This window comes from Salmo trutta, chromosome 7, assembly GCF_901001165.1.
Source record: "Salmo trutta chromosome 7, fSalTru1.1, whole genome shotgun sequence".
NCBI lineage: Eukaryota > Metazoa > Chordata > Actinopteri > Salmoniformes > Salmonidae > Salmo > Salmo trutta.
Genome location: NC_042963.1, coordinates 8873180 through 8993436, shown reverse-complemented (window position 1 = coordinate 8993436; position 120257 = coordinate 8873180). Strand labels below are relative to the sequence as shown.

The following is a 120257-nucleotide window of genomic DNA, read 5'->3' as shown; positions in this document are numbered from 1 at the left end:
ATAGCGAGAGAGAGACATGCCTGTCTGTCGCCAGCGGGGCATGGATGGGGTATGGGGTTGGGAAAGTAGCTTTACTATAAAGACCCCTGATGATGTAACTATGGGATGTTCCCTGCCAGGAACGGTACTGCATCAATAGCGGAGGTGATACAGTAGCTACAGTAATAACAGCAAAAACCAAAAATTATGGAGCTAGGAACTAAAACTATGATAACATACGTCAGAGAACCATAATGCAACAATATGTGGAGCTCAGATCATTCATTACAGGATGGTTGGGTCATGTTGATTGTCGCTTTAAGCTGATTATAACCACGTAACACAGCAGTGGTAAACTTGTTGAGTGGTGTTTATTGGCATAGTGATTATAGCCAGACTAGAGACAGCTAAGTGTAGACATGTGGCTGTGCTCAATGCAGATGACAGTCACTCTCATTTCTGCACTGTTGGGTTAGAGGGTCACTTCCCCTGTCACGGTCACCTGTCACCCCAGACTGCCCAACCTCCCCCACATCCCCCCCTGCATTCGTCACTTGCCCATCCCTGCACTAGCCTAAGCCTAAACCCAAGTACACTCCACTCTGTCTACCACCCAACCACCAGCGCAACACTTTGTCCCCTTCTACAGCAAGGGCACAGAGAAACTTGACTCGTATAACCTTGACACGGAACCTGGGCGCCCCTTTCACATGCAACAGAACCTGACTATGCTGAGTGTCTCTGTGTTCGTTAAATGTATTCTTATTCGGGCTTGTTACACAGTGTGTATGTATATGGGTGTCAGTTTGAAGTTACAGTGGTTTTCCCAGGCAGTGTAGAGAGATATCGCAAACAGATATTCTGTGATGCATGCTGATTAAGCAAGGCAACACACACACTCACACATGTATTGTATTTACACCAGCCTTTCCCTCTCTCTTCTCACACACACACACACACACACACACACACACACACACACACACACACACACACAGAGAGAGAGAGAGGCATACATTCCTTTGATCTGAGGCAGTGTTCTCTGGAGATTGGGATGTTTCTGTTAGAGCAGAGAGGGCTTTCTGTGCACATCACATGCTTCAGATCTCAGTGTGTGTTGCTGCTCTAATGCAGCCCAGATGGACCACTGTCACGTCTACTCCTTCTCCCCCGCTCCAGCACTCGACATCTCCGGTCTACTAACCACCGGTCCTGGCAACCCATCATTACGCACACCTGCGCCCCATCATGAGGCACACCTGGACTTTATCACTCCCTGATTACTTCCCCTTTATCTAGCGCTCTGTTGTATCACCCATTAGGTAGTATTGTTTCCTGTTTTCATGTTTAGACGCTACTCCTGTTTTTGTATTCACTCCATGTTCATTCCTATTAAACTCACCACCTGCTTCCTGACTCCCTGTGTCTCCGTTACATCCACGGTGGATAGCCATGTCACAGGGCATTAGGGACCTCAGTATGGTGAGACAAATCAAATCAAAATGTATTGGTCACATACACATGGTTAGCAGATGTTATTGTGAGTGTAGCGAGATGCTTGTGCTTCTAGTTCCGACAGTGCAGCAATATCTAACGTAATCTAACAATTCCACAACAACTACCTAATACATACAAATCTAAGTAAAAGAATGGAATAAGAATATATACTGTACATATAAATGTATGGATGAGCAATGACAGAGCGGCATAGGCAAGATGCAATAGATGGTATAAATACATTATATACATATGAGATGAGTAATGCAAGATATATAAACATTATTAAAGTGGCATTATTGAAGTGACTAGTGAAAATCCTCTAAATTGTGCATCTGTAAAAGTTTGTGAGGGTTTTAGGTGACAAGTCAAATTTCTTCAGCCTCCTGAGGTTGAAGAGGCGCTGTTGCGCCTTCTTCACCACACTGTCTGTGTGGATGGACCATTTCAGTTTGTTCGTGATGTGTACGCCGATTAATTTAAAACTTTTCACCTTCTCCACTGCTGTCCACTCGATGTGGATAGGGAGGTGCTCCCTCTACTGTTTCCTGAAGCCCACGATCATATCCTTTGTTTTGTTGACGTTGAGTGAGAGGTTGTTTTCCTGACACCACACTCCGATCGACCTCACCTCCACCCTGTAGGCTGTCTTGTCGTTTTGGAAACCAAGCCCACTAATGTAGTGTCATCTGCAAACTTGATGATTGAGTTGGAGGTGTGCATAGCCACGCAGTCATGGGTGAACAAGGAGTACAGGAGGGGGATGAGCACGGACCCTTGTGGGGCCTCAGTGTTGAGAATCAGCGAAGTGGAGATGTTGTTTCCTACCTTACCACCTGGGGACGGCCCGTCAGGAAGTCCAGGACCCAATTGCACAGGGCGGGGTTGAGACCCAGGGCCTCTAGCTTAATGATGAGCTTGGAGGGTACTATGGTGTTGAATGCTGAGCTATAGTCAACGAACAGCATTCTTACATAGGTATTCCTCTTGTCCAGATGGGATAGGGCAGTGTGCAGTGTTATGGCGATTGCATCATCTGTGGACCTATTGGGCCGGTAAGCAAATTGAAGTGGGTCTAGGTTGACAGGTAAGGTGGAGGTGATATGATAGACAGGGGAGGAAGGGATGATGTTAAAGCAGTAGTAAAGTTTATTGTTCCCCAAATGGGAGACCCAATCAGGGTGGTCCCCACTGGGTCAGAGATCAGCAGTGATGGGCTGGTAGACCAATCTGCTTCTATTGCAGCCCTTGACATTAACTGTTGGGCAAGTTTTAATACCAGAAGGACAGTAAAATCTCCCTCAGTTTTTTATGTGACCATGTTTTCCAAAAACTCTGTTAAATGTCTACTCTGAATTAAGATTCAAAGATGTCTGCAGAAATAATGGGGTGTCAGCTATGATATGATGCCTTGAGTTTGAACAAATCTCTTTTGGTTATTGAATTACAGTAAGTGAAGCGGATCAACCCCGCAGTAAAAGAATGACATGGTCTGTACTATACCAAAGATGATCAATTTTATTGAAAACATTGTGACCAATCAAACAATGGAAATACATGTCCTCAAAGATGGAAGGCAGATGGGAAGAGGCAAGATCAGATGGGACCATTCTAGCCAATGAGAGGGCAGATTCGTGTGTGACAGCCACAACTCCAATATAAAAAAAAGTTATTTTCAAAGTTACCGAAATGCCACGTGCATCCACTTATATTCGTAACATTCGTAACAACCTAACCATTACAAAACGTAAATTTGATCAAATAGAGCTTGCCAGCTTGTACTCCTTAAAAACCGTAAATGATTTACCTCTGGTTCATTCAGCCATTCCTATTGGCAAAATGAATAGGGAAAGAATAGGGTGTTGGAATAAACGCTGATATGGTTAACACAGGCTTATGAGATATTATACATTTTGTTCTATGAGACAGTATCAGTCAGTTAACATGACATTTATGAATGTATGTGCGTTGTGTTTTTTTATTATATAAATGCTTCAAATTTTACAAAAAGTGAAGATTATCTCAGAACAAAACGTATAAGATCTCCTAAGCTTGTGTTTACCACAGACCTTATTTTCAGCATTTATCCATTTCCCCATAGACTTTGTTCAACGAACCATGGCGGAGTTAGTGCCTACAAAAAGATGCCATTACTATTGCGCTCTATAAGCCTCACGTAGAAAATTAGCAATCCATTTTTTTCGGGACCAAATTCGACAGCCTTTCATTGACCTCCATAAAAAAATTCCTCACTTCGTGGTCTTATTTTCGTGGACAGATTTTGGGTGATGTAACTCCTCTCACTTCGCCTCTTCCTCTCTGACTATACAGAAACGCATGATTATTAATGTTCTTCTCTTCATGATGATGTATCCTATATAGGTACACAAAGGTAGAATATTTTAATATCCTCCTTTGCATGTTTGGATATTATTTTACACATTTTATTATTGTAATGAGCTCTGCCCCCTAACAAGACCAAATCTGTACAATTCATAGATGTCTATGTTTCACAAGTTTGGACAGTACAGTAGAGCATAATACATTATTGTACTCTACTCATGTGTGCTCTACTGTACTATACTGAACTCTATTCAAGTCTACTGTACTGAACTATACTCTACTTTTCTTTACTATACTGTACTCTACTGTACGGCACTCTATTGTGCTCTACTGTACTGTACTGTGTTGTTCTCTACTGTACTGTGTTGTTCTCTACTGCGACTGTGGTTTGTGACTACTATGATTTCTCATTGTGGCCAATTCAATTGCATTCATTCTGTTACTGATTTTTCTGTCACTCAGTTACCGATTTGGTAACAGAGTGACACATTTTAATCACTTAATAATTCAAAAACTAAATTGTTATCAGTTAAAACACAGCAACTAATTGGTAGGTCTACCTTTACTTGTTACTTCTGTGAAGTTTCATAAAAATATCCTAAAGATATGGGGGGGTTTTGGTAACAGAATGACAAGACACTAGGCAATATTTTTTGAACTTACAGAAGGCAAATCATTTCTGCAAAACTGTGCATTAAAATTGCCATCGATAAAATGTTTGTTGTCCGTAGCTTATGCCATCCCAAACCATAACCCCACTGCTACCATGGGGCACTGTTCACAACATTGACATCAGCAAACTGCTCGCCCACATGACGCCATACATGCTGTCTGCCATCTGCCTGTTACAGTTGAACCGGGATTCATCCGTGAAGAGTACACTTCTCCAGTGTGCCAGTGGCCATCAAAGGTGAACATTTTCCCACTGAAATCTGTTACGAAGCCAAACTGCAGTCAAGTCAAGACCCTGGTGAGGATGACGAGCACGCAGATATGCTTCCCTGAGACGGTTTCTGACACTTTATGCAGAAATTCTTTGGTTATGCAAACCCACAGTTTCATCAGCTGACCAGGTGGCTGGTCTCAGACAATCCCTCAGGTCAAGAAGCCAGGTGTTGGAGGTTTTTACTCCAACATTATTGTTTCTAATACCTTTTAAGACTTTTTCTAGTAAATCTTTTTTAAGACCCCTTTCCCATCTGTGTGACCAGAAATCAAAAGCATTTGCTTATTCCAAAGTATTAAGTTGTATAATGGTTGAAAAATGTATCTATGCCTTAATTTCCCAAAACTATAAACTCTTAGCTTTCATATTACACCAAATTTGATATCGTCACTTCCTGATGAAAATCTCTTATCTCCGAAACAGAAACTTTTCAGGAAATTGAAAAAAAGACCATTAATGTTGATACAATTATAAAACTTCAGAAGGTATTTTGAATAGATGTTCGTCATCCTAGTCATGAAATGTTAAGAGTACATTGATTGAAGTTACTTCTTCCAATAAATAAAATAAATAAATGTTTGCTAAATTGATTTACAGTTATGCCTGTTAAATCAGGAGCAATGAAAGTCGTGCTTTCTTCTGTTTTAGTTTTTGACATTTAGAAGTTCTCCAGGCATTAATTCAACCCTGGAAGTGTATTTAATATGCCTGTCAGTGCTGAGATGTAAATCTCTAAGCAGACTAACCAGAACAGATTTACAAGCTCTTTTGAGCGTGTATTTGTGGGAAATGTCACATTATTTGTGCTTGTGTTTTTGAGAGAGAGATTGTAAGTCTGTATGGTGTAATAGTGTTTGTGTTATATGTAATTGTATTATCTATTATACAGGAACCAAGAGGCGCGGCACTATTCTTTCTGCATTACAACGCTCACAGTAGATAAATCTATGGGAATTGTTCTGTAGTTGGTAGTGAAAACAGAAATGTGTGCACAAATCTCTATCTCCCTCTCTCTCCCTTCTCCCTACAAATGCCTTGATTGCAGTATGCATGGTGAGAGTGCTCTATTATGTGCTTATGCTATGGTTATTATGTGTGTGTGTGGAGTGGATACATACAAGTGACTGCATGCATGTGTGTGAGTGATTGTGTGAGATGGAGGGGATGGAGGGAGGGCTTGGAAACACCAAAGCACTGATGAGGCTGAGCAATACATCTGTTTGAGGCTAGCCAGCCTGGCTTCAGAGGATTTTGTAAATCTGAGACACTCCATTTAGTATGATATGTTACGTTTCGTATGGTATGTATTAATTTGTGGATGTCTGTCAACCATTTCGTATGATATGTTACGAATTACAATTTGTATTATATGTTACAAATTTGCATAATGTACAATATGTTACGAATTTGCTAAACATATGTTATGAATTCTGGCTAGGTGGCTAACGTTAGGTAGGCTAGGGGTTAGGGTTAGGGGTTAAGGTTGGGTTAAGTTTAGGAGTTAGGTTAAAGGGTTATGGTTAGCTAAAAGGGTTAAGGTTAGGGGAAGGGTTAGCTAAAAGGGTTAGGGGAATGGTTAGCTAACATGCTTCACCACCAAGTAGCTGCAAAGTAGCTAAAAAGTAGTAAGTAGTTGAAAAGTTGCAAATTAGCTAAAATGCTAAACGTTGTCCGTGATGAGATTCAAACTCGCAACCTTTGGGTTGCTATAAGTTTGCGTTATACACCAACCCATCCACCCCGAGCACCCCAGTAACCATCTGTCTTATGTAACCATACCAAATGTAACACATCGTACTAATTTGAGTGTCCAGGATTTTTGTTTACTATGTTACGTCTAGTATATGAGACTAGGCTGGGCTGGCACTGGCTGAGAGGAAGGACGTGCAGATCAGTGAGATAGGAGGGGATGGGGACAGGTGGAGACAGACAAGGGCCGTGTCTGAATATCCATACTTGCATCCTAAATAGAAGGCAGTTTGAGTATGCAAAAAAATAAAGTTTTATAGAACGTGAAATTTAAAAAGTCGGATGTCATACTAATTTCAGCTTTTCATCCAGTAGAATTTGCTGCATACTATTGAGGAAGAGAATCCTCTTTTCACACCCACGTGTGTTTGACAACAGCTGATGATCAGAATGAATGAATGAATGGCAGGGAACAAGCGCGATTGTGCATTCGATGACGCCTTCTCAGTATCTATGTTGATAATTGTTTCTTACTGCATACGTTTGTACTAAACAGTACATTATAAATAGTGTGTAGTACGATTAGTACACAGCAAGCAGTTTAAAGGTTCAATGCAGGCGCTTTTATCTCATTATCAAATCAGTTCTGAGTGACAATTAAGTACTATACTTTAAATGTTTTTCAATTAAAATGGTAAAAAAAAAAGAAATAGCTTCAAGAATTCTGCTAGGACTGTCTTGGAGTGGGGAGGGGAAAACAAACTATTATCGGCAGAGAGGTTTGGAACTCTTTCTTATTGGTCTATTAACTCATTTAGCACCTGGTGATGTCACCGGGCAGGCCTAAACTCCATCCCACCACAACAGACTGTACTTTCAGGCGGCTTTTTCATACAGCTCTTACACAAAAAGGGCATTATCATCAATTTCACAATTTCACAGTATTATTCCAACCTCATAATCTGGAAATATATATATATATAACACAGGGAAATTATGTTTTTGACTGCACTGGGCATTTAAGTAAGTAGTAGGCAAGACAGATTTCGGACACTGCCAAGGTGTGGTGCTCAGAGGCTAAACATCTGTTGGGCTCCTGTCTCACTGCAATCACGGGGGACACTTAATCCTCACCACTGCATCCTGTACCTGTATCAAAAGGTTGGCTGGTTCTCATTAAAGTCCTGTAGATCACTTCATTACTCCTGTTTTGTTTACAAAGCTCTACTATACAAGCTTCCGACTTACCTAACTTCGTTGTTAAAGTATAAAAAAGTAAAATAAGGAAACCTGTTCACATCAACTCGAGGTTCCTCGGGTCTCCACCGAACTAAGTAAATCTATTTTTAGTTTTAATGCACCTCATTGCTGGAACAACTACACAATACAGTGGCTTGCGAAAGTATTCACCCCCCTTGGCATTTTTCCTATTATGTTGCCTTACAACCTGGAATTAAAAATGATTTTGGGGGGGTTTGTATCATTTGATTTACACAGCATGCCTACCACTTTGAAGATGCAAAATATTTTTTATTGTGAAACAAACAAGAAATAACACAAAAAAACTGAAAACTTGTGTGTGCCCCCCCAATGTCAATACTTTGTAGAGTCACCTTTTGCAGCAATTACAGCTACAAGTCTCTTGGGGTATGTCTCTATAAGCATGGCACATCTAGACACTGGGATTTATGCCCATTCTTCAAGGCAAAACTGCTTCAGCTCCTTCAAGTTGGATGGGTTCCGCTGGTGTACAGCAATCTTTAAGTGATACCACAGATTCTCATTTGGATTGAGGTCTGGGCTTTGACTAGGCCATTCCAAGACATTTAAATGTTCCCCTTAAACCACTTAAGTGTTGCTTTAGCAGTATGCTTACGGTCATTGTCCTGCTGGAAGGTGAACCTCCGTCCCAGTCTCAAATCTCTGGAAGACTGAAACAGGTTTCCCTCAAGAATTTCCCTGTATTTAGCACCATCCATCATTCCTTCAATTCTGACCAGTTTCCCAGTCCCTGCCAATGAAAAACATCCCCACAGCATGATGCTGCCACCACCATACTTCACTGTGGGGATGATGTTCTCGGGGGATGAGAGGTGTTGGGTTTGTGCCAGACATACATTTTCCTTGATGGCCAAAAAGCTCAATTTTAGTCTTATCTGACCAGAGTACCTTCTTCCATATGTTTGGGGAGTCTCCCACATGCCTTTTGGCAAACACCAAACGTGTTTGCTTATTTTTTTCCTGTAAGCAATGGCTTTTCTCTGGCCACTCTTCCATAAAGCCCAGTTCTGTGGAGTGTACAGCTTAAAGTGGTCCTATGGACAGATACTCCAATCTCCGCTGTGGAGCTTTACAGCTCCTTCAGGGTTATGTTTGGTCTCTTTGTTGCCTCTCTGATTAATGCCCTCCTTGCCTGGGTTTTTGTGGGCGGCCCTCTCTTGGCAGGTTTGTTGTGGTGCCATATTCTTTCCATTTTTTAATAATGGATTTAATGGTGCTCTGTGGGATGTTCAAAGTTTATGATATTTTTTTATAACCCAACCCTGATCTGTACTTGTCCACAACTTTGTCCCTGACTTGTTTGGAGAGCTCCTTGGTCTTCATGGTGCCACTTGCTTGGTGGTGCTGCTTGCTTGGTGGTGCCCCTTGCTTAGTGGTGTTGCAGACTCTGGGACTCTTTCAGAACAGGTGTATATATACTGAGACCATGTGACAGATTATGTGACACTTAGATTGCACACAGGTGGACTTTATTTAACTAATTATGTGACTTCTGGAGGTAATTGATTGCACTAGATCTTATTTAGGGGCTTCATCGCAAAGGGGGTGAATACATATGCATGCACCACTTTTCCGTTTTTTATTAAAAAAAGAAATATCATATCACTTCACCAATTTGGACTATTTTGGGTATGTCCATTACATGAAATCCAAATAAAAATCTATTTAAATTACAGGTTGTAATGCAACAAAATGGGAAAAACTCCAAGGGGAATGAATATTTTTGCAAGGCACTGTACATTACAATTGGATGTTCTGGTGCCACTCCCTTCATACTGAGGAATGTAACTGTTTTTCTTGAATATTTGTGTTGTGCTGTATCTTTGTTTATTTTACATTGTATCGGATTTTGATTAGCTTTAGTCTTGTGCATTGTATATGCAGGGTTCCCTTGTGAATGAGACCATGGTGTCAATGGTGACTCCCTGTTTAAATAATAATATAAAAATAAATAATAATAATAATAAATATTAAAATTACTGCCTGAGATTTTTAACTTGAAGCCAATATATATATTCCACTGAAACCATGATTTACAGACTAGAATGGTTATACAACATCATGGTTAAACTCAAATAATAGTTTTTCAACTTGGCTTTCAAGATTGTTTAGTTTTCAGTCTTTATTCACTTTGAGTCTAGGATTTTGAACTTCAGCGTTTTAGAACTTTTACAACTTTGTTTAGAACACTGCCCCCAAGTTGACTAATGAAAGACACTATAGCTGGTCTTAAACTGCTCATCTGGGAGGGTCTTTGTACTTGTAGCAGCTCGTTATCCTAACCCCCTGCAGCTGGTCCAATCACAACTCATTAGGACAATTTCCCCATGACCTCCCTCAATCAGTGCCGCCCTTCCACCCCCAGGGAGAGAGGGAGCCATCCATACTGGGCTGGAGGAGTATCCTTTTCCCCCTTTAACCTAGGCCTCTACCTACCATTTTCACCCTCCGCCTTATTAACCTTCATCCCTTTCTGTGCACCTTTTTCCCCTCCATCATTTCCCCCTTTCATCTCCTTACCAACTTCTCTGTCTGTTTCTTACTTTTCCTTCATTCCTCAAACCTCACTCTGCCCCTGCTTTTCCTTCCCCTCTCTCTCTCTCTCTGCCTCCAGCCGTCCCTCTCTCCCCTCACACTATAGCTACAGCTTCAGCCGGGGGCCCTTTGAACTCAGGTAGCTGCCCGGAATTCCACAATGTGACCCCTGAAAGCATGGTCAAAGCAAACATTTAAACTTGTAGTTACTATAGCGACATTCTTCCCAGGAGTCCAACAGTGAGGTCAAAGTGAAGGGGGGTTGGTTTGGGTTGGGGATGTGGTAGGGACTGGGGGGAATGGGAGGGGAGATGAATCGGAGACCCTATAGAGTTCTTTAGGGCTCCAAAGGACTCGGTCTTCCTGCTTTATAAGAGTTGAAGTCTGAGGTCACCTGAGGTCCCATGTCCCACATTCCCATGGTATCATTCTCTCCTCTCTCCCTGTAATGACAAGGCAGGAGGCCTGTAGGTGAGAACTTTATTTATACTACTTTTTTCCATCCCTTCATAATAACTTAAGCATATGTGTCACGCTATATCTTTCAGCGGCTGTATGCATTCAAGCGGATTCACACAGTTATCTTCATTTGCCGTACAAGTCTACTGTACCATTTGTTCCAGAACAGCACTGAGGGCTTGTGTAGTTGAATGAGGAAATATGATGCTCAGAAACGTTTTCACATGTGGGACCTTGAAGAATGTTTGCCTGATACAGTATCAACATGTATTTTTACAATGCATACAATGTGCTCAAACAAGAAAGGGAGATGTGTGTTTAGATAGTTTAAACTGGAAAGTGATCAAAAGATGAAACGGACACTTAAAACAGAGAATAGGAGTTGTAGTTCCATGGGACGGAAATGCTGTGGTAATTTGTTTATTTGATCTGGTAGTCTTCTGTAAAAGATGATAGGTGGGCTCTATCACTTGGCAGTCGGCCATTTTACGCACTCAAAGGGTCCTGGTGTGTGTGCGTACATGCATGTGTACGTGACGGTATGCCTTTGTACGCACGTGCATGTGTGTGTTTGTTTGCATGTGGTGGGAGATTCCCAAGCAAGTGTTTATGGAACAGCTGGCTTTAGCTAAACCTCAGTTTCTAGTTTATTATTCCAGGTTTATGGAAGGTGACTAGTTTATTTAGGCTTATTTGTCTTATTCCAGGGGTAAGATTTTTATCAGAGTGCCTGTGTTATTGCAGTTTTGTGGAGTTTACATATCTTATGTATTACATTTACATTTATATTTTGCAAAAAACATTGTAGAGCAGAGAAAATGGAAAGCACTTAATTTGTTGCCTTTGTGAGCAATGTTTCACAGTACACAATCTAATTTCCCCTTAAATGTCCCATGTTGGGAGGATGACAATGATGACAAAGGTTATTCCCCCTATTACTACTGATCCACTATACTATTTACAACTGCTAAACTCATTATCTAACTAATTTGAGTCAGTGCCAGCTCCAGCAATAAATATATTCAGACATGATCCCCCACTGAGTTTAGCCATAGACTCTACTTTAAAATACCTCTAAGCTCCACTAGAGGGAGTAAGTGTTATCAAACTTGTCCCAGCTATTTGAATGAGTCGTATCAGATGCACTACACATGTCCTACAAAGCATTGTTGTGGAGGATTGCACCTTTTTGGTCATTATCACATTTTATGTTTTATAGTGAGTCAAAAGTGAATCACTGCATAGTTGTTGTGATACTTGAGGCCATCTGGTAGAGTTTTCCTTATTAGCTCATTTAAACTCTGTGAAGAAAAGAGGCGTCTGCCAGTGCTGTGAGAGTGAATAAGGCACTAGTTTCTGCAGAAACAGTTTAGATGATAAATCTTTAGAAGAAGGAATGTGATTGTCACTTTTCTGTTGAGGTCCTTGTCTGTTCAGCATTGTTGGACTCAGGAAGCTCCCTTTGACCTAGCCCCCCTGTCTTCTCTCCTCTTCACCTCATTCTCTCACCTACAGTTACAAAGACAATCTTCATCCTCGTACTGCCAGTCTGTACAGTCCTTCTTGCTGTCTACCGTCCACTTCCACAGCTCCTCCCCCTTCTGGCTGTCCATAGGCGAATCACACATGTCCCTTCCTGGCTGACCCCTGAGTCCTGCGGTTCATCTGGTGCAGCAGGAGCAGGAAGAGGGCAGAGACGATGAGGGCCACGCCTGCCATGAGGAAGCCTGTCCCATAGTCACTCATTTTGTCTATAAGGAATCCTGGGTGAATAAAAGATGGGACACAATTATTACCATGTCCATGCATGTATAGTCATCTTCCATAATTATGGGATATAAGGAATTTGTTCCCCTCACTAAGGATTGCTTTCTATTGCCACACACTAAGCTGTTTAAGAACACCACAGGCCAACCCATATCTTGCTTTTAACTCTTCCTTTATGTTCGATTCGGCCTACACCGTTCATGTTCCGGGTCAATTTGACCCGTACAGTAAGTAATGAAGCTCATAAAATGTATGATTTTAACCTCCTAAAATGTATTTTCCGGTAGCTGAGAATGTCCTTTTTCCCTGAGTTGATAGACTAGCTGTTCAATTCTTTTTGCTAAATGTTTGATTACTGTACCAAAGTCATAAATTATTCAAATTATTTCTTGCTCATTTTTTGCCAAACATCAGATCACTGTCCCTTTGAATATCACAGGGAAACATACTTATATCCTTATGATCATCAAGGATAGATCTTTACTGTACATAAGACCGTTAGTCTCTAGCACAAAGGTCAAGGTCAAATTGACTTAAAATTGGATTCAGATCAGTGTTGCTCAGCTTCTGAGCATCATAGGGAAATCAAGCGTATATCTATGTGATCAGCATGGTTGTCAACAGCTCCCTAGGAGAGGTGGGTGTGAAGTCAGGCGCAGGAGACCCAGGACAATGGATCGGATCCCAGCCGGCGACACAAAACAACAGCGCCGCAGAAGGGGCAGACGCAGCGGCCTTCTGGTCAGGCTCTGTAGACGGGCACATCGCGCACCGCTCCCAAGCATACTACTCGCCAATGTGCAGTCTCTTGACAACAAGGTAGATGAAATCCGAGCAAGGGTTGCCTTCCAGAGAGACATAAGAGATTGTAACGTTCTTTGTTTCACGGAAACATGGCTCACTCGGGATACGTCATCAGAGTCGGTACAGCCACCTGGTTTCTTCACGCATCGCGCCGACAGAAACAAACATCTCTCTGGTAAGAAGAAGGGTGGGGGTGTATGCCTTATGATTAACGAGACGTGGTGTGATCATAACAACATACAGGAACTCAAGTCCTTTTGTTCACCTGACCTAGAATTCCTTACAATCAAATGCCGACCGCATTATCTACCAAGAGAATTCTCTCCGATCATAATCACAGTCGTGTATATACCCCCCAAGCAGACACATAGACGGCCCTGAAAGAACTTCAATTGACTCTATGTAAACTGGAAACCACATATCCTATCCCATATTGTGGCTGGGGATTTTAACAAGGCTAATCTGAAAACAAATCTCCCTAAATTTTTGCAAAACCCCGGATCATTGTTATTCTAACTTCCGCGACGCATACAAAGCCCTTCCCCGCCCTCCTTTCAGAAAATCTGACCATGACTCCATTTTGTTGCTCCCAGCCTAAAGACAGAAACTAAAACAGGAAGCACCAGTGCTCAGGTCTGTTCAACGTTGGTCCAACCAATCGGATTCCACGCTTCAAGATTGCTTCGATCACGTGGACTGGGATATGTTCCGCATAGCATCGGACAATAACATTGATGAATACGCTGATTCGGTGAGCAAGTTTATTAGCAATAAAACCTTCCCCAACCAGAAACCGTGGATTGATGGCAGCATTCACGCAAAACTGAAAGCGCAAACCACTGCTTTTAATCAGGGCAATGTGACCGGAAACATGCCCGAATACAAACAGTGTAGCTATTCCCTCCGCAAGGCAATCAAACAAGCTAAGCGTCAGTATAGAGACAAAGTAGAGTCGCAATTCAACGGCTCAGACACAAGAGGCATGTGGCAGGGTCTACAGTCAACCACGGACTACAAAAGGAAAACCAGCCCTGTCGCGGACCACAATGTCTTGCTCCCAGACAAACTAAACAACTTCTTTGTTCACTTTGAGGACAATACAGTGCCACTGACACGGCCCGCTACCAAAACCTGCGGGCTCTTCTTCACTGCAGCTAACGTGAGTAAAACATTTAAACGCATTTAAAAGTTAACCCTCGCAAGGCTGCCGGCCCAGACGGCACCTCCAGCCGCATCCTCAGAGCATGCGCAGACCAGCTGGCTGGTGTGTTCACGGACATATTCAATCAATCCTTATCCCAGTCTGCAGTTCCCACATGCTTCAAGAGGGCCACCATTGCTCCTGTCCCCAAGAAAGCAAAGGTAACTGAGCTAAATGGTTATCGCTCCGTAGCACTCACTTCCATCATCATGAAGTGCTTTGAGAGATTAGTCAAGGACCATATCACCTCCACCCTACCTGACACCCTAGACCCACTCCAATTTGCTTACTGCCCCAATAGGTCCACAGACGACGCAATCGCAATCACGCTGCACACTACCCTAACCAATCTGGACAAGAGGAATACCTATGTAAGAATGCTGTTCATCGACTACAGCTCAGCATTTAACACCATAGTAACCTCCAAACTCGTCATTAAGCTCGAGACCCGGGGTCTCGACCCTACCCTGTGAAACTGGGTCCTGGACTTCCTGGACTTCCTACCCTCGCCCCCAGGTGGTGAGGGTAGGAAACAACATCTCCACCCCGCTGATCCTCAACACTGTGGCCCCACAAGGGTGCGTTCTCAGCCCTCTCCTGTACTCCCTGTTCACCAATGACTGCGTGGCCATGCACTCCTCCAACTCAATCATCAAGTTTGCAGACGACACTACAGTGGTAGGCTTGGTTACCAGCAACGACGAGACGGCCTACAGGGAGGAGGTGAGGGCCCTCGGAGTGTGGTGTCAGGAAAATAAATCTCACACTCAATGTCAACAAAACAAAGGAGATGATCGTGGACTTCAGGAAACAGCAGAGGTAGCAGCCCCCTATCCACATCGACAGGAGAGTAGTGGAGAAGGTGGACATTTTTAAGTTCCTCGGTGTACACATCACAGACAAACTGAAATGATCTACCCACACAGACAGCGTGGTGAAGAAGGCGCAACAGCGCCTCTTCAACCTCAGGAGGCTGAAGAAATTCGGCTTGTCACCAAAAACACTCAGAAACTTTTACAGAGCCCACAACCGTAAGGCTCTCCAGAGGGTAGTGAGGTCTGCACAACGCATCACCGGGGGCAAACTACCTGCCCTCCAGCACACATACACCACCTGATGTCACAGGAAGGCCAAAAAGATCATCAAGGACAACCACCTGAGCCTCTGCCTGTTCACCCTACTATCATCCAGAAGGTGAGGTCAGTACAGGTGCATCAAAGCGAGGACCGAGAGACTGAAAAACAGCTTCTGTCTCAAGGCCATCAGACTGTTAAACAGCCATCACTAACTTTGAGTGGCTGCTGCCAACATACTGACTCATCTCTAGCCTCTTTATTAATGAAAAATTGATGTAATAAATGTATCACTAGCCACTTTAAACAATGCCACTTTATATAATGTTTACATACCCTATATTACTCATATCATATGTATATACTGTACTCTATACCATCTACTGCATCTTGCCTATGCTGTTCGGCCATCGCTCATTCATATATCTGTATGTACATATTCTTATTCATTCCTTTACACTTGTGTGTATAAGGTAGTTGTGAAATTGTTAGATTACTTGTTAGATATTACTGCATGGTCGGAACTAGAAGCACAAGCATTTCGCTACACTCGCATTAACATCTGCTAACCATGTGTATGTGACAAATAAAATTTGAATTGGTGGAAAAATTACTTAAAATAGTATTTTAGTGATTTCAAACTCTGTTCCGGGTCAAATTTTCCCAGAACATAAGGGAAGGGATAATCAACATAAAACTTTGATTTAGCTACATTTTCTGTATCTTAAAATAGCCTTGTAAATGAACTTGAAACAGAATTTGGTGATCTGATATTTTGATATCGTGCTAATCCAAAGAGCTTTAATTGTGTTGATAATGATCCCTGGGCTGTAGTCTCTCTGCTAAGCCCCTCTCCCCCCTCCCTCTCTCTCAGCAGTAGTGTTTAATCAGAGGAAGGAGTAATGGAGAAAGGGAGAAAGGACCAGCGGCAACTGGGTGGAACTCAACTCTGGCCGAGAAGCAATATGGTTCCCTCTTACAAACTGGATCAGGCCTACATTAATTTACAAAGCAATTACACGGATCGTTATGATACAGTGAGAACTACATTCCTTCCTCCTGAAATCCAAACCTCTCCAACTTCAACAACTCATGTCTCTTCTCTATTACTGACAGGAAAATTATAAACTCAGTTAATTGTCTCCTGGAATAGCTATAGCCACAATTAAAGTCATGTTTTTTCTTTGGTGACGGGGCCAGAGTTTGACATAAGAGGTTTTTCCACCTGATGTAGTGTTGAAGGTGCTCTGAGACAAAACACTTTCTGGCATGCCCCGAGCTGTGTGGTGCTAAGCCAAGCCCTGATTTGGCAGCCTATATTTACTGCTATTGTTTAGACCAGAGGGGCAAAATATTACCACCTCAGTAATCAACCCCAAATGCTATGGTTATCAGAGCTTTTCTGAAGGCAGGGGGGCACGTCTATTATACTGTTGGTATTCTTCCACTATGTTGTATTGTGTGTTTTTGGTCTGTGATCCAAAGAGTTATTAAGAGTACCTTTGCTATTTATATTTTTACCCAATGTTGTGAGTGCAGTTGTTCAAAAGGTCTTTGAAGAATCATGGTCTGTGAAACATTATTTAACATTCAGACAAAGAGCTGAAGCGGAGTGTGTGTGTTAGAAGAGGAAGTCAATGGAGAGGAAACCCATCCCAGAGAAATACATTTATTATGGGGTCAATAGCCCGTGAAATTAACTGTAAAGCACAATGATATATATTTGTGCACAGTCTCTGAATATAGGATCTCTGTATATGAATGTTAGTAAAAGCCATCATCTACTGGAGGATGACCATTCGAAGGAAGAGCTCAAATCCCTTAATGGTTAGCTACATGAAGTGATGTTCAATTAAAACCAGAACATGGTTACAATAATCACACGGTTCATAACTCAAGGTTACATTTTCTATAAGCAAATGACTTTTGGAATTGCACAACCAGAGACAAGGTCATAGAGAATGCCTTGAGCTAATGACAGATGAGCTCACCTGCGATGGGCGGCCCCAGGAGGCCACCGCTGCTGCGGATGAGCATGAAGAAGCCGAGGGCACTCCCCAGCCGCTGCACGCCTACCACCTCAGCCAGCACGGTGATGTGGATGGAGACGGTGGCCCCGTACACCAGGCCATAGGCTGAACTGAAGGCAGCCAGCTCAAGGAAGGAGGAGGCGAGGGGACACAGCAGCAGGACTATACCCAGCAAGATCACAGTGGCAGTCAGCTGCTGCACCATCTCCACTAGACGCAGGTTGGCCACCCAGCCGAAGAACACCCGGCCCGTCAGGTCCAGAACTGCTGAGATGGACATGAGGGCAGTCGCCTGGTACTCCTCCACTCCCTGGCTCCGGGCATAGGGCACAAGGAAGAGGGCCGGGGCAAAAAAGCCCAAAGCAGCAAACACTCCGAACATGGAGTAGACCATGAAGCGGGGGTTGGTGATGAGTGTGTAGTCCACGTAGCGCTGGACTTTGCTCCATAGCTCAGCCTTTCTGGCCTTCTGGGCTTGGGCCTTACCTGTCCCCTCCACTGTCCCCTCAGAGCTGGATTTAGTCTGGGATAAGGCATCCAACGTCAAGTCTCCTTCCTCCTCTCTGACCTCCTTGGGAGGCAGCTTAGTGGGGGTGTTCAGGGGGCGCAGTAACATCCCACAAACACACAGGTTGAGCTGCAGGCCCCCCAGCACTAGCATGGCCCCCCTCCAGGAGTAGTGGTCCACCAGCAGCTGGAACAGGGGAGTAAACAGGAAGGTGATGATGCACTCTCCAGCGCTGGCCAAGGCGTTGGCCATGGGCCTCCTCTTCTCAAAATACCAGCCCACCATGGTCACTGTGGGGGTCCAGGTCAGGGCATAACCAAAACCTACAGGGCAAGTAAAGACCACAGCACTGTATGTGCGACTGGAGAAATAATTAATTTAAGGAAAGATTGGGATTGGGGGGTTGAACTTATTAGAAACATAGTTAAATTGCAGTCAGTTCTCATAAATCATGAACAGAATGCATCAATGATTCGTATGTCCTTCAACTTTCTGAAGAAGTAACGTCTGTTTCAATGCGCCTGTGTGATGTTGTGTAGCCAGTTAGCATGCCTAAACAGTCATTTCTAAAAAGGCTTTCCCATAAAACCTTCTCAATGAAATGTTGACTAGGCCTACCTGGCAGAATGACATCATGATGATTTGTATCATCGGGTGGGCATTTGTTTTGCAAACTCTTCCCATCACATGAAACACCGCTACAAGAACCGCTACAGACATCTAGCGCTAGCCAAACTCAATGGTCTCTAGCTGGTGCACAGTTGAATTAAAGGTCAACTACACCTTCACCGCCCCCAAATATCAGATTTTCCCCAGACCTCAAAAGTGGTCTCCTGATTTAGTTTAAGCATTCTTGTTGACTTAAAATATCAAATGTGGTTGTTGTTCTATTTAAAAAAGTGTGTTTTTGAGAGTGAAAAACAGAAGAAAATTGCGAAAAATCCCAAACCTGGAATAACGAATCCGAGAAAATGGAAATTGGCAAAATAAATGTATATAATGTTAATTATCATGCTCTATGTATTCCTGTTTGGGGAGACTGAGATTAACATTACATGTCATGACAAATCTTAAGCGCAGATGAAAAAGCCCAACTCCCCCTGCCCTAGGTCCCTATTTTCTCTATCTATTGTGGTTTAGAAAGTAAGGAGTATTGAGATGAATTAAATGCGTATTATCTACTTGTTATTCACAAAAAAAAAAAAAAAAGTGCAAATTTTTTTTAAATCACTTTTTGGGTCCTAACTAATTTGCATACCTGATCTATGTGTGTTTGTATCTATACTGTCAGACCACTTACCGGTTAGGAGCCCAACAGTGATGTAAAGTTGAACCAGGTTCTGGGCGTAAGCCCCAGCCACCATCCCCACACAGCTCAGCAGACCCCCTATCATCACCACGGCCCGGTGGCTGTAGCGAGCACTCAGAGCAGACGCCATGGGGGCTAAACAGGGAAACACAGGAGAACCAGTCAGACTAAGCATCAACACTTTGTGAAAGACAAATGCAGCCAAGAGTTCTAAACTGATGTGAAGTTTACAGTGCTGATGACATTTCCATATTCTATTGTAGTCCTGTTAATCTGAACTCTCATCTGATTGCAACTAGTATCTGTTTCTCATCAACACATCTTAGTGCTCTTCATGTACACTCCTTTTCTCTTATAGATTTGTTTTCTTGTGGTTTTTACTCTTTGACTGAGGTGGCATCAATTACACACTCCAAAAGCTTAGGTCAGAAATGAGAGTGGTGAGCTTCAGCAAAACATAATTGTGCTTCTAGGGTGGGGGTCTGGCGACTAGGCGATTTATTTTTACTTTTTCTTCAAATTTCATGCACAAGATTACTTTTTAATATATCACTTAACACTACAGCTAGCAAGATGGAATGTTAATGGGATGAATGGCCAAAATAAACGAGCGACCTGCTTAGATACTTTTGTAGACATAACATTTATGTTATATTTATTCAAGAGTCCCACCTAAAATAATCTGATGCCCAAAGATTTGCAAACAGGCATTATGTTGCAGTGTCATCCTCTGTAGATCCCAAAACTCGTGGCTCCCTTGTTGTCATGAGACGTAGTTTAACATGGACTGTTCTGGGAAAATATGGTAGCGCTGACGGTAGGATATCATATAACAAAACTGCAATCTCAGATAGGAAAATGGCTTTCATATCAGTACATGCTCCAACCCAGTATGAGCCTACTTTTTTTTTAATCTAACCGTGTTGGTGGCAAATATTACAGATTTTTCTCTGATCATAGGTGTGGATATGAATGCCATTTTATTAACTTTGGCCACCAATTTCAAATGGCTTTCACACCCGTGTCGGTGGCATTTAGCAACCTGGTCAGGGATTTTAATCTCACTGACATAGGACTATGTCTAGACAATTTTGTTTTTACTCTGCTAGACATAAATCCTACTCCAGAATAGATTACATTCTATCTTCCAACACTGCATTCTCAGATATTCATAATGCATCGATATGCCCATGTCCACTTTCTGATCATAGCTTAGTCAGAGCATCATGCCGGCATTTCAATGTAACGTTAATAAAGAACAAACCGTTTAGTACTCTATTTAAAAACTAACTAGTTTAACTAACACAGATTGTTGGGTCTGTTGAAGATGTCCTTATCCAGCTCAGCATTCAACACCATAGTGCCTTCCAAGCTCATTACTAAGCTAAGGACCCTGGGACTGAACACCTCCCTCTGCAACTGGATCCTGGACTTCCTGACAGGACAACCCCAGGTGGTGAGGGTAGGCAACAACATATCCGCCACGCTGACCCGCAATACGGGGGCCTCATAACCTCTCTGGGACATCTGGGACGCTAGCGTCCCACCCGCGGTACACACTATCAACAGCCAGTGAAATAGCAGGGCGGCAAATTCAAAACAACTAAAATCTCATAATTCAAATTTCTCAAGTATTATACACCATTTTAAAGATAAGAATCTCCTTAATCTAACCACAGTGTCCGATTTCAAAAAGGCTTTACAGCGAAAGCATAACATTAGATTATGTTATGACAGCGCCGAGACAAGAAAAACCACACAGCCATTTTCCAAGCAAGGAGAGGCGTCACAAAAACCAGAAATACAGCTAAAATTAATCACTAACCTTTGATGATCTTCATCAGATGACACTCCCAAGACTCAATGTTACAAAATACATGTATGTTTTGTTCGATAAAGTTCATATTTATATCCATAAACCCCATTTTACATTGGCGCGTGATGTTCAGAAAATGTATTCCCACCAAAACCCCCGGTGAATGAGCACATCAATTTACAAAAATACTCATCATAAACGTTGATATAATTTACAACAGTTATTGAAAGAATTATAGATATACTACTCCTTAATGCAACCGCTGTGTCAGATTTTAAGATAGCTTTACGGTGAAAGCACATTTTTCAATATTCTGAGTACAGAGCTCAGCCATCAAAGCAAGCTATACAGTTACCCGCCAAGTTCTGGAGTCAACTAAACAAAGAATTAGTATTATAAATCTTCCCTTACCTTTGCTGATCTTCTTTCCCACAATAAATGTTATTTTTGTTCGAAAAACTCCATATTTATTTCCAAATACCTACGTTTTGTTCACGCGTTCAGATCACTAATCCAAAGGCATAACGCGAGACTGCAAAACCAGAGACGAAAAGTCAAATAGTTCCATTACCGCTCTTAGAAACATGTCAAATGATGTTTACAATCAAGCCTTAGGGTCTTTTTAACATAAAACTTCGATAATATTCCAACCGGACAATAGCGTATTCATTACAGAGGAAAAAGAAGGAGTGGCGCGCCAAGCCTGCCCGCGCAGTAAACAACTCACTGCTCCCAGGCAGTCCACTGATTGAGCTCCTATTCTCTGCCCAGTAACAGTAGACGCATGAAACAAGTTTCTAAAGGCTGTTGACAGCCAATGGAAGCCTTAGGAAGTGCAAAATGACCCCACAGACACTGTAGTTTGAATAGGGATTAGATAGAAAAACTACAAGTCACTTCCTGGTTGGATTTTTTCTCAGGTTTTTGCCTGCCATATGAGTTCTGTTATACTCAGACATCATTCAAACAGTTTTCTATCCAAATCTACTAATAATATGCATATCCGACCTTCTGGGCCCGAGAAGCAGGCAGTTTAATTTGGGCACGTATTCATCTGAATTTCTGAATACTGCCTCGTCACCAAGAAGTTAAGGGTGCATTCTTAATCCCCTCCTGTACTCCCTGTTACCCCACAACTGCGTGGCCAAGCACGACTCCAACACCATCATTAAGTTTACCCGACGACACAATGGTGGTAGGCCTGATCACTGATGACGATGAGACAGCCTATAGGGAGGAGGTCAGAAACTTGGCAGTGTGGTACCAGGACAACAACCTCTCCCTCAACGTCAGCAAGACAAAGGAGTTGATTGTGGACACAGGAAACGGAGGGTTGAGCATGCCCCCATTCACATCGACAGAGCTGCAATGGAGCGGGTTGAGAGCTTCAAGTTCCTTGGTGTCCACATCACTAAGGATCTATCGTGGTCCAAACACACCAACACAGTTGTGAAGAGGGCACGACAATGCCTCTCCCCCCTCAGGATGCAGAAAAGATTTGGCATGGGCCCTCAGATCCTCGAAAAGTTCTACAGCTGCACCATTGAGAGCATCTTGACTGGCTGCATCACCACATGGTATGGCAATGGCTTGGTATCCTACCGCAAGGCGCTATAGAGGGTAATGCGGATGGCCCAGTACATCACGGGGTTCAAGCTCCCTTCCATTCAGGTCTTTTATACCATGCAGTGTCAGAGGAAGTCCCTAAAAATTGTCAACGACTCCAGCCACCCAAGTCATAGACTCTTCTCTCTGTTACTGCTTGGCAAACTGTACCGATACACCAAGTCTGGAATCAAACAGGACCCTGAACATGCATAAGACTGCTAAATAGTTAATTACATAGTTAATCAAATAGCTACCCTGACTATCTGCATTGACGCTTTTTGCAATAACTTTGACTCGTTATATATGCTGCTAGTACTGTTAATTATCTGTCACTTTATTCCTAGTTATATAAAAGTTTTAGAACACCTACTCATTCAAGGGTTTTTCTGTATTTTTACTATTTTCTACATTGGGCTTTTTAACCAAAAAGGAGAGTGATGGAGTGCTGCATCAGATGACCTGGCCTCCACAATCCCCCGAACTCAACCAAATTGAGACGGTTTGGGATGAGTCGGACCGCAGAGTGAAGGAAAAGCAGCCAACAAGTGCTCAGCATATGTGGGAACTCCTTCAAGACTGTTGGAAAAACATTCCAGGTGAAGCTGGTTGAGAGAATGCCAAGAGTATGTAAAGCTGTCATCAAGGCAATGGGTGGCTATTTGGAGAATCTCAAATATAAAATATATTTTGATTTGTTTAACACTTCTTTGGTTACTACACGATTCCATATGTGTTATTTCAAAGTTGTGATGTCTACACTATTATTATACAATGTAGAAAACAGTAAAAATAAAGAAAAACCCTTGAATGAGTAGGTGTGTCCAAACTTTTGACTGGTACTGTAGGTGTCCCTACATCACCCTGGCTAAAGCTGTCAGCTGCTTACAACCCTATACTGACACCTGGTGGTTAATATCTCAGAAGACTGACATGGAATTGTTATGTATTTTTTTAACCTTTATTTAACCAGGTAGGCAAGTTGAGAACAAGTTCTCATTTACAATTGCGACCTGGCCAAGATAAAGCAAAGCAGTTCGACACATACAACAACACAGAGTTACACATGGAGTAAAACAAACATATTTACAGATGGGCTGTGTACAACTGCAGCGATCAGTAAGCTGCTCTGACAGCTGACGCTTAAAGTTAGTGAGGGAGATATAAGTCTCCAACTTCAGTGATTTTTGCAATTCGTTCCAGTCATTGGCAGCAGAGAACTGGAAGGAAAGGCGGCCAAAGGAGGTGTTGGCTTTGGGGATGACCAGTGAAATATACTTGTTGGAACGAGTGCTACGGGTGGGTGTTGCTATGGTGACCAGTGAGCTGAGATAAGGCGGAGCTTTACCTAGCAAAGACTTATAGGTGACCTGGAGCCAGTGGGTTTGGCGACAAATATGTAGCGAGGACCAGCCAACAAGAACATACAGGTTGCAGTGGTGGGTAGTATATGGGGCTTTGGTGACAAAACGGATGGCACTGTGATAGACTGCATCCAATTTGCTGAGTGGAGTGTTGGAGGCTATTTTGTAAATGACATCGCCGAAGTCAAGGATCGGTAGGATAGTCAGTTTTACAAGGTTATGTTTGGCAGCATGAGTGAAGGAGGCTTTGTTGCGAAATAGGAAGCCGATTCTAGATTTAATTTTGGATTGGAGATGCTTAATGTAAGTCTGGAAGGAGAGTTTACAGTCTAGCCAGACACCTAGGTATTTATAGTTGTCCACATATTCTAAGTCAGAACCGTCCAGAGTAGTGATGCTAGTCAGGCGAGCAGGTGCGGGCAGCGATCGGTTGAAGAGCATGCATTTCGTTTTACTTGCATTTAAGAGCAGTTGTAGGCCACGGAAGGAGTGTTGTATGGCATTGAAGTTCGTTTGGAGGTTTGTTAACAGTGTCCAAAGAAGAGCCAGATGTATACAGAATGGTGTCGTCTGCGTAGAGGTGGATCAGAGAATCACCCGCAGCAAGAGCAACATCGATATATACAGAGAAGAGTCGGCCCGAGAATTTAACCCTGTGGCACCCCCATAGAGACTGCCAGAGGTCCGGACAACAGGCCCTCCGATTTGACACACTGAACTCTATCTGAGAAGTAGTTAGTGAACCAAGTGAGGCAGTCATTAGAGAAACCAAGGCTTTTGAGTCTGCCGATAAGAATACGATGATTGACAGAGTCGAAAGCCTTGGCCAGGTCGATGAAGACGGCTGCACAGTACTGTCTTTTATCGATGGCGGCTATGATATCATAAACATAAACTGACATAAACATGTAGTAGCAATGAGTATAGTAGAAATAGTCAAAGAAATGTCCAGAAGAGTTGGAGCCTATATTTTGATCCATGTTTGCCTTGAATAATACTAGTTTAACTTACTCAGATTTCACTTTAAAGACAGTCCGATTTCATTGGACAAGTCAAGGACAATTCAAGGACAAATCATGTTTTAATTGCCTTCGAACAAGGTTCTCACCTCCACAGTGTATGGTTGCCACAGCGATGGATGTAATCCAGGAGGTTCCTGTTGCTGTGGCCTCAAAGTAGCTGTGGATCTCCATGTAGAACACTCCGAAGGCCTTGATCACTCCAAAGGTCAGCCCAAACACCAGGAAGCAGGCCAGCAGGATGAACCATCCGTAGCCTCCATCAGGGGGTGTCAGAGTCTAGGTGATGTGGGTAAGGCAGAGTCAGGCGCAGGACACAGAGATGAGTAATAATAACAACTTTACTCAAAAATAATCCTCCAACAAGGAGAACGAAAATCCAGAATCACATAAACGAGACAACTGACAACAATAAACACGCACAAAACCATGATGGCTCCAGAGGGTTAAATAGGGAAATAATTAAAACGAAATGGGAACCAGGTGTGTACAATACAGACAAAACAAATGGAAAAAGAAATGTAGATCGGTGGAGGCTAGAAAGCCGGTGACGTCGACCGCCGAACGCCGCCCGAACCAGGAGAGGCACCAACTTCGGCGGAAGTCATGACAGGGGGGCCCACCGTAAGCTGTTGTCGCTCCCGCACAGTCCCACTCTTCACTGGGGAGTCCATCTCCAACCTTAGGCTGACAGGCTCTTCTCAAGCATCTATGGTAAGATACAGTAATAGATAAGATAATATCAATTTGTTCTTATATCTGCCCATCCTGTTTAAACAGGTGTTGTTGTGACTCCAGTTTTTTTAATCGTTTTTTTGATTTCACCTTTTTTTAACCCGGTTGGCCAGTTGAGAACAAGTTCTCATTTACAACTGCGACCTGGCCATGAAGCAAAGCAGTGCGACACAAACAACACAGAGTTACAAATGGGATAAACAAAAGTACAGTCAAAAACACAATAGAAAAGTCTATATACAGTGTGTGCAAATGTAGTAAGATTAGGGAGGTAAGGCCATAATGGCAAATAAGATATAATTATGGTATGGAAGACCATAATGATTATGGTAGACCATAATGGCAAATAAGATATAAGTCTCCAACTTCAGTGATTTTTGCAATTCGTTCCAGTCATTGGCAGCAGAGAACTGGAAGGAAAGGCGGCCAAAGGAGGAGTTGGCTTTGGGGATGACCAGTGAAATATACCTGCTGGAGCGTGTGCTACGGGTGGGTGCTGCTATGGTGACCGGTGAGCTGAGATAAGGTGGGGCTTTACCTAGCAAAGACTTATAGATGACCTGGAGCCAGTGGGTTTGGCAATGAATATGAAGCGAGGGCCAGCCAACGAGAGCATACAGGTCGCAGTGGTGGGTAGTATATGGGGCTTTGGTGACAAAACGGATGGTACTGTGATAGACTACATCCAATTTGCTGAGTAGAGTGTTTCAGGCTAATTTGTAAATGACATCGCCGAAGTCAAGGATCGGTAGGATAGTCAGTTTTACGAGGGTATGTTTGGCAGCATGAGGGAAGGAGGCTTTGTTGCAAAATAGGAAGCCGATTCTAGATTTAATTTTGGATTGGAGATGCTTAACCTCTCTAGGGGAGGTGGGACGAAATCGTCCCACACTATTCGACAGCCAGTGAAAAATCAGAGCGCCAAATTTAAAACCACAAAATGTCATAATTCAAAGTTCTCAAACATAGGACTATTGAACACCATTTTATAGATACACTTCTCATGAATCGAACCACGTTGTCCGATTTCCAAAAGGCTTTACAGCGAAAGCAAAACATTAGATTATGTTAGGAGAGTACATAGACACAAATAATCACACAGTCATTTTCCAAGCAAGCATATATGTCACATAAACCCAAACCACAGCTAAAGGCAGCACTAAGCTTTGATGATCTTCATCAGATGACACTCCTAGGACATTATGTTATACAATACATGCATGTTTTGTTCAATCAAGTTCATATTTATATCAAAAAACAGCTTTTTACATTAGCATGTGATGTTCAGAACTAGCATCCCCACCGAAAACTTCCGGTGAATTTACTAAATTACTCATGATAAACGTTGACAAAATACATAACAATTATTTTAAGAATTATAGATACAGAACTCCTTTATGCAATCGCTATGTCCGATTTTAAAATAGCTTTTCGGCGAAAGCACATTTTGCAATATTCTGAGTACATAGCTCGGCCATCACGGCTAGCTATTTTGACATCCGTCAACTTCGGGGTCACCTAATCTCAGAATTACTATTAGAAAAATTGGATTACCTTTGCTGTTCTTCGTCAGAATGCACTCCCAGGACTTCTACTTCAACAACAAATGTTGTTTTGGTTCCAAATAATCCATAGTTATATCCAAATACCTCCGTTTTGTTCGTGCGTTCATGGTCACTATCCGAAGGGTAACGTGCGAGCGCATTTCGTGACCAAAAAATTCAAAATATTCCATTACCGTACTTAGAAGCATGTCAAACGCTGTTTAAAATCAATTTTTATGCTATTTTTCTCGTAAAATAGCGATAATATTCCAACCGGGCAACGTTGTATTCATTCAAAGACTGAAAGAAAAAAATGGAGAAGTCTTGTGACCGCGCATCTCCAGTCTCACTGTCCCCAGGCTGACCACTTACAAACTCTGCTGCTGTACTTTGCCCAGAGACAGCAGACACCCCATTCCACTTTCTGGCGGCTTTAGAGAGCCAATGGAAGCCTTAGAAAGTGTCACGTTACATCACAGATGCTGTAATTTCGATAGAGATGCAACAGAAGGACAACAAATTGTCAGACAGGGCACTTCCTGCATGGAATCTTCTCAGGTTGTGGCCTGCCATATGAGTTCTGTTATACTCACAGACACCATTCAAACAGTTTTAGAAACCTTAGAGTGTTTTCTATCCAAATCTACTAATTATATGCATATTCTAGTTTCTGGGCAGGAGTAGTAACCAGATTAAATCGGGTACGTTTTTTATCCGGCCGTGAAAATACTGCCCCCTATCCCAAATAAGTTAATGTGAGTCTGGAAGGAGAATTACAGTGTAACCAGACACCTAGGTATTTGTAGTTGTCCACATATTCTAAGTCAGAACCGTCCAGAGTAGTGATGCTAGTCGGGAGGGCTAGTCGGGCGGGCGGGTGTGGGCAGCAATCGGTTAAAGAGCATGCATTTCGTTTTACTTGCATTTAAGAGCAGTTGGAGGCCACGGAAGGAGTGTTGTATGGCATTGAACCTCGTTTGGAGGTTTGTTAATAACACAATATCCAAAGAAGGGCCAGAAGTATACAGAATGGTATCATCTGCGTAGAGGTGGATCAGAGAATCACCCGCAGCAAGAGCGACATCATTGATGTATATAGATAAAAGAGTCGGCCCAAGATTTGAACACTGTGGCACCCCTATAGAGACTGCCAGAGGTCCGGACAACAGGCCCTCCGATTTGACACACTGAACTCTATCTGAGAAAAAGTTTGTGAACCAGGCGAGGCAATCATTTGAGAAACCAAGGCTGTTGAGTCTGCCGATAAGAATGCGGTGATTGACAGAGTCGAAAGCCTGGCCAGGCTGATGAAGACGGCTGCACAGTATTGTCTTTTATTGATGGAGGTTATGATATCATTTAGGGCCTTGAGCGTGGCTGAGGTGCATCCATGACCAGCTCGGAAACCAGATTGCATAGTGGAGAAGGTACGGTGGTCTCAGACAGTGATCTCAGTGCTATTACACAGCTAACTTGACCTTAGTTTCATCACTTATTGCCTCACAATAGCAAGACTTGAATGAATCATTATCACACCTTACAATGTCCATTTTGTGGAATTATCAGTCTTGTTGTTAAAGCTCCCTCACAGTCATGCTGATTCCCACGTAAAATAGCCTTTGAGTGACCAAAACATCACCCATAATATTTTTATGTACTTTTTCTCTCATGTCAATCTATCAGGAAGTCTGAAAAGAGTGGGAGGGGAGCTAATAGTCTGAATGGGAGGGGAGCTCAACTATTACTGACAGTTCTTTGAATTGCCTATGTCGAGCAATGTGTGCTCGATGCTGCAGTAAGATTGCCTCAAGAAAATTTGCTGCTACACAAAGAACTCAAACAAATTGAAATTGCAACATCCAGTCCTGTCATACATCACATCATGGTTTCACTGTTCACGACCTTTAAGTAATCTACACCAGAGTACAACAGATGTGTGAAGTGCAGCCTTCAACAGAGCATTATTATTGCCATCTGAAATAGTTGCCAGCTTCGCTGAACTCCAGAGATATTGCCAGAACTTTAAATTGCTGAAATATTACATTGCAATTTTAACTTTTAATTGTTGCAACAGGTGTTATGAGATAACATACACCCTCTGAAAAAGTCACTGACCTGCCGTTACCAGAGGTACAGTATGAGAGCTACTGTATGGATGGTTTACCTGTCATAGTGGTCTGATGAGTGGTTGGCTCAGTCAGTCCCGATCTGTAGGTAGAAAGATCACACTGACACTCACCAGCACAGACACCACACACCAGCACAGACACCACATTAACTCTCCGCCAGGATACAAAGGTTAAAGATGGGGCAGAGAGAGAGGGGGGGGGGGGGTTACAATACCTCACTCTACAAGGAGTTGGACTAATATAGTTAATGAACATAGTTGAGCATGCAAAGATCACCTGCAGAGGACTTCATATAAAGTAGGGGCAACTTTGCATTATAAAAGGAACAAGGGGTTTATAAGGCCAGTGTGACCATTACTTTTTAACCAGCCTCTCACTCTGCTGCATAACGCCAGTAAAAATGAGTCCAATGCTGGTCATTATATACATGTACATGTATATCAGTATGGGCAAATGATATTGTCATCCTCAGGTTCATACAAACTTGGCAGAGATACATGTTATGATCACAGGTTCATGGTTGCTAGCTAGGCCACATGTGGACTGCCACAGTACCAAAGTGCAATGCAATATGTCAGTATACTGTCTCAAGGACGTTGATTGGTCTCGTTTTGCATTCCTGTTCAGTCATTTTGTTGTATTTTTATGGGTACAGTGTTTTCCTGTGTTTTCATAACTTTTGCGTACTACTCTGTTATTCAACCCATTGATTCCAAAGGTGTTGTATCACAGGTTGATGATTACAAAACCAGGGCCTCTTTCACAAGCACTGGTCATGTCCCTACGCACGGTAACTGTAACCTCATGTAACTCAGCCAAACAAGAGGACTCTCATAACCAGGCCAGACATATTCAACACATTCCTAGCATATCTTTGTGTAAGGACAGTCGCATGCATAAGTCTGTGCCTTCAGATTTTTTTACTCTGTTATCCTGTTTGCGCCAGAGGGAAAGAGGTCCTCTCTCCTCTGATAATATGGTGTTCTGTAAGCTAAATGAGAAATAGAGACTGAGTTACTGGTAGCACTGACTGTACAGTTGTGAGACCAGCTATATTTAATCACAGATTAGACGCAAGCGGTTTACCTGTACCTCAGAGGGGGACTGTGACGTGATGTGGTGGGAAGGAAGGCACAATCTGGCCCCAAGAAAACATCCAGCTTTGACTTGGATGAGAAAGCTTGTTTTTTCAGTATTGATTTATGAAGCTTTTGCTGAATACTTTGTTTGTGTCGAACTTTGCTATGTTCCACTGGCTCACATCTTTTACTTAACCTATTGAGCCAGACTAGTGGTAAAATAGCATCATTTCTCACTCCAAGGGATTCTGGTAACAAAATCTTTTAGGTAGTGTTATAATTCGCTATGAGGGATTTCGATAGTCTCCTCTAAATTCTTGTCAAAGTCATTCTGGAATCTCCTCTGTTCGGGGTTTAAAGCTTAGAATGAAAAAATAAATACATCTGCTACATCCCCAGGTCATTTAGAAAGGAACAGATCTCCCTGCCTGTATTATGGCAACATATCTTTACATATTACAGAATATTACACAAGATTTCTCGAAAGCGAAAGTCTGTGTGGCTTCATAGTAATAGCTTTCGCAGAAAAGCTTGTTTTGTCATGGTGATGGGACGGTAAATAATACATCTCAACTGCTGGTCAGTATGCTAAAAGGTTGATGGTGGTGAGACATTATTGAATTATACGAATATGGTGGGGACACATCTGCTGAATAATACAGTAGATTGATAGTGGTCATATGCAGGACGACCACTGATTAATGGATCCATGTTGGTGAAACCCAGGACCTCCTGGTGAATATGGAGGAGGAGAGGCAATATACTGTACTACAGGACCTGTGGTGGTGTCTGGTTGTCTGTATGTGTGCTGCTGGATAGTTCTGTCTTATTCCCATACATTGTTCATTATTGTGAACTGATGGTTGTTTTCTGTATCCAGATGTTGCTGGTGTCCTGTTCTCATGGGATCAAATGTAATGCATGTTATAGCACTGAGTGGTACAGCAAGATCACACTTGGTCATATGTTGTTTTTGTTTAGGATAATATCAGCAGTCTTCTAAGAACTTTGTCGTTGAAACAGCAGTGCCAACATGTATGTTGTTACATTATTCCTACATATCTGTTTGGGTTTGCTTAGTCAGCTCTACTCACTAAGTGCCCTATTCAATCATGAATCTACACATTCATTTCTACACTCTTAGAAAAAAAGGAGCTATCTAGTACCTAAAAGACTTCTTCAGCTCTCCAAATATGAGAACCCTTTAAAGAAGCCTTTTTAGTTTTGGTTCCAGGTACAACTCTTTTGTTCCATGTAGAACAGAGGAGGTTGGTGGGAGGAGCTATAGGAGGACAGGCTCATTGTAATAGCTGTCAATGTCCAACCTCCAGCCAATCAACAACCTTGAACATGGGCTAATAAAAGAAGGTCACGATAACAGAACAATGAGGTGTTAATGACTCACGAGTTATTCCACAATTCACAATCCTTGATTAGCTCTCAAATTGGATTCAGTCCAGTGTTTACATTGGAAAATCAGGCTAAACGTGTAATTGAAAAATCGCATCTGATAATTACCCTTCATTATTGGAACATACAGATTTGGACAGCAGGGTGTTTCTTCCCACCCCATCAGTTACAGTGGGCAGTCAATGTGTTTGTGATGACTGTGTTCTTGTGCTTACAGTCTGATCTGCCCATCCATCTGAGCCCCACCTCTTTCACTTCCTCCCCCAAAATGTCTAAGTCAATGCCTTGATCAATCAGGAAAGTCCCACGGCATGCCGATGCCTGTTTAATAACCAGAGCACACAGAGCAGCCAGATATTTCTGCTCTGCTTCGTCTAACCCATAGTATGTTCACAGATCAGATTTGTTTTCTAGCAGAGTGTGAATTATTCCACCCAGCCAGCAAAGAGAAGACTTGCAGCGCTCGGGGCTCCTGACAGCGCCAGCCACAGCCCTGTCAGAAATACTGCTGACTCAGGCATCTTCAGGGAAGACTTGGATTGAGGCTCTGGAAATGGATTTGACCTTTGACGCGGTTAACCATTAATCCATGGCAAAACTTTGAACGTGCCCTCCGAGGGGAGGGGTGGACAGGGAGAGCAGCCATGCGTCACAACCATGACCTGTAACTATTGTAAAGTGAAATGGTAAAACTAATGCCTCTGTCTGTCCTGGAATAACCTCTTTTATCCGCTCCGGATGAGAATGAGCTGGATATTCTGGGGCATTCTCGTCTGGCAGCCCTTCAACTGCTGTGGCATTATACCAAAAAGCACAGGTTTCTCCCGGTTTATAGAGGTGGTTCTACTATTAGATGCTGTGTAGGAAAAACAGAAGTACAGCCAAACTTGGATAACCTGTCAGGGTCATGTAACATTCCTCTGTACCTGATCTAAGAGCTTTCCCTATTATCATGCTGGACCAGACAGATGCTGTTGGACTGGTAATACTCTAACAGACAATGTTTTACAATGCAAGATTATAGAAAGACAAATATACAGTGCATTCGGAAAATCTTCAGACCTGTTAGATGCATTCAGGACAAAGAGTTCAATCTTGGTTTCATTAGACCAGATACACTTGTTTCTCATGGTCTGACTCCTTTAGGTGCCTTTTGGCAAACTCCAAGCGGGCTGTCATGTGCCTTTTACTGAGGAGTGGCTTCCGTCTGGCCACTATACCATAAAGGCCTGATTGGTGGAGTGCTGCAGAGATGTCCTTCTGGAAGGTTCTCCCATCTCCACAGAGGAACTCTAGAGCTCTGTCAGAGTGACCATTGGGTTCTTGGTCACCTCCCTGACCAAGGCCCTTCTCCCCTGATTGCTCAGTTTGGCTGGGTGGCAGCTCTAGGAAGAGTCTTGGTGGTTCCAAACTTCTTTCATTTAAGAATGATGAAGGCCACTGTGTTCTGGGGACCTTCAATGCTGCAGAAATGTTTTGGTACCCTTCACCAGATCTGTGCCTTGACACAATCCTGTCTCTCTGAGCTCTACAGATAATTCCTTCGCCCTCATGGTTTTGTTTTTTCTTTGCCATACACTGTCAACTGTGGGACCTTATATAGAAAAGTGTGTGCCTTTCCAAATCATGTCCAATCAATTGAATTTACCACAGGTGGACTCCAATGAAGTTGTACAAACATCTCAAGGATGATCAATGGAAACAGGATGCACCTGAGCTCAATTTCAAGTCTCAAAGCAAAGGGTCTGAATACTTACAGTTGAAGTCGGAAGTTTACATAAACCTTAGCCAAATACATTTAAACTCAGTTTTTCACAATTCCTGACATTTAATCTGAGTAAAAATTCCCTGTCTTAGGTCAGTTAGGATCACCACTTTATTAAGAATGTGAAATATCAGAATAATAGTAGAGAGAATGATTTATTTCAGCTTTTATTTCTTTCATCACATTCCCAGTGGGTCAGAAGTTTACATACACTCAATTAGTATTTGGTAGCATTGCCTTTAAATTGTTTTCCCTGGGTCAAACCTGTTTCCTCCAGCATCTTCACAAGGTCCTTTGCTGTTGTTCTGGGATTGATATGCACTTTTCACACCAAAGTACGTTCATCTCTAAGAGACAGAATGCGTCTCCTTCCTGAGTGGTATGACGGTTGCGTGGTCCCATGGTGTTTATACTTGCGTACTATTGTTTGTACAGATGAACGTGGTACCTTCAGGCATTTGGAAATTGCTCCCAAGGACGAACCAAACTTGTGGAGGTCTACAATTTTTTTTCTGAGGTCTTGGCTGATTTCTTTTGATTTTCCCATGATGTCAAGCAGAGACACAGAGTTTGAAGGTCGGCCTTGAAATACATCCACAGGTACACCACCAATTGTATACATCAATGATGTCGCACTTGCTGCTGGTGAGTCTCTGATCCACCTCTACGCAGATGACACCATTCTGTATACTTCTGGCCCTTCTTTGGACACTGTGTTAACAACCCTCCAGACGAGCTTCAATGCCATACAACTCTCCTTCCGTGGCCTCCAACTGCTCTTAAATGCAAGTAAAACTAAATGCATGCTCTTCAACCGATCGCTGCCTGCACCTGCCCGCCCGTCCAGCATCACTACTCTGGACGGTTCTGACTTAGAATATGTGGACAACTATAAATACCTAGGTGTCTGGTTTGACTGTAAACTCTCCTTCCAGACTCACATTAAACATCTCCAATCCAAAGTTAAATCTAGAATTTGCTTCCTATTTCGCAACAAAGCATCTTTCACTCATGCTGCCAAACATACCCTCGTAAAACTGACCATCCTACCGATCCTCGACTTCGGCGATGTAATTTACAAAATAGCCTCCAATACCCTACTCAATAAACTGGATGCAGTCTATCACAGTGCCATCCGTTTTGTCACCAAAGCCCCATATACTACCCACCACTGCGACCTGTATGCTCTCGTTGGCTGGCCCTCGCTTCATAATCGTCTCCAAATCCACTGGCTCCAGGTCATCTACAAGACCCTGCTAGGTAAAGTCCCCCCTTATCTCCGCTCACTGGTCACCATAGCAGCACCCACCTGTAGCACGCGCTCCAGTATGTATATCTCTCTGGTCAACCCCAAAGCCAATTCCTCCTTTGGCCGTCTCTCCTTCGAGTTCTCTGCTGCCAATGACTGGAACGAACTACAAAAATCTCTGAAACTGGAAACACTTATCTCCCTCACTAGTTTTAAGCACCAGCTGTCAGAGCAGCTTACAGATCACTGCACCTGTACATAGCCCATCTATAATTTAGCCCAAACAACTACCTCTTCCCCTACTGTATTTATTTATTTATTGTGTTCCTTTGCACACCATTATTCCCATTATTTATATTTCTACTTTTCACTTTCTTCCACTACAAATCTACCATTCCAGTGTTTTACTTGCTATATTGTATTTACTTTGCCACCATGGCCTTTTTTGCCTTTACCTCCCTTATCTCACCTCATTTGCTCACATTGTATATAGACTTATTTTTCTACTGTATTATTGACTGTATGTTTGTTTTACTCTATGTGTAAGTCTATGTTGTTGTATGTGTCGAACTGCTTTGCTTTATCTTGGCCAGGTCGCAATTGTAAATGAGAACTTGTTCTCAACTTGCCTACCTGGTTAAATAAAGGTGAAAAAATATATATATGTAGAAAAATAAAAATAAATTAACTTAGATGATGTCAATTAGCCTATCAGAAGCTTCTAAAGCCATTACATCATTTTCTGGAATTTTCCAAGCTGTTTAAAGGTACAGTCAACTTAGTGTATGTAAACTTCTGACCCACTGGAATTGTGATACAGTGAATTATAAGTGAATTAATCTGTCTGTAAACAATTGTTGGAAAAATGACTTGTGTCATGCACAAAGTAGATGTCTTAACCGACTTGCCAAAACTATAGTTTGTTAACAAGAAATTGGTGGAGTGGTTGAAAAACGAGTTTTAATGGCTCCAACCTAAGTGTATGTAAACTTCTGGCTTCAACTGTGTGTAAATGTATGTTTTTTTTAATACATTTTCTAAAATGTCTAAGAACCTGTTTTCACTTTGTCATTATGGGTATTGTGTGTAGATTGATGAGGAAAAACATTTATTTAATCCATTTTAGAATAAGGCTGTAACGTAACAAACTGTGGAGAAAGTCAAGGGGTGTGAATACTTTCCCAATGCACTGTATATGTATATCAGATCCATTGTCCATGCGTTTATACTCTGAAAAATAAGAGGAATCTAAGTGACTCCTATTCATCTCATAAGAAATATGGAAACATTTTATTTCCAAAGAATTGATGATGTGCCTTTGACAAAAAAGAAAAGGTTATCCAGCTGCTGTTGATGAGGAGTCTAAATGTGGATCTCCCTTCTTTGTTGGGCGAGCACACAGACACTGGACAATTGTCTTGCTTCCCCCCCTACTGTGTTGTCTATTTTAGTTTTGAAGATTACATCTGTCCTTACATAACACAAAGCCATGGTGTGTTAACGAAGTCTGAGATTTTAGGCTAAACTATGCATCGCTGTAAGATTATATTATGATCTTTTCACCCCCACCTAAAGTTAATTAGCACTCTCTCATTGGCTCACAGATACAGCGGGCACACAGGGGATTTTGATGGGTTGTGTGCGTGTGTCTGTTGCAGGTGCTCAGCTCTTGGTGACCATGGTGACAGTTGCCATTTCTTGAATCTGTTGCAGGATTTCCATTTAAACACGTCTAAGAGTATCAGGGTAGGTAGTCACAATTCACTTCCATCAGTTGAGATAACATTCATGCACATTCAAATACAAACTGTGTCAACTTTGGGGAAACGTACATGGTTATTTAGTTATCATCTAACCAAGAAACAAAACATTAATTTTGAGCCAGAAAATCTAGATTTGAAATCTCATGGTAAGGAATTTGGGACTAGATTAGAGTCAAATTGACATTGTGTAAATGTTTAGGACAATGAGTCTTACCTATAGATGCTCACCGTTGCTGTCCTGATGGTAGAAGAGTGTTTACAGGTTAACAGCAGAGGTGTTGGGAAGGAGCCTAATGAGGGTGGCTCAGGTTGGGTAAAGTCCCTGTGGGGATCTCTGCTCTGAGTTCATTATAAGGCTGGGATTCAAACCGATCACGCTTTGTCAACAATGCACATTTTAAAGGCAATGTTTCTGCGATTGCGGAGAGCATATTCACAGTAAACACTACATATGTCGGCAAAATTTTTTTCAAACACACATTCAATTGGATCTACTGATGAATGGATAAAAATCTGGCCTACACAAAAAGGTTGGTCAGAACCGGTCCAGAACAGTTTAAAGTCCCCAAAATAGGGAACTTAAAGTGTAAACCTAATTTTCGGCGCTATGAATTTAATCCCGGCACTGTCCATAACCACCAAATTCATCCAGGAGTTGTGGTTGTGGCTTCTGGGTCCATAGCACGGTAGGTACAAAATAGGTTTTCTAAACTAACAACTTCCTTGTGCATAATGATAACTCACTGTTGACTGGGCTTTGGATGAGCCATGTCACTCCTTAGGGCTTGATTCTATCCGTATTGAGGAAGTTCAGTGCTATTGCACGATTGAAATTTAAAGGCAATGTTGACGTATTCGCGAAGACTGCATTCACGGTAAACGCTGCATAGGGTAGTTCGGGTCAACTAGCCCCCCTTAAGCAAAATGTGTAATTGCTGACACAAAAAAAAGCTAAGTTATGCTTTTTCCACATTTTGCTGAGTTACAACCTGAATTGAAAATTGATTAAATGTAGATATTTTGTCACTGGCCTACACAATACCCCATCATGGCAAAGTGGAATTATGTTTTTTTTATATACAAATTAATAAGAAATAAATAGCTGAAATATCTTGAGTGAATAAGTATTCAACCCCATTGTTATGGCAAGCCTATATAGGTTAAGGTGTAAAATTGTGCTTAACAAGTCACATAATAAATTGTATGGACTCACTCTGTGTGCAATAATAATGTTTAACATAATTTATTTTATGACTACCTCATCTATGTAACCAACACATACAATTATCTGTAAGGTCCCTCAGTCGAGCAGTGCAATTCAAACAATGATTCAACCACAAGGACCAGGGAGGTTTTCCATTGCCTCACAACGAAGGGCACATATTGGTAGATGAAAAAAACCAGACATTGAATATTATTAATTACACTTTGGATGTCATTACAAAGATACAGGTGTCCTTCCTAACTCAGTTGTCAAACAGGAAGGAAACCACTCAAGGATTTCACCATGAGGCCAATGGTGACTTTAAAACAGTTACAGAGTTTAATTGCTGTCATAGAAGAAAATTGAGGATGGATCAACAACATTGTAGTTATTCCACAATAATAACATAATTGACGTAGTGAAAAGAAGGAAGCCTGTACAGAATAAAAATATTCCCCCAAAAATGTATCCTGTTTGCAACAAGGCACTAAAGTAATACAGAAAATAATGTGGCAAAGCAATTCACTTTTTGTCCTGAATACAAATGGTTAAGTTTAGGGAAAGTCCAATACAACACATTGCCATGTACCACTGCAAATGTTCAAGCATAGTGGTGGCTGCATCATGTTATGGGTATGCTTGTAATCGTTAAGGACTTGTGAGTTTTTCAGGATAAAAAATAAACGGAATGGAGCTAAGCACAGGCAAAATCCTAGAGGGAAACCTGGTTCAGTCTGCTTTCCACCAGACACTGTGTCACGTCCTGACCAGTAAAAGGGGTTATTTGTTATTGTAGTTTGGTCAGGGCGTGGCACGGGGTGTTTGTTTTGTGTGTTTTGGGGTTTTTGGGTTATGTTCTATGTTCTATGTTAGTCTATTTCTATGTTTATTCTAGGTTGTCTATGTCTAGGTTGGAAGTGTTTGGGTTTTGTCTCTAATTGGAGGCAGCTGTATCTCGTTGCCTCTGATTAGAGACTATATTTAAGTAGGGTTTTTTTCCACGTTGTGTTGGTGGGTGGTTATTTTCTGTTCAGTATTTCGTGTACCTGACAGTGCTGTTGACAGTACTGTTTGGCTGTCGTGTTTTTCTTGTTTTGTTTAGTGGTCTAAATAAAGTTAATTATGAGCACTCAACCCGCTGCGCCTTGGTCTACTCCCTTCGACGGCCGTTACAGAACCACCCACCAAAGAAGGACCAAGCAGCGGAGGAAGGAGCAGCAGGAAAGCTACTTGGAGTCGTGGACATGGGAGGAGATATTAGATGGTAAAGGACCATGGCACCAGGCTGGGGAGTACAAGCGCCCGAAGGAGGAGCTGGAGGCAGCTAAGGCAGAACGACGGAGGTATGAGGCGTTATATCCTCCATTTCAGGAGGAGAGGAGGCAGCCCCCAAACATTTTTTTGGGGGGGGGGCACACGGGTAGTTTGGCTGGGCCAGGACTAAATGTTTCATCATTTTCACTGTTTTGGCCAAAAGGCTGTGCGTGATAAGATTATACCTCTGGCAGTAGTGTTGTCTACATTCTTTTCTGCATTACCAAATTCTCATGTTTGTTATGTGTATATACAAGCCAAGGTTCTTGATTTTTAAGTAGCCTTGCAAAAACAACCAGAGGCATTTGCAACCAAGCCCTGTAAGCCAACTCCCCGTGCTTATTATGGGGAGCGTTTGGCGTGGAGAGCACCGTGCTATGCGGAAGTGCGCACGGTCTCGCCCATCCGCACGCACAGTCCGGTGCGGTCGATACCAGCCCCCCGCAAGTACCGTGCTAGAGTGGGCATCCAGCCAGGAAGGAGTATGCCTGCTCAGCACATCTGGCCACCAGTGCGTCTCCTAGGCCCAGGCTACCCTGCGCCTGCTCTACGCACGGCAGCCATCATTCCCCAGCACAGCCCAGTTCGCCCTGTGCCAGCACTCCGCCCGTGCAGGGCTACAGTGACAATCCAGCCAGGACGGGTTGTGCAGGCTGTGCGCTCCAGACCTCCAGTGCATCTTCAAGACCCAGTGTATCCTGTTCCTGCTCCTCGCACTAGCCCTGTGGTGCGTGTTACTGTTCTGGCGCCTCCAAAGCCAGCCCCACACATCAGGCCTCTAGTGCGCCTGCCCAGTCCAGTACGTCCTGTTCCTGCTCCTCACACTAGCCCTGAGGTGCGTGTCAATAGTCTGGCGCCTCCAAAGCCAGCCCCACGCATCAGGCCTTCAGTGCGCCTGCCCAGCCCAGTACGTCCTGTTCCTGCTCCTCGCACTAGCCCTGTGGTGCGTGTCACTAGTCTGGCGCCTCCAAAGCCAGCCCCACGCATCAGGGCTTCAGTGTGCAGTCCCCGTCCAGTGCTTCCGGCGACGTCTTACAGTCCAGAACCGACAGAGATGGCCCACAGTCCGGAACCGACAGAGACGGCCCACAGTCCGGAGCCGGCAGAGACGGCCCCCGGCAGAGACGGCCCACAGTCCGGAGCCTGCAGAGACGGCCCACAGTCCGGAGCCTGCAGAGACGGCCCACAGTCCGGAGCCTGCAGAGACGGCCCACAGTCCGGAGCCTGAAGAGACGCTCCTCAGCCCTGAGTCTCCAGCGACGCACCTCAGCCCGAGGTCTCCAGCGACGCACCTTAGCCCAGAGCTTTCAGCAGTGGTCTTCAGCCATGAGCCTTCAGTGGGGGTGGGCAGGTTAGAATGAGGACTAAGCCCGGAGCCAGAGCCACCTCCGTAGTTGGAGGATTGGGGGGGGGGGGGGGGGGGGGGTGTAGCACGGGAGCCGTAGTTGATGGTGGCCACCCTCCCTTTAAGTTTGGGGTTGTTTTTGTGTTTTTTTTTGTTTGTTTGAGGTGCATTTCGGGGTCTGCACATTTGGAGGGGGGGGGGGGGCACTGTCACATCCTGACCAGTAAAAGGGGTTATTCGTTATTGTAGTTTGGTCAGGGGGTGTTTGTTTTGTGTGTTTTGGGGTTTTTGGGTTATGTTCTATATTAGTCTATTTCTAGGTTTATTCTAGGTTGTCTATGTCTAGGTTGGAAGTGTTTGCGATTGGTCTCTAATTGGAGGCAGCTGTATCTCGTTGCCTCTGATTAGAGACTATATTTAAGTAGGGTTTTTTTCTCATTGTGTTGGTGGGTGGTTATTTTCTGTTCAGTGTTCCGTGTACCTGACAGTACTGTTTGGCTGTTGTGTTTTTCTTGTTTTGTTTAGTGTTCTAAATAAAGTTAATTATGAGCACTCAACCCGCTGCGCCTTGGTCTACTCCCTTCGACGGCCGTTACACACTGGGAGATTAATTCACCTTTCAGCAGGATAACATAAAACACAAGGCCAAATGTACACTGGAGTTGCTTACCAAGAAGACAATGAATGTTCCTGAGTGGCCAAGTTAAAGTTTTGACTGATCTACTTAAAAATCTATGGTAAGACCTGAAAATGTTTGTCTAGCAATGATCAATAACCAATTTGACAGAGCTTGAAGAATTTTGAAAATAATAATCCAGGTGTGGAAAGCTCTTAGAGACTTACCCAGAAAGACTCACAGTTGTAATCACTGCCAAAAGTGCTTCTACAAAGTATTGACTTATGAGTGTGAATATTTATTACATTTTAAACATTTAATTTGCAATAAATTTGCAAACATTTAAAAAAAATGTTTACTGTGTCATTATGGAGTAGTGTGTGTCGATGTGGGAGAAAATACCTATTTAATCCATTTTGAATTCAGGCATTAAGACAGCAAAATGTGGAATAAGGGGTATGAATACTTTCTGAAGGCACTGTAGCTCTAACTTCAAGTCATATCAAAGTTTATTGGCTGCGTACACAATTTAGCAGATGTTATATGTCCAGATGTCCAGCAAAATGCTTGTGTAACTAGTTCCTAACAGTGCAGTAAAATGTCAAACAAGTATGCAAATAAAAATAATCAAAAACTAGAAACAAGTAATCAAGAATGTAGAACGAATCCAAATCACAGCACAAATAATAATGTATCAGTAATCTAAATGCAACCTATGCATATATACACCAACAAGCATTTGTGGGTTCGATTACAGGCTCAAAATGGCTAGAAACAAAGACCTTTCTTCTGAAACTTGTCAGTCTATTCTTGTTCTGAGAAAGGAAGGCTATTCCATGAGAGAAATTGCCAAGAAACTGAAGATCTCATACAACGCTGTGCACTACTCCCTTTACAGAACAGTGCACACTGGCTCTAACCAGAATAGAAAGAGGAGTGGGAGGCCCCGGTGCACAACTGAGCAAGAGGACAAGTACATTAGAGTGTCTAGTTTGAGAAACAGACGCCTCACAAGTTCTCAACTGCCAGCTTCATTGGATAGTACCCACAAAACACCAGTCTCAAAATCAATAGTGAAGAAAGAGGTGACTCTGGGATGCTGGCCTTCTAGGCAGAGTTCCTTTGTCCAGTGTCTGTGTTCTTTTGCCCATCTTAATCTTTTCTTCGTATTGGCCAGTCTGAGATATGGCTTTTTCTTTGCAACTCTGCCTAGAAGGTCAGCATCCCGGAGTCGCTTCTTCACTGTTGACGTTGAGACTGGTGGGTTTTTCTTTATTCTGACTATTTTCTACATTGTAGAATAATAATGGAGATGTCAAAATTATGAAATAACACATATGGAATAATGTAGTAATCAAAAAAGTGTTAAACAAAACAAAATATATTTTACAGTGGGGGGAAAAAAGGATTTGATCCCCTGCTGATTTTGTACGTTTGCCCACTTACACAGAAATTATCAGTCTATAATTTTAATGGTAGGTTTATTTGAACAGTGAGAGACAGAATGACAACAAAAAAATACAGAAAAACGCATGTCAAAAATATTATAAAACGATTTGCATTTTAATGAGGGAAATAAGTATTTGACCCCTCTGCAAAACATGACTTAGTACTTGGTGGCAAAACCCTTGTTGGCAATCACAGAGGTCAGACGTTTCTTGTAGTTGGCCACCAGGTTTGCAAACATCTCAGGAGGGATTTTGTCCCACTCCTCTTTGCAGATCTTCTCCAAGTCATTAAGGTTTCGAGGCTGACGTTTGGCAACTCGAACCTTCAGCTCCCTCCACAGATTTTCTATGGGATTAAGGTCTGGAGACTGGCTAGGCCACTCCAGGACCTTAATGTGCTTCTTCTTGAGCCACTCCTTTGTTGCCTTAGCCATGTGTTTTGGGTCATTGTCATGCTGGAATACCCATCCACGACCCATTTTCAATGCCCTGGCTGAGGGAAGGATGTTCTCACCCAAGATTTGACAGTACATGGCCCCGTCCATCGTCCCTTTGATGCGGTGAAGTTGTCCTGTCCCCTTAGCAGAAAAACACCCCCAAAGCATAATGTTTCCACCTCCATGTTTGACGGTGGAGATGGTGTTCTTGGGGTCATAGGCAGCATTCCTCCTCCTCCTCCAAACACGGCGAGTTGAGTTGATGCCAAAGAGCTCCATTTTGGTCTCATCTGACCACAACACTTCCACCAGTTGTCCTCTGAATCATTCAGATGTTCATTGGCAAACTTCAGACGGGCATGTATATGTATTCTTGAGCAGGGGGACCTTGCGGGTGCTGCAGTATTTCAGTCCTTCACGGCATAGTGTGTTACCAATTATTTTCTTGGTGACTATGGTCCCAGCTACCTTGAGATCATTGACAAGGTCCTCCCGTGTAGTTCTGGGCTGATTCCTCACTGTTCTCATGATCATTGCAACCCCTCGAGGTGAGATCTTGCATGGAGCCCCAGGCCGAGGGATATTGACAGTTCTTTTGTGTTTCTTCCATTTGCGAATAATCACACCAAATGTTGTCACCTTCTCACCAAGCTGCTGGGCGATGGTCTTGTAGCCAATTCCAGCCTTGAGTAGGTCTACAATCTTGTCCCTGACATCCTTGGAGAGTTCTTTGGTCTTGGCCATGGTGGAGCATTTGGAATCTGATTGATTGATTCTGTGGACAGGTGTCCTTTTTACAGGTAACAAGCTGTGGTTAGGAGCACTCCCTTTAAGAGTGCACTCCTAATCTCAGCTCGTTACCTGTATAAAAGAGACCTGGGAGCCAGAAATCTTTCTGATTGAGAGGGGGTCAAATACTTATTTCCCTCATTAAAATGCAAATCAATTTATAACACTTTTGACATGCGTTTTTCTGCATATTTTAGTTATTATTCTGTCTCTCACTGTTAAAAAAAACCTACCATTAAAATTATAAACTGATTCTTTCTTTATCAGTGGGCAAACGTACAAAATCAGCAGGGGATCAAATACTTTTTCCCCCCCACTGTATATTTGAGATTCTTCAAAGTAGCCACCCTTTGCCTTGATGACAGTTTTGCACACTCTTGGCATTCTCTTAACCAGCTTCATGAGGTAGTCACCTGGAATTCATGCTAGTGACACTGTCCGTGATTTATTTAGAATTCAAGGCACACTTAACCAGCATGGCTACCACAGCATTTGGCAGCGACACGCTATCCCATCTGATTTGCGCTTAGTGGGACTATCATTTTTTTTTCTCCACATGACAATGACCCAACACACCTCTCCAGGCTGTGAAAGGGCTATTTGACCAAAAAGGAGAGTGATGGAGTGCTGCATCAGATGACCCGGCCTCCACAATCACCTGACCTTAACCCAATTGAGATGGTTTGGGATGAGTTGGACTGCAGAGTGAAGGAAAAGCAACCAACAAGTGCTCAGCATATGTGGGAACTCCTTCAAGACTGGTGGAAAAACATTCCAGGTGAAGCTTGGTGAGAGAATTCCAAGAGTGTGCAAAGCTGTCATCAATGCAAAAGGTGGATACTTTGAAGAATCTAAAATCATAAATATATTTTGATTTGTTTAACACTTTTTGGTTACTACATGATTCCATATGTGTTAGTTCATAGTTTTGATGTCTTCACTATTATTCTACAATGTAGAAAATAGTACAAATAAAGAAAAACCCTTGAATGAGTAAGTGTGTACAAACTTTTGACTGGTACTGTATATATACATGTAAGTAACTTTTCTAAATTAGGAAATATCAGTTCAACTTACCTCAGAATCATTTAGTGGAGTGAATTTTTTTTTTTTAGATGAGACAGATTACATTTTTAGCTGAGCAAGAGCAGTGGCAGACAGGGAAAGTGTTGAAAAAAAATTGGTGACAAAGTGGTTTCTGTGAGAATTGTTAACCCAGTGGGCTAGTAAGCTCACGTTACCCTATGTCGGCTCAATAGGAAATTACTTTTACATTTCAATTGTGCATATGGCATTTTGAAGACAACCAGCGATGTAGGAAGGTAACACACCAACTTAAACGTTCGTTTTGATTAAAAATGAGTTTGTCTGACCTTTTCTGACCACCCAAAAGGCATCTTTTCCACTACTTGCATTTTACTATAGACAAGCCATTCCAGTGTTATGAGAGCAGAAAATATGAATCATTATGTCCATTCAAACGGAACCTCAATTCAATTTCATCTTATTGATGGAAATTGGATCTAATGTAAATCTAGTTGACAAATGGAGGTAATATTCCAGAGTATCATTTCCATCCCACTATGCCCTGAGGTGGTTCACATTTTTAGAGAATGTATTTCATAAAACACTGCCAAATGTTATGTTACATGTTCGTTGTACAGTGCATTCGGAAAGTATTCAGACCCCTTGACTTTTTCCACATTTTGTTACAGCCTTATTCTAAAATGTATTCAATAGTTTTCCCCCCCTCGTCAATCTACACAATACGCCATAATGACAAAGCAAAATAGGCTTTTAGAAATGCTTGCACATTTATTAAAAATAAAAAAACAGAAATATCACATCTCCATAAGTATTCAGACCCTTAGTACTTTGTTGAAGCACCTTTGGCAGCGATTACAGTCTTCTTGAGAATGACACTACAAGCTTGGCACACCTGTATTTGGGGAGTTTCCCCCATTCTTCTCTGCAGATCCTCTCAAGCTCTGTCAGGTTGGATGGGGAGCGTCGCTCAACAGCTTTTTTCAGATCTCTCCAGAGATGTTTGATGGGTTTCAAGTCCGGGCTCTGGCTGGGCCACTCAAGGACATTCAGAGACATCCCAAAGCCACTCCTGCGCTGTCTTGGCTGTGTGCTTAGGGTCATTAACTTGTTGGAAGGTGAACCTTTGCCCCAGTCTGAGGTCCTGAGTGCTCTGGAGCAGGTTTTCATCAAGGATCTCTCTGTACTTTGCTCCGTTCATCTTCCCCTCAATCCTGACCAGTCTCCCAGTCCCTGCCGCTGAAAAACATCCCCACAGCATAATGCTGCCACCACCATGCTTCACCGTTGGGTTGGTGCCGGGTTTCCTCCAGATGTGAGGCTTGGCAGTCAGGCCAAAGAGTTCAATCTTGGTTTCATCAGACCAGAGAATCTTGTTTCTCTTGGTCTGAGAGTCCTTTAGGTGGCTTTTGGCAGACTCCAAGCGGGCTGTCATGTGCCTTTTACTGAGGAGTGGCTTCCATCTGGCCACTCTACCATAAAGGTTTGATTGGTGGAGTGCTGCAGAGATTGTTGTCCTTCTGGAAGGTTCTCCCATCTCCACAGAGGAACTCTAGAGCTCTGTCAGAGTGACCATTGGGTTCTTGGTCACCTCCCTGACCAAGGCCCTTCCCCCCGATAGCTCGGTTTGGGCGGGCGGGCGGCCAGCTCTAGGAAGAGTCTTGTTGGTTCCAAACTTCTTCCATTTAAGAATGATGGAGGCCACTGTGTTCATGGGGACCTTCAGAATACATTTTTTTGTTACCCTTCCCCAGATCCGATCCTGTCTCTGAGCTCTACGGATAATTCCTTTGACCTGGTTTTTGCTCCAACATGCTCTGTCACCTGTGGGTCTTATATTGACAGGTGTGTGTCTTTCCAAATCATGTCTTATCAATTGAATTTACCACAGGTGGACTCCAATTAACTTGTAGGAACATTTGAAGCATGATCAATGGAAACAGGATGCACCTGAGCTCAATTTCGAGTTCCATAGCAAAGGGTCTGAATACTTGTGTAAATATGGTATTTCTGTTTTTTATGATTAATACTTTTGCAAAGATTCTAAAAACTTGTTTTCGCTTTCTCATTATGTGGTATTGTGTGTAGATTGATGAGCCAAAACATTTATTTAATCGATTTTAGAATAAGGATTTAACATAACAAAATGTGGAACAAGTCAAGGCGTCTGAATACTTTCCGAATGCATTGTATAGTACTCTACTCTCCCTTCTCCCTTACTGGGTGGCACTGTGTTTTTTCTGTATGTATTATTCATGACAAAGTCAGCCATGGGTTATTCTGATTATTTTCATAACGTATCAGAAAAGGGACAGGCCTCCCTGATGGTTTACATTGATTGTCATTCTGTATCCATCCCACTCCTGGACCACACTGTCTGAGTGGGTCTTACTGGACTGCCATAGGGTACTTGCACTCAACCGGGACATTGTTGACAATTCATAGTGGCTCTTCTGACCCCAATGCTTTGAGTGTGTGTGCGTGTGTGCGTGTGTGCGTGCACACTGTGAGAGTCTAATGTAAGCTGATAGGGTTTCTCTGCATTTCCATCATGGGAAATTAGATCCCCATTAGGGGAAAATACTCCGTCTCAACCAATTTTCAGCTGATTAAGACCCAATTGGGCCCAGTTTTTCTCTCTTCTTACTGCACCTCTCTCCCTCGCTCTATTTCCGTATCTCTCCCTTCCTCTCTCGCTCTCTCTCCTTCACCTTTATCTCTGAAGGAAGAGAAAATGTTCAATCAACTGTTTGATATTCATCTCTCTACTCCTGTAATTGTGTTGCAGTTCAAACTGTGGTTGTATAGTTTTATGTACAAAGTTATGAATCCCTGTAATGAGCCACAATCCCAATAGACAGATTCACCAAGATTCCTTGCCATTTTCATTTGATTCTTTCAACATAGGCAAACAGGCAAGAGTAAACACTGTGAGATAATATCTCTCAGAGGACAGAACAGGTGGATGATAATGGAAATTAGGAGAGAAAACAGACAGATAGTTGCGTGAAAGAAAAGGAGAGAAAAAGAGGTGACTTTCAAAAGAGCACAGGTCCAAAGGTTGAGTTCTATAGCTAGCTGGTCTCATGCTGTTTCATTAACAGTTCTAGAGTAAGGGAATTTAATACATGAACATACAGTACATGTGAATGTTTTTGATCATAAACACATTTTCAAAGGTTTTATGGTTTTTTGAAACCACATTTCAGCAAACAAAAGTCTGGTGGTAAAACACAATGTGGTCCAGTCTTCTGTCATTCACTACAGTTATCCAGCTGCTGTAAGAGATAACGCTGGTGCTGAACAGAGAGGCACTTGGAGGGTCAGTCGGCATAATACCTGTGTGATTAAGGCATACACACCCAGATAGACGTCCTTTAGGCCTACAAAATCACCCTGGACAGGTTGACGGAGAAGCTATAGCAATAATGGGTGTGATTCCCGGGACCAACCGTACATAAAATGTATGTATATATATATATATATATATATATATATGCCATTTAGCAGATGCTTTTATTTCTAGTGACTTACAGTCATGCATGCATACATTTTATGTACGGTGTATATATATATATATATATATATATATTATTAAGAATTGGTGTCCTTTAGAAATGGTCTGATCCTTCCCATCTGCCCAGTGTTGTATTTACGCTTAGGTGGTTGGGTCTATCAACATGTTGACCAGGTTGTGCATGTTGAGAAACATGTCAGAGTCAGTCTTCGTCGTGGCAAGCCTCTCCAGCCTCAGTCAGACCAACTGGGATGCATACTCTGACAGAAGGTTTCTTCTTGGTTTCCTGACCTGTGGCTAATGAGATTAGTTCTTATTCAACATATCGGCGTCCCCACTTATAGCCGTGGAAACACTTGAATCTTATGCAATTGTATGTTGACACCAAAACAACCACCTCTAACCTTACACAGTATACTAAAGATCCCAGCTAGCACATTTGGTTCCTTGGAAGTTCTGGGAATGTACGTTTTTGGTTTCCCATTGGTTCTGGGAACGAAGTCATATGTTTATTGAGCAGTAAAGCATTTTTTTTTTTACGTTCTGAGAAAGAAATGGAAGATTTTGCCTCTTTTGGGAATGTTCATTTTTAGGTTGCAGGGAGGTTCTGAGAACATTTTACTATGGTTCCTTGAAGGTCTTATTAACGTTCTGAAAAGGAAAATTAAAGGTTATTTGAAGGTAATTAAATAACCTTCTGAGAACATGTTTCAATAAGTCTTTTAATTAAACTGCTAGCTTAGTTTGGGTTAACTATTTTGAACTCCAAGCACAGATAGGACACATGGAAATTAATTTTCTTAGGCGTTAATCATGAAAACGTGTTATTTATTGTGGCACAGCGTCAGTGAGATTCAAACCTATGATCTGTTCTCTATCCATGGAATTAGTCCACTGCGCCATCAGGATGGAGCTAGCATTCCATGTTGTTTTTTTATTTACACAAAGCTGCTCATTTTTGTCTATTCAAAATGACCCCATTTCAAAGGAAACAAGCACTCATTAAGATCAGGTGTGGCCAATTAGTGGGCTCGGGCCAACGCATCTGAACACACTAAACAAGATAGAGGATAGAGTTTTTTTGTGGATTTTATGGAAAGTTTTCTTAAAGTTCTCTGATCAATTTGAGACATGACTTGAAATAGAACCATGATGAAACCTGTAGAAAAGGTTATGCTGAAGTCCTGAAATTAAAACAGAAGACGATTGTCAGAACTATTTGATAACATTCCCAATGTCAAACCAGTTGGAGAACATCCCTAGAACATTACCAAAATTGAAATTAAACGTAACCATATTTTAACTTTCTGTTAAAGTAATGAAATACACTGTACCAAGAAAGTAACTTTTTTTTGTGAAGTTCCATAAATGTGCTGAGAATGCTCCAAAGTCAATCAACTATCTTGCACCATTCCCAGAAAGTTTTGGGAAGGTTGAATGCAAAATAACCATAGGACAACCCCGCTCTCACCAAGTTCTAAAAAACATATGGTTCTCAGAACGTTATGTGCTACCTGGGATTGCATTGCAGTGTCTGACTATATATCCTTGTTTGAACTGTCCTATATCCAATCAAAGGAGTTAATGACATAGTATTGATTGATAAGTCTCACCTAGGGGTTCTGAGTTAAAAATAATTACCTGTCTTTTGCAATGACATTGTTCACGTAAATCTGTAATCTCTCTTTACAACCTGCTCATGTCTCCAATCTCTCTTCCTGGCTGAGGTTTCACATGTCTGAAAATTGCCTGTCAATTCAATTCAGTTCAATTCAAGGGGCTTTATTGGCATGGGAAACATACGTTAACATTGCCAAAGCAAGTGAAGTAGATAATATACAAAAGTGAAATAAACTGCAATAAATTACCTGTCTCTCTGTCTGTTTATTTGCCTCTGTCTTTGGGAAATGTAATCACTCACAGGATCTTGCAAGGATCCTCCCATCCCTTGTACAGGCCTCTCAGTCTAGCATAAGGACACATCATAACAAGCTGCTCTCATTATAGTGCACTCAATTACATTTCAATTAGATTTCAATTACAGTTTAGGTACAAGTATTGCATTTACTCATTGTTACAGGCTAGGGTTAGTGGTTAGGGTTCAGCTGGGGTGTGGGCATGAAGCTAGGGTTAGGTTTAGGATTAGAATTAGGGTTGAGACTAGGGTTAGAGTGGAACCAGGATGAGATATGAAGCTAGGGTTAGGGTTACATTTAAATCTCAGCCTACATTTTTAAATAGTCCCATTGAGTAGAGTTATTAAGTTGACCTAAATCAAAATAATAACTACAGTCTAAATACAGTTTTTGTTTATTGCATGAGCCACTAATATCTCCAATAGCTTTCTACTGGTTGATTTTGGTGCATTTCATTACTTCTGTCAGTAACAAGAAGTCCATTGGCAAATTCTCTTCATGACAACACCCCCAGCTGGTCTAAACGTGACATGGCATGTGGACAAGTCACTTGGCACTTACACACTGAGTATACAAAACGTTAAGAACACCTGCTCTTTACATGACATAGACTGACCAGGTGAAAAGTATGATCCCTTATAGATGTTACTCGTTAAATCCAGTTAAAACTGTGTAGATGAAGGGGAGGAGACAGGTTAAAGAATTTAGACTATTGAGACATGGATTGTGTTATGTGTAAATGGGCAAGACGAAAGATTTAAGTGCCTTTGAACGGGGTATAGTAGTAAGTGCCAGGCGCACCGGTGTGTCAAGAACTGCAACGCTGCTGGGTTTTTCACGCTCAACAGTGTCCCATGTGTATCAAGAACGGTCCACCACCCAAAGGACATCCAGCCAACTTGACACTGTGGGAAGCATTAGAGTCACAATTGGGCCAGCATCCCTGTGGAAAGCTTTTGACACCTTGTAGAGTCCATGCCCCGATGAATTGAGGCTGTCCTGAGGGGCAAAAAGTGCAACTCAATATTAGGAAGGTGTTCTTGTTTTGTACGCTCAGTGTATATCACTCACTCAGTTCATCCTCCTCTACTGTAAGATTAAGTATAAAGTATAAAACATAGACATTGTGTCAGCTTCTTGGCTTTCCTATTGTGTAATCATACATACAAGCTGCTGCTCACAATTACAATTACATTTGAGGTACAAGTATTGCATTAACAAGTATTGCATTTATTCTACTGTACAGTAGATGTTGAAAGAGCTTGGAATTTGGTTGACCTCCTCCCACTCTGTAGAATGTTATGTCACTGGGGATTGCAGAAATCAGTTTTCTCCTAATGTGTTGAATGCAATTTAACTAGGAATATGCCCTAGTCTGATTTTCGAATAAATCTGGTGTTATATACAGTATAGTTTGGATCAATGCCAGCCACCTTATGAGACGGCACAACTCAACTTAATGAAGTGTCATTAAAAGAAACAGAACTACATGCATCGATCAATACCGAAGTAGCTTGACTTTTCACTTCACATTTAAAATCCAACGTCATACCTCTATTAGTGGGTTCTCCTCTCCATTCAACTTTAATTTCCCAACTTTCCAATCAATCTTTATATGTTGACTCCAATTAAATAAAATGGTTAAAGGTGATTAATTAAAATTACCTTTTAAGAGATAGGTAGAATGGAGGCTGACATAATCAAATGGTTCCAAGTCTGGAGTAGAGAGGGACAATATGCTAAATGACTGGGGCTTTGGACGTAAATTATTACGTTTGATAGACCAAATAATCTGAAGAAGTGCTATGTCAATAGCCTTATGGAGCAATACCTCATGAGATATACTACTGAAATAATCTTTAGAGCTAGGTTTTGTGCATGCAGAGGCATCCATCCACCAGTACAGTTAAAAGACATCTAATAAGCCCAAGTGAACCATTATGATTACAGTGTGACATTACTCAAATTTAGGATAATATGCCAACTATGCAAGTATGTTACATTATAAAATGTCTTACATCATTCTAAATGATAGACCATATACAAGGATTTCTATGATTACAAGAGTCCCGTGTGATTGAAGTGGATTGGATCCTAAAACAATTCAAAACAACAGAGGGTGCATTTCAGTAGTGTACTGTAACTAAGTACCTGTCCTTATGATCTGCCTGTTAATCCCCTGTATCATCTAGATTACAGCCACAGCTGTCTAGTTGGCCCTAGCTGACTCCTGCTCTCCGCCAGGGTTTAAGGAGATTTGGTGGCCCTCTAACCCATGGACTCAGTTCTTGGAGAAGAGGGTCACCTAACCTAGACATACTGTGAGGAGGTAGGTTATGCCACAAAGAGATCAGGTTAAAGAGTGGTAGCGAGGTCAAAACAAAGCTATGGCCATGCTGCTTCATTCATGCTAGATGACCTAGGGCTTGGAGGATGTGATCTTTATAATGTATGTAAAGACAGGTATTAAGAAAAGCCACAGAGGATGTCTGCCTACAGAGTAATGCTACATTAATGATTTGTATAGGTAAAGGCCCCTACACACTTTTCGGAAACGAAGCAAACACAGCGAAGGAGCATCGTTGTCAACAGTTGAAGTCGGAAGTTTACATACACTTAGGTTGGAGTCGTTAAAACTCGTTTTTCAACCACTCCACAAATTTCTTGATAACAAACTATAGTTTTGGCAAGTCGGTTAGGACATCTACTTTGTGCATGACACAAGTAATTTTTCCAACAATTGTTTACAGAAAGATTATTTCACTTACAATTCACTGTATAACAATTCCAGTGGGTCAGAAGTTTGCATACACTAAGTTGACTGTGCCTTTAAACAGCTTGGAAAATTCCAGAAAATGATGTCATGGCTTTAGAAGCTTCTGATCGGCTAATTCACATCATTTTAGTCAATTGGAGGTGTACCTGTGGATGTATTTCAAGGCCTACCTTCAAACTCAGTGCCTCTTTGATTGACATCATGGGAAAATCAAAAGAAATCAGCCAAGACCTCAGAAAAGAATTGTGGACCTCCACAAGTCTGGTTCATCCTTGGGAGCAATTTCCAAATGCGTGAAGGTACCACGTTCATATGTACAAACAATACTATGCAAGTATAAACACCATGGGACCACACAGCCATCATACCACTCAGGAAGGAGACGCGTTCTGTCTCCTAGAGATGAATGTACTTTGGTGCGAAAAGTGTAAATCAATCCGAGAAAAACAGCAAAGGACCTTGTGAAGATGGTGGAGAAAACAGGTACCAAAGTATCTATATCCACAGTAAAAACGAGTCCTATATCGACATAACCTGAAAGGCCGCTAAGCAAGGAAGAAGCCACTGCTCCAAAACCGCCATTAAAAAGCCAGACTACGGTTTGCAACTGCACATGAGGACAAAGATCATACTTTTTGGAGAAACGTCCTCTGGTCTGATGTAACAAAAATAGAACTGTGTGGCCATAATGACCATCGTTATGTTTGGAGGAAAAAGGGGGAGGCTTGCAAGCCGAAGAACACCATCCCAACCATGAAGCACGGGGGTGGCAGCCTCATGTTGTGGGGGTGCTTTGCTGCAGGAGGGACTGGTGCACTTCACAAAATAGATGACATAGTGAGGGAGGAAAATTATGTGGATATATTGAAGCAACATCTCAAGACATCAGTCAGGAAGTTGAAGCTTGGTCGAAAAATGGGCCTTCCAAATGGACAATGACCACAAGCATACTTCCAAAGTTGTGGCAAAATGACTTAAGGACAACAAAGGTAAGGTATTGGAGTGGCCATCACAAAGCCCTGACCTCAATTCTATTGAAAATGTGTGGGCTGAACTGAAAAAGCATGTGCGAGTAAGGAGGCCTACAAACCTGACTCAGTTACACCAGCTCTGTCAGGAGGAATGGGCCAGAATTTACCCAACTTATTGTGGGAAGCTTGTGGAAGGCTACCCAAAACGTTTGACCCAAGTTAAACAATTTAAAGGCAATGCTACCAAATACTAATTGAGTGTATGTAAACCTCTGACCCACTGGGAATGTGATGAAATCAATAAAAGTTGAAATAAAATAATTCTCTCTACTATTATTCTGACATTTCACATTCTTAAAATAAAGTAGTGTTCCTAACTGACCTAAAACATTTATTAATTATTAAACGTCAGGAATTGTGAAAAACTGAGTTTAAATGTATTTGGCTAAGGTGTATGTAAACTTCTGACTTCAACTGTATGTTGTTAGTATGTAGGCTGTTTATGTAGGGTGTGTAGGGCCCTTAAAGAAAGAAACAACAACTATCTTTTGGTATTTATTTCATTAGTCCATTGTTGATATAGTCCCAAAATGTTTTGCATGTCAGCAATCAAGTTTTCAAGATATAGAACTTTCAAAACACAGAAATATACAGCTGGTATTGATGCATTTTGCATCATATGATGCTGCGTCTTAGCAGCTTTATCTCACTTACACAGACTAATGTTTCAACCCGTGACATACCCTCTCTGATTGATCTTTTCAGGGAATAAGATAGGATATATCTTCCCAGAAAGACAAAAAACTACGACAACTGCGTAGTTGAGATTACTAGTGTTTTTATTTGGAGCCTTACAAAGTTAATTCTATGCAGATGGCTCTCTGTCTCCTGTAGATTATAAAAGGACTATGATCACTGCTCGTCCAATATCCTCTTCCTGCCGGTTGCGACGGAAGATGTGGTGGATTGGCAAATAACTCCATGTCCATGACTCCAGACACTCAAGCAGCCAAATCCAGTGTTAGTCTGTGTGTGTCTGCATTTGTTGCAAAGGGAGAAAGAGAGAGGGTTTATTCAGCATGGGAGAGTCGGAACCATCCATCTGAGATATTTTTTAAGTACAGCTTTCAAAGCCTCTCAGAAATAAAATTAGCGGAGTTGAGCTCAGTGCAGATGGTCTAGGGTAGACAGATGGCTATGGCTTCCATTGGCCCAGGTCTGCACATTCTGATCTCAGATAGAGATTGAGACTAAAATTAAAACAATTATGTTGTGGGTGAGCTACGCAATATTTTCAGAGATAAAGACAGCCATGGAAAAGAATTACTTTGGATTGGATCTTTTACTGCATCTTCTATTAAGTCTGTGATTAGTAAGCCTGCTGAGGCCTCCCTGTTCCTAGTGTGCTGTGAGGTCTGTGGGCCGGGGCAGGTGAGGCCTGTCTGTCTGTCTAGAAGGCTCCAGCTGGCAGCCTGGGGCTGTGACTATGCTGGTTATTCCCTGAGACCACGCCACCGTTCTCAAGAAGGGACAGGGACTCCAGAGAGCGAGTGCTCTCCGTGTCTGGGCACATGTGGCGCAGCCCTGGGGGAGGGAAGTCCTCGCTCCCCTCCTGACCTTCCCTGCTGGTTGCCACCAGGGCCGCTGCAGCCGCACACTCCTCTTTGAACAGGCGGTTGTGCTCCTGCTTGAGCTCCTGGTAGCTCTTAGAGAACATGTGGAAGATGGAGGTGGCAGGGAAGGCCATGATGAGGATGCCACTAAGAATGCTGCTCAGCGCCACCACCTGGCCCGGGATGCTGCGTGGCACCATGTCGCCGTAGCCCACTGTCGTCATGGAGATGATGGCCCACCAATAAGAGGCGGGTATGCTGCTAAAGTCCTGGGCTCCGGTCAGCTCGCTCTCCGCCAGGTGAACCAGCGGGGAGAAGAGGGTGACGGCCACACACAGGAAGAGCAGCAGAAGGCCAAACTCTCTGGTGCTCTTCCTCACCGTCAGGCCCAGGGTCTGCAGGCCCAGAGAGTGACGGGCCAACCTCATCACATACAGGATCCTCAGGGCCCTCAGGATCCGAAGCACCAGGCCCAGCTTGTCCAGGTAACTGGTCCCCCCGGCCTTCTCATGGTCCAGGGCCGGATCATCCTCATCCACCACCAGGGACACATAGTAGGGCAGGATGGCCATGGCGTCGATGACGTTGAGGGGCCCGCGGATGAACTCCAGCTTGCTGCGAGCCTGAATGAAGCGCAGGATCCACTCCAGGGAGAACCAGGCCACGCACACCGTCTCCACGATGAACATATGGCGACACTTCTGAGAACACTCACCCTGTGGCACAGATAGACAGAGGGAGAGATTAAGAGATTGGGGAGAGGGGGGGGGGAGATTTGGACAAACAGAGAGAGGAGTAGGTAGAGAGTGTTGAAGAGGAAGAGAGAGAGAAAGACACACACAAGGGGAGGGACAGAAATCAGCAGGTTAGATCATCATCTAGGGAGGAATTACACGTGCCTAAATGGAACTTCATTCCTTTTTCATGCACTTTCCTCTTTGCGCGCATTCTGACCATGAACTTTAGTATGGGGAAACGCATGTGCCAGCCATCTATTCATTTGGGGTGGAGATCACAGAAATGGAGGTGTGGCAGAGGTGTGTCTACAGATAAGCATATTCTGATCTTGACTTGATTCCCTAATAATTCCTCCACCTTTACGTGCAAGGAAACCCTGAATAAGGTCGAGCAAACCCTGTCGGTTCCAAGTGGAAAAACATCTGCTTTCTTTTCCAGAGAGAAATAACAGCATTCTCCATTCACTGTAATGTATAAATTGATAAGAGCTATTGATAAGCCCTAGTTAAATGAGTAATCCGCTTGAAGAAAGGGATTGCAAATACAATAGCAGTTGTTTTAGATGATTTTTCCTTATGATCGCTGGAGACTATTGTGAAACCAGTAATATGGCAGAAAACTGAAAAGCATCCTGTATCAATATGACAGGTATTTCTGCCCCTTTCCCACAGTGAATTACAAAATGTGGTTTTAATGTGGGCAATGTTGTGCCAAATGTAACCTTTGTGCACTCTTGAATATTTTAATTATATACCCCGACTTTGTTTCCAACTATTTGTATCATGCTAAATATTATTAGCCTCTATCAGTAGCAACTGTAAGTAATAAATACACATTTAACTGCCAATTTAGTGTTAGTTCCCATTCAGTTGGTAGCCTACATTTAGTATCATTCCATTCAATGTTTCGTTTAACTTAATTTGCTTCCCTGTAAATTCTGTCACAGCCATGTGGTTGTTGCTGAGGATCACTAGTAATAGTGGATAATATTTTAATGCAATAAAAATTGTACATGAATATCTACGAAGCAGAAACAAGAACTGCCCCTCCCTCCCTTCAGGCTATGCTCAAACCCTACACCCTAACCCGAGTACTAAGTACACATCTGGTCTCTTGGCCCTCCCACCCCTACGGGAGGGCAGTTCCCGATCAGCCCAGTCCAAGCTCTTGTCTGTTCTGGCACCCCAATGGTGGAACCAGCATCCCCCTGAAGCTTGGACAGCAGAGTCCCTGGCCATCTTCCCAAAACATCTGAAACCCTAACTCTTTGAAGAGCTACCCTCCCCCACCTCCAAAAAATTAAGCCTTTCGTGAACTAACACTCGTACTTCACTTTTTTCCCCTTTACTAGCTCTGACCTTGCTGATTGCTACTTTGACAAAAAATGGACTTACTATGAATGTGATATGTGGTTGTCCCACCTAGCTAGCTTAAGATGAGTGCACTGTAAGTCGCTATATTAAATCATTATGGAGCCCAAACCAAACTGTTATTACCGTTTGAACCTGACGCATGGCGCAATACTTGGTGGTTGTCATTACACAATTCCATGATCAGTGCGGGCAATAGGGTATATGCAGTGCATTCAGAAAGTATTCAGACCCCTTGACCTTTTCCACAGACCTTTCCACGTTACAGGCTTATTCTAAAATGAAGAAAAAAAATCCCTCATCAATCTACACACAATACCCCATAATGACAAAGCAAAAACAGGTTTTTAGAAAATGTTGAAATATAATTTACATAGGTATTCTGATCCTTTACTCAGTACTTTGTTGAAGCAGCTTTGGCAGCGATTACAGCCTCGAGTCTTCTTGGGTATGATGCTACAAGCTTGGCACACCTGTAGTTGGGGAGGTTTTGACATTCTTTTCTGCAGATCCTCTCAAGCTCTGTCAGGTTGGAGGGGGAGCGTCGCTGCACATCTATTTTCAGGTCTCTACGGAGATGTTTGATCGGGTTCAAGTCCGGGCTCTGGCTGGGCCACTCAAGGACATTCAGAGACTTGTCCCGAAGCCACTCCTGCATTTCGTTGGCCCTGTGCTTAGGGTCATGGAAACAGGATGCACCTGAGCTCAATTTTGAGTCTCATAGCAAAGGTTCTGAATACTTATGTAAATAAGGTATTTATTTAAATATCTTTTTTTACTGTTTTCGCTTTTTATTATGGGGATTTGAGTGTAGATTGATGAGGAAAACAAGTAATTTAATCAATTTTAGTCTGTACCGTAACAAAATGTGGTAAAAGGGAAGGGGTCTGAATACTTTCCAAATGCACTGTATTTATACTATTGTACACTATGCTCCCTATTCTAATTCAGTGTACAGTTCATCATAACCATGGTTTGAAGAATGGTAAAAAAAGTCATAGAAGTCTGAACCGGGCCCCTAGTAATTAATAAATCCTCAGCTAACACCTACTCTGCATGCTACATTGATAGCTAAGTGGGACACAATCAATTCATTACGCAGGATCAAAGACTAATTCGACACACTGGGCATGACCCCAAAAGACAAAAAAGCCAGAATCCCCTCTAACCACCTTAAGAGGGGCAGGTAATTAAACACTCATAGGCCAGGAACGGAAAAAAAACTGCCCCCAGCTATATCCACGCCTCATTCCTCACTCTCACCTGTCCCTGCCTCTCCCATCAGCCCTCTCATCCCTCACTCCCTCCCTGGCTGGCTTCTATCCCTCTTCCTCTCTTCCTACCCATCTCTCTCCCACCATCCCTCTCACATACACACTTTCCCTGTTTTATCCCTCACACAAACACTTGTTTTCTCACCCTCATTTTTCACCTCCCTCCCCTACTTTCTCTCCTTCTCACACATCCCTCCCCCTAATCTCTTTCTCTCTCTCTCTCGCTCTCTCAGAGCGGGAGTCATTGTTATCTTTCTGTGTGTACTTTGTGCCTTCTTCAGTCAGTACAGTGGTGGTAGAGTTAGAGCGGCTTTAACCCGAGGCTTGCTGTAGGGTTATTAGCCTCAAAGTAGAGAGGTTACTCACTGTCCCTCCAGCTCCTACAGGCGATCATGCACCTGGCCACTGGAGGGGAGATTTGTACTTCTCTCAGTAGGACTTTTACCTTTCCTACGCTAAAGGGATCTGGGAATCTTTCCCCACTAATGGATCTTTAATCTCTACTCCTCCTTTCTCTCACTCACATTCAGTCCATCTCTTGCCCATTTCTCAACCCCTGGGACTTCTCAACTTCTACCCTATCTATTCATCCCTCACTCATTCTCCCCCCTCCTCTCTTTCCAGAGGGCTGACCTGGGCTAAGAGGTAAATAAATATTCCTTGTGCTCTGGGATTTTGAGCACATTAAGGCAGAGTGATGCCCTCCCACTCATTTGCATGATGCTTGATTTCTCAGAGCTAAGGCATTCCCTCTAATCTTATCTCACTGACTTGTTCTGTAACAAATGTCAATGACGTCTCATTTTAACAGCAGCAGTCAATTCAATGCGGCTACTGCCAACTTGCCTCTGACTGGAAAACAAATCATCAAGATCAGTATTGACAAATTCCAAAGTCAGAATGTGACATGTAGTGACGGAATTGAATAATTAAAAAGGGCCAATGGGAGTAACATAGTGAACAACCAACAGCTGCAACTGGATACTATTGCCTGACATGTATGACAGCTTACTTGGCTACAGTCAGAAAGGTTTAGCAACATTCTCAGAGATGCTTCTAACAGAATAGCAGTGGAGTATCACTCAATGGCACCACAATTTCTAGTGTGAAATTTGTCTACTCATTTGCAAGGCTTTGGTTCAAAACCTAAAGAAATTATACATTAAAGGGATCGTTCACCCAAATTACAAAATGACACATTGGTTTCCTTACCTTGTAAGCAGTCTATGGACAACATACGACAGCAATTCATGCTTTGGTTTAGTTTCCCTGGCACTGTATCCACATGCTAACATTTTAGCATTTGTGCCGCAAATCCCATTCAAGTCATGGGGACCGATATTAGCATGTTTCGTGCATCATGTCCAAATCATCAAAAAGTATTTCAAATTGATTGTGAAGCACAAGAAAATCACTTATAAATTATTTGAACATGATGCGCGAAAAATTGTAATATCAGTCCCATGACTTGAATGGGATTTCCACAAATGCTAAAATGTTTGCATGTGGAAACACTGCCAGGGAAACTAAAACAAAGCATGGATTGCTGTCACGTTGTATAATTCAAGATGAGCTGCTGTTTAGGAAAACCTGTTTTTTAACATCTGATGTTAAGAGACAGTGAGACAATTCTGATCATGTTCAATGTATTTATTAAGCCTTTAAGCCTTTAAGCAATGGAGAAATGATGAATTCAATCTTCATCCACATGGCTATAGAATCTATAGTATAGCGAGTGAGGAGAATAAATAGGATTAGCTACTGAGATTGTAAGACCTAATTGTACGTCAGTCAGGATAAAGGCTCCATTAGTTAATTATTAAAATGTTTTAAAAAATAAAAAAGAGAAAAAAAAATGTCTTCTGCTTGGTGAACTCTTACTTAAAACCTTTTACTGCAGTGGGCTAAATCAGGATTACACAGAGTTTCTTGTTAGTCTTAAACAAATCTGTCGGAAGTTTACATGCACTTAGGTTGGAGTCATTAAAACTCATTTTTCAACCACTCCACAAATTTCTTGTTAACAAACTATAGCTTTGGCAAGTCGGTTAGGACATCTACTTTGTGCATGACACAAGTAATTTTTCCAACAATTGTTTACAGACAGATTGTTTCACTTATAATTCACTGTATCACAATTCCAGTGGGTCAGAAGTTTACATACACTAAGTTGACTGTGCCTTTAAACAGCTTGGAAAATTCCAGAAAATGATGTCATGGCTTTAGAAGCTTCTGATAGGCTAATTGACATCATTTGAGTCAATTGGAGGTGTACCTGTGGATGCATTTCAAGGCCGACCTTCAAACTTTGTGTCTATGCTTGACATCATGGGAAAATCAGAAGAAATCAGCCAAGACCTCAGAAGGTACCACGTTCATCTGTACAAACAATAGTACGCAAGTATAAACACCATGGGACCACGCAACCGTCATACTGCTCAGGAAGGAGAGATGAACGTACTTCGGTGCGAAAAGTGCAAATCAATCCCAGAACAACAGCAAAGGACCTTGTGAAGATGGTGGAGGAAACAGGTTTGTCCCAGGGTAAAGAATTTAAAGGCAATGCTACCAAATATACTGCTCAAAAAAATAAAGGGAACACTAAAATAACACATCCTAGATCTGAATGAATGAAATAATCTTATTAAATACTTTTTTCTTTACATAGTTGAATGTGCTGACAACAAAATCACACAAAAATAATCAATGGAAATCCAATTTATCAACCCATGGAGGTCTGGATTTGGAGTCACACTCAAAATTAAAGTGGAAAACCACACTACAGGCTGATCCAACTTTGATGTAATGTCCTTAAAACAAGTCAAAATGAGGCTCAGTAGTGTGTGTGGCCTCCACGTTCCTGTATGACTTCCCTACAACGCCTGGGCATGCTCCTGATGAGGTGGCGGATGGTCTCCTGAGGGATCTCCTCCCAGACCTGGACTAAAGCATCCGCCAACTCCTGGACAGTCTGTGGTGCAACGTGGCGTTGGTGGATGGCGCGAGACATGATGTCCCAGATGTGCTCAATTGGATTCAGGTCTGGGGAACGGGCGGGCCAGTCCATAGCATCAATGCCTTCCTCTTGCAGGAACTGCTGACACACTCCAGCCACATGAGGTCTAGCATTGTCTTGCATTAGGAGGAACCCAGGGCCAACCGCACCAGCATATGGTCTCACAAGGGGTCTGAGGATCTCATCTCGGTACCTAATGGCAGTCAGGCTACCTCTGGCGAGCACATGGAGGGCTGTGCGGCCCCTCAAAGAAATGCCACCCCACACCATGACTGACCCACCACCAAACCGGTCATGCTTGAGGATGTTGCAGGCAGCAGAACGTTCTCCACGGCGTCTCCAGACTCTGTCACGTCTGTCACATGTGCTCAGTGTGAACCTGCTTCATCTGTGAAGAGCACAGGGTGCCAGTGGGGAATTTGCCAATCTTGGTGTTCTCTGGCAAATGCCAAATGTCCTGCACGGTGTTGGGCTGTAAGCACAACCACCACCTGTGGACGTCGGGCCCTCATACCACCCTCATGGAGTCTGTTTCTGACCGTTTGAGCAGACACATGCACATTTGTGGCCTGCTGGAGGTCATTTTGCAGGGCTCTGGCAGTGCTCCTCCTGCTCCTCCTTGCACAAAGGCGGAGGTAGCGGTCCTGCTGCTGGGTTGTTGCCCTCCTACGACCTCCTCCACGTCTCCTGATGTACTGGCCTGTCTCCTGGTGGCGCCTCCATGCTCTGGACACTACGCTGACAGACACCGCAAACCTTCTTGCCACAGCTCGCATTGATGTGCCATCCTGGATGAGCTGCACTACCTGAGCCACTTGTGTGGGTTGTAGACTCCGTCTCATGCTACCACTAGAATGAAAGCACCACCAGCATTCAAAAGTGACCAAAACATCAGCCAGGAAGCATAGGAACTGAGAAGTGGTCTGTGGTCACCACCTGCCGAACCACTTCTTTATTGGGGGTGTCTTGCTAATTGTCTTTAATTTCCACCTGTTGTCTATTCCATTTGCACAACAGCATGTGCAATTTATTGTCAATCATTGTTGCTTCCTAAGTGGACAGTTTGATTTCACAGAAGTGTGATTGACTTGGAGTTACATTGTGTTGTTCCCTGTAGCTCAGTTGGTAGAGCATGGTGTTTGCAACACCAGGGTTGTGGGTTTGATTCCCACGGGGGGCCAGCACAGGAAAAAAAAAAAAAATTATGAAATGTATGCATTCACTACTGTAAGTCGCTCTGGATAAGAGTGTCTGCTAAATGACTAAAATGTAAGTGTTCCCTATATTTTTTTGAGCAGTGTATTAATTGACTGTATGTAAACTTCTGACCCACTGGGAATGTCATGAAATAAATAAAAGCTGAAAGAAACCATTCTCTCTACTATTATTCTGACATTTCACATTCTTAAAATAGTGGTGATCCTAACTGACCTAAAACAGGGAATTTTTACACAGATTAAATGTCAGGAATTGTGAAAAACTGAGTTTAAATGTAGTTGGCTAAGGTGTATGTGAACTTCCGACTTCAACTGTATAGTCTCTTGTGACAGCCTTTGCTGATTCAGTTCTGGGTGTAAAGATGATTGTTTAAATCATTGGGTAAAACTAGCCTAATTTCTCTGTTCACCTAACACAAGAGGCTATTACAAAACACCTATAAAAACATTCAAGTTTCATTGTCACAGTCAAGACTTCCACAAAGTAATTACCCATTGAAATAGAAGCTTAAGTAGTGTAAGAGAAAAAACATATTTTGTGGTATTGATTTTGTGATTGCCCATGTAGATTTACTGTATGATTCTGTTCATCTTTCTCTCTCTCTGTCATTTGTCTTCAGAGGTTCTCTGGCCCTAACAAGGAAATTGATCCAGATTTACTCCATTACCATCATTTGCAGTGAAATTATGTTTTGTCTGCTATTATAACTGTCTGTGTCTATGGCTGTGTACATACAGTATGTGAATACAGTACTGTATGTGGGCAGATTGTCAAAGAGCTGTGTATGTGCATGCGTGCGTGCGTGCGTGTTTCTGTGCAGAGACACCCTGAGTAACAAGAGCAAGCTCCTCTTATTGAAGTAAGACTGCAGTATAAATAAGTGAAGACAGTAGACAGGGCCGGCAGCACAGTGGATAGATCACAAACCAGGGGCTGCTGCTTTATCTTAGAAGAAGGTCTTATAAGAATGTCTATACTTTGGCTTCTGCCTCTACTCTTTTTGTCAGCTGATAACTGTCATGTATAACTGCTGGTCTCACGGTAATTGACCGTTAATTAACATAAACACGTTTAGCATCTCCGGGCTAGTGCATAGCCTACAAGTCACTGATGCAGACCTTTGGAATTCTTCCTTATGTTAGGCCCTGTTCTGGCTATGCCATATGGTAGTGGACTACATTAGTTAATTTAGCAGACCAGATTTTCTTATTCCCATGGAATTATTTTATAGTAACAAGAATACAATTGAACATAGTTGAATAAAAAAATAAAGGATGTTTTTCCCCAAACGATTTCCGAGGGAGTGCGCATGTCGCTATTCTGTGTTGAGCAGTTAAAGTGATCATTTGAAACAGGTCCTCTTATATGCTTAATTTAGAAATATTTATGGAACTTTAGTTGTGATACAAACCTTAAACTATATGTTTTGATTTCTAATACATTCTAAGGCTGCATGATGCAACTAATGATGTTGCATGAAAGGCATATGCTTGGCTCTGTTTCTTGAGCAGGCTACACATAGCTAATCAGTCTCTTCACAATTTGACAAGCACTTAACATTCTAACCCATCAGATTATTCTGAATTTAATCTGGTTTTTAGATATAGCCTACAAATAGGCTACATGTGTGGAATCATTTTTTATTTGGAATGGGCCACAAAAAAACATGTAATCTGTTGCCTGCACTCCAATAGCGAATGGAGGTTGCGTTTTTAATATGCCAGGTAGGCTACACAAGTTTTAAAGCAGACTAATGTGCTGGGATCATAATTTAAAGTGGCCAGTCAACATGTTTCAATAGGCTCTGTATAGGCTATGGGCTCTCCAACCCTGTTCCAGGGGTCCTTGGCCTATATGCTTGGAGTTATTTGGCAACTTTAGCTGTGATACTAACCTTATCGAAACATATAGGCCTATGGGCTAGGCTACATGATGCATGTGACTATGATTTGAAAAAGTGGCAAAAAAATGCATTCACTGTTTCTTGCGTTAGACTGCACATGCTGGGCATCAATCACAAGTGATGATAGGTGAGAATATCAGACTATTCTCAATGTAATATTTTCTTTACATATAGCCTACTAAATAATATAATGCACCTGTTGGAACAGGGGGAAAAAAGATGTCATCAGTATGCATTTGAATAGAGGAATGGAGGATGTTTTTCATGCTGTTCATTTTCATGCCAGCCAGGTAGGCTACTTCGATTGTAAAGTGAAGCAATGTGCCTAATATTAGGAAAGTTGATAAATAAATAGGCTATAGTAGGCCTAGCCTATACAAAGCTTATGGGATCCTCCTCTTTTGAATAGAGGCCATCAAAACACTGTTTTCTCATGACGTTGCATAGTAAGTCAGAACGAAGAAGTCAAATCAGTGATCTGTGCAACTGCCTCTGGTGCACATGTACTGTTGTCTGGGTTTGAACTTCTTAATTATTGCCCTAATAGTGTACCTATTGTTTAATAGTGGCAACCATTTTTTTTTATTTGTGAGCATTTTTGCCTTTCCACATTGTGATTGATGAAAAATGCATATTCAATGTGTGTTACCTTATTTTTATACCCCAGTTAAAGGGAGACATGGAAGGCCACAATACAGCTCCTTTTTTTCATAAGTAAGAATCCCTATGAGGTGCCAACAATTGTCACAATTTAAATGGAATTTGATTGGTGCAACTTTGCTGGAGTGACTTCCTGTAACGGACGTCATTTAAAGGGGACCAAGGCGCAGCATGTTGAGTGCTCATCTTAAAGTTGAATGAAAAATCGAACACTTTACAAAATAAACAAAATGACAGCCGACAGTTCTGTCAGGTACTTAAACGAAACAGAAAACAACTACCCACGAAAACAAAGGGAAAAACAGGCTGCCTAAGTATGGCTTCCAATCAGAGACAACGATAGACAGCTGCCTCTGATAGGAAACCATACCCGGCCAAAACAAAGAAATACAATACATAGAATGCCCACCCCATATCACACCCTGACCTAACTAAACAGAGAAAACACAGCTCTCCTAGGTCAGAGCGTGACAGTACCCCCCCCCCCCCCCAAGGTGCGGACTCCCGGCCGCAAACCTGAACCTATAGAGGAGGGTCCGGGTGGGCATCTATAATTGGCGGCGGCTCTGGTTCAGGACTTAGCACCCCAACTGCCCGCTGATTTCCCCCCCCCCCTCCGCTTCTGTGTGTCCGGAGGAACCAGACCGTGGATCATTGCCGGAGGCTTTGGAACGCCAACCGCCGCTGAAGACTCCGGGCTGCGGACCGCTGCCGAAGACTCCGGGCCGGGGGGCGTCGCCGGAGGCTCCGGGCCGGGGATGGGTTGTTGTAGGTTCCGGACTGGGGACAGTTGCTGCAGGCTCCATGCCAGGGATCATCAATACAGGCTCCGGACCATGGATAATCCCTACAGGCTTCTTGCCATGGATTATCCCTACAGGCTCTGGGCCATGGATTACCTCTGGAGGCTTCGTGCCATGGAACATCCCTACAGGCTCCGGGCCATGGATCTTCTCTACAGGATTCGGACCATAGATTATCACTGGAGGCTTTACTCGTGGAGCTGGAACAGGTCTCACCGGACTGGAGAGACGCACTGAGGACCGGGTGCTCAGAGCAGGCACCGGCCGTACTGGGCTATGGAGGTGCACTGGAGGGAGAGTGCGAGGAGCAGGCACCGGACGTGATGGGCTATGGAGGCGCACTGGAGGGAGAGTGCGAGGAGCAGGCAAAGGACGTACTGGGCTATGGAGGCGCACTGGAGGGTAGGAATGCTGAGCAGGCATACTCCTTGCTGGCTGAGTGCCAACCTTAGCACGACAACGGTGAGGAGCTTGCACCGAGCACACCGGGCTGTGAGTGCGCATGGGCGACACAGTGCGCATCACCGCATAACACGGTGCTTGTTCAGTCACTCGCTCCCCACGGTAAGCACGGGGAGTTGGCTCAGGTCTTAAACCCGCCTTAGCCAATCTACCCGTGTGCCCCCCCCAAAAAATGTTTGGGTGCTGCCTCTCGGGCTCCTGTTGCTTTCTTGCCCATTCCTCCCAGTATCGCCGTTCCGCCCTCACTGCCTCTAACTCCTCCTGCGGGCGGCGATACTCCCCCGGCCTTGTCCAAGGTCCTGCCCCATCCAGGATCTCTTCCCAGGCCCAGTCCTCTGATCCACACTGCTTGGTCCAATCTTGGTGGGTAGTTCTGTAACGGATGTCATATAAAGGGGACCAAGGCGCAGCATGTTGAGTGCTCATCTTGAAGTTTAATGAAAAATCGAACACTTTACAAAATAAACAAAATGACAGCCGACAGTTCTGTCAGGTACTTAAACGAAACAGAAAACAACTACCCACGAAAACAAAGGGAAAAACAGGCTGCCTAAGTATGGCTTCCAATCAGAGACAACGATAGACAGCTGCCTCTGATTGGAAACCATACCCGGCCAAAACAAAGAAATACAATACATAGAATGCCCACCCCATATCACACCCTGACCTAACTAAACAGAGAATACACAGCTCTCCTAGGTCAGAGCGTGACACTTTCCCCATATTCCTTGCAGCCAATAAATGCATGTTTTGTCTGTGAGGGCAAAGGTCACATGCAATATCTAATTTTCTCATTTCTGACACCAATGAAGCAAATGTTAAAGAATATGGAGCCACATAGCATGAACTGTGTCAATTGTATGGGCAATGGGCTACTGCATGAAGGTCTACACATGTGTAACTAAGGCCAAGCTGCTTGCTTAGCAAGTAGGCCTATTGCTTTTTCCTGTAAGACTAACTGTAAAATGCTCTGGATAAGAGCGTCTGCTAACTGAGTAAACTGTAGGAGAATGATTTACATATACTATTTCTCTGTGCATGCACATGTATTAGTGATCCTAATATTGGGCCTAAGCTTTCATGGCTAGCCATCTAAAAATGTGTGTTTGGTGAGGCCAATGTAACGAAAATAGTATGTGTAATTTTACAATTGGTTATAAAAGAGTAACTAAAAAAAACACTCGGAATGCATCAGATCCCCTATCCCATTGTGTGATGTTTGTGTAGAGCAGTAGTCAACAACATTTTCTGAGTCAAGATCACTTTACCAGTCAAAAAGCATGCTGAGATCTACTGCTCAGATTTCTTTTTTTACATGAACCTCAAACTAACAGTTTTGTAGGAAAACTTGCTAGACATTCCATTGAGAATAGTGATTTAGCATGTTTTTTTGTCCAGAAGAAACTAAATCTTTATCTTGGACTGCAAAGTAAAAATCAGGATCATACATTAAACACAATACTAGGTTTGGGGCGATAATACCTACATTTTAGTTATTTTAGCAGATGCTCTTATCCAGAGCGACTTACAGTAGTGAATGCATACATTTCATGCATATATTATTTTTTTTTGTACTGGCCCCCCGTGGAAATCGAACCCACAACCCTGGCGTTGCACACACCATGCTGGTGGTGCAAACACCATGCTCTACCAACTGAGCCACAGGGAACCATACCTAACCTACTATTGATAGCTGTTGTCGACGGTTGGGAAATGTAAGTATGCTCAAGTTTTAGCATATTTGAACGAATCACACATCCCTGGTCTATGGCAGCACACAATACTGCAGTGCCCTTAGTGATATGTCAAATTCCCTATTGTTAGACAATTAACAGAATTAAAGTGGCACTGAGAAATTCCAAATTCTATACAAAAGTTTAGAAACGATTTTTCTTATTAAAATATAAAAAGCGATTTTGATAGGAAAAATTAATCCCTACACCATGCAGTGCTGATTTTGCCATTTGAACAGGAATTGTAATCAGTTTTGCTTCAACATTGTTCGTCAGTGGGCTCGCGCCGGTCTGTCTTCAATATAAACTTTGCGTCGTAGGCTGCTTTTGTGTAACAAATGAATTGCTTATTGTAGAGAATCATTGTCCTATCTAAATAACTTTTTATATTTTTTAAATATCTAGAAATATTGTTTTTACAGCTTTTGTAAGCTGTAAGTAGTAGAGGTGGAATTCTACACAGTGCACCTTTTAATATAATGAATGTTGTAGAAAGAGCTGATTGCCAAAACAGCACTGAATGATAGATGAGGCTTTACATTGTTTCCCCCCTCATTTTCAGTTGGATGACCATGGGCCTTTGCGGCACTATAGCGGACAATCAATAGTTTTTTGCAAATAGGAAAAGAACAGACCATGTTATACCTCAACTGAGAATGCATTCTATCTAGACCTGGGAGCAATCATGGTTGACTGACATGCTTAAAGACCATGCTTGTTTACTGGTGCAACGCTCTTGACCACTAGTCTACCTGCCACCCCACTCGCCTGCATCAATATGCAACAGTACAAAAAATGATTGGAGGATGTTTTGTAGGAGAATGGCTCTAATCTTTGCCTATTTTTGTTCTGTTTTTCAGAAGACAACTGATTCTGAGGAAGTCACTCGCGGAGTGAAAATCGGTATACTTGTCATTGTGGATGGAGCTGCAGCAGATGACCTAATGCCAGCTGACAATGTGGATGTTGCCCTTGTGATAGAAGAGCAGGTGATCATACATGAGCTTCACAATGTCCCAAATGCCTTTGCCACTTTGATTGGACTTCTTTATTGTCTGAACCTGGATTACCCAAAATGTTTGAGGTACACTTTTGAGGTAGTTCAGAAAATATTCTTGAAGAGTGGTGCAGAAAACTGTACAGCAAAGGTACATGGGCTGAAGAACCGTCTTCTTCGTTAAGACATCTAATTGGTGTGTTTTTGTTTTACTCGCAGTAGTTGAGTTAATTCCTCGGACAATGATGCTGTTATTTGCCTAAATCTTACAGATCTCAGTTTTTGGTAGACTTAAGTTGACCAATTTTTACGTGTGGCCTTCAGTCTACAAACTACAACCGTCTTTTGTTAGAGACCATTGATTTGCTATCATCTCTTCCCATTAACTACAGTGCATTCTGAAAATGTTTATAGCGTGTTAGAATTTCACACTCAACACCAACTTGTCTTAGAAACCATTCTGAAGGTTGTCTTTGAATTTTTATTTACCGTGCCATAAAACCATTTCAATGGTGCCATTTACAAATGTGTATGGGTTTATTGGACAGTGAAATAAAAAAATGTTTGACAAAACATTTATTTTTTAGAAAAAAAATGTCTTAGCTGATATTGGTTAAAAGACCAATTAGTGACAGCAGAATTTGGCTGACTATTTAAATGCAACCAAAGACATGAATCTAAAAATATGCATTATGTTTTTTTCTCATGACAAGCAAAATGCATTCAAGGGAACATTACATTGTTGTAAATGTATTTGTTTGTTAATACATAGTGTAATAAATGTTATGAAATACACGATAGGACTATTTTGTCATTACAAGCTAGATGGAATTAATTGATTTCAATGTAAGTTGTTGAATCGATCAATGTACTCTTGATAGTAAATCAATCATTGTAAATGATTAAGCCATTTTAAAATGGAGGTAAGCTTTACTAAATCTGAACTTTGTTCAACTGTACATACTGGGTTATATTAAGTTAAAACAAATTTATTAAAGCAATTTTGGTTCTCAACTTGCAGCCTGTAGCAAGCTTGTCTGTTGTCATTATTAGTATAGTTATTTATGTGTGGCCTGCTTGACTTGCTCGTAGCCACAGTGTAGCACCACCAGCCAAACAGGTTGAGAACTCTGTTACAATAACTCAATATGAAGTAGGCTTTACTGAAGTGCATGTTGATTGAACAAGGGTTGTAAATGGGTAACTCTTTTAACTGTGTCTTTAGATCAGATAACTCACACTTTCATGTTGTTTCAACTTGTTATTTGTAGTTGCGTGGCCTTTTCAAGCTCAGAGGACTTAACGTGTCACGTTATCCTAGCTTAGACAATTTTGTTATGTTAACTTTATCTAGTAACAGTTATGATAACTACATTTTGTTAACTTTATTAAAAGTTGACATAACAAAATTGAAAAAGATTCAACTCGGAATATTGTTATGGCAAATGGTTAACTCTTATAAATTGAAGTAAGTGGCTTTAGTTCATAACTCAACCTTTTAAGGTTGTTTCAACTTGTTATTTCCAGTCATCCAGTTGAATGGCCTTTTTCAAGCGTAGAGCACTTAACATCTCATGGTATCCTTGCTTAGACCATCTTGTTATGTAAACTTGAAATGTAGTTATGATAACTGTGTTACTAGTTACAATAACTTAATTGAAAGTCGACTAACATAGTTCGGTTGTAATCCAGAGAGGTTAGAAAAATGATCTAGATCCTCTATTAGGGTGTGCAAGGATCCAGATTTAAGAGGGAATTTGAGTCGTCAGCGTACAATGACACCTTTTGTTTTTAAGCCTTGGATTTCTAACCCCTCTATATTGTTGGATCTGGTTTTAATAGCTAACATTTCAATTGCTTTAAATTGATATGCTGAAAGTAGACAACCTTGTTTTACTCCTCTTGAATTTAATACATTCTGAGCAGTAGCCATTATTTACTATTTTACACCTGGGGTTACTATACATAACTTTAACCAATTGTATAAGAGATTCTCCAAAATTAAAATAGTCCAGGTATTTATATATACCTTCTATTCATACTTTATCAAAAGTTTAACAGACCTGGTTTCCTGGATTTTTCATAGTGTTCTATTGTTTCAAGTACTTGTCTGTTGTCTGCCACATTTTGCCTGTCAGCTGACTAGCTAGCTAGCTTTATATGTCATTTTTGAGTCACTGTATGGTTATAGCAGATGCTAAATGTTTTTTCTCGTTTGTTATTACTAAATATATGTGCCTTTATTATAGGTAAATCAACCCCGTTTTCATGATTTCTGGTAGATACCTATTTAGAATAATCCAATCAGATTTTGGAACCAGTCCTATAGGATAGATTCCAAAATCTGATAGGATTTTATATAGGATTTTTTTACTAGGGAAAATATGGTGGTGGATCTTTGATGTTATGATTCAACTGGTCCTGGGGTCCTTGTTAAGGTCAGCATCATCATTAACTTTACCTGGTATCAGGACATTTTAGCAAAGATCCTGGTTGCTTCTACCAGGAGGCTGACACTTGGCCGCAAGAGGATCTTCCAGAGAGACAATAACCTCAAGCACTAATCAAAATCTACATTTAAGAAATGGTTAATTGACCACAAAATGAACATTTTGCAATGGCCATCTCAGTCTCCGGAGTTGAACTCCATTAAAAACCTGTGGTTTGAATTGAAGTCCATAAGTGCAGACGAAGAATATCAAGGTTCTGGAAAGATTCTGTATAGAGGAATGGTCTAAGTTCCCTACCAATGTATTCTCCATTCTCATAAAACATTTCAGAAAAAACCTTAGTGTTCTTATCCTCGCAAGGGAAGGTGCTAGAGTATTAAAAACAGGGGTTCCAATAATTTTAATTCATTATTAAACAAAATCTCTTTCTCTGAGCAACTGTATTAGTATAGCATACAATATAGCTCTGTTTTTGCTCGTTTTTATCAAGGGTGTCAACTATGGACTTCACTGTATTTCACTGTGACCTTGTGCTCTCTTTTCAATCTCAAACACAAAGAGGAGGGCGTTTGAGTGCCCTAATGTCTCATGTCCCCACTCGTCTGTTCACTTCTTCGGCTAGCATCACACACAGGAAATACTACAGCCAGATGCCAAATGGGTACGCCTCTATACTTTCCTGTCTGTCAGTGTAGTGTAGACTTTATGTTAACCTGAAGCATAGCATATAGTAGCCCAGCCTCATAGGCATTCATCTCAATCTCCCTTGTTTGGGAGGCTGGAGAGCATCCTGGCTCCCACAGGAGAGAACAGCATTCCCCATAACAACAGCCTTTTGTGTCTTAATGGAGAAAAATGGCTCGCTCAGGGTGAGAAGTGGGATGAGGGAATGGATAAAGATGAGGTGACATGGAAAGCATGTGGTCCCCTTCACACATCATAAGTCTCTATTTCTGTTATGACACTCAGTCGCGCAGCAGCAGCGGTGAAAGCAGTAGCAACAGCAGTAGCAGGTGCCTTACCTGAAACGTCTGTTCTCTTTTATGTACAATCTCCTCAAATAGAAGCACACTTCTGGAAGTCATCTTTTCTTTTTTTTTATGAAACACTCATCAGGCACGTGGATTTTTTTTCAACACAATCACACACATGCGCACACTTACACAAGTGCACATACGCACACACACACACACACACACACACACACACACCCTTAAGCAATCGCACACATACACTCCGTCACCACAGCGGCATTAGGGTGCCCTGCTGGCAGAATGAGGAGGCGCTTGGTTGCGGTCTAGTTCGGTCTAGCTCCTGGCGGAATGGGATTCTGATGTGCTGCTCTGGCTAGCTGGGGACAGCAGCACTGCAGGGGGGCTGCCTGCTGTTGAGTATGGCCCGAGGGAGACAAGGAGACATGGGGAACAACTCTCTCATTGTCTACCCTATCTGTCTCCCTGAACACAAGGGTAATACACCTGCCTGAGCCCGGGCCTCCATGACCAGGGTCACCTTCAAACCACAGTACATCCACTATTACTTCTATAGTGTCTGTCTGTGTATGACTGCTTGTCTGCAGAAATATGTGCAGTGCCTGTACTGTTTGTGAATAGACACATCATGTGCTGCTATGCTTTATCTAAACACAACTTGACAACCATAAAACACATTTACATACTGAATGTATGACCAGATAGGCTGTAATATCCATAATAGTCATTCCATACAGCTCTGCCTCTCTCTAAGGCACCTCATTCCTCTACTCCTCTGTGGCTCTCCACGACTCTATAGAGGGTTAAATCCACTGTTCCAGCTCCATCTCAGCTCTTAAGCCCAGACATGCAGACACCGAGCAGGCCTGAGTGCCTCTGTAGGTGTACGTGTGTGCATGCGTGTGTGACTCATAAGAGAATGACTCATAAACACCTCTGTGGAGGAGAGGTAGAAAAGGTCAGCCCAGTGTGTGTTTACTCTATCCTATCTCAGCCGTCCCATCCACCAGTTTAGTCTGCTTGACTCCTACATCCCAGCACGGCACAGAAAGTTAAGAGGGAGACTTGTTTATACCCAATTTCATATAAATGCATCTTTAATTCGGTGCTGTTTTTAAGTGTAAAATGAGGCTGTTGATTGATGATACTGTTTGCTTCAGTGAGTATTTCTACATTTGGAGAATGGAAAATGATAGTGTGGGAGGTGGACAGGGCCTTAACCAGGGTCTTATTTTTAAGCTCCGTTTATACCTGGTTTTAACATGTCTGTTGTCCTGATCTCGTCTACATTCTGATTGTGCCCACATTTGTTGACAGGTGTAGACAATCAAAAGATGCATTGTGATCTGATTGAAATGAGATCTTCCGGAGGTAGTCGACGACACATCTTGCACGGATATCCTTGAAGTGTAAACAAATCTGGACAATGAAAGCATATACAGTTGAAGTCGGAAGTTTACATACACCTTAGCCAAATACATTTAAACTCAGTTTTTCACAATTCCTGACATTTAATCCTAGTAAGAATTCCCTGTCTTAGGTCAGTTAGGATCACCACTTTATTTTAAGAATGTGAAATGTCAGAATAATAGTAGAGAGTGATTTATGTCAGCTTTAATTTCTTTCATCACTTTCCCAGTGGGTCAGAAGATTACATACACTCAATTAGTATTTGGTAGCATTGCCTTTAAATTGTTTAACTTGGGTCAAACGTTTCAGGTAGCCTTCCACAAGCTTCCCACAATAAGTTGGGTGAATTTTGGCCCATTTCTCCTGACAGAGCTGGTGTAACTGAGTCAGGTTTGTAGGCCTCCTTGCTCGCACACACTTTTTCAGTTCTGCCCACAAATGTTCTATAGGATTGAGGTCAGGGCTTTGTGATGGCCACTCCAATACCTTGACTTTGTTGTCCTTAAGCCATTTTACCACAACTTTGGAAGTATGCTTGGGGTCATTGTCCATTTGGAAGACCCATTTGCGACCAAGCTTTAACTTCCTGACTGATGTCTTGAGATGTTGCTTCAATATATCCACATAATTTTCCTCCCTCATGATGCCATCTATTTTGTGAAGTGCACCAGTCCCTCCTGCAGCAAAGCACCCCCACAACATGATGCTGCCACCCCCGTGCTTCACGGTTGGGATGGTGTTCTTCGGCTTGCAAGCCTCCCCCTTTTACCTCCAAACATAACGATGGTCATTATGGCCAAACAGTTCTATTTTTGTTTCATCAGACCAGAGGATCTTTCTCCAAAAAGTATGATCTTTGTCCCCATGTGCAGTTGCAAACCGTAGTCTGGCTTTTTTATGGCGGCTTTGGAGCAGTGGCTTCTTCCATGCTGAGCGGCCTTTCAGGTTATGTCAATATTGGACTCATTTTTACTGTGGATATAGATACTTTTGTACCTGTTTCCTCTAGCATCTTCACAAGGTCCTTTGCTGTTGTTCTGGGATTGGTTTGCACTTTTTGCACCAAAGTACATTCATCTCTAGGAGACAGAACGCTTCTCCTTCCTTACCGGTATGACGGCTGCGTGGTCCCATGGTGTTTATACTTGCGTACTATTGTTTGTACAGATGAACGTGGTACCTTCAGGCATTTGGAAGTTGCTCCCAAGGATGAACCAGACTTGTGGAGGTCTACAATTGTTTTTCTGAGGTCATAGCTGACTTTTGATTTTCCTATGATTTCAAGCAAAGAGGCACCAAGTTTGAAGGTAGGCCTTGAAATACATCCACAGGTACTCCTCCAATTGACTCAAATGATGTCACTTAGCCTTTCAGAAGCTTCTAAAGCCATTACATCATTTTCTGGAATTTTCCAAGCTGTTTAATGGCACAGTCAACTTAGTGTATGTAAACTTCTGACCCACTGGAATTGTGATACAGTGAATTATAAGTGAAATAATCGGTCTGTAAACAATTGTTGGAAAAATTACTTATGTCGTGCACAAAGTAGATGTCCTAACCGACTTGCCAAAACTATAGTTTGTTAACAAGAAATTTATGGATTGGTTGAAAAACGAGTTTTAATGGCTCCAACCTAAGTGTATGTGAACTTCTAACTCAACTGCATATTTGGCCAAAGTCACAGTTGGCCTGCCCTCTCAAAACAATCAGATTGGCAAGTTGAGTTAAGATCATAGTTCTTCATTAGAAACCAAGTGCCTACTGGCACTGTGATTGAATGCCACACTGCAATACCACGTCCAACTCAGAATAAAATAGGCATACATAGAAATAAAGATATCTGTGAAGAGATATTGTCCCAAATGATAGAAAAAGGGTTCTCCAGTTCCCTCCTCCAATGCCTGCGCAAAATCAAATATTTGAAAACATTGTAGGCTAAAGAAAGGCCAAGGACTAATAGCAACATTTAAACTGAACTACAAATGTATTGTGGATGCATGGGACGGACTATGATAGAGCGCAGTGCATGCCAAGTGTATGGCAAGGTATAATGCGTAGGCCTAATTTTCACCTGTAGCCTACCATTAGATCTAGCCAGAATGAACAGTGGGCGGCTGGTGAATAGTCTTTCAGTTGCTATATCAGATATTAAAATAATACATAATGCAATCCTTTTCAATTTTACTTTATTCCATTATATTCTGTGAATATTTTAGCATTTTCAGAGCTATCAATAAAGTGCAGAAGATGTCCAAACTGTAAATAAAGGCACATAGCTTTCTGTAAGCATGAGCGAAGCCAATAGCCAATGCCCAATATAATGTAGGCTTCAATACAAAGGACTCTTTAGGCTACATTTACAGTAGATTGACACTTTATTAATTTATAAAGCCATTTGCTAACATGCATTCTCCTTTGTGCTTTTTATCGATTGTCGCTTTTATCCATGCATTTTTTAAATTTGACCACGCGTCTTGCTATACAGTATGTTATCATATTGCATGCACATTGATGTTCAGTTAGCGAATCATCACTGATCAATGAGTTGGAGGGAATTAAACCACAGTCGAGCTCCCAGCATGTCGCTTTTTCCACTTTGGCACTGTTTAGCAGGGGCGCAACTTTCACACGTTCTGAAGTTACAATTTTTTCCCCCCCACAGATTTATCATTGCAATGTGATAAAAAAGGAGCAACCGTGTGCTTTAGGACCATGCGGACACCTCCGAGCGGACAGGTAGGCTGTTTGGAGTGTTCAGTCAGCTGGATTTAGGACCACGGACAACACAGAGCAGGATGACAGGCTGTGTGAAGGCAAAGCTTCTGGAAGGCTGGCTGGACCAGAATGGGAGAGTTGACAATAATTCAGTGTGTATGTGTTGCGCTCTTTCACTGAGTTGTAAAAGAAAGCAGAGCAAAAACAGGCTACTATTTAGTTGACTGATGTAGCTGGCAAAGTAACTGCTGTTTAACTTAACAGAAATAAACAACTGTTTATTCGCAGTGCTGAGCTAGTATTGTAACTGACATGTAACGTTAGCTAATGTTTCATCTCCTCTCGACTGAGGTGAATGAATAAGCTACACTAGCTAGTAGCTACCTCATCCAGGTCAGCTCTAGCCTCTAGTTATCTGTCAGATAGCAATATGAGGTGGCTATTATTACTATCTGTTGTTTGTATGGAAATGTTTTGTCCCGTTTCATAGGTAAATGAACTAGGCTAGCTTGCGCCAGTTGAGGTACCGTTAGAGAGAGATCTGGCCAAAAGTTGGCTAACGTTAGCTATTCTTTTTGCCTCAATCACACTAGACCTGAATCAAACGATGAAACCATCGGCCAAACGATTGAAAATAGATATTATGACATTTTTTTCAGTGCAATGTGAGTTTTATAAGTCAGTATGGCAATGTAACATTGTTGATCTGGCAGTTTCCCAAGCTAATTCCCTACTTTTCACACTGACAGTAATAAACAGCTCTAACTTTACAGGCTTCACTGTCATGGTGCACAGTAGAGGTCTAAGCTGGAACGATTTCTTCATCCCGCTCTGCCCCCACCTTCTGGCTTTCTGTCCGACTCCCACCTGCTACCGCAAGAACTGGTCCCAAACCAGACCGCAGTCCTGCAACGTTCTTTTTTAGGTGTATGTGACGTAGCCATGGTCCCAGAAATGTTGCACCCTATAGGCAATATCAAATGCGCGAAAATAACTTAAGAAATAGGTTAAATTACCAGATATTGCCATTAAGAGGTTAAATGGAAGTATGGTTATCCTCCCACAATGTCAAGTTATGTATGACTAGATTTTCTTTATTACAAGATTAAAGGTATACTGGGCAAGTTTCATAAGGTCTGGATACCTTATATGGAATACAGTACGACTAAAGAAGTCTGTATTGAAAACATGTCCACGTCAGGGGAAATACCTAGCTGCTGGGCTGCTCAGTCCTGGCCCTGGGGTTCTGCCGTCCTGTGTGTTGTCACTCTGGCCTTGGCCTAACACACCCGAACCAATAATGAATGTTTCACTAAGATCCTAAACCTGAGTGGGGTGTGTTGGGTTGGGGCGCTGCAGGGTGGTGGACCCCGAGGGACAGGACGGGGCGACCCATCTAAACTCAGAAAAAAAGAAACGTCCCTTTTTTAGGACCCTGTCTTTCAAAGATAATTCGTAAAAATCCAAATAACTTCACAGATCTTCATTGTAAAGGGTTTAAACACTGTTTCCCATGCTTCTTCAATGAACCATAAACAATTAATGAACATGCGCCTGTGGAACAGTCGTTAAGACACTAAGAGCTTACAGACACTAGGCAATTAAGGTCACAGTTATGAAAACTTAGCACACTAAAGAGGCCTTTCTACTGACTCTGAAAAACACCAAAAGAAAGATGCGCAGGGTCCCTGCTCATCTGCGTGAATGTGCCTTAGGCATGTTGCAAGGAGGCATGAGGACTGCAGATGTGGCCAGGGCAATACATTGCAATGTCCATACTGTGAGATGCCTAAGACAGTGCTACAGGTAGACAGGATGGACAGCTGATCGTCCTCGCAGTGGCAGACCACGTGTAACAACACCTGCACAGGATCTGAACATCCGAACATCACACCTGCGGGACAGGTACAGGATGGCAACAACAACTGCCCGAGTTACACCAGGAACACACAATCCCTCCATCAGTGCTCAGACTGTCCGCAATAGGCTGAGAGAGGCTGGACTGAGGGCTTGTAGGCCTGTTGTAAGGCAGGTCCTCGGCCTGTTGTAAGGCAGGTCCTCACCAGACATCACCGGCAAAAACGTCGCCTATGGGCACCGTCGCTGGACCAGACAGGACTGGCAAAAAGTGTGGATGGCACTGTGATAGGCTGCATCCAGTTTGCTGAGTAGAGTATTGGAAGCTATTTTGTAAATTACATCGCCGAAGTCAAGGATCGGTAGGATAGTCAGTTTTACGAGGGTATGTTTGGCGGCGTGAGTGAAGGAGGCTTTGTTGCGAAATAGGAAGCCGATTCTAGATTTAATTTTGGATTGGAGATGTTTAATATGAGTCTGGAAGGAGAGTTTAACAGTCTAGCCAGACACCTAGGTATTTGTAGTTGTCCACATATTCTAAGTCAGAACCATCCAGAGTAGTGATGCTAGTCGGGCAGGCAGGTGTGGGCAGTGAACAGTTGAAAAGCATGCATTTGGTTTTACTAGCGTTTAAGAGCAGTTGGAGGCCACAGAAGGAGTGTTGTATGGCATTGAAGCTCGTTTGGAGGTTAGTTAACACAGTGTCCAAAGAAGGGCCAGATGTATAAAGAATTGAACCCTGTGGTACCCCCATAGAGACTGCCAGAGGTCCAGACAACAGGCCCTCCGATTTGACACACTGAACTCTATCTGAGAAGTAGTTGGTAAACCAGGCGAGGCAGTCATTTGAGAAACCAAGGCAGTTGAGTCTGCTGATAAGAATACGGTGATTGACAGAGTCGAAAGCCTTGGCCAGGTTGATGAAGACGGCTGCACAGTATTGTCTTTTATCGATGGCGGTTATGATATCATTTAGTACCTTGAGCGTGGCTGAGGTGCAACCGTGACCAGCTCAGAAACTGGATTGCACAGCGGACAAGGTACGATGGAATTCGAAATGGTCAGTGATCTGTTTATTAACTTGGCTTTCGAAGACTTTAGAAAGGCAGGGCAGGATGGATATAGGTCTATAATAGTTTGGGTCTAGAGTGTCACCCCCTTTGAAGAGGGGGATGACTGCGGCAGCTTTCCAATCTTTAGGGATCTCGGACGATACAAAAGAGATGTTGAACCGACTGGTAATAGGGGTTGCAACAATGGCGGCGGATAATTTTAGAAAGAGAGGGTCCAGATTGTCTAGCCCAGCTGATTTGTACGGGTCCAGGTTTTGCAGCTCTTTCAGAACATCTGCTATCTGGATTTGGGTGGGTGAAGGAAAAGCTGGGGAGGCTTGGGCGAGTAGCTGCGGGGGGTGTGGAGCTGTTGGCCGGGTTTGGGGTAGCCAGGAGGAAAGCATGGCCAGCCGTAGAGAAATGCTTATTGAAGTTCTCGATTATCGTGGATTTATCGGTGGTGACAATGTTTCCTAGCCTCAGAGCAGTGGGCAGCTGGGAGGAGGTGCTCTTATTCTCCATGGGCTTTACAGTGTCCCCAAACTTTTTGGAGTTAGAGCTACAGGATGCACATTTCTGTTTGAAAAAGCTTGCCTTTGCTTTCCTGACCGATTGCGTGTATTGGTTCCTGACTTCCCTGAAAAGTTGCATATCGCGGGGACTATTCGATGCTAGTGCAGTCCGTCAGTCCGCCGGATGTTTTTGTGCTGGTCGAGGGTAGTCAGGTCTGGAGTGAACCAAAGGCTGTATCTGTTCTTAGTTCTACATTTTTTGATAGGGGCATGCTTATTTAAGATGGTGAGGAAATTACTTTTAAAGAACGACCAGGTATCCTCGACTGATGGGAAGAGGTCAAAATCCTTCCAGGATACCCGGGCCAGGTCGATTAGAAAGGCCTGCTCACAGAAGTGTTTTAGGGAGCGTTTGACAGTGATGAGGGGTGGTCGATTGACCGCGGACCCATAGCAGATGCAGGCAATAAGGCAGTGATCGCTGAGATCCTGATTGAAAACAGCAGAGGTGTATTTAGAGGGCAGGTTGATCAGGATAATATCTATGAGGCTGCCCATGTTTACGGATTTAGGGTTGTACCTGGTGGGTTCCTTGATAATTTGTGTGAGATTGAGGGCATCTAGCTTAGATTGTAGGACTGCCGGGGTGTTAAGCATATCCCAGTTTAGGTCACCTAACAGCACGAACTCTGAAGATAGATGGGGGGCAATCAATTCACATATGGTGTCCAGGGCACAGCTGGGAGCTGAGGGGGGTCTATAAACAGGCGGCAACAGTGAGAGACTTATTTCTGGAGAGATTCTTTTTAAAATTACAAGTTTGGGCATAGACCTGGAAAGTATGACAGAACTTTGCTAATGTATATTTGTGTATATTTGAGGTGTATGTGTTTTTTTTTGTTTCCAAACCTTTCCCTTGTTAATAAAAAATAAAAAAAGGTGTGAACTGGGAAGGAAATTGTGTTGGAAGAGAGTTGAGTTATTGACTAGACTGGTTGGGGTCGAGCGTGCAGGCCGGCTTAGGCTGGCTGTTTGGTGTAGCTGAATTTTGATGTAGAGGATGTCATAATAAAGACAACCAAAAGAGTTGTTCATTTGTTAGGCTATTGGTTCAAGGTGCAACACAATTATGAACTACCTTTGATCTAGTTCAGTCTTATTCATCAATTAAACATATTTAATAGTGATCTCTCTAGCTTGATGACTGTGGGCATTTTTGCCTACTTTTTTTTCTAGAGACGGCATATTGGATTGTGTACAAATGCAGGAAATTAGCTTTAGATGCCCAAAGAAATCTGTGGGAGGACACCTGGACCCCCGACTGGTTATGTGTCCCCCACTTATAAAACCAAAGAGGCGCACCCCTGCTGTTTAGGCCTATAGTATTTTTATTTATTTTATTAAACTGGATACTAAAGGTTATTTACAATACATTCAGTGGCGACCCATCATTCAATATATCATTGAGTTAAAGCCGCATACAAACATGGTCTCTTTTTGTTTTCTTGAGTAAGGCAGCTCCAAAATGCAGGTGTTTCAGCCTAGCTCAGTGTTTTCTGTGGTGGTGGGGCAAGCCAGCAGAAAATACGAGGGGTTGCGCCGTGATTTGCGCAGTGTTCTGTCACTCATGGGGACACTACGTCACCAAGTCTAAGGGTAGACCTCAAATTCTTACCCCTTGGGTGCTGCCATAGAGTTACATTAGAAGTGGCCATCCAAGAAGGCTCAAGGTCATTGGCCATAGATAAAATGACATCAAATCACATATCTACAATAGCTTTGATTGGACTGATCATGCCAACATCATACTTTCAAAATCTTAGCTAGCAGTCATCATCATGAATCAAGTCAACAATCTACTGGCAAATCCTTTTTAATCCTTGTCATATGAAGAGAAATAATGAAGATAAATTATAGATAAAGTGTATCGGTGCTCATCGGCCATTGGACATAAACATTACACAACATGTTGGAAATTGCAAATTCAACAATGAGTGGTTTGGAAGGAATCAGTGGCTAACTGCAAGCAATCATTAGCCTACTATTCAGTGGAGTGGCTGTGTGGTCCAAAGTCTGGGATTAAGGGTCTCATTTCCTAGTTTTAAAATTATAAACATTCAACGTTGGCCATGCTGTCAATGAAGCATGATTTGTGCCGCGCTCAAAACAACTTAACTCAGAACTGCAAAATCGGACTTTAATGAGTTCAAGACAACTGGGAACTCGGGAAAAACGAGCTACTACTGGGAAAATATGTTTTGACCTTTCATCCAACTCAGAATTGTAAATCGAGAACTCAGGCCTCTTTCTAGAGCTACGACCTGAACATCAATGACATCATCATGATTCAAGTTTTTTATTTTTTATGTTCAGTTGTCTTGAAGGCACCATAAATCCAGAGAATGACAGACTTTGATGACAACATTTGCCCACAAAGGACCGCCGCGCAACCTTCCTGAGCACAACACAAGGTGAGTGCAAAAATGTCTTGTATGATGCTGCATAAATTATGTAATATGCCAGGGAAATATGTATACTGTACCTAAGAAAGTAATACTAAGTGTATGTTGTGTAGAAAGCTGTTAGTAGCCCATGTGCCTCACCCTTATAATTGTGTCTATTTTCACCACTTAATTTCGCCTGTTGTTCTGACTTGCTGGTGCACATATAGCATTTAACCTGTTTTTGAGAAATGTCATCGAATATTGTAAGAGCTTTCATTGTCTGCTTATATGCCCCCTTTATTTATCCTACGGTTCTGACTTGGTGTACAGGGAGAACACTAAGAATGGCCCATTTTCTGAATTCTGTCGCTGTACATTTCAAAAGTTCTGAACAAATAGTTACAGTTGAAGTCGGAAGTTTACATATACTTAGGTTGGAGTCATTGAAACTAGTTTTTCAATCACTCCACAAATTTCTTGTTAACAAACTATAGTTTTGGCAAGTCGGTTAGGACATCTACTTTGTGCATGACTGTCACGCCCTGACCTGAGAGAGACGTTTTTCTCCTGGGCTCGGGAGAAGAGAGAATGGAGGACGTCCTGGACCTGGGAGGAGGTAATGGCAGGGGACAAGACCCTCCCATGGAAGCAGGTGGAGACGGCGCAAGAGGAACAGCGACATTACGAGGAGCTAGCCCAACAACGGAAGCATGAGAGGCACCCCCAAACATTTTTTGGGGGGGCACACGGGGAGATTGGCAGAGTCAGGGTGGAGACCTCAGCCAACTCCCCGTGCTTACCGTGGGGAGAGTAGGACTGGTCAGGCACCGGGGTATGCAGTAATGCGCACGGTGTCTCCAGTGCGCAGCTACAGCCCGGTGCGCTCTGTGCAAGCTCCCCGCAGTGGCCGTGCTAGAGTTGGCATTCAGCCAGGAAGGATTGTGCCGGCTCAGCGTTCCTGGTCTCCAGTGCGTCTCTTCGGCCCAGGTTATCCTGTGCCAGCTGGCCCCAGTTCGCCAGCACAAACCAGTGCGGCCTGTTCCAACGCCCCGCGCTTGCCAGGCTACGGGGGGGATCCAGCCAGGACGGGTTGCGCCAGCCATATGCTCCAGACCTCCAGTGCGCCTCCACGGCCCAGTATATCCTGCTCCAGTTCTACATACTGTGTCGTCAGTGCGCCTGCACAGCCCAGTTCGTCCTGTGCCAGCGCCCCGCCCTTGCCGGACTAAAGTAAGCATCCAGCCAGGACGGGTTGTGCTAGCCCTAAGCTCCAGACTTCCAGTCCGCCTCCATGGCCCAGTATATCCCGTGCCTGTTCTGTGCACCCGGCCTCCAGTGCGTCTCCCCAGTCCGGTGAGACCTGTTCCGGCTCCATGTAAGAAGTGTCCAGTGATGATCCATGGTCCGAAGCCTCCAGTGATGATCCATGGCACGAAGCCTCCAGTGATGATCCATGGCGCGGAGCCTGCTGTGACGATCCATGGCGCGGAACCTCCAGCGACGTCCCCCAGTCCGGAGCCTCCAGCGACGGTCCCCAGTCCGGAGCCTCCGACGTCGATCCACGGTCCGGCAATACAAAAGCGGAGGGATCAGCGGGTGAAGTGGGGGCTACGCCCCAAACTGGAGCCACCACAAAGGGTAGATGCCCACCAGACCCTCCCCTATAGGTTCAGGTTTGCGGCCGGGAGTCCGCACCTTTGGGGGGTGTACTGTCACGCCCTGACCTGAGAGATCCGTTTTTCTCTGTTTAGTTAGGTCAGGGTGTGATATGGGGTGGGCATTCTATGTATTGTATTTCTTTGTTTTGGCCGAGTATGGTTCCTAATCAGAGGCAGCTGTCTATCGTTGTCTCTGATTGGGAATCATACATAGGCAGCCTTTTCCCACCTGTGTTTGTGGGTAGTTGTTTTCTGTTTTGTTATCAGTGACCTGACAGAACTGTTGGCTTTCGTTTTGTTTCTTTGTTTAAGTGTTTCATTATATATAATAAATTATGAACACTTACCATGCTGCGCTTTGGTCTACTCTTCCTACCACCAACAAGAGCCGTAACAATGACACAAGTAATTTTTCCAACAATTGTTTACAGACAGATTATTTCACTTATAATTCACTGTATCACAATTTCAGTGGGTCAGAAGTTTACATACACTAAGTTGACTGTGCCTTTAAACAGCTTGGAAAATTCTAGAAAATGTCATGGCTTTAGAAGCTTCTGATAGGCTAATTGACATCATTTGAGTCAATTGGAGGTGTACCTGTGGATGTATTTCAAGGCCTACCTTCAAACTCAGTGCCTCTTTGCTTGAGATTATGTGAAAATCAAAAGAAATCCGCCAAGACCTCAGAAAAACAATTGTAGACCTCCACAAGTCTGGTTCATCCTTGGGAGCAATTTCCAAACGCCTGAAGGTACCACGTTCATCTGTACAAACAATAGTACGCAAGTATAAACACCATGGGACCACACAGCCGACATACCGGTCAGGAAGGAGAAGCGTTCTCTCTCCTAGAGATGAATCTACTTTGGTGCAAAAAGTGCAAATCAATCCCAGAGCAACAGCAAAGGACCTTGTGAAGATGCTGGAGAAAACAGGTACAAAAGTATCTATATCCACAGTAAAAACGAGTCCTTTATCGACATAACCTGAAAGGCCGCTCAGCAAGGAAGAAGCCACGGCTCCAAAACCACCATTAAAAAGCCAGACTACGGTTTGCAACTGCACATGGGGACAAAGATCGTACTTTTTGGAGAAATGTCCTCTGGTCTGATGAAACAAAAATAGAACTGTTTGGCCATAATGACCATTGTTATGTTTGGAGGAAAAAGGGGGAGGCTTGCAAGCCGAAGAACAACATCCCAACCGTGAAGCACGGCGGTGGCAGCATCATGTTGTGGAGGTGCTTTGCTGCAGGAGGGACTGGTGCACTTCACAAAATAGATGGCATCATGAGGGAGGGAAATTATGTGGAAATTATTGAAGCAACATCTCAAGGCATCAGTCAGGAAGTTAAAGCTTGGTTGCAAATGGGTCTTCCAAATAGACAATGACCCCAAGCATACTTCCAAAGTTGTGGCAAAATGGCTTAAGGACAACAAAGTCAAGGTATTGGAGTGACCATCCCAAAGCCCTTACCTCAATCCTATAGAAAATGTGTGGGCAGAACTGAAAAAGTGTGTGCGAGCAAACCTGAATCAGTTACACCAGCTCTGTCAGGAGGAATGGGCCAAAATTCACCTAACTTATTGTGGGAAGCGTGTTGAAGGCTTTTGACCCAAGTTTAAATTGTTTAAGGCATTGCTACCAAATACTAATTGAGTGTATGTAAACTTCTGACCCACTGGGAATGTGATGAAAGAAGTAAAGGCTGAAATAAATCATTCTCTCTACTATTATTCTGACATGTCACATTCTTAAAATGAAGTGGTTATCTTAACTGACCTTAGACAGGGCATTTTTAATAGGATTAAATGTCAGGAATTGTGAAAAACTGAGTTTAAATTTACTTGGCTTAGGTGTATGTAAACTTCCCACTTCAACTGTATTTTGACTACGTCCGTCCTAGCACGCTCATTAATGTCTTAATCAAAATTGCGGATTGCCTCTTATCCGCTTGTCTTCCCCTTATGCCATAGTTTGTGCATCTCAATTACATTTACATTTTAGTCATTTAGCAGACGCTCTTATCCAGAGCGACTTACAGTAGTGAATGCATACATTTCATACATTTTTTCCGTACTTTTTCCCCGTGGGAATCAAACCCACAACCCTAGCGTTGCAAACACCATGCTCTACCAACTGAGCCACACATGTCAGTAGAAACCACATTTGTTTAAGCAAGTCAGCCATATCAGTTATGTTTTTTTAAAAGGCAGCAAATGAGGCTGAATTAACTGTTTCGCAGCCAGACAAGGCTCCGCCGATAGCCAGGTGTAGCAGTGGTATAGTGCAATTAATGTATTGTTTAGTGTTGTGTTGTGTAGTGGCTTTGCTGGCATGCATCCTGCATTTAGATTTTTTTTGGCCCAACAAGATTTACATGCTAAAATTGCCACTGAATACAATATTACAATAATATAAAGACAACAGTATGTAAACATCCATGCATAAAGAACAACCCTGTCCAGACCTGTTTGAATAATGTGTTATGACATTCGGAGATGCACTCTGTAGCTAGAGTGAGCACATGTCCCGGATTGTGTGGGGACCGTCCCGAAATGTGTCCCTTTGTCCTACAACCAAACGATCATGTCCAGAATTTTATCAACAAATTCAAACACCACTAACTTAGAAAAAAAGGTTGATTTGTCCCGTATTTCAGTCAGACATTCAAACCTGTCTCTTGCACTCATGTTGGCTTATAAAAATATATATCATAAAGATGGTGATGTTAAACACTTCTCCAATCGTTGTAGAGATCTGATATTCTGCGCAGCACAAGACAATCGTAGGCCAATGTCTTAAGCCTATCCTCAAACAATCATATTTTCAAATCCTTTCTGGTTAAATTCCAGCTAAACTTGGAGGACAGTTAGGACTAACTACTAAAAGCGTGCTTCTGACGAAGAGCAACAAAAGTAAGTAAATAGCCATATTAGACCGAAAGAAAGTCTATGGTAATTTCTTCAAACTTCTGAGGCTCTCCATATTCAATGCTCGTTCAACATATTTGCTGCTACTTCACTCAATCCCGTTTTTAAAAGTACCCCTTCCAGTTTTACATTCCCTGAGACCAACCAGAAATGTTTCCTTGGCCATATATTACCAGATTTTCATAAAACAGCCACACGTGGTCTCTTGTTTCTGCATCACCAAATTTTATGAGAGGCAAAATAGTATAGCCTACTAGTTGTGCTTCGTTCAGAGCAGCGGGAGCAGGGGTGTACTTCAACACTTCGCCAGTTAAAGCTTAATCATTGTCTTAGAAGACTACATAATGGTTCATTAGTATACTACATAACAGTAAATCTAACCGCAGACCACGTGTAACCACGCCAGCCCGGGACCACCACATCTGGCTTCTTCACCTGCGGGATCGTCTGAGATCAGCCATCCAAACAGCTGATGAACCTGTAGGTTTTCACAACCGAAGAATTTCTGCATCAACTGTCAGAAACCGTCTCAGGGAAGCTCATCTGCGTGCTCGTTGTCCTTACCAGGGTCTTGACCTGACTGCAGTTCGGCGTCGTAACAGACTTCCGTGGGAAAATGCTCACCTTCGATGGCCACTGGCACGCTGGAGAAATGTGCTCTTCACGGTTGAATCCCAGTTTCACCGGTACCGGGCAGATGGCAGACAGCGTGCATGGCGTTGTGTGGGCGAGCGGTTTTCTGATGTCAACATTGTGAACAGAGTGCCACATGGTGGCAGTGGGGTTATGGTATGGGCAGGCATAAGCTACGGACAATGAACACAATTGCATTTTATCGATAGCAATTTAAATGCACAGAGATACCATGATGAGATCCTGAGGCCCTTTGTCATGCCATTCATCCCCCTCAATCACCTCATGTTTCAGCATGATCATGCACAGCCCCATGTCATAAGGAGCTGTACACAATTTCTGTAAGCTGAAAATGTCCCAGTTATTCCATGGCCTGCATACTCACCAGACATGTCACCACCCATTGAGCATGTTAAGGATGCTCTGGATCGACGTGTTCCAGTTCCTGCCGATATCCAGAAACTACACACAGCAAAGAGGTGTGGGACAACATACCACAGGCCACAATCAACAGCCCCATCAACTCTATGGGAAGGAGATGTGTCGCGCTGCATGAGGCAAATGGTGGTACTGACTGGTTTTCTGATCCAAGCCCCTACCTTTTTTCTAAGGTATTTGCGACCAAGAGATGCATATCTGTATTCCCAGTCATGTGAAAACCATAGATTAGGGCCTAATTCATTTATTTCAATTGAATGATTTCCTAAAATGAACTGTAACTCAGTAAAATGATTGAAATTGTTGCGTTTATGTTTTGTTGATTGACTGTAAGTGTGCTTCGACGCTTGCTTCTCGCTCAGGTCAGAGTGCTTCCATAGAGCTTGTGGTTCACAGGTGATAGAAGGCTATTTCTGAATAGAGACAGTCTTTTTAAAATTTCAACAGCTCTGCGGAGAGGGAGAGATGCAGGGCTGATTTACACTGGCCTCTTCTGATTAATGTCCTGGGAGGGATGCTATTAAACATCACATATAATCCCACTCAAATATACTGCAAATAAGAACATAAAACCACCATTCAATTATTCCCTCCGTCTGAGTTGCTGAATTAAATACAGGAGCATATTTCAGGAGCTTTTCTGGTGCCACAAGGCCATGCAGTTAGGAGACATGAATCAGAGAGATACTTTAGTGTCCTACACACACTGGGCCACAAAAGTATAAATAACTTGAGAAAAGGCCAATAGTTGTCTGACATAGGAAATAAAATGTTCACTTGGACATGCTGAGAATTATTTGTCTGTGTGATCAAATTATAAAAGCTTTTCATTATAATCCAAAGCATTCCAACACTGTCTGACAAAGTGGGATTCAATCAAGGTTTGTATTGTTGGGGTCAGAGCATGGTAAAGTATTCTGGCCCTGTGGGTGTTGTTGGGATTTCACTTTTTATTTATCTGCTGCGGACTCACTGGGGGTTTACACAACCACACTAAATTTACTCTCCCTGAATTTATACACTATGCATTTGCATTTAATAAATACATCAGGGATTGCCCGCCTTTTCCTCAAAGTCTTACTATATTGAATTTTGGGGCTCCCGAGTGGCGCAGCGGTCTAAGAGACTGCATCTCAGTGCAAGAGGCGTCACTACAGTCCCTGGTTCGATTCCAGGCTGTATCACATCCGGCCGTGATTGGCGCACAATTGGCCCAGCGTTGTCCGGGGTAGGCCGTTATTGTAAATAAGAATTTGTTCTTAACTGACTTGCCTAGTTAAATAAAGGTTACATTAGGTGAGGCACTGACAGTGCAAAATGAAGATATGTTGCAACATACAGCACAGAACAAATACAGTAGACACTCTCTAAGAAAAACTGTAAAGATTTACTAACAGCAATAATCAAACCTTCAAAGGAAGCTCTGCTGCTGTGTATTCCTCCAAACCATTTCCTGTAGGGGAGAGTGGGGTAAATTGAGCAATTCTTTAAATTCAGCATCATTCTTTCAAGGGAAGTGTAGTATTTTTTCTAACAAACATATCTGCATATATTTGAGGATGTTATGTTTCCCTGGAAATAATCCGAATTCATGTAAACATTAGTTTTGAAAACATAGCTTGTCCAGAAAATCATTTTTTGGACATTACTTGCTTACCACATTTTCTAAATATTTGGTCAAATGATTAATAATTTTGTGTATGGTTCTCTCTCTCTCTCTCACACACACACACACACACACACACACCCCTCAATAGCACACTCACACACACACACACAGAGTAGAGATGCCTGAGTGAATAGGGTAGTTTGGCCCATGCCACCACGCCAGCCAGAGACAGTGACTAACAGCCCTACTGTGTGAATTAAATATTACATGCCTGCAGCTCCTGCAAGACCAATCTTGCTGGACCTTCTCTAGCTTCCCTCAATTGGAAATGTAAATGAGACTGCACATTTCTTCCATAAAGATAGACAAACAAACAACTTCACTCACATGTACAGTACGTCACAACCGCTGGCACACAAGCACACACACCTTGAACATTCTCTCTTTCTCTCTCTCTCGCTCTCTGTCCAATACTGGGGACACTGCCAGAGAATACTATGACATGATTGTGAATGTGACTTCTGCCGTGATGTGATAGTTTTGCCCATAGAGCTCCAGTGTCTGAGGAAACCACAGTGTGTCAGCACCCGCTGACACACTGTGGTTACGATGCAGCGAGTTCATTATTAGCAGTGTGTGTGTTAGCTGACATTGGAAGGTCTGGCTGGGCCCAGTTCATTACCTCCCACTGTTGACTGACATTGGGGAGGCCTTGCTGGGCTGACTTTATTATTCCCTGCTGCTATGAGCAGACACAGATGGGAGCACACGCTAAGCTAGGGAACAGACCTCCACAGGCAATCTTCCTGGGGCATTAGAGTGGCGTGTCAAAATGAAATCCCATTTTATTGGTCGCATACACATGTTTAGCAGATGTTATTGCAAGTGTAGCGAAATGCTTGTGTTCCTAGCTCCAACAGAGCAGTAATATCTAACAATTCACAACAATACACACAAATCTAAAAGTAAAAGAAAGGTATTACGAAATATATAAATATTAGCACGAGCCGTGTCGGAGTCCGGAGTATAGACAGTGCCTTCGGAAAGTATTCAGACTCCTTGACTTTTTCCACATTTTGTTACGTTACAGCCTGATTCTAAAATGGATCAAATAAAACAATTTCCTAGGCAATCTGCACACAATACCCCATAATGTTATAAAAAACAGAAATACCTTATTCAGACCATTTGCTATGAGACTTGAAAATAAGCTCAGGTGCTATCCTGTTTCAATTGATCATCCTTGAGATGTTTCCACAACTTGATTGGAGTCCACTTGTGGTAAATTCAATTGATTGAGCATGATTTGGAAAGGCAAAAAACAAGCCATGAGGTCAAAGGAATTGTGTCGAGGCACAAATCCGGGGAAGGGTACCAAAAAGATTCTGCAGCATTAAAGGTCCCTAAGAACACAGTGGCCTCCATAATTCTTAAATGTAAGAAGTTTGGAATCACCAAGACTCTTTCTTGAGCTGGCCGCCCAGCCAAACTGATCAATCGGGGGAAGGGTCTTGGTCAGGGATGTGACCAAGAACCCGATGGTCACTCTGACAGCGCTTCAGAGTTCCTCTGTGAAGATGGGAGAACCTTCCACAAGGACAACCATCATTGCAGCACTCCACCAATCAGGCCTTAATGGTAGAGTGGCCAGATGGAAGCCATTCCTCAGTAAAAGGCACGACAGACCGCTTGGAGTTTGTCAAAAGGCACCTAGAGGACTCTCAGACCATGAGAAACAAGATTCTCTGGTCTGCTGAAACCAAGATTGAACTCTTTGGCCTGAGTGCAAAGCGTCACGTCTGGAGGAAACCTGGCACCATCCCTACAGCGAAACATGGTGGTGGCAGAATCATGCTGTGGGGATGTTTTTCAGCGGCAGGGACTGGGAGACTAGTCAGGATTGAGGGAAAAGTGAACGGAGCAAAGTTCAGAGACGTCCTGAAAACCTGCTCCAGAGTGCTCAGGACCTCAGACTGGGGCGAAGGTTCACCTTCCAACAGGACAAGCACAAAGCCAAGACAAGGCAGGAGTGGCTTTGGGACAAGCCAGAGCCTGGACTTGAAGCCAATCTAACATCTCTGGAGAGACCTGAAAATAGCTGTACAGCGACGCTCCCCATCCAACCTGACAGAGTTTGAGAGGATCTGCAGAGAAGAATGGGAGAATCTCCCCAAACACAGGTGTGCTAAGCTTGTACCCAAGAAGATCGCTGCCAAAAGTGCTTCATCAAAGTACTGAGTAAAGTGTCTGATTACTCATGTAAATGTGATATTTCAGTTTTTTTTGTTTTATACTGTTGCAAAAAAATCTAAAAAACAGCTTTTGCTTCATCATTATGATGTATTGTGTGTAGATTGATTTTTTTTTTTTTTTAATTAAATCCATTTTAGGATAAGGCTGTTGCTTATCAAAATGTGGAAAAAGGGAAGGGGTCTGAATACTTTCTGAATGTACTGTGTGTATATACAGTTGAAGTCGGATGTTTACATACACCTTAGCCAAATACATTTAAACTCAGTTTTTCACAATTTCTGACATTAATCCTAGTAAAAATTCCCTGTCTTAGGTCAGTTAGGATCACCACTTTATTTTAACTTCACTAGGATAGGGGGCAGCATTCGGAATTTTGGATGAAAAGCGTGCCCAAACTAAACTGCCTGCTACTCAGGCCCAGAAGCTAGGATATGCATATAATTGGTAGATTTGAATATAAAACACTCTAAAGTATAACAGAACTCATATGGCAGGCAAAAACCTGAGACAAATCCAACCAGGAAGTGGGAAATCTGAGGTTGGTAGTTTTTTTAAGTGATTGCCTATCCAATATCCTGTGTCTGTGGGGTCAGATTGCACTTCCTAAGGCTTCCAGCAGATGTCAACAGTCTTTAGAAGTTGTTTCAGGCTTGTATTGTGAAAGGGGATCGAATAAGAGCTGTTTCAACAAGTGGTCATGGTGAAATTCATTAGTTTAGTCTCGCGCATGAGCGCGACACTCGTTCTCTTTCCTTTCTAAGGACAACGGAATTGTCCAGTTGGAATATTATTAAAGATTTATGATAAAAACATCCTAAAGACTGATTATATACATGGTTTGACATGTTTCTACTAACTTTAATGGAACTTTTTTGACTTTTCGTCTGGACTTTGTGCATTTGGATTACTGGACTAAACGCGCACACAAAAAGGAGGTATTTGGACATAAAGATGAACTTTATCAAACAGAATGAACATTTATTGTCTAACATGGAGACCTGGGAGTGCCATCAGATGAAGATCATCAAAAGTAAGTGATTCATTTTATCGCTATTTCTGACTTTTGTGACACCTCTCCTTGGTTGGAAAATGGCTTTATGCTTTTCTGTGGCTAGGCGCTGACCTAACATAATCGCATGGTGTACTTTCGCCGTAATCCTTTTTGAAATCGGACACAGTGGCTGGATTAACAAGAAGTTTATCTTTAATCCTATGTATAACACTTGTATCTTTCATCAATGTTTATGATGAGTATTTCTGTAATTTGATGTGGCTCTCTGCAATTTCACCGGATGTTTGTTTGAGACAATGCATTTCTGAACATAACGCACCAATTTCAAATTAGGTTTTTGGACATAAAGATGAACTTTATCGAACAAAACACACATTTATTGTCTAACATGGAGTCCTGGGAGTGCCATCCGGTGAAGATCATCAAAGGTTAGTGATTCATTTTAACGCTATTTCTGACTTTTGTGACACCTTTCCTTCTTTGGAAAATGGCTGTTTGGTTTTCTGTGGCTAGGCGCTGACCTAACATAATCGCATGGTGTGCTTTCGCCGTAAAGCCTTTTTGAAATCAGACACTGTGGCTGGATTAACAAGAAGTTTATCTTTAAAATGGTGTTTAATACTTGTATGTTTGAGGAATTTTATATTATGAGATTTCTGTTGTTTGAATTTGGCGCCCTGCAATTTCACTGGCTGTTGGTGAGGTGGGACGCTCACGTCCCGAACGATCCCAGAGAGGTGAAATGTCAGAATAATAGTAGAGAGAATGATTTATTTCAGCTTTTATTTCTTTAATCACATTCCCAGTGGGTCAGAAGTTTACATACACTCAATTAGTATTTGGTAGCATTGCCCTTAAATTGTTTAACTTGGGGCAAACGTTTTGGGTAGCCTTCCACAAGCTTTCCACAATAAGTTGGGTGAATTTTGGCCCATTCCTCCTGACAGAGCTGGTGTAACTGAGTCAGGTTTGTAGGCCTCCTTGCTCGCACACACTTTCAGTTCTGCCCACAAAATGTTCTATAGGTTTGAGGTCAGGGCTTTGTGATGGCCACTCCAATACCTTGACTTTGTTGTCCTTAAGCCATTTTGCCACAACTTTGGAAGTATGCTTGGGGTCACTGTCCATTTGGAAGACCCATTTGCGACCAAGCTTTAACTTCCTGACTGATGTCTTGAGATGTTGCTTCAATATATCCACAATTTTCCTCCCTCATGATGCCATCTAATAAAACCCTCTCCTGAGGAAATCCTCTTCAGACCACAAAAGCCTCAGTGTCAGCTAAGGTTGTAATGGTTGTTGAATTCCTAACCATACCACGTGGAGCATTGGCTACACAGGTGGAAATTGTTCAAATCTGAGACTATCGATCCCGACAGAAAAGGAGCAAATCTTAGATACTAATTACTAGTTTGCAGCTAGAAACTATGTAAACCTGGGATTGTGAATACGGACAACTGCCGAAACATTTATTCTATGAGATAATTTCTGAATGGTACTCTGAAGTAACCATTCTAACCACGAAAGACTCTGCAGAAGCAGAAAGAGTGACACTGATGAACTGACTCTCCGCAGATGGACCGGATTCCAACAGAAATCACGACAACACACTGGGCGTAAATATATATTGATTGCAATTATTCCCGAATGACTGAGCGCTCATGTGCAGAGGATTAGCATTTAAATTAATATAATTATCAACTGTGTAGTGATTCCTTTTGTCTTTCCCACATGTTCTCAAGTCCACACTCAGTTCCCTTTGTCCACCAAGCCGTCATATCGGCTTAGCCCACTAGGAAACCTCCCCTATCATTTCCTTGTAACCATATCTGCTGTCTGTTTGTTTATGCATTTTTGTGATTATTTAGTTACTTAGTAAATAAATTATTAAGCCAATTGGTGTATGGATGATTTAAAGTAAAGGCTGGGTTCGTGCAGATAACCAACAATTTACAACGTTTGGAATGAGACTGACATGAGGTAAAGAATAATTAATCAATTAGAAGACTAATTGATCAGATATTAAAATATCTGAAGAGTTATATTAGGAAAATTATAACTTTGTAATCTGAAGATTTTCCTTGGTGCCCTGACTTCCTAGTTAATTACATTTACATGATTAGTTTAATCACGTAATAATAATTACAGAGAATTGATTTGATAAAATAAATCTTCGCTTTTAATGATGCCAAAGACACGACATATTATGACGCCCTTGCGAGGAATCTAAGATAGAATTGGACTTTGCTGTTGAATTATATATATATATCAATTGTGCAAACAGGATTGTGCAAACAGACTGTTGTTTGCGAATAGAGAAAGATATTGGTTGTGTTTGTTTCCATTTGAACAAGCTATTTGTAAGCGCCTCCGGTCGTGTGTCGATAGCGTCAGAGCATTGAGTTGTAAATTCCAGATTTAGTCCATTAGGCCAAACGGTACGATTTCTGTCGGTCAATATTAATTACTAGAGCAAGGGCATAGAGCCAGTAAAGTTATAAATTAGAGTGAATCATTATCTGTCTGCCTACCGCGCTAAGCCAGTGTGGGTAGGCCACAGACGTATCTGTATTTCTGTACCGTGTCGCTCCAGTCAACATAATGCTAGTAAAGTATGCCGAATGGGTTAATGTGAGACATCACTAGTAAACCCCCTTTACATGGTGAAGGGGACCCTATTTTGTGCTTGGACGTGAGATTTCTGTACAAAGTAGGATTAGCTTGCACGAGATGCTAAGCTAACAAAGGGAAACAGCATTTTCATTTTCCTGTGTCACGTTGAAATTCCTCCGCCTTGCGCGACATAAGTGCCACCCTTTGTACTTCGGTTTGATTTCAGCTTTCTTTGATCAGGGACCCCTTGGTGGTGAAGAACCGCCAGTACATTTCTTGGAAAAAGAATTAGGTGACACCCAAACGTGGATCACGTTCAACAAGTTGGTACTTATGATATCCAGGCAATCAATTGATTGGATATCGATGTCTCATTTAATTTAACTAAGAAGTGAAATTGCCAGATTTACATTTCAGGTGGATGTTTTAAATAATATCCAAATTGATTGGTTTTCTACAATGTGACAATTTAAACTTTTCACATTAACTTAGATGAAGCAACGCTCTCAGATTAATTTAAAGTTTAAGTCCCAAATGGCTATACAGGTTTGATTTATCATTAAAATGTGATTTATCAGTCAAATTTGCTTTTGCATAGCACATTCAGTAACCTCAGTACTGACGGAAGTCCCGCCTCCAGCGGGAATCCCATATGGCTTTGGCCTTAGGGAGAAGTGAACCTAGTGGTGAATGTACCCTAACATTTAAACTACTGGTTACGTTTATGATAATCTAGACAATCCCAATTGATTGGATATCATCGTCTCATTCAATTTAATAAATTGAATTGTCGAACATACCTTTCTAGTTTCTTCCAATTAAATGAGACATTTTAAACTTTGCAATATTAACCAACTTCCCAGGTTAAGTAAAGTTTAATTCCCAGATAGCCTATCCAGGTATGATTGATCATTATCATTGATTAATGAATTCAATTTGCTTTTGCAAATTCATTTACATCCAACTCCCACATTACTGGTACAGTACTGATGGTTCATTAATGTCTGTAAATAGATCAAAATCGTCTTTGCAGCTTCCAACATATTCCAAAACCATACTTTTGAAAATTAGGAAAAACCTTTTTCCTTTCAAATGTTCTAATAATGTGCAAGGGGGGTAGTCCCCAATTGCCCACTAATTAGTGAACCTCCCCCCATAAATGGATTGATCTCTGACCTCAGCAGCGATACCAACCCTAATTATGCCATTAGTGGAAAAACAGCAGAAATTACTAACAAAGCTCTCCAAAATCAACCATCGGGCGCAGGCCTCGTAAAGGTTCTCTCCAGTTTAGCCCTGATGTCTTGCCATCCGAGATTGGCATAGGTTCAATACCGCAGCACACAGCTGAAGCACGAGCAGGTAACGGTAGACATAAAGGGACAGGTGGAGAGAACCGGGAAGCCAATGACAAATGCAGAAAATTGAAAAATTCTGCTAGCTCTAGAACTGCGTTTGAAAACTGAACAATTAAATGTAATTGCAAAAACTTATGACAATGAACAAGCACAAACTCTTCAACAAAATTGTCTTCTACAGGAACAAAATCGGATGCTACAGGAACAACTCAATTTACCCAAAACTAAATACGATGATGTCCACGCCAAACTGATTTGATAAAATAACCGTCTTCACTTTTAACGATGCCAAAGACGCGACAGTATGCATGTTGAAGGGGGTGTGTTGTCTAAAATCATCCACTTCCCTTCATTCACTTCCAGAAGCTTACCCGAAAGATGAGAGAACCATTCCTTCACCTCATTATAACATCTTTGGTCTGGAAGACTACGTGACACCCAGAATGCATTGTATAATGTCAATAAACATGGCGCCACACATAGCTGGCAAATAGCTTAGCTCATTATAATCAGTACAACCTTCCAAAAAGTATTTTACACCAATCATAGGTGTCCATTACAATCTATGCAATAATCGGAATGCATTATTTGTCACCAGTAATTGAAAACGTGAATAAAACTGTAAATACATTATGCTCCATACATACATATATACATGCATACTGTATGTGCCTACAGTAGAAATGACAACACAATATACAGAAAATAAGGAACTTACTTTGATAGGAACGCACACATGTCCAAAGTTATTATGTGTAAGAAAAACAACAAGGCAGGCAAAGCGAGCGTCAGCAAGAAAATGTTCCAATTCTTGCAAGACTGTGCAAATATATGCATACTTGATCTGCACAAACATGAGTGAAATGCTGTGGGTTCTCCTGGAAGAGAGAAGTTTATCCGGCTCAGTAAAGCCTCAAACATAAAATGTCCGCAACGCTGAAATGGACTACTTCTATGTGAATTAATGAGGAGGCAGAACACACCTCAATTCAAACTGTTGTTAGAAAATACAACTTGTTAGAAAATAATTTGAAATTGACAAGTTGAAACATAGCCTATAGATAATTAGCAGACAGCGCGCTAACTGTGCTGTTGCGTAATAATCACATTTTAGTGAGTGCATTCTGACATCACGTGCATAAAACAACTCACGCTGGGACGACCATTAGAGATATTTGGAACTCACGTGTGAAAAGGTTAACACACATGCCGCTAATAAATAGAACCCTCCATTCAGGAGGAAAGTTATTAGAAGTCATGAACCACGATCACACCGCCTACAACTGGTTCAGTGCTTACAGAGTAAATCCGTAGTGGATAACATAACTATGAAATAGACTCCTTCATACCTATCGCCACTACAATGGTGTAAGACACATTGACTTGTAGTAAAACCACTACAGGTCCCCTTGGTATATGGCTTGAGGTCGGCAACGATTCTTACTGACACACGGTCATTGACACAGAAATGATCTGATGAAGTCAGACTCATTCTGAACAGGTTTGTAACATCTGCTTCCAACTCACACCCTCAAACACCTAGATCCCCTAACGCAGCTCACTCTCCAGATCCCAACCACCTGAATTCTAATCACCTGTTCACACACTTGTATGTCATTATCACACACTATTTAGTTCAGTTCTTTGCACCCCATCACTGTGAGGTATTGTTTGTTTTGTGACACATCTTTCAGAGCGCTGGGTTTCCCGTGATTTACTCCTCCCGTGTATGATAGTTTTTGCCTGCCTCACTAACGATGCCTTTTTGCCTATTCCCTGCCTGTACTTTAGCCTATCGGATTTTCTGTTTTCTACCTATTGCCTGATCTCCCGGACTACGTTACTAGCCTTTTCCCTGCCTGTACTGTTGCCCTTTTGGACCCCCTGTGTATGACCTTCTGCCTGCCCCTGGACCCAGCTACCTGCCTCCTCCTGTGGTCCTTTACAATAAACACCTGCTGCGCCCTGCGCTTGAAACCAGCTCTCTCCCCTCGTGTTCATTACAGGTTGCAGCCTACCAGGATACCTGGTTTTCTTTCCCTTGGCATGAGCGCTTGTGTAAGCATAAACACACACGTACAACAATATTTAATGAGGATTTATACTAGGATCACTTGAGGGCGAAATAACAGCCTTGGTAAAGTTGTAATTTATCATGACGTCCCTTTGACTCTACAGCTACATTAATCACCAGTTTCTCCCCAGAGGTCCATAGGTCATCCCTGTAGACTGTCCGAAGCTAGTGCCTTACAGCTGTAGAGTTATCATGTAGTTATCAACTTAGGGTAGTGCCCTAAGCAACACACTGCTAAGTAGGATCACCCTAGATATGACATTAGACAAAATGCCACGATAGAGTCATTTAGCCAAGACCGTGGACGTACAGATCCATACAGTACCAGTCAAAAGTTTGGACACACCTACTCATTCGAGGGTTTTTCTTTATTTTTGCTATTTTCTACATTGTAGAATAATAGTGAAGACAAACTATGAAATAACACATGAATTCATGTAGTAACCAAAAAAGTGTTAAATCAAAATATATGAGAATCTTCAAAGTAGGCACTCTTTGCCTTGACAACTTTGCACTCTTGGCATTCTCTCAACCAGCTGCATGAGGTAGTCACCTGGAATGCATTTCAATTAACAGGTGTGCCTTAAAAGTTAATTTGTGGGATTTCTTTACTCCTTAATGCGTTTGAGACAATCAGTTGTGTTTTGACAAGGTAGGGGTGGTATACAGAAGATAGCCCTATTTGGTAAAAGGCGAAGTCCATATTATGGCAAGAACAGCTCAAATAAGCAAAAAGAAATGACAGTCTATTACTTTAAGACATGAAGGTCAGTCAATACGGAACATTTCAAGAACTTTGAAAGTTTCTTCAAGTGCAGTCACAGAAACCATCAAGCGCTGTGATGAAACTGGCTCTCATGAGGACCCAGAGATACCTCTGCTGCAGAGGATAAGTTTATTAGACTTACCAGCCTCAGAAATTGCAGCCCAAATAAATGCTTCAAAGAGTTCAAGTAATAGACACATCTCAACATCAACTGTTCAGAGTAGACTGCATGAATCAGGACTTCATGGCTGAATTTCTGCAAAGAAACTACTGCTAAAGGACACCAATAAGAAGAAGAGACTTGCTTGGGCCAAGAAACACGAGCAATGGACAGTAGACTGGTGGAAATCTATCCTTTGGTCTGACGAGTCCAAATGTGGGATTTTTGGTTCCAACCGCCGTGTCTTTGTGAGATGCAGAGTAGGTGAACAGAGGATCTCCGCATGTGTGGTTCCCACCGTGAAGCATGGAGGAGGTGTGATGGTATGGGGGTGCTTTGCTGGTGATACTGTCTGATTTATTTAGAATTCAAGTCACACTTAACCAGCATGGCTACCACAGCATTCTGCAGCGATACACCATACCATCTGGTTCGCGCTTAGTGGGACTATCATTTGTTTTTCAACAGGACAATGACCCAACACACCTCCAGGCTGTGTAAGGGCTATTTGACCAATATGGAGAGTGATGGAGTGCTGCATCAGATGACCTGGCATCCACAATCACCTGACCTCAACCTAATTGAGATGGTTTGGGATGAGTTGGACTGCAAAGTGATGGAAAAGCAGCCAACAAGTGCTAAGCATATATGGGAACTCCTTCAAGACTGTAATTCCTCATGAAGCTGGTTGAGGGAATGGCAAGATTGTGCAAAGCTGTCATCAAGGCAAAGTGTGGCTACTTTGAAGAATCTCAAATATAAAATATATATACTTTTTTTGGTTACTACATGATTCCATATGTGTAATTTCGTACTTTTGATGTCTTCAATATTATTCTACAATGTGGAACATAGTAAAAAATAAAGAGAAACCCTTGAATGAGTAGGTTTGTCCAAACTTCTGACTGGTACTGTATATAGAATATTGTCCAATTAGATGATCAAGGTGTGTGTTTGTTTTTACTTAGGAAGTGACAGAGCCACAAACAAGTTCCCCATACAACCGCCAGTTAGTGCCACAACGCCACTTATTTGGGGAAGAAATGTAATGATGTATTTTGTAAATGTATTTTTATTTTTGTATTTTTCATTTAACCTTTATTTAACTTTATCGGGGGTAAGGGGCAGTATTTTGACGTCTGGATGAAAAGCATGCCCGTAGTAAACTGCCTGCTTCTCAGGCCCAGAAGGTAGGATATGCATATTATTAGTATATTTGGATGGAACACACTCTGAAGTTTCTAAAACTGTTTGAATGATGTCTGTGAGTAAAACAGAACTCATATGGCAGGCAAAAACCTGAGAAAAAATCCAACCAGGAAGTGTGGAAATCTGAGGTTGTAGTTTTTCAAGTGATTCCCTATCCAGTATACAGTGTCAATGGGGTCATTTTGCACTTCCTAAGGCTTCCACTAGATGTCAACAGTCTTTAGAACATTGTTTCATGCTTCTACTGTGAATGGGGAGAGAATAAGAGCCATTGGAATCAGATGACTGAGAAAATGACATGAGCTCAATCTCGCACGCTCACATGAGAGTTAGCTGTGTTCCTTTTCATTTCTGAAGACAAGAGAATCGTACGGTTGGAATATTATGGAAGATTTATGATAAAAACGTCCTAAAGATTGATTCTATACATCGTTTGACATGTTTCTACGAACTGTAATATAACTTTTTGGACTTTTCGTCTGAACTCACTGCGTGAGCACAGTGGTTTTGGATTACTCGACTGAACAAACTCGAGGTATTTGGACATAAAGATGAACTTTATCGAACAAAACAAACATTTATTCTGGAACTGGGATTCCTGGGAGTGCATTCCAATGAAGATCATCAAAGGTAAGTGAATATTTATAATGTAATTTTTGTCATTTCTGTTGACTCCAAAATGGCGGGTATCTGTGTGGCTTGTTTTGATATCTGAGCGCTGTACTCAGATTATTGCAAAATTTGCTTTCGCCGTAAAGCTTTTTTGAAATCTGACACAGCGGTTGCATTAAGGAGAAGTGTATCTATAATTCTTTGAATAACAGTTGAATATTTCATCAACGTTTATGATGAGTATTTCTGTAAATTGATGTGCTCATTCACCGGAAGTTTTGGGAGGCAAAAGATTTCTGAACATTACACGCCAATGTAAAATAAGGTTTTTGGATATAAATATGAACTTTATCGAGCAAACCATACATGTATTGTGTAACATGAAGTCCTATGAGTGCCATCTGATGAAGATCATCAAAGGTTAGTGATTCACTTTAGCTGTATTTCTGGTTTTTGTGACGCCTCTCCTTGCTTGGAAAATGGCTGTGTGGTTTTTCTTGTCTAGGCGCTGTCCTAACATAATCTAATGTTATGCTTTCGCCGTAAAGCCTTTTTGAAATCGGACAATGTGGTTGGATTAATGAGAAGTGTATCTTTAAAATGGGATATAATAGTTGTATGTTTGTTGTTTTGAATTTGCCGCCCTGCTATTTCACTGGCTGTTGAATAGTGCTAGGGTCCCACATACCCCAGAGAGGCTAGCGTCCCACATACACCAGAGAGGTTAACCTTTATTTAACTAGGCAAGTCAGTTAAGAACAAATTCTTTTTTACAATAATGGCCTAGGAACAGTGGGTTAACTGCCTTGTTCAGGGGCAGAACAACAGACTTTTACCTTGTCAGCTCAGGGATTCGATCTAACAACCTTTTGGTTACTGGCCCAATGCTCTAACCACTAGGCTGCGTTATTAACGTGTGTCTAAGTTACTGCCTAGATCCACCAGCCTGGACAACCGGACGACGGGTCCGGAACGACGATCCACAACCTTGACATCCCGTGGCCATTCTTGTGGGGTTCTGCAGCTTGCAGAAATCCTACCAGGGTAAACCACCAGAGTGGGACTGCTACGATGATCCACAAACCAGGACATCCCGTGGTCATTTTTATGGTAGGTTGCAACTTGCAGAATCCTTCCAAGATTGAACCCACCAGAGGAGGACTGTAATGACTGTCCTGTGAGGATCAGGATGGGTCAGATCAGCTTGGCGGTGGATGACAGTAGCCAGGCCCTCTCTTTCCCCTCCAGTATGATCCAAAGGAATGGCTTTGTTAACAGGCTGTTCCCCCTGAAACTCTAACACATTCAAAAAGTGAATTCTGGAACAATATTTCTAACATAAGAAGGAGGGGAATGTTCAGAGGGGATCTAAAGAAAAATAATGTCATATTGTTTTTTATTTTGTGATGTCTTTAAAAAGGTTATAAAGGAAATACTGTACATGAAATATGAAAAATGTAGAACGTTTTTTTGTTAAGATAGGAATGTGATTTTAGGAGCCATAAGAGAATCTATCCCTTAAAAACTGTGCATAGTAAGTAGCCGCGCCCCGAGTGAGGTCAGAGAGCGTGTCAGACTGACGGAGACGTCCCCTTTGGCCAGAGTGCATAAAAGGATTGCCAACAGAGATTAACATTAGACCAGACAATCACTGGTACGGCTGATCAGCTGTTCTAAGTCAAATGTCTAGAAAAGCGAATCTAAGTTGGACCATCCCTACTACTCTTCAAATCATCCTACTGTATTAGTCTTCTTAAATCACAGTATCTTACTACGCTCATCACCGATGGGAACCGTCGACACGGCTGGCTAGCTATCTTCCAGAGTGAACAACAGTAGAAAAGGGGAGACCCCTTTCGGACATTCGGAGCCATACAAGCTTGCCGCTGAAAGGCCAACAACCTTCCTAAGGAGGGCTGGTTCCGACAGAGATAAACGGCGAATGAAGGCATTTACACTTAACGTTAAATACATTAATGATTTCTTACTTAAAACGGGCGGGGTTCGTGTGCAAAGTATATGATTACTGTGGGAATAGTTGTAAAATGTATCAACGATAAGTGTCCTTTTTTCTCTCTCTTTCCCCCTCTTTATTTTCTGTGTAACAAGCCGCCATATGTTGTCAGTCCATTAGGGACCTATTTCTCAAGTATTATGTGTGTATGTTTATTCTGTGTTATTATTTAGTTAGCTAGTAAATAAATAATTAAACCAATTTGTGTAGTACTGAATCATGAGTAAGTCTGGGGATTTTGCAGATCCTAGAAGATTACGACTGTTCAGAATGATATGAGGTTATGATTTAATACCTTGACTGTTTGATGGATGTGATAGGTAAAGACCTTTAGAGTTTAATTCGGGAGATGGTAACTCTTTAAAGAACCGCTCGTGGTGCCCCAAATTCCTAATGAGTTAATTGTTACATGATTAATTTAATCAGGTAACAATTAAACATAGTTAGTTGATACGATAAATAACAGTCATCAGATTAATGAAAGTAAAGTCACGACAAGGTGATATGATCTTTAACTAGTCTCTCAAAGCACTTCATGTTGACAGAAGTGAGTGCTACGAGGCGATGGTCATTTAGTTCAGTTACCTTCGCTTTCTTAGTGACAGGAACAATAGTGGACATCTTGAAGCAAGTAGACTGGGATAGGGAGAGATTTATAATGTCCGTAAACACTCCAGCCAGATGGTTTGCACATGCTCTGAGGACGCGGCTAGGGATGCTGTCTGGGCCAGCAACCTTGCAAGGGTTAACACGCTTAAACGTCTTACTCAAGTCGGCCACAGAGAACAAGAGCCCACAGTCCTCGGGAGCGGCCCGCGTCGTTGGCGCTGTGTTATCCTCAATAGCAGGCGAAGTAGGTGTTTAGCCTTTCCGGGTGTAAGACGTCGGTGTCTGCGACGTGGCTGGTTTTCCACTTGTAATCCATGATTGTCTGGACTCCCTGCCAACATCCCCTATACACTTCCTGATGAACTCAGTCACAGTGTCAGTGTATACGTCAATGTAATTCTCAGAGGCAACCCAGAACATATCCCTGTGTGTGTGTGTGTGTGTGTGTGTGTGTGCGTGCATGCGTGCGTGCGTGCGTGCGTGTGCGGGAGAGCATGTGTCAATGTGTGTGTGTGAGGGAGAGTGTGTGTCAATGTGTGTGTGTGAGAGGGAGAGTGTGTGTCAATGTGTGTGCGTGAGGGAAAGCGTGTCCTGCATGCAACTTTTGATGGTCAGTGACTGAAAGACCAATTTAGTTGCATTATACTGTATGCAGCCAACTGAGAAGAATATGAATCAGTTGAAACACACACAAACACGACAAAAACTATACACATACTGCACACACACACGCGCACACGTACGCACACACACACACCTGACATTGGGTGCAGGGTAATAAAGTGAGAAGTAATTTCGGAGCTTGTTCACGCCCTGTTTGTGCTATGGCCAGCATATTGATCATTGTTGTTTATGGACACTCTCTGTCTTTCAGAATAAATCTGATGTGAGGATGAAGCACTGTGGCTTTAAGCAATGTCCTTAATCACTAGTCATTATCAATCTGAGTCCAAGGAAAACTAACCTGTCGAGGAGGCCCCAAACAAACACACACAAACACACACACAAATAAACGAGACACACTCCAGTGAGGGTGACAAATGTAAGTTACCTTGGTAGATATTTCTAAAGCTACAGCCTTAATGGCACTATGGCGGCCATTGTTAATGTTTCGGGGGTTGCGAGGGGTTGCGGGGGATTGGCCTCACTCACCCTGTCTTCCTCCTCCCTGAGGTCCGGCATGGTGCTGATACACAGGCTGATGACGGTCACTGCTACCATCACCACCGACAGGCAGGCAAAGATCTTTCCTGGCAGGCCAGACTGGGGATTCTCCACCATATCCCTCAGCTGGTTCATGAACTTGCGATAGCGTGTCTCCTCAACTGGGGGGCGCAGCATGGCGTGCCTCTGCCTTTGCTCTTCCTCCTGCCGCTCGTGTTCCTTCATCTCCTCAATGCGCGTGTACATCTTCCTCTTGCAGCAGCGCTCCATGTAGGTCATCTCTACGCCCCAGTAGAGCAGCTCATCATGTAGCGATAGCACACACATCTCCCTCAGCATGCGCAGCTTCCCCGCCGCCAGGAAGTTGAGGATGACGCGGAAGGCCGAGGGGCTGCGGTCAAAGAAGAACTCTCGCCGTGTCTCGTCGTAGTCGTCACACACGCCGGCAATCTCCTCTAGGCTGCTGAGGCCACAGAGCCGTCCCAGCCGGGTCAAGGGAAACTGCTCCAGCGTGCTCCAGGGAAAAGTGTAGCGGTTGCCTCCCACATTGATGACCGCTAGTAGACCATGGTCCACTGACAGTAGGTCCTCTGGTCGTCTGATGAACTGGGCCCTCTGGTAGTAGACACCCTTGACTGTCTCCGTCTCGGGGATCTGGGTGAAGATGGCATCGAGGCTGCTATCATCGCTGGCTGAGAGGTTGCTGAAGTCGTGGTTTGCATTGCTGATGATAGGCATGGCGGCATCGGGGTGGGTGGCCGGCTGGGCTGGTCACACTGGGGGCTCAGTGGCTGGTCTTGGTGTTGGGCATCCCAGGGCTGGGGATCAGGTGAGTCCCTTCAGGCTTTGCAGAAGGATCAAGTGGGTCCCAGGCTGGTGGCGTCATGCAGACACTGAGAGAGAGAGAGAAGAGAAGAAGGACATTAAATCTCAGATAGACTGCAGTGGTGTAGAGGCTCCTCCTCGTCTACAGTACACCCCTAGACCAGAGACTGACAGACACATCAGTGACTCCATAATGGATCAGAGCTCTGTACTGCACTGTCAAATAAAATACAATTGTATTTGTCACATGCTTTGTAAACAATAGGTATAGACTAACAGTGAAATGCTTACTTACGGGCCCTTCCCAACACAATGCAGAAAAAATATATTTTTTAAGAATAACACAAGGAATAAATACACAATGAGTAATCATAACTTGGCTGTATATACACGGGGTACCAGTACCGAGTCGAGGTGCAGGGGTACAAGGTAATTGAGGTAGATATGTTCATATAGGTAGGGGTAAAGTGACTATGCTAGATAATGATAAATAATAAACAGTTGCAGCAGCGTATGTGATGAGTCAAAAGAGTTAGTGCAAAGAGGGTAAATGCAGCTGGTCCGGTTAGCTATTTAGTAGTCTTGGGGGTAGAAGCTCAGGGTCCTGTTGGTTCTAGACTTGGTACATCAGTACCACTTGCCATGCGGGAGCAGAAAGAACAGTCTGTGATTTGGGTGACAATTTTTAGGGCCTTCCCCTGACACCGCCTGGTATAGAAGTCCTGGATGGCAGGGAGCTCGGCCCCCGGGATTTATTGGGCCATCCCCACTACCCTCTGTAGCACCTTGCGGTAGGATGTCAAGATGATGCAGCCAGTCAAGATGCTCTCAATGGTGCAGCTGTAGAACTGTTTGAGGATCTGAGGGCCCATGACAAATCTTTTCAGCCTCCTGAGGGGGAAGAGGCGTTGTTGTGCCTTCTTCACTACGGTGTTGGTGTGTGGACCATTCCTTAGTGATGTGGACATCGAGGAACTTGAAGCTATTGACGCGCTCCACTATAGTACTGACGATGTGGATGGCGGTGTGCTCTGCCCTCCGTTTCCTGTATTACAGTACAGCAGTATGGTCAGTAGAGTCACTGACTATCCTCATCAGACATCACCCTTCAGAGTACACCTCCACTCTTCCCAGACAAACTAGCCCAGACACATCATCTGTCATAATGAATGGGTGTGAATCTCTATCTGTGAGGATGAGTAAAGCTGAGGATTAAGCTTGAAATGTGTGGCTCACTGTGGTCATGTTTATGCCATATGGTATAGTGACAGATATCTAACAGGGCTACTCTTTTCTCAAGATGTTTATGACTGACTACAACTGATCTGACTACTACTTAGATGTGTTGCACAGTGGAGTGCTTTTCACACCTCTACTACTGCACATTTTAATTGTGATATAAAATGTCACCGTCAATTTAGCGTGTGGGGTATGGCTATTAGCATATACCTTGGAGAACATTAGGGAGGTGGATAATAGTTGTTGGATAATTACAGTTTAAATCAGCGGTGGGCTACATAATGTAACTCCTCTAGTTCTGCATAGGGGATTCAATAAATCACTCCTGTCAAGGTGTTTCATTTCCATCGGGGTGGGAGAGAATTATACACTATTTATTAATAGAATAACTGGTAATACAGTATTCCCGTCTGATGGTTGGTTGCTTTGCCGAGTGGAAAGTTAATTGAAATAAGTGTTTTAGCGGCGCAGTGGCATTATCAGGAACATTCCCTCCGCTGCGCTCACTAGTGACAGACACAGGAGATCAGCGCAATCTGCTATAGGTCCATTACAAACCCATTGCGTGCCATTTCATGAAATAGCCTAAGAACCATGTAGCCTGAGACACACACACACACACACACACACACCACTGGCATAATGCAGTTTCTCTGGACTCCTGCAAGGACGAAGTTAGGCCCCGTAAAGACCACCAATCGCTGTCCATGGTGCTGAAGTTGAATGGATGATAGGTTTTCTGTGTTGCCAGTGCACGTGTAGACTTGCTTTAGCTAATGGATACATGTTTATTGGTAGGCCTATTTGGTCAACATTTTCTAATGTTAAGCTAACATTTCACGAAACTGTCTCGCAATGCTGCAATTTTTAGACTGCGGGCTGGTGGCAATAATGTAATTACTTGTTCAGTAGGCTAATTAAAGTTGGAAATTCAAACATTGCAGATTGTAAAATAAATATTCGATGCAACTGCATGCTAATTTGATATGTACATTTGTAAATATCAAATAACCTAAAAATGAGGAAAAAAGTAGTGGCTTGAAGATAAATTCAGCCACTACTGTTGAACTATTGTTTTGTGTGGCTAATAGCAAATGGCCTGCAATATTCAAGGTAAATTAAATAAAATTAAATCCAACTTGAGATACTCTACCTGGTCTGCTGAAGTCCTCCTTGTTTGTGTGCAAATGTTTTCACCATGGCCTGTAGGGGCCTGACTGTTTTCTAAACTGAGTGTTGTCGACCCAGACAGTCTTTCCTGAGACATTGTGCACGATGTGTCCATTGCACTGCGCACAATGTAAAGGTAGTCTTGCATGATGCATGCTAAGATATAGCATAGACTGTTGATACTGCAACCACACAACTCAAACGCCGATTCACCAGTAGCCTATGCACGAAATCACAAACCGCTTTTTTTTGTTCAAGCCCTCAAGAACTATTGTCCGCTAAATATAATCTGTTTGCATCTGCCAATTTAATGGCTGTCCAGAATCCAGACGACCTGTCCCCAGAGCTTCCTATACATTTAATCTCTTTCTGTAACGTGTTGAGGCCGGCAATTAAGGAGAAGGAGACGCTGTATTTGAAGCACAACCCAGTTTACCTGATGTTGCTATGGCAATCAAGCTGTTTTTACATCCCTGTAATTGTCGCTTCTGCGAACTGATCGTTTTATAAACTAAAACTCATAAAGAACTAGGCCTACCTAAAAAAGGATTAGGCTATCAGTCTGATATGTGCTTTGACCACTTGAGTAAACTCCGCTCATTGCACTGGCGCCGTCATTGCCTTGACCACGGCATTTATTCACCGATATCCCCGTATTCTTTCAAACTGTTGAATTGTTTATTTTTAAAGGCCTAAGGCACTTTTTCAGTCACATTCCCGAAGCCCAAGAAACAAACACTTATTTTCCTAGTAGCCTACATATGGAAAATAAAAAGGTTTATGAATTCGTTTTTGGAGGGTTATTATGAAAATGATTTATATATAGCCTATGTAACAAAAAATGTACAACGATGACAGGCGCATGGGCCCCCAGAACTCCGGGCTGCGGAGGTGTCCGATACACCAGTGACACACACACACACACACACACACACACACACACACACACACACACACACACACACACACACACACACACACACACACACGGGTGATTCTGCATAGAAGTCTTCTTTAAAAAGTAAAGGAATTTCTACGTCAAGTTACAAAGCTACATGGCGACAATAAAAGGCTATTACAGACTATTATAACAAGTAGCCTATGTTATGGAACCCATAGACTAATCGTATTTTAATGTTTTATTATAAAGCTTATCGGTATGTGTTGAATGCCTTGTCTTGTCTTGAACGTCCCACTAAAGCATTGGCTGTCACTGTACAATACTGTAGGCTACATCATTTTAAACAGCGGAGGCAGCTCTCACTATATATCATATAGACTATTGGGTATTTATTTTTAAACAGCTGTTTTGGTTATTCCAATTTATCAAACAAGGAGTGTAAAGGTGATTGTACTTTATATAACATCTAAGCTACTTGCTATTCTATCATAATCATTTTATTATTTCCAAGATATGATCAGATTTGTAGTTGACATTACACTCCAATAAGACTATGACAAATAGGCCTACATTATTTGACAGTGAACGATGAATAATAAGAATGAAGACTAAATAAACTTGTCACGTACCATATTAGTGAAGAGAACAGCTCTCTAGTTCTCAGTCCGTTTGATCATTCAACATCAGTCACTCTCATCGAAAAATACCAGATGCTACATGTTGTATCCACGGGATCCACAGTGTCCCAACCTGTAAACGCGATTAAAAAGTCTTCAAAATACGAAGAGAGAAAATGAGACAAGCGGAGTGTCCCGTTACAAGATCCGTACTGCAGAGGCGTTGCGATGCGCGCGCTCCACAGATGAGCACGGGTAGGGTATAGCTTACCCCAAGTTTGCGAAGAGTAGGTCAGTGTCGTGAGTAGACTAAGTGCCTTTCCCTTACCAGTTAAGTCACCTCACAAAGCCTAACTTTGAGTACCACATTTTGCCTTTCCCTTTACTGCTAATTGCTACGATAATAGCATGCGATAGATTCGATGGACCCTCTCGTATCATACAGCCCCAGCAAAAAAAAAAATGTAGGCTATCCTGATGTAGTGTTTGGTTTTCAGTGCAGCACTGCCTATGCTAGTCTTGTTCTACGGGCAAAAGGGTTAAATCGACTGACAAACTCCGGCGCCAAGCTAACCTTTTCCATCCCGTAGCCAGCAAGCGGTTCTGCTGCTTTGATACTCTTCAAACCTCCCACTGGGGAGCGCGGATCATTTCGATCCCAATAATGTTTTTATGCAGCGGTGGATTATGGTCGCAGTGGGAAATAAGGTCCTTAGTCTGATAATTCTAGGCATTAATCTGATATAGACCTATAGGTATAGGTAAACTCATATAAAATATAACATATTTAGCAGGAGCATGAGGTAGCCTTTGATCATCAAATCAATCTAAAGGAATGGTCAATGCGGTGAATTCTGGTAAAGGGTTTCATCATGTCTTACCACCTATGTTTTAGGACTTGTCTTAATTACAGTCAACATGGGTTATACAGTTAGTTTAGTCACTTGTCAGTGTATCAACATCAGCACTGCTCCCTAACAGAACAGAAAGAACATGAAAACCATCACCTACTGTATCTGGCAGGCAGATCCAGGAAACATTGCATGATCATCACCAACAGCGAGAAGTGAATAGGCTAACAATGATTTATTCACAGAAACCTATATTATGGATAGCTTAGCCTACGTACATGTGCTACAGTCATCTAGCCAACCACACACACGCACCTCATCATGTTGCTATCATACACCTAAAAGTACAAATACAATCCAGACACTCATTGTGATGTAAAGTACACCTTGAGATCAGCTCACCCAATCAACAGTACATCAGCATCATGCAAACGTCACATTATCCTCACTCACCAAGGACAAAAATATAAATGCAACAATTTCAAAGATACAGATATGCATCTGTTGGTCACAGATACCTTAAGAAAAGGTAGGGATGTGGATCAGAAAACCAGTCAGTATCTGGTGTGACCACCATTTGCCCCATTCAACGCAATACATCTCCTTCGCATAGAGTTGATCAGGCTGTTGATTTGTGGCCTGTGGAATGTTATCCCATTCCCCTTCATTGGCTGTGCGAAGTTATTGGATATCGGCGGGAACTGGAACACATGTCGATCCAGAGCATCCCTAACATGCTCAATGGGTGGTGACATGTCTGGTGAGTATGCAGGCCATGGAAGAACTGGGACATTTTCAGCTTCCAGGAATTGTGTACAGATCCTTGCGACATGGGGCAGTGCATTATCATGAAACATGAGGTGATGGCGGCGGATGAATGGCAGGACAATGGACCTCAGGATCTCATCATGGTATCTCTTTGCATTCAAATTGCCATCGATAAAATGCAATTGTGTTCACTGCCCATAGCTTATGCCTGCCCATACCATAAACCAACCGCACAATGGGGCACTCTGTTCACAACATTGACATCAGCAAACCGCTCGCCAACACTGCGCCATGCACGCTGTCTGCCATCTGCTTGGTACAGTTGAAACTAGGATTTATCGGTGAAGAGCACACTTCTCCAACGTGAGCAGTTGCCCACTGAAGTCGGATACGACACCAAACTGCACGCAGATAAGCTTCCTGAGACAGTTTCTGACAGTTTGTGCAAACCCACAGTTTCATCAGCTGTCCGGGGGGCTGGTCTCTGGACGTTCCCGCAGGTGAAGAAGATGGATATGGAGGTCCTGGGCTGGCGGGTTTACACGTGGCCTGCGGTTGTCAGGCCGGTTGGACGTACTGACAAATTCTCTAAGATGGCGTTGGAGGTGGCCTATGGTAGAGAAATGAACATTCAATTCTCTGGCAACAGCTCTGGCATTCCTGCAGCCAGCATGCCAATTGCACACTCCCTCAAAACTTGAGAGATCTGTGGTAACGTGTTGTTGACAGAACTGCACATCTAGAGTGGCCTTTTATTTTCCCCAGCACAAGGTGCACCTGTGTAATGATCATGCTGTTTAATCAGCTTCTTGATATGCCACACCTGTCAAGTGGATGAATTATTTTGGCAAAAGAGAATTGCTAACTAACAGGGATGTAAAAACATTTCTGCACAACATTTTAGAGAAATACGTTTTTTGTGCATATGGAACATTTCTTTGATCTTTTATTTCAGCTCATGAAACATGGGACCAACACTTTACATGTTATGTTTATAATTTTGTTTAGTATAGTAGTCTATGCATGCATAAGGTGCAGTTTTACAAACAAAGTGTTGCAGGGGAAATTGTGCCCACACCCACTTTGTCTTTGAGAAGGCTCATTAGGTTGTGAATGCCTGGGGAAATGCAAAAACAAGCAAACACTTTTTATAAATTCTCATGGCTGACAGGCTGAGCTGGGGAGTGGAGACATTAGTGGGAGAGATGAGAAGTGAGAGTGGGGAAGACAGACAGTGACCCAGGCACAGCTTATTGTCCCCTCCATGTGTCCGGGGGGTTAGTATAGGAAACATAAGACTAATCACACATATACTGTAAGTTTCATGTCAGCATTTTGTGACAAAGGAAAAGAGCTATGCAAATGACACACAGCTGAATAGATTATATGCCTCAAAATACCTCTCCTTTTCATTCTGTCTGACCATTATCAATCAAATGTATTTATAAGGCCCTTTTTACATCAGCAGATGACACAAAGTGCTTATGCAGAAACCTAGCCTAAAACCCTGAAGAGCAAGCAATGCAGATGTAGAAGCACAGTGGCTAGGAAAAACTCCCTAGAAAGGCAGGAACCTAGGAAGAAACCTAGAGAGAAACCAGGCTCTGAGGGGTGGCCAGTCCTCATCTGGCTGTGCCGGGTGGAGATTATAAGGGTACATGACCATTAAGGCCAGATCATTCTTCAAGATGTTCTAACATTCATAGATGACCAGAAGGGTCAAATAATAATAATCACAGTGGTTATAGAGGGTGCAACAGGTCAGCACCTCAGGAGTAAATGTCATTTGACTTTTCATAGCCAAGCATTCAGAGATCGAGACAGCAGGTGCAGTAGAGAGAGGGAGAGAGAGGGTCGAAAACAGATTATGCAATCTCCACCGTTCTGCCCATCCACCAAACACAAACAAACAGACTCATACACGCTCAGACATCCACTCGGTATGGCTCATAGAACTGGATGGCAGCTCCATATACAGAGAGAGATATATGGCCAGACACACACACACACACACACCTAAATGATGATGTTCCAGTGGTCCACTCTGGCCCCCTGCTCTCTCAGCCGTGCACTGTGGGTGTCCTCATTAGAGGGACGGTAGCCAGTGACGCCGGCAGAACAGCGATCCTCGGTTTGATAGAAAAAAAATCATCCTAGGGATTAGGCCCTAATCCCCAGCAGCGGGGAGATGAGATCGCAACAGAAAGCATGCTGGAACAGCAGGGGTGTGATGAGCCATGAGGCGCTGTGTGTGAGTGTAGTAATCTCTGAAAAGCCTTTGGCAGCCCAAAGACCCACACTCTGACTGGCATAAATTTGATCCCTCTGCATGTTCTGATCAGGCTAATTGCCCTGAAAGCAGATGTGTCAATAGTCAGATTAAGAGGATGGAGGCTGGCGGGCAGGTGACCGGTGAGGAAACAGGCTACTGCAGCAGACCCCCCCCCCCCCCCCCCCCCCCGATGTCCCACCTGGGCGACCCTGACGGGCTGGCCGAGGCACGGGTGCTGGACAAGCCGGCTGGGCGTGAAATCCCGTTGAACCGGCAGAGGCGTGAGAGCCTGGTGAGCCGGCTGAGGCATAGGAGCCTGACGATCCGGCAGAGGCATGAAGGCCTGTCGATCTCGCTGAGGCGTGGGAGCCCGATGATCCGGCGGAGGCGTGGTAGCCTGACGAGCCAGCTGGGCATAAAAAACCTGACGATCCAGCTGAGGCCTGATGTGGGATGGGCACCTTCCGAGCCAACCGGGGCAAGAAACCTCTCGAGCTAGCTAGGGAGTGACAGCCTGACAAGCTGGCTTAGGCACCCCCGGTTCCATCAGTGGCGGCCCCCGGACCAGACGTCACCACCAAACATTTAATCCGGAACAGACATGAAACAAGACAGGAACAGTGCCAACACACGGGTATACAAGGACATATGACAATCAATGCTGAAGCGGGGAACAGAGTGGGGGAACAGACAGATATAAGGGAGGTAATGACAGAGGTGATTGAGTCCAGGTGAGTCCAATAATCGCTGATGCGCATGTCGGGGAAGGCAGGTGTGCGTAATGATGGTGGCAGGAGTGCGTAATGCTGGGGAGCCTGGTGCCCTCGACCGCCAGGGGGGAAGGGCAGGAGCAGGCGTGACAGTAGAAGCACCTTTCAGCTTTGTCAAGTTGATTGCTGATCATTGCTAGACAGCTTTTTCATGTCTTGCCATAGATTTTCAAGTCGATTTAAGTCAAAACTGTAACTAGGCCACTTAGGAACATTCAATGTCCTCTTGATAAGCGACTCCAGCATAGATTTGGCCTTGTGTTTTAGGTTGTTGTCCTGCTGAAAGGGGAATTCATCTCCTAGTGTCTGGTGGAAAGCAGACAACCAGGTTTTCCTTAAGGATGTCATGCTGGTATAAAAGATTTTGGAGACAGGCGCAGGAATACACAATTGGGGTTTTTAATACACCCAAAACAAACACGTATACAAAAACACCAAACAAAAGAGCTAGGGTAAACCTCGTTGACTGACACGGGACGATGCCCGTAATACACAATATATATAGCACGCAGCATAACAGCTGCACCAACGCATAGGTACTCACACCATCAACGGACATGGGAACAATAACTGACAAAGACAGAGGGAACAGAAGGCACATATATGGGAAATGGGAACCAGGTGTGTGTAATCAGACAAGACAGTCCGGGGTTGATGATAATGAATCCCGTTCAGTGATGCCTAAAAAGCCGGTGATGTAGATCTCCGGAACCGGTGAACAGAATGAGCATCAGTACCAGGGGGATCCGTGACATAGGATTTTGTCCATGGTGAAATCCCTGAGCAGTTTCCTTCCTCTCCTGCAAATGAGTTAGGAAGGACGCCTGTATCTTTGTAGTGACTTGGTGTATTGGTACACCACCCAAAGTGTAATTAATAACTGCATATATTTACATACAGTTGGAGTCGGAAGTTTACATACACCTTAGCCAAATACATTAAGCTCCGTTTTTCACAATTCCTGACATTTAATCCTAGTAAAAATTCCCTGTCTTAGGTCAGTTAGGATCACCACTTTATTTGAAGAATGTGAAATGTCAGAATAATAGTAGAGAGAATAATTTATTTAACTTTTATTTCTTCCATCACATTCCCAGTGGGTCAGAAGTTTACATACACTCAATTAGTATTTGGTAGCATTGCCTTTAAATTGCTTAACTTGGGTCAAACGTTTCAGGTAGCCTACCACAAGCTTTCCATAATAAGATGGGCTAATGTTGGCCCATTCCTCCTGACAGAGCTGGTGTAACTGAGTCAGGTCTGTATAGGCCTCCTTGCTCGCACACGCTTTTTCAGTTCTGCCCACAAATTTTCTATGGGATTAAGGTCAGGGCTTTGTGATGGCCACTCCAATACCTTGACTTTGTTGTCCTTAAGCCATTTGCCACAACTTTGGAAGTATGCTTGGGGTCATTGTCCATTTGGAAGACCCATTTGTGACCAAGCTTTTAACTTCCTGACTGATGTCTTGAGATGTTGCTTCAGTATATCCACATAATTTTCCTTCCTCATGAAGCTATCTATTTTGTGGAGTGCACCAGTCCCTCCTGCAGCAAAGCACCCCCACAACATGATGCTGCCACCCCCGTGCTTCAAGGTTGTTCTTCGGCTTGCAAGCCTCCCCTTTTTCCTCCAAACATGGTCATTATGGCTAAACAGTTCTATTTTTGTTTCATCAGACCAGAGGACATTTCTCCAAAAAGTACGATCTTTGTCCCCATGTGCAGTTGCAAACCGTAGTCTGTCTTTTTTATGGAGGTTTTGGAGCAGTGACATCTTTCTTGCTGAGCGGCCTCTCAGTTTAATTAGATATAGGACTCGTTTGACTGTGGATATAGATACTTTTGTACCTGTTTCCTCCAGCATCTTCACAAGGTCCTTTGTTGTTCTGGGATGGATTTGCACTTTTTGCACCAAAGTATGTTCATCTCTAGGAGACAGAACACGTCTCCTTCCTGAGCGGTATGACGGCTGCGTGGTCCCATGGTGTTTATACTTGTGTACTATTGTTTGTCCAGATGAACGTGGTACCGTCAGGCATATGGAAATTGCTCCCAAGGATGAACCAGACTTGTGGAGGTCTACAATGTTCTGAGGTCTTGGCTGATTTCTTTTGATTTTCCCATGATATCAAGAGGCACTGAGTTTGAAGGTAGGCCTTGAAATACATCCACAGGTACACCTCCAATTGACTCAAATGATGTCAATTAGCTTATCAGAAGCTTCTAAAGCCATGACATAATTTTCCAAGCTGTTTAAAGGCACAGTCAACTTAGTGTATGTAAACTTCTGACCCACTGGAATTGTGATACAGTGAATTATAAGTGAAATAATCTGTCTGTAAACAATTGTTGTAAAAGTTACTTGTGTCATGCACAAAGTAGATTTCCTAACCGACTTGCCAAAACTATAGTTTGTTAACAAGAAATTTGTGAAGTGGTTGAAAAATGAGTTTTAATGACTCTAACCTAAGTGTATGTAAACTTCTGACTTCAACTGTATACATACACTCAATAACTGCATTTTTGAATGACTACCTCATCTCTATATCCCACACATACAATTATCTGTAAGGTCCTACAGTCGAGCTGTGAATTTCAAACACAGATTCAACCACACAGACTAGAGAAGTTGTCCAATGCCTCGCAAAGAAGGGCACCAATTGGTAGAAAAAAATGAATTTTTTTTTAAGGAGATGCTGAATACACATATTCAGCATCTCCTTCAGCATCTCCTTAAATTTTTTATATATATAAAAATGAAATAAAAAGTTTTTTATGTCATTTTTTTCTACCAATTGGTGCCCTTCTTTGCGAGGCATTGGAAAACCTCTCTCGTCTGTGTGGTTGAATCTGTGTTTGAAATTCACTGCTCGACTGTGGGACCTTACAGATAATTGTATGTGTGGGATATAGAGATGAGGTAGTCATTAAAAAATCATGTTAAACACTTATTGCAGTTATCCATGCAACTTATTATGTGACCTGTTAAGCAAATGTTTACTCCTGAACTTATTTAGCCTTGCCATAACAAAGGGGTTGAATACTTATTGACTCAAGACATTTCAGATATTTATTTCTTATTCATTAATTTATTTTCTATGAACAAAATGTAACTTTGACATTATGGGGTATTGTGTATAGATCAGTGAAACAAAATCCTAGTTTATTCCATTTTAAATTCAGGCTGTAACACAACAACATGTAGAAAAGGTAAAGGGGTGTGAATACTTTCTGAAGGCACAAAATCTGCAAAAGTGGTTCAATTGATAGATATTGTGAAGACTCAAACAGTGCAGAGTGGTTGGAGGGGCGGTGGGCCACATGAACTCATGTAAACCAATATTGCACGCTCTGATATGGCAAAACATGTGGAATACAAGTAGTAAAGTATCTGCCCTACGCACACAAACAAACAACATTAGGATATCTTAAAGCATTTTGGAAATATAGACACAATAGGCGGAAATATAGGCGGAAATATCAACTATGAATATTTATGAATGTAACTCACCTCTTTTCCTCACAAAAACTAAGTGTGCAAGGTTGATTCAAAGTCTTTTAGGTGACCAGGACACAAATGTGTCCTTAAAGGGTGAGGAGACTCTGCAGCGACAAGGGTAGTATCCTTCCTGAATGACTGGCAGGGTATTGGTGCTGTGGGCCAATCAGTTTCCATTTCAACAGTTCACTGCAGATGCAGCTTGCATACCAAAGAGACCCATTGACTAACTGGAATGTTATCCCAACCTGAATGATGCTGGGGATACTCTAGTAGTGCAATGGTTGGTTGTCTGGTTGTGAAGGAAATTCTGTGAAAGGGCTGTTACAAACAAACTTGCCTTTAGATCTGTGGGTGGAGTTTTTTATGTTGAATGTGGCAAAAAAATCCTGCAGGTCACGTCCTACATATTTCTTTATATTGCTTTGGAAGTCAGGTAGAATGATAATTTGGACGATATTAACTGTGGGTGATTGGCATTGATTACGGACTGGGGCACACCCAGCAGGAGATGTTGAGAGTGACAGAATCTGTGAGGGTAACCTCAGGTTACTTAGAGGTTGGTTAGAGGTTGGTTAGAGTTTAGCCAGTGGCGATTTTAGCAAGTAAATCTTGGTGGGGCAAAATATATATATTTTATGCATGCCAGCAAAGCCACTAAACAACACAGCACAACACTAAACAATACATGAATTGCACTATAACGGTGATCACAACTGTTAAGGCCTAC

At 42.6% G+C, this 120257-nt stretch overlaps 2 protein-coding genes across 4 annotated transcripts; both read right to left on the bottom strand.

Moving 5' to 3' along the window:
- Positions 1-10733: 10733 nt before the first annotated feature.
- On the bottom strand, positions 10734-29853 carry si:dkey-246g23.4 (monocarboxylate transporter 2). The gene is made up of 6 exons (XM_029757817.1): positions 29669-29853; positions 25849-25934; positions 25315-25504; positions 19413-19556; positions 17566-18435; positions 10734-12492 (listed from the first exon to the last, which is right to left on the bottom strand). Exons 2-6 carry the CDS (start codon positions 25897-25899, stop codon positions 12350-12352), a joined length of 1398 nt encoding a protein of 465 aa, XP_029613677.1. The 5' UTR covers positions 25900-25934; positions 29669-29853; the 3' UTR covers positions 10734-12349.
- A 25616-nt stretch (positions 29854-55469) lies between these two features.
- On the bottom strand, positions 55470-111991 carry LOC115196855 (potassium voltage-gated channel subfamily G member 4-like). 3 transcript variants are annotated; one of them, XM_029757816.1, is made up of 3 exons: positions 111940-111991; positions 106602-107506; positions 55470-56605 (listed from the first exon to the last, which is right to left on the bottom strand). In XM_029757816.1, exons 2-3 carry the CDS (start codon positions 107349-107351, stop codon positions 55727-55729), a joined length of 1629 nt encoding a protein of 542 aa, XP_029613676.1. In that variant the 5' UTR covers positions 107352-107506; positions 111940-111991; the 3' UTR covers positions 55470-55726. The 3 variants fall into 3 exon arrangements, with proteins under 3 accessions (XP_029613676.1, XP_029613674.1, XP_029613675.1); XM_029757814.1 differs by lacking the exon at positions 111940-111991 and adding an exon at positions 111378-111910; XM_029757815.1 differs by lacking the exon at positions 111940-111991 and adding an exon at positions 109831-109916.
- Between the last annotated feature and the right edge of the window lie 8266 nt (positions 111992-120257).

What these genes read in the sequence shown, in the direction of transcription:
- LOC115196855 (XM_029757816.1), bottom strand. Translation starts at nt 107,351, where the DNA reads ATGCCTATCATCAGCAATGCAAACCACGACTTCAGCAACCTCTCAGCC. An exon ending in TCAGGGAGGAGGAAGACAGG is followed by an intron (nt 56,606 to 106,601) that starts GTGAGTGAGGCC and finishes TCTGTGCCACAG; the next exon opens with GGTGAGTGTTCTCAGAAGTG.
- si:dkey-246g23.4 (XM_029757817.1), bottom strand. Translation starts at nt 25,899, where the DNA reads ATGGACTCCCCAGTGAAGAGTGGGACTGTGCGGGAGCGACAACAGCTT. An exon ending in CACTGTTGGGCTCCTAACCG is followed by an intron (nt 18,436 to 19,412) that starts GTAAGTGGTCTG and finishes CTTGCCCTGTAG; the next exon opens with GTTTTGGTTATGCCCTGACC. An exon ending in CCTGGGGCCGCCCATCGCAG is followed by an intron (nt 12,493 to 17,565) that starts GTGAGCTCATCT and finishes TTATTCACCCAG; the next exon opens with GATTCCTTATAGACAAAATG.